Genomic DNA, 144,179 nt, shown 5'->3' with positions numbered 1-144,179 from the left:
TTATTGTATATATCTTTAGATTAGTTTTGGATATAGTCTTGCAAAGAGTCTAGCCCTATATAAAGAGTGGGAATCTTTGTCAACTGCTACAACAATTCAACAACAAAAGTGACGAGCACACTTCAGGAATGCATTGTCATTTAATTTGTATTTATTCATTATTATGCACTTACATGTGTTTTGCAGGTAGAGGTAAGTTGAAGAGTATTTTGTTTTGTTTTGAGATTGGTTTTGCCAAGAAAATTTTGCATGTAGGTAGAAGAAGATTCAAGTACAACTTCAAGCAAGAGTTCAAGAGTAGAAGTATCAAATCAAAGAAGCATTGCAGTGCGACATCCTTTGAAGACATGACAGTCATCCGTATATTGTGAAGAAGTGTCAAGGCCAAGAGCCATCATTGTAAAGTTGTAAAAGAGTCATTTGTAAAAGTGTCATCATTGGAAGAGTCATTATTGTAAAAGAGTCAATCTGCCTAGAGTCGAAAAGGCATTATTGGGAGGTATAGGAGTCTCTGTTGGGATGATTTCATGGTTGAGTTGCAAGTCATAGTGTGATTGTGTGTTCGGTCAAAATCATTGTAAATCATATTGTATCGTAGATCGTTGTCCCTGGTACGGGAATCCATACTCTTGTCTCATTTCATTCATTATAGGGTAGCAGGGAGGTGCTAGGTTGGTGCATGAAGTCGCCTACAGGTTGGAGCTTGTGAACACTTCAGGGTGGTAGGTTGGTCTAGGATGTTGGGCATCCATTCATTTGACTACTGAAGAAACCAGGGCCTTGGGGTGTCCTTACAGTGGGAGCTGGAGAAAAATGCTTTTCTAGAATTCTAGGAAGTTGTTGCTTTCATTTCAATTTGGGCTAAAGATTAAAGAATTTATTAGAAAAGCGTTCGATGGTTTTTGACCCGGATGGGGTTTTCCACCTAAAATTCTTGTGTCTACTGTGTTCTTTTATTTACTATTATTATTGCATAAACATTAATAATAATTGAAGATTAACTAATGCTTTGAAAAGATTTAAAAGTGCTAATTGCTAAGGAATATTGATTCACCCCCCCTCTCAGTATTTCCAACAATTGGTATCATAGCTTGATTCCTTCAGTAACAACTTAATCGCTGGAAGTCAGTTTTCAGAGCATAGAGATGGGAAATTCAAAGAAGCAAGTTACAAGGATTTCAAAGGAAGGTACAAGTAAAACAAAATCTGAAGAAAGTGAGTATTGTGTACCAATCCCTGATTTTGACGCGGATAATTACTGGATATGGGAATCCAAGATGGAAGTACATTTGCAAGCACATGGAGTATGGGAATCAATTTTTTCTGGAGACACATCCACTGACGAAGCTAAAAGGTACAATTCAAAGGCCATGAATGTAATTTTGAATGTTTTTCCAAATTATGTGAAAAAAAAAGTTGGTCAATGTTCAACAGCTAAAGCTTCATAATCTCTATTCAACAAAGAAATCAGGTCAAGATGTTATTGAAAATTCAGATCCTTCTGATTATGATGAAGAAATGCGAGAAATGAGTAAAAGAGAGTTTCAAAATCAAGTGATCAAAGTGATAAAGGAACTCAAAAGTCAAAAGGAAAAGACAAGACTTTTGGAAGAAGAATTGAAGACAGCAAAAGAACTCATCAAAGAAAATGAAGAGTCTGAGAAGATGATTAGCAGACTTAGAACTCAATTGGAATAAATCAAGAATATAGCAACATGAGACCTCAAGAGAGGAGTCCAACATAAGCAACAAGGACTCGACATAGCGTTTGTAGAGATTAGCAAGATCACACAACAGATGCAGGAAACAGAAATTGAAAGGAAGGAATATGATCAAAGATACATATCCATTGTTGACCAAAAGCAAAAGGAATTAGAAACATCTTTAGTAGAAATAAGCAGGCTCAGGATTGAAAATGAGAAGCAGAAGGAACAGATATAGGTTCTCAACAGAGAAGTAGAGAAGACCACTCTTCTCAAGCTACAGGTTGAGGAGGCAGAAAAAAAGGAAGATCTTGAAAAGATGGTTTCAAGAAGATCTTGCTCAAAAGCAAGAAGAACTTGATGCAACCCGTGATGAGATCAACAAACTCAAGGGATCGCAAAAAGAACACTTACAAGATAAGACAGATGAAGAAGCAAAAATGAAGGCAATTAAAGATGGTAAAGCTCCAGTTAATGACGGTACAAGCTCCACATCTTCGCGGGATGATTCTAAGAAGGAATTTGATCAAGGTGAAAAGCCAAAGAACAAGACCAAAGTAATCAAGAACAAAGGACCACAACAAACTAAAACACCGCCTCGAAAGAAGAATGAAAAATCTTCCAGGTATGTTCGTTTATTTAATGTTTATTATTTTTCATGAGCTAATTATGGACATATGGCCAAGTATTTTAAAGTTATTGACAGGTACAACTATCAAGAACCATTGCATCCAAATGAACCATTCAGGTACACACTTTTATTTAATTTTTATTGTTTTTTATGTGCTAACTATGGACATATGGCTAGGGATTGTGAAGTTTTTGACAGGTACAATCATTTTTTGCAAAACCCCATAAACAAGTTTGTAGGATCACGAGACAGGTTCCACGATGATTTTTTCAGAAGAGAATACATGTTATATGGGCCAAACACATAATGCTTCAAATGCCATAACTATGGCCATAGTGCTTGCAGTTGCAGATATCAGATGGAATCAACTATGGACAACATTGAATGCTTCAAGTGTCATAACTATAGGCACATGGCTCGAGATTGGAGGAATAAGAAGGTCTGTAAAAGGAAACAGGTATAGGAAAGCAAAGCAAATAACAAGGTTTCATCAATTATGCTTTCAGGATTTGTAAAAGCAAAAGGTCATGAGGAATTAGTAGTTGCTTCAGACAATGACTCAATTCAAGATGACCCGTTAGGTGATTCACTATTTTGAACAATCTGGCTTGTTGACTCCTTAATGTTTGTAGAGGAGGAGTCTATACAACAGAATATGGTACAAGTCTACGATTGACAGGAAGGTAGTTTGAACAAGATGGCAGTTTCATTACAGGTTCAGGGGGAGCAAAACAATTGAAGGATTATAGATTACTAGGAACAAGGCAAGATTAGTCTGCAGAGAATATGCACAGGTTGAAGGAATCGGTTTTAAAGAAACATTTGCTCGTGTTGCCAGAATGGAAGCTATCAGGATGTTTTTCACTTATGCTTGCTCGAGAAAAATCAGTTCTACCAAATGGATGTTAAGTTAGCTTTTCTAAATGGTGAATTGGAGGAAGAAGCTTACATTGAACAACCCGAAGGTTTTCTTCTCTCTAACAAAGGAGACTACATCTGTAGATTAAATAAGGCTCTATATGGCCTCTAGAAAGCTCCTAGGGCTTGGTATGCTCGTATTGATGGATATCTACATCAACATGGATTCAATAAAGGAAGTGTTGACACAATTTTTATGTGAAAGTGGATCGAGATAACCTAACAATTATCGAAGTATATGTGGATGATATAATCTTTGGAAGCAGCGACAATATATTAAGTAAAGACTTTGCCACAAAAATGCAAAGTGAGTGATCCAGGTGGATGGTGGTGGCCACCCACCTATCCCACTTGGACCCCCTCAACTGTCTCTTTTAGTTTTGCAGTTTCCTTAGTTGTAGCACAATTTACTATTTTGAGTAGTTTTTCGGGTCTTGAATTTCTCGAGCTGTTTTGAGGCCATAAACGACGTTTTTTGGGGAATCTAGGAGCAACATGGGTCCATGGCCCATGTTTATTTCCCCAAAGTTGTAGTCCTCAGATAGATCTTTCTGACGAGCTATTGTGTGCGTCAAATGGAGATCGTATGCCAAAGTTACAACCCCGGGAAGTTGATGTACCAATTTACCCAAAACGAGGTCCACAGTTTGGCATTTCATCTCCTAGGGTTAGGTTTTTGGATGTTTAGGGTTTTCCATTGTTTCTCAACAATAAATATGCCTTTGAGCCTCATTGTAACATAGTTCAGAGGCATGTAGACGCCACATCTCTTCTAAAAGATAAGCTACCATCGCCCTAGCTAGTTTATTTACATTTCTGTTTGTAAGCATATTTCAGTATTTTATATTAATGAAATGAAGCATTATTTCCGTTGCATCTCTATGTTTATGGTTATATCTATAATTCGTTGCATTCCTGTTTAAAGCTAGATCAGTGGTATCAGAGCGGTCTGCTTTTTCTCTGTTTTTCTTTGCATGTCCCCAACGAGGTCAAGATATAAGGAGTTAGGCTTGAACTGGTCGAACCTTTGCAAGACCAGCCTTGAAAATCCTAATGGCCTCCAATGGTGGATGAAAAGAAAGACAAGGGGACAAGAGATCCTATCAAAATCTTGCTCGAAGAAGCCCTCGAGCGATAAAGGAACGCAATGATGGACAGCTTTGCCCAAATCCTTCAACGGCTACCCAACGGCGACGCATCGGCTTCCAACAACTACTCTGGAAATGCCACACTATTTAAGGTACAAGTTAATTTTTAAATCCCCATATTCGAGGATCAGATAGACGCAGATGTCGTAGATAAATGGTTAAATCTGCTACAGGATTATTTTTCTGTTCATGATTTTTCGAGTTGGGAAAAGATTATTTTCGCTCTTGTCAAAGCAGCCCCCATGTCAAGGACTATTTGGAAACCTACTGCGAGCTTAAGGATGAAAGTACAGGCTCACTATTTTCAGCCACACCCACTTGGAATTCATTCTGGGATGCTTGAGCAGTATTACCCTGTCAAAAGCTATGAGGACAAATACATAAAGTGACCACGCTGCAACAGGGAAGGGACCAATATGTGTCGGAGTTCACAAACATTTTTCATACCCTTCGCACATAGTTGGGTATCAAGGACTCTGAGCTACATTTGGTACTCAAATATTGCGGCTACCTACACAGATATATCTAGGACGAGATGGAGTTCCTAAACATCTCCTCACTCAGCATGGCGTACCGATACGCTGTCAAAATTGAGAAAAAGTTTAAACAGAAGAAGCGAGACTTTGGATCTTCGAATCTGAAGCAAGGGAAAGGCTTCCCCAAATCACACAACCAAGGAAAAAGCCAAGACAGGGTGACCTAAGACAACCCGTCAAAGTCACAAGAAAAGAACAACACCACAAAGTTGAAGAAGGACACAGGAAAGTGGTGTAAGTTCCATAAGAGCCCCACTCACAACACAAGTGAGTGCCGGACCAAGTAGACGCTGGTGGCCAAGTTGAAGGCTTCAGAATCAGATGCATTTTCCGACCCTTATTCAGAACCCAACAAGGGGAATGGCAAAGGGAAGCAGATCATTAATGTGGAGCCCAACACCACTGTTGCCATCGCCAAGATCCAGAAGAATGAGCCCGAAGATCCATAAGAGGGGGAGTGACTTTTCCACTCACAAATGTGGGTGAAGGGTTCGCCACTGTAATTCATTGTTGACAGTGGGAGCCAAAAGAACCTCATTTCAGCAGAGGTCATGAAGCGACTGGGCCTATCGACCACGCCACACTCACATCCATACAATATCGGGTGGCTTCACCAAGGACGAGATCTCCGAGTTCGCCAGCAGTGCCACCTTCCCTATAACATCAAACCCTTCACAGACGAGGTATTGTGTGATGTTGCACCTCTGGATGTTTGTGATGTATTATTAGGCCAACCATACTTGTGGAGGCAACATGCTGTGTATGAGTCAAGGCCTCGCGTTGTTATTATTTCTTTATGTAATTCATTATACAGGATACCGGAGGTAGCTGCACCTACCACCACCTCTTTGATCACTGCTAAGAAATGCAGCAAGCTCATCTCCCAGACTAGGAAATTCATTTTCTGTCTAGTTCGCTCCCAAAGTAAGGGGAAGATCGTCACCACATCCATGACCCCCGCGAAGGGTTCCTCCATGTAGCAGCAGCAGCAAAGGGATACGGTCATGAAAGAACATAGGAACAACTTCTCCTCACCCACAGGGGTACCACACAAGTTTCAGGTGGGCGAAAAATTTTGGTTACATCTACAGAAAGAACACCTTACAAGAGCTCATCAGAAGCTTAGACCACTCCGACATGGTCTTTATAGCATTACCAAGGTTGTGGGAAACAATGCTTTGGAGCACAACATTCCTCCATTCCTTCGCTTGCACTGATTGTTCAATGTGGAATGCCCTTTACCATGCTTCCCACCATTACTAGACACGTCAGAGATTGCAGAACAACTCACCAAGGACCAAGTTCAACAGATGGAGGAACTCAACGTAATGGGGACCATTGCTTCCTAAGGGGGGAGGAATGGTCCAGGTGGATTTTGGTGGCCACCCACCTGTCCCACTTGGACCCCCACAACTGTCTCTTTCAATTTTGCAATTTCCTTAATTATAGCACAATTTACTATTTTGAGCAGTTTTTCGGGTCCTGAACTTCTGGAGCCGTTTTGAGCCTCTAAATGACTTTTTTTGGGAAATCTAGGAGCAAGATGGGTTGATGGACCGATGTTACTCCTGCCAAAGTTGTAGTCCTTAGATAGATCTTTCTAATGAGCTATTGTGCACGTCAAACAGAGATCGTATGCCAAAGTTACGACCCCGGAAGTTGATGTACCAATTTACCCAAAACGGGGCCCACAATTTGGTGTTTTATCTCCTAGGGTTAGGTTTTTTATTGTTTAGGGATTTCCATTGTTTCTCAATAATAAATAGGCCTTAGGGCCTCATTATAACACAGTTCAAAGGTATGTAGCTACCACATCTCTGAGATGTAGCTACCACATCTCTTCTCAGAGATAAGCTACCATTGCCCTAGTTGGTTTTTTTCCATTTCTGTTTGTAAGCATATTTCAGTATTTTACATTAATGAAATGAAGCATTATTTCCACTGCATATTTGTGTTTATGGTTATATCTGTAATTTGTTGCGTTCATGTTCAAATCCGGATCAGTGAGTTTGAAATGTCTATGATTGGTGAACTGACATACTTTTTAGGACTTCAGATTTCTCAACAGGATAAAGTAATATTCATATATCAAACCAAGTACATGAAAGAAATGCTCAAGAAATTCCAGATGGAAGATTGCAAGCCATTCCTTACCCCCATGGTAACATGTTGCAAGTTAAACTTAGAAAATTCATCAAAGGATGTGGACCAAAGGTTATATAGATCCATGATTGGTAGTCTCTTATATGTGACAGCCTTCAAGCCTGATGTGATGTAGGTAGTTGGACAAGTAGCAAGATTCCAAGCAGCACCAAAAGAATCTCATATTATTGTCGTCAAAAGAATTCTTCGGTATCTTAAGGGCACAGTGGAATATGGTCTATGGTATCCCAAATGAAATGATCTAGTCATCGAAGCTTATACAGATGTAGATTGGGCAGGAAGTGTTGATGATCGTAAAGGTACCAGTGGAGGAGCATTCTATCTAGGTGGTTCTCTTGTTTCATGGTTAAGTAAAAAGAAGTCTTCAATCTCATTATCCACAGTAGAAGTAGAATATGTCGCAGTAGCAAATTGTTGTACTCAAGTTCTTTGGATGAAGAAAACTTTGCAAGATCTTCAAGTCAAGTTCAATGAGCCTATTCCCATCTTCTGTGATAACACCAGCGCCATTAGTATCTCCAAGAATCCTTTGATGCATTCCAAAATAAAGCACATTCCAATTAAATATCATTTCCTTAGAGAGCAAGTCACTGAAAAGAATATCAAGCTTGAATATGTTGGCACAAAGGAACAAATTGTTGACATCTTTACCAAACCATTACTTTGTGAAGCATTTTAGTATCTTCACCAAAAGCTTGGGATTCTCCCAAGTTTTCATTAGACTCTTTCTCTTATCTACTCAAGTAGAAAGGGGGAGAGGAGGTGTGTACAGGTTCATAGGATGGTTGTTTTTGAGGGGGAGTTACCCTTTGCCATTGATGACAAAGGGGGAGAGAAGGCAGTAGGAAGATGTGTCATGATCACAAGGGGAGTACTTGTGTTACCATCAATGACAAAGGGGGAGATTTTTTATCAGTGGTTGTCATTTATGTCAACCCAAGCAGCACCAAGGGCTACCCCGATCTTTCATGGGAATTTTGACTTGACAACTTACTCTATTCTGAGTCGAGGATCTTTTAGATGGATTCTACTCGTCAAGATGTTTCCGTTAATTTATGGCACACCAAGTAATTCTTCACAGTTTGAGAGATATTCATGTTTGAAGTTAGTAACCCCATGAAATCCATATTGTGTGCATCAAAACTAATCTTTTTCTTATCAAACAATTCTAATTTGACCTTTGGTAATTTTTCTTGAGAATTATCATCTTGATTCTTAACACTAACAGCTCCTATACAAACAAATTTATGCATATCATCCATGCCATTTTGATTATCCTCAAATAGAATATGTAAAACTTGTATATAAATCTCTTCATGTAACTCGGGTTTACTTAAAAGTGAACTTTCATGCACTTTAACTGGGACAACATCATTATGATTTTCAACGAAACAAAAGTCCTTGTCTAGGTAGACAACTTTCATCACATGTTACCTCATTGTTCAGAATTTTCAAGCATGTATTTTCAACAACCTGATCTGGAGGAGATTCCTCTTGACATAAAATCTCATAAAACGAATGGGCTGAAAAACAATTTTAATGATTTGGCTCATACCTTTGATTGCATATAGATTGACATGGCTACAAATTCTCATAGATTTTATGTAATATGACTTGACTGTCAAATTGCTGATCCATTTCATCTTCAACTAAAGAAGAGACATCTGCTTGTTGGAAAACTTCTTGATCATCATGACAACTAGCTTGAGAAGAAAATTCATAAAGTGCCTCTAACATCTCCTCATCATCCATACATTCTACATCATCATCAATACTTTCAAGATATTGAATGAAACCCTTACAAAAATTACAACAGTCTTGAAACAGTGGTAAGGAAGGATGAGACTTCCCATAATGTCCAAAGAATATTCTATGGAAATATTTAAGAGAACACAAGCTTCCTGATTGCAACCCTTCATACCATACTCTAGATTTGTCTTCTAGGGTAGCCATAAACATCTTCATGAGACAATCCTCAAGAAACTCAACCCTCAGTCTACATACATGCATATGAAATCTAACCAAATGCAGAACAACATCATTTTTCTTTTCATCTTTGAACATGGGAAGATGGGTTAACCAATCAACATGAGGCATAGGATTTGGAAAACCATAGATATGAGATCGATCCATAGGAGCATACCTGGCATTTATTCTTGCAGTAGAACTCATCTTGGAACTTATTCAAGATACTGATCTTCAAGCAGTGGAAGCACCATGAAGCTTTGATCTTCTAGACCTTTTGAGATTGGAGTCGCCAGGGTAATATCATAACCTTCAGAAAACTCTGGTTTCCAGTTACCCTCAGGAATCAGAATGAAGAGACTTAAAGAAAATCTAGGAAATGGAGATTTTTGGTTCCCAGCAAACACACCAAAATGTTATCACTAGGTTAGATAGGCTGGGTTATGTCAACCTCCAACCAAGAGTAACTATTTCAAACCACTTTTACTGGAAGTTAGCCCTTCCAATCTGAGAGGGCTCTCTCAAAACACTTATCAAATTCACTTTAATCAACCCAAAACTACAAATGACTAACTATGATTTTTTTTATGTAGTTTTACAGGTGAAGGAGAATGTGATGCCTACCACCATTGGGCATGGAGTCAAATAAAATAAAATCATTGGCAAACAACAGTGTTTTAATGGAAACAGAGGCATTTATGGCTTTAAAATTAATGTCAAATAAACATTCACATTCATACATAGAAAATGAAGGAAGTTGGAGCACTTGACATGAGTTCCAAGTAATCAAAATACTACAAACATTGATAGAAACATAGAAAACATGATGAGAACACATAAAGCCATAACATGAGTCTCAGGTAAAAAAACAGAGTTGTTGAAATATATATTAGCTGGATCATAAGTTTTACATAGAGTCAGCTTCTCACATTATCGATCCACCTCTTCAAAGTGAAAAGGTTACACATATATAGAGTGAGGTTTCCATTAAAATAATATACCACCTGGCTAGACTCGACGCATAGCTAAGATACCTAATTTTAATTGAATTACAAAACATGGAGCCTTTATAGGGATATTTCTGTTTTAACATAATTTGAATACAAATAAGAGTCTCCTATCATTTATGAGCTCAAAAAATTATGTTAGTGACACTCATCAAATGAAAACAACTATTTATGTGTTGTGGTATTGATGTGTTCTTTCCATGTGGATGTGCTAACCTGGTTGAATTTGCTAACCTCGACCTCCACCAAGTAAAATTTCAAAATATCTACAAAAAATCTTGCTAGGAAAAATTATGTAAAATAGGCCTCAACGATAAGTGTATATTTTCAAAATCCTGTTATCTGTATAAAAAATGAGAGAGGCATTTGTATATGTGATTGTACTGAAAAAAAACCTCCTTCACATTTCCAAAATTCCTTTCCATTTGGCCAAAAATGAGCTTGAAGTTGACTACTAAAACAATCATTCCCAGAATTTTCGTAGCAAATTTTGGTAGCAAATTTCAAAAAACATTTTTTTGCTAGATATTTGACCTTTCTAACAGTGTTGAAGTCTTAATTGATTTTTATTAGCTAAACACATGCCATTTACACTCCCTTAACTAAATATTTTCTTTGCATTTTCCTCAATGATAAGCTACAGTAGTTTCGTAGCAAATTTTCAGCTTAACTATGGGGAGTTGCTACGAAATTTGAATTTTCTAAGTTTTTTATTTTTTATGATTTCTTATGGATTCTTATCACTCCTTATAGCTTATCTAACCATGTATATTGTTGAAACTTTAATTTAGCGTAAAATCATCACAATTGAGAAGCTAGAACTTTTGAACCTTGTACCACATCTCACCAGACCTGCGAATCTTTGTAGCACGTGTAATTGTATCAGATGAGACTGCAAAATTAAACATAACCACCTTCATTTTTGTTCCTGTGAAATTCATGGAAAAATCCTTAGCAATTTTTCCATGGAAACCCTGCAACTTCTGGCAAAAACGAAGGCATCCAACGTTGGCAAACGAACCATTGAAAACAGGGTCTTCTTCCAAAAGCTTCATGTTAGTGGGTTCATATCGCACCATAGAGCCTCCTTTGTATTGTTTCTTCTGTCCCATGGCTACAACATGTGATGAGCTCCTTATTTCCACCTGCAATTTCTCCTTAGGACAGTTAGACTTCCCTTTGACAGCGAAACCAACTCAAAATGAAAGGAAAATGATGGAGAATTCTTTGCAATTTGAACTTGTGGGGATAACAATAAAAAAGGTGAACTCTGACATATAATGATACTCCATCATTACTCAGACCCATTATTATTTTTTAAATGTTACTAATCAGCAAGGTTTTGGGTTTCGTAGCAAAATAGGTGGCAGATGTGACAGATTTGCTACGGAAGTTCGGGCACTTTCGTAGCAAATACTATGTTTTCATAACTGAATTTGCTACGAATTTGGACAAAAGTTCCTTATTGGCTAAATGACAATCATGAACAAGTGAGATCGAGACAAACGATGATTTGGAACATGACTCATACTATGGGCACTATTTATCCTTATCATGACTCAAGATACAGAATAGATGAACAGATTGACACTTTGTACATTTATTTTCCTTTTAAGAAATTTTAACAACATTGCTAATTTGAAAAATAACTCCAAAGTGTCTAAAAGTTATCAAAGATAACAATATGATGGAGTCTTACTGCTCCTCAAACTGTATCCCATATATAGTGATATTTGATCTCAATATGCTTGGACTTGTCATGGAACATGAGATTTTATGCAAGTCAAAACCCACTCTAATTTGTCACAGTAAATTGTTTTTGTATCTATCACATGCTCAAACATCTCTTCAAAGAGATTCCTCATCCATATTGCCTCATAGCTAGCCATGTTAGCAGAAATTTACTCAGCTTCAACTGTGCTGAGGGCTACAAACTTTTGCTTCCTGCTCATCAAATATATCATAGTAGATCCTAAGCTAAAGTACCACCTAGATGTGTTTTTTTATCAATAGAGTTACCAGCCCAATTAGCATCTAAGTATCCATGTATTCTTATATCACTAAAAATATATTTCAATCCAAAATTTTTGTTCCCATACAAGTATCTCAACACATGCTTTGCAGAAATCTAGTGTGCATGAAATGGTTTAATCATTTATTAGCTCAAAGTATTGACTACAAAACATATATATGGCTAGGGTTGTAAGAAGGCCAACAAAGTCCCCTTCTAGATCCAGAAGTCAAATTAGGTCAAGCAAGGTAGCTAGAAGAAAAGAAGAAGTAGTTCTTGTCTACACGTGCGAAGTAGTTGCTACTTTCGGAGGGCTGAAGTTGCAGAGCTGTAGTTAGGGCCAAAAATCTATGGCTGGAGGTCGAAGAAGTGTTATCAGAAGAAATTCTACTAGGTTTGGAAAGCAGTAAAGAAAGCACATTATGAAGAAGTTGATCTTGGTCTTGGAAGGGCTTCAGTGTTGGTCAAAGGTTTTGGTATTTGTCAATAAAGAATCTATAAGAAGATATTGAAGGGTTTTCCTCTCAAGAGGAGAGGTTTTTCCTTGGCTTAGAGCCTACATCATGTGTACTTGTATCTTGTTGATATTCTTGTTTTGGTATCTTTTTTATTATTGAAGAACACACTATAATATTAAGAAGAAGAAGTTAATTCTAATAAGTAAAAAGACATCACAAACAATTATCATACTTAGAAGAATCATTAATGTTATTTTTCCCTAGATTCTTCAACATCCTCAACCCAGGGGTTTCCTTTAGGAGCTACAACATCTTCTAGCATTGTTGTAGGTGAGGAATCTGAATATTTTCCTTGGTTACAACATTTGCACACCCCTTCTTTAGGTGAGCATAAGAGGTTGTGGGTTGAAAATATCTCACCTTGGCGACTCCACTGTTTAATTTTGTGTTTCATCACCTTGGCTTTCAAAAGGCCTCACACTCGTTATGAAACTTCTCAATAGAAAACTCCTCTTGTATTCGACCCTAAAAAAATCATGTCCATAAGGGTTTGGAAAGAGAGGACCCATGTTGCTCCAAATTTTGCAATATCTTTTCCTGAAGTTTCGACTTCCATCTCTCAGAAAGCTGAGATAAACTGCTTTGAGTCCTCTTTTAAAGCCTTGGGATATTCAGAAGAACATTTCCAATTGTTTGGCTCATTTCCCTCTAAAGTTAAATATGAAGAAGCTTATGTCAGTTTTCCTCCTCTCATATTCCCTACATGCCTCTAACCTGAAGAACTCAAAGGTATCCTCATAAATAATCCCATGCATAGCATTGCTAGCACTCCATCTCAGCGCCCTATAGACCCAATCCATATAGCACCTCTACCAGGTCGTATGGTAAATATTCTACCACCTTCATTGCAAAACATGGGTGTACCTGGTTTTCTACCTAATAGATATGCTCCACTTAACTTGCCATAGCATATGAATGGGATGCCACAAGATTACCTTAAGAATCTTCCAAGGTTCGCTAGAGAGGATGGTATTTCAGCCCAAAAACATATAGAGATTTTTTGTCCATTTGACAAGAATCTAAATGTAGCACATCTGGATGTAATACCAATACTCTTTGTTCAATCCTTGGATGAAGAGGCCAGGAAATTGTTCAAGACTCTACTAAATTCTTCTATTAATACCTAGGAGGAGATGGAGAATACTTTCATGCAAAAATGGGGTGAGAAAAGGGACTATGGCTATATCCTTACAAAATTTAATGCAATGAAGAAAAAACATAATGAAGATGTTTCAGAATTTATAAGGAGGTTTAATAAATTATATAATAGTCTTCCTACTGAAATTAAACCTCCACAGGCTACTGCCAAAGTGGTTTTTGCTGGAGCCTTTGAACCAGAGTTTGGGTTTATCCTCAGAGAAAGAAAATCTCGTACTCTGGACCAAATCCAAATAGATGCCCTAGAAGTTGAAGCAAATTTCGCCTCTACCAGAAAGTGGAAAGGGAAAATTGAATATTGTGATAGGAGGAGAGGAAAGGAAGAAGTCGTCGCTTCAGGCCATGTAAAGGAAAATCAAGAATAGAAGTTAGAGGAAATGAAGATGATAAGGAATTTGTCTAAAAAACTGGTAAAACTAGAGTTGGAGAACAAAAATCCCCCTCTACAAAGTCAGCTAGCTCCTAACAGAAAATTTAATCCTCAATCTAGGTTGCACAAAACAGGTACGAGTTTTCGAAATGGGAAGCGATACGAAACACGACCTCCCCAAATTTTGGAAACGGGGAAACGCGAATATATATATATTGAAAATATTTAAATATATATGTGTGTAATCATAAAGCATAAATGATACATTAAAATTTATTACAGTTAAACATTAAGATTTAATTTACATCACATTTACTCATGAATGATCGCATAATGAAAATAAAAATATCGGAATATCCAAAAGCAACCTTTATTATATATCCAAATCTCAAAATCAGCCTTTATTTATATTAATATATGAGGTTGTAAGTACAATAAAGATTATAAGGCTGCAAGAGAGAGATCCAAATCATGATTTTCTGCATCATCCCATTCTTTAGAAGGACCACTGTTATATTGGAAGTCTCCTCCTACATAGTCGAACGACCTTAGTGCTCTTGATTAAATAAAGTTTCATACCCTAGTACCCTACATGATCTTGATTATTGGGAGTTTCCCCTGCATAGAGGGCTTGGTTCTCTTGATTAAATACAAGTTCCATACCCTAGTACATCATAAAATCCAATGGAAACATTGCAATCCCCCAAATCCTGAAATCTTGAAAAACAGATAAGTTTGCTGGATTTTGAGTGAGATCTACAATTCTACTTTCTCCATATGAAATCCAATGATGGCGAAACCACTCTCAAACATCCTGAGTCATTTCATGGTAATGAGAATATCACTTTTACTTTAAGAATTTAGCATTACCATGAACTGCATATGCCTCAAACTTCTTGATGAACTGCATATCAACACTAGGGCAAAAATTCACTTTTATAACTTTAGACACGCATTTAGAAGCAACTAGAAGTCACTAACATACCATAAAAAAAAATTAAAAAACAAATTAAACAAAAAAAAATTAAAAAAAAACACAAGTTAATGAGGAAACGTGGGTCGTACGGCCATGAAAGGCATTTCCGTGTTTTGTACCAGTTTCCATACGGAAACGGAGCTCTGTACCACGTTTCCTACAACATAGTCCTCAATACAAGAGGCCACCTTTGCAACTCTTGCAAAGGGAGAGAAAGGATCAATAGGATCATATTCAACCTCCTTTGTACCTAGAAGATGATCCTGAAGAGAATATTGAAGAAACCATAGAAGTTCAAAAAAATCAGTTCTCTTCTCTCTCAGAGGGAGAAAATGAAATAGAAGCCAATGAAGGAGAATGGGATGATTTAGAGGCCCCATTGGATGATGATGAGATAGACAGTTATTGTAATCAATCTGTTGACTTCATGCAAACCCAGTTGCATAGGAAATATGATCTTAGGTCATCTAGGAAAAGGTCTAGGGGAGAATATTAAAATGAAGAAACTCTTCATCCAAGTTCCCCTAAGCCAGCAGATAAAGGGAAGAAACCACTCAACCATGTCCCACCAACCAAGAAAGAATCCTCCCATCCAATTCCAAATGAGTATGGAGCCTCCAAAATAGAGCAATTTCCCCCACCAATGAAGCCAATCTGCAATGAGGACAAATCACCTGTCAAGTTTGCAAAAATTGATAAGAATCTCTCTGCCTTCAATCTCCAAAAAGAGTTAGAGAAATTCAAGATAGTTGTCCCTTTGACTGAATTATTGAAACAACCCCAGTATAAAGCTCAAGTGTCTCAGTTTATGAGTTCACCCACCACTACCCCCCTGCAAGATAGCCTTAACCTTCAAGAAGAGAGGCCTATGGTTTTGTTTGGACCCCATGTGGAGGAGCAGGACCCTTCCACTCCTCCATTCTATGTCACCTTAGTAATTCATGACCTGCTACTACATAATTTTATGCTTAACTCAGGATCATGTCACAACTTGATGCCATTATTTGTGATGGAATAGTTGGGACTGTAGATAGTAAAACCGTACAAAGATCTATACTCCTTTGACTCCAAAAGAGTAAAGTTCCTGGTGTTACCGGGAATAGTGTCTATGCAGAGCTGCTAATCCCACTAAGGCTGGTAGCTACCTTAGAAACAAACAAACTAAAACTACTTTCGTTTTCCTTTATGGGAGATAGATGAGAGAAGAATAAAGGAGACCAACCTTTGTCTTGCGTTTGGTTGCGCTTGGTTCCTTGTTCAATTCCTCTCCCTTCTGATAGATCTTTTGCTACTCACTTCCTTGTCCACCTAGCTTCACAAGGTACCTATAGAATCAAAGCAGCATAATATTGTCCAAGAACATAGATTTATTATCATAAACAATATAGGATCAGATGTACATTGACCACACAAATGCATAAAACATTAATCATACAAACATGTGGAGGAAAACTTGAATAGCTTTATTGATAATCAAGAAAGAGCCAAGAGAATTACAACCAATTGTTCTGACCCAGCATCATCCTCTCAGCAAGAAGCCCAACTTCACCTCATGAAAATCTTAGATCACCCAACACTATGATATTGCACCAAGAAACCAACAACACTTCCTTACAAGATACAAAATTCCAGGCTTTGGATCTCTGGGATGAGGGATCCATATATAGATGTTTGCAAGGGGGGTGAGTCAGATTTTGAGATTTGGTTAGTGTCTTCTCTCTGATAGTTCTTGATTCCACTTGGAGATTGATGATATCTTACTCATCCCTGGTCGAATTCAGAGAGGCAAGTGTCACAGGAGAAGTTTCTGGAAGATTCCATGCTCCTCCACCTTGCGGATTGACCCTGCCATTTGTCCCTTCTCACCCATTGCACCCCATAGAAGGGATTTTTGACATGCATCGCACCTACTGTGTGTATTCAGGTGGAATGCAACGCACTTTGCCTATGGAGCAGGTGAAATGGTCGAGTTTTTACCAGTTCTGAGTAGTTTTTCATGGAGAACTTCTGGGAGAAGATGTAATCAGTTGACCTTGTTATTTTAGGGGTCGAAACAAAATTTTTAGGGACTTAAGAGCCCTTGGTTTATTGACATTTATGATTGGGGTTGCAGTGCCCAAAAATGTCTATAACAGTTGCCCCCTAAAGCATGAGGTCGTTAATTTGTTGATGTCGGGTGAAATGCTTTATCATGAGGATCTGAAGTTCTTTCAAGTTGGAAGGAGACCTATAATAAGATACAATACAATACATTATCTTCATAATATTTTCATGATCTAGTTGAGGCGAGAATTCCCATGCTCAGCTTTATAAATTCATTTTCATGTACATGAGACAGACAATTGTCTGAGTGTAAACTGATGATTCTGGTAGAGCCATCATCCCTTAGATTGGATGATTATCTGTGCAGAAATGATGTAAATTTGATGTCTTTATTTTCCTGAATATATATCGCAACCCGGATGGATGAAACTAGATCCAGGGTCTTCAATCTCGTTCGATCTTCACTCAAAGTACAAGTCGATCCATGTGAGAGATGTTCTAGAGTCGAACATGGAAAGACATCGCCTGATTACCAGCCAATGATGTAAGCCATTAACAGGCGCGAGAGGAATCACCGATAATGATGATGACCCTAAAGGTACTACAGTACAATTCACGTGGTGTGAATAAAGGACTTGGTGTCGAACACCACTCAAAATCTTTTGGTCGAACGCCATTGATGTAAACCTATCGCCGGAAGTGAGAAACTTGCTATTGAGGCATTCAAGCTTCAAAGTACTGAAAGGGTTGTTCCTAGATCGACTTCTTGGATAATGAGCTGATGTCGACAAGAAGCGATCTGTCATAGGAGGGCCTTAGTGAATCCCACATCAATGACACGGAACGGAGAAAATGATTTTAATGGAGGTGAAAACGATCTGGTGATATAAGGTTCAGGGTGGCGGTCATGAAAGAATGGAGCGTAAATGTATTGCAGTGGGTGAGACACAGGTGAATTCTCTGAGCGACTTCTCTTGAACATATCGGCGACACTGACATGATGGATTGGTAGCATTAACCCCAAATGTGGATGGTGTGATGGAACCATGGTGATGTGACCAGTGAATGGAACAACCCAACCTGACTTGGATGCGGAGTGAAAGTGTCATGTTCAAGAGCGACTTGCTACCAACAAAGTTTCTTCAAGTTTTCTTCCCAATTTTTCCCCAGTCATTTCTGACCAGTACCTCTTTATTTTGATCAAGCTTGAGGACGATAACATATGCTTGTTCTATAATTTTCCCTTCGGGCAAACCCATCACTATGTTTTAACGAGCCTAGCGATAGTGAAACTCGTTCTTGTCTATTATGGACAAGTTTGTCGCTATTAGGTTTTAACAAGTTTAACGACAAAGATAACTCGGTCCTTTTCAATTTTAGAGAGTCTGAAAAGGGACGTAAAGGAAACTCCAAAAATCCTTTTTCGTCATCTAATCCCTTAAGTCCGAAAAAATATAAAATAATACAGAAGGGATGAATTTTCGGTACTTTTAACGAGCCGAACAAAACAAGCGCTAGATCTTTTTGTGTAATAATCCCTCAAGTCCAAAAAGATTAAAATCTAAAGGAGGGATGGCACTTCCGGTCACTTTAACGAGGTGGAGAGGCCAATGGCTCGGCAATCTTTTCATATTTTACGAGTCAGTTGAAAAGAGCTTAAAGGAGACTCGTCTTTGAGGAACGAGTGATAAATTCGGGTAGCAGCTGATTCCAGGTAAGGTTTGGAATTTTCCAATCATGGCAGTGTTACAAGGATGGCTAACAGGATCACTCTTCGCAGTTGTTCCTCAAAAGGGGTAAACAATCAAGTGGAGGTGAATGATCGGCCAATACAGAGTGGAGGTGAGGATGAGAACACGACCAAGGCTTTAAAGGCTGAAGTACTACATTCACGACAGTTATTTACCAGAAATTGGTTCATTTTTTATTTTAAAATGAGCTTAAACGCTGGGGGAAACACTTGCTCATTGCTTATGTTTATTTTTTAACGAGCTTTAAGTCCACGTTAAAACTGCTCGATCCAGTCATAAAATAAGAATGTCTCATCTAAAAATGGCATTTTTTCAAAGTTTTGCCCCACATCCTTTCTTTATGCAAGTTAGGAAATGACCAATCCTACGAGTTTAGAGGGTTAGAGGAACTACAAATTTAAAAAATAAATGGTCTCTCTTCGCTTTCATGCCAAAAGGTTTGCATGCCCCCAGGTATAGTGAAATATAGTTTCAAGGTTACCCCTCAATTTGCAGACAAAACATTTGTTTTATCAGGAAAGGTCTACCTCTTTCAGGTTACCAAAGATTGTTCTATCTGTGTTACAAACAAAACACTTCTTCGACGATGTCTACCAAAATAGACAAAGGTGAGTGGCGCAGACGCCTCTACTCACATAACTTTGACGAGGGAATCTTATTCTAGCCTAATCCCCATTTTCCTAAATGGACGGGTGTGTCAGACTAGTCATATATCCTTCGCGGAAACCTACCATATACCCGAAGTTTTCCTGCCGAAGCAGACCAGGGTGCACGCCCCCTGGGTTTCAGTCGTGTCCCAATCACTCGCGCTCATCAGGTGGACGAATTGGGGATTGACGAGACATTCCTTGCGTGAAAAGACCATTCAGGGATGGTATATGACTATTTTCTATGCGTGAACCGAGGAATGAAAGCTGGTCTACGAGCTTGACCATTCTTCCTGCGTGCGGAAAACACATTACTCTAAAGAGTGATGAGATAATCGCTCCCATGCAATAAATATAGTCTCGTCCAAGGAGTAGATTATAATCCAGGGGTCCTTGGACTACCATTACGTTCATGTGAACGGTTTTCCCTCTCAATGTTATGGGCACATTGGGAAGGATCCCTAACGGACGACTGGTTCCTTTGTCAAAGCCTATTAGATTTCTCATCTCAGGCAAAAGCGATGGCGAACCAAGCGCTTTCCAAACAGTTGAGGAAAGGATACTCACAGAAGCCCCTTCATCTATGATGGTACCGGCCATGACCATTCTATATATTTGAGTAATGATTTGAAACGGTACACTAGCCGGTAAACGGGGTCTTCCTAGTAGATTCCAGTCAAAGGAAAACCAGGTTGCTTGGAGGTGGGACCGAATAGATGACCGGATATGACCCTGACGAACTTCCTTCCTACGGTAAAGGAATGGGTAGATTTCCCCCATGTTCATCGGAGTCTGTGCTTACGAAAAGAATTTGGACGGTGTCATCCTTGTCCTCTTCGGTGACTATATCATCTGAAGATGGAACCTCTGAAGGCAAGACCGGGTCAACTGCTGCCTCGACCTTTTGACTTTCATCCGGTGTGGATTCAGATGGTTTATCTTCAATGATAGACACTTCGGCCGACCACAAGGGCGTGTCAGTCGGATTTTCAACTAGTGACGAACTCGGCAAGAGTTTCTTATATACACGAGGAAGCCGTAATGGTGAAACCGGATGGTCATCCAAAACTCTTTTAGCCTCATCTAAGAAGGGACAATGGTGGACGGCATGTTCACCTTCACACAGCTTACAAGGAAATTTACATTTTCCTTTTTGTCTAGGGGCTTCACTTTCACTAGTTGATGGTGTATTTTCAACATGATCATCAGAGGTTGACGACACCGGGTTGTGCAAACGAGGAGACAAGTCCCTTAAGATTGGAGGGATGCTAGGACAATCTCGATGATAGTGGTCTCCTTTGCAAATTACGCATGGCGATTTAGGCCTAGTCGGTGCAGTGTGTGGATTTTCGCTAGACGATGCTTGGTTGCCCCTTTTCGCCTTTGGATCCTTCTTCTTCTTCTCTTTCTTCTTCTTTTCCTTCTTCTTCTCAGGTACTTGATTTTTGGCTTTACCAGCTTCATCAAGTGAATAGGAAGGAGGAGAGGAAGAATTGGACGAAGTAGAGGGTTGGGGGGTAACTCTGGAATCATTTAGTTGCTGACTCGATTGTTCAGGAATCGCGGTGTTCTGAACAACGAAGGTTGAGAAGAGCCATACGGGCAAACCAATTGTCAATTCTGGAAGCGAAAATGTGGCCATATGGGGTGCACCAACATCTCCCAAGAGGAGAAGGGACTAGGATTTCCTCCAAGGGGAACTCCTTGGTTGGTGGACTCCATTTTCCTCTAAGACCAACGTAGGAAAGGTGATAATTATTCCATTTAAAATAAATTTTAGACGCTTCGACACAACTTGTTTTTTTAGTTTTTAAGAGTCGAGAAAAAACAAAAGATGACTCTAGTGACCTTCGATTTTTAATGAGCTTGAAGTGACAAGTGCTCAGATGGACCTTTTCTGTTAAGGAATCTGAAAAGGAATGAAAGGGACTGCTCTGGAACTCTAGACAGAGGGATTACCAAACCAATCGCAAAACTGCAGAATAATTTTTAAGGTACGGTAGTCAATCTTCCCGAATGTTGTGTTCAGTGCATTGCGATCGATAGGGCGGCAGACACGACTTCCTATGGATAAAGGATCAAGCCTATTGTGGTCTCCCAAAATATACTTGACGATACGTGGGAGCACAAGTCCGTACTGGCACTTATTGTCTCAAAGTGGAGGAATCACCCAACCAACAGTGAAAACAACAGTTACCAGGCTTTACGACGCCGGAATATGTCTCTAGCCTAGACTTCTAGATGTTGTGCGTTAGGTTCCAAAGCATTTTTAGATTCATTAAATTTATTTTATAGTTGATCTTGCTTAAGAAATTTGCCTTTCAGGTTCACCACGTGATGTAGATGTACAATTCCTAAAATGCAATCTAAGATGATAAACAGTCGTTTAGTCTTCTTTTTGCAAATGAAAATCCTAGCTACTAAGGAAAGAGAGATGGTGTTCTTTCAATAAAGATCAAAGAGCACACACTATATGCACTGTCCTAAATCAAACCAACAAACAGTCTAAATGCAAATGCACATGCATGTATTTTTTTTCAGCCTTCTTAATGTGTAAATGATAAAAAGAAAGCTAAGCGCAAATCTGAATTATTTTTTCAAAGCGACAATTACTAACAAGTTTCTTTTCAAGACAAAATGAGGACAATGACAACACTTTGTGATTTGGAATTGAAAACTTGCTTTCGACACTAGAAAAAACTACTAATTCAGATCAAATACAAGAGTAACAGTGTAATCGACTATCAAGAACAATCTGATTCTCTTCTATGACTGAAAACGACACTTGCGGCACTTTTAAATCAAGAAACGACAGTACAATTAAGCTACTTCTTTGTAAAGGAGAACTGAAAATGACTCAAAAAATACATAAAAACATTTACATTTCTTTGCACAATGGAGGTGGAATAACGGCAAGGAAAGGGGTTTCAAACAGAGGTGTACTGACTACAGGCAGCAAAACTTCTGAATAGAGCTGAAAAGAATGAACACAGAAACCAAAATTTAGGAACAAGGCCTTGTCTGATCAGCGCACCTGTAACATAGTGAAACTGAAATGCAACGCACCTACTACTCTCAGGAAATGCGCTACATTTGAAGTTCATAGAACAGACATTGTGTTGGACCAGGGACAAGACTTTGATTGGGTTCCGGGTCACAGTTTGCAGTTCAGTTCAGGGATTTTGGCCGAGCAAGTGGTAATCAGTAAATCAATCACAGGGGTAGATCTAAGGAGGTTATTAGAGCCACCACAAGGGCAATTACAGAGCTTGTAAATCGATTGTTTAATTCATAAACAAAACCCAGAGATTGACTGAAGCAGCGTTGATCTACTTTGCACTTGCATAGAAAATGCAATTCGAAGGCTAGCTGGCTTGACTTCAAGCTCCGTCTGTAAGTTTATAAAGTAAACAAATGTAGATGAACAAAAAATCTACTCGCTTCTCAGCAGAGTCGCCATTTTGTTACCCGGAATAGTGTCTATGCAGAGCTGCTAATCCCACTAAGGCTGGTAGCTACCTTAGAAACAAACAAACTAAAACTACTTTCATTTTCCTTTATGAGAGATAGATGAGAGAAGAATAAAGGAGACCAACCTTTGTCTTGCGCTTGGTTCCTTGTTCGATTCCTCTCCCTTTTGATAGATCTTTTGCTACTCACTTCCTTGTCCAACCAGCTTCACAGGGTACCTGTAGAATCAAAGCAGCATAATACTGTCCAAGAACATAGATCTATTATCATAAACAATATAGGATCAGATGTACATTGACCACACAAATGCATAAAACATTAATCATACAAACATGTGGAGGAAAACTTGAATAGCTTTATTGATAATCAAGAAAGAGCCAAGAGAATTACAACCAATTGTTCTGACCCAGCATCATCCTCTCAGCAAGAAGCCCTTCTTCACTGCATGAAAAGCTTATATCACCCAACACTATGATATTGCACCAAGAAACCAACAACACTTCCTTACAAGATACAAAATTCCAGCCTTTGGATCTCTGGGATGAGGGATCCATATATAGATGTTTGCAAGGGGGGTGAGTCAGCTTTTGAGATTTGATTAGTGTCTTCTCTCTGATAGTTCTTGATTCCACTTGGAGATTGATGATCTCTTACTCATCCCTGGTCGAATTCAGAGAGGCAAGTGTCACGGGAGAAGTTTTTGGAAGATTCCATGCTCCTCCACCTTGCGGATTGACCCTGCCATTTGTCCCTTCTCGCCCATTGCACCCCATAGAAGGGATTTTTGACATGCATCGCACCTACTGTGTGTATTCAGGTGGGATGCAATGCACTTTGCCTATGGAGCAGGTGAAATGGTCCAGTTTTGACCAGTTCTGAGTAGTTTTTCATGGAGAACTTTTGGGAGAAGATGTAATCAATTGACCTTGTTCTTTTAGGGGTCGGAACAACACTTTTAGGGACTTAAGAGCCCTTGGTTTATTGACATTTATGATTAGGGTTGCAGTGCCCAAAAATGTCTATAACACCTGGGTATGATGAAGGATTTAGTGGTCAATTTGGCTCAAATTATAGTAAAGAGTGTAGTAATGGGCATTGTAGTTGCTAACATCCCTGCAAGATTTTGTATGCTTCTATCCAAGTCATGGGGAATGAAACTCGAGGGTACCATTAAGCTAGATTTAACATATGCTACCATTCCTATGTTTGGTGGAGAGGAGCGTCAATTATACAGGGAATCTAGATTCGTGAAGACGATTACAAGGGAATATTGTTCAAACAATGCTCCAGTGTATGGTAAGAAGAAGGATTTTTCTTGTCTGTTGTTAGAAGAAGGTGATAAAATTATAAGATACACCCAGGTCGAGTGTTCTGCTCAGTTGAGTGAAAAATCATTGGAACATGATAAGTTATGGAAATTTTATTTTCATGGTGCTTATTCTAGGTAAGGAAATAGACCATGTGTGTTATTAATATCTCCAAAAGGCAACTTGATCCCTCTCTCTTTCAAGTTGCAGTTTGAATCCAAAAACAATGTTGTTGAATATGAAGCTTTGTTGTTGGGGTTGCCAGCTACTAAAAACCTTAACATTGGGTGCTTGAGTGTGTTTGGGGATTCATATATGGTGGTGAAGCAAATAAAAAATCAATGTCAAACCAAGCATCCAATGTTGAAGTTCTACATGAATGAAGTACGGGATTTGATTGAAACCTTTTTCTTAGCTTTCAATATTCAATTTCGGCCTAGGGAGCATAATAGGATGGAAAACTCCTTGTCCATCGCTGCTAGCAATTTTAAGCCTCCCCAAAAGCCCTTGTTAAGATATGAATTCGAGCTCAGGTACAAGTCATCCGTACCAGAAAATGTGAAGTATTGGGAAGTGTTTAAGATGAAGAACAAATAAAGTGCTTCATGGAGGTCATTGTTGAATTCTCAAACTTGATGATTGATCAGGAGGATGAGGAGGTGACATATGAATAGTAGGTTGGTTAGGAGGAAACCATTTTTTGTCACAAGATATTGCAGCTAAAGGGGAATACCATCCCCAGAGGGTTGGTCCCATTAGAAAGGATTTTCAACTCAAATGATGTGGCTACTAAGACTGATGAGGATCATCAATAGGTATATTATATGGGTCACACTGCCATCCTCCAGCTTATTGAATTATCTATTTCTCACATTTATCTACAATTTTTTTATATTATGCTTAGTGTGAGTAAAGATGTGTTACTATGTCATGCGGCCTAATGTGTGTTAAATGCAGGAATTGGAACAATTTTGAGTTGATTTGAGTGTAGGAACTCAGAGTAGAGAAGCAAGAGATATTCTAGGAAGTGCTCCACCTCTTTAACTCCTCAAATCAGTCAAAGATCCCCCACTCTATTTCATTAACTCAGTGTCATTGGAAGCCAAGCAAGCTGATTTCATTAGCAGCCGAGCCAATGCAAGTCAAGGAAGATTTCGATTCACTTATTCTCGAGTTAGGGACTCAAATATCCTTATTTTCTAGGGAGCTATTGGTAGCTCCACTTTTGTATAAATAAACAAGCTAAGGGACTCATTAGGATTCGAAGTTTTATTGTAGCCAAGAGGCCATTAAGCTGAAGAACATTTGACTATTATTTTTATCATGTATTTGACACTTTTTGAATGATAATGAGAAGTTTTGTTTTGATGAATCTCTTGGGTTAAGCCCAACCCTAGCAATAGAATTTCCTCTCTTGTATCTATATTCTTAGGCTAGAATGTTGATTAATTGCTAAAGTTTATTCATGTTTCTTTTAGTTTAGAATATTTATTAAGTTGTTGCTTATTCATGTTTCCATTAGCTTAGAGGGTAGATTAGTTGTTGTAGTTCAGTAGAGTAAAATCCATCAAAAATCCTATGGCAGTGACCCCTATCTCATCTCCCTCATGGGATCATGATTAGAGGACCCCACTCTCACAGCCCAAAAACAGAGTTTGATTTCTTGTTCATTGCATAGATCAAGTTTTAGCATTAATTAGATAGTTGTTTATGATTTCTTGGAAATATTTATAGTTGTTATTTTTCTTCTCAAGATTGTTGTAGCTTAGAAGGTAGTTCATTTCATAGATCAAGTTCTTAGTAGTAATTAAATAATTTTTCCGAATTCAATTCATCTTTTCCTCATTGACATGTAATAATTTGCAAATGAAAAGAGAAACAAGTGCAGGTGTTATTGCAGGGTTGTTGATTTGTAGGAAAGGACTCCTATAAATAACTCCATTTAGATCTTCTCGACCTTCTTTTGATGCATGCCAACCCATGTTCTAGATCTCTGTTTTTTTTCCACTGTGAGCAAGCCATCTTAGCCCAAATCTGCCCTTATTGAAGTACTGGGCTTTGCTAAGGGTGATGATCACCTTCCCCACACTTTCCACAACATTCATAAACACTTCCAACACTTCATCTCACCCTTCTTACCCTCCAAACTCTCTTAGCCAACTTCCTGTAGCATTTCAGGACATCCTATAGAAGTACAGGAATATTGTAGCAACATCCTATAGTAGGCTATTTTGACCTGCAATGATAGCCTAGCCTAGTTTAGGAGTAGTTTAACCCCTCATATTGGACTCCATGACTAGAAGTGCCACCTAGACCAATCCTTTCACTCATTTTACTTCCTGAAAGATTGCATTAGTTCTTTCATTTCTGAATTTAGCAATTAGAACTTTATTTACTCTGCAAGTGTGAATTAGATAGTCAATGCATGCATTCTTGAATTATGAAATGGTAGAATAATCTTCTGTTTTCAAGCAACCCTGATAGCTAGATGATTGAGTGCAAGTTAGCATAGTTTCCTTTCTACAACTTAGCATAAGATTTGTGTCATTTCATAGCATTTACAAGTTGGTAGCTTTCATTTTCTAAGTTGAAAATCATTTACTTTCTCTGCACTAGGACTAGCCTTTACATTCTAGTTTCAGTAGATAGACTCCTTTCAGTTCAGTAGAGGAATAGTCTGGAACCCTAATGATCAAGTGACACAGTTGAGGGTGGCATGAGTAGAATGATGCATCTATTGTGTACATAGCATTGTCACCTCTAAGTTTGTACGAAACCTCGGGTTGAGAAAATAAAGTTGAAGATCCTCTATAAGTTGAAACACTCTTGGTGGAATACCAAGGCTCACCACCTTTTTGGCATCGTTGTCGGGGAGGTTTCTAGGTAGATGTAATTTCTGCTTTTCTTTCTGTTTTTCATATAGTAGATAGATGTTACTCTTGCTTTCCTCACCATCAAAACAGTCAACCTTCACTCTTCTTCGGTGACTGTCAACTTCCCTCTCTGACTGAAGGGGAGTTAGATGAGCCCTTAGGTAAACAATCCAAGATCTTTGAAGAGCTTATTAGGGAAGAAGAATAATAACCCATTCCACATACCTACACCAGGGCTGAAAACATAAATGAGGATGCTTTTCCCATCAGAGAGACTAATGGAGACGCTAGGATGAAAAATATAAGCCCTTCTTCCCTTCCTCGCTTCTAAGGCTTAACCTTAGAGGAACCTGATATTTTTTTGTTTGAGTTTGTTGTTCTCTGTAGAAATTATGATTATACCTCTTATGACATCCTCACATCCACCCTTATGGATGTAGCCTTGTGCTAGTTCATGGGTCCACCTGGGGATAGCATCACTACCTGGGCTCAAATGCAGCAATCCTTTAACAACAAGTATAGGGACTATTGTAGGTCCAAATACACCAAAGATGAAATATTTAAAATGACTCGTGGACTAGATGAATCCCTAGAAGACTATGAGGAAAGGTTCCAGCTCAGTTGTAAAAGGGCCAAATGCACCCTTGATCATGAGTCACTCAAGTTAGTCCTTCTTAGATGAATTAGGGAGGACATACTGGAAACCCTAACCATGTTGTTTAGAGGAGACATTTATCAGTTATCCTATGAAAACATCAAGACAATATTCAAACACCATTATAGGGCTACTATGAAGAAGGGTAGGTCTAGTCAAGCTTTGGCAAGTTCCTCTTCCTCCACCACATCTTTCAAGAATTAAATTGGAAACATGTTGGAGGACTTTAAAAGTGAAATTTTTCACACACCTTTGCTCTACAAATCGACACCATGTAGATCAAGAGGAAACAAGAGGTAGCAAAGAGAGCCTTAACTATCTTTTTCCCTAAATGAACTAGAAGGCACCCCAGAAATGAATGTCCATTAAACGTTATAGAGGTCTGCTCGGTCTGTGAGGAAAACCATTCCACAGATAAGTGTCCTTCTTTGACTGGATTGAAATTTGTATACCAAGGGGCAGAAGGTGGGGTTAAACAACTCAGTTACATCAATTAAAGGAAGCATCAAAGACCTTGGCCATACTAGCAGGACATGAAAGGTGTGTCCTATTCCTATTACCATCCCAATCATAATGCACCCTTTCCCCCTTGGAATTCCCCTACTCATCCTTCATGGTTCACACCTTCTCCTTGGCCTTATGCACCTCAGTATCCTCCCCAACCTACTAATCAACCATTCATCCATATGCTTCTACGCATCCTTAGTGAAATAATCCATCACAAGGTTGGAGGCCTCAATTCAACCAACCACCTTCTTTACTTCCTCCACCTCAATCGCAACAACATCTCATTCATCCTGCTCCACCTAAGAAACCTTCGATGCCTTCTTAACCAAAATCGAACCTGAACAACAAGTAGGCACAGCAGGTCTATAATGGAGAGACATCTTACCCTGCCTACGTTGTGTAGATTAAAGAAATCAACCTCAGGTCTAGAAGAGTGCTCCCAGATAACCAACCTCCATCTCCACCTAAGGATCTTGAAGAGGAAAAGGAAAAGAGTGTTCCTAAATCGAATCCACCTCCTTTTCCTAAAATATTGATTCATCCTAACCAGCACACCCAAGAAGAGACTGAACTTCTGGGAGAATTGAAAAACTTGTATGTTAAAATCCCACTCATCCAAGCTATCAAACATGTTTACATCTACAATAAGCTTATAAAAGAGAAATGCTTCAAACATCCTGGGAGGAGAAAGAAAGACACCCTTACCATCAATTTCATTGGGCAGTTGTCTGATCTGATGCTGGGGAGAGGGATTTTCCCAAAGTATCTAAACCCTGGAAGTCATGTGGTAGATGTGCACATTGATGGCATCATTATCCATCACACCTTTATTGATCTTGGGGTTGCCATCAATGTGATGACTAAGGAAACCATGCTCAAACTAAACCTCCAAGGATCTTTGAGAAAGAACACAACAGTGCTACAACTTGCGGATAGTTCCACAATGTCTCTTGAGGGAGTTGTTGAGGATGTAATGGTCTCTATTGATTCCTAGTATTATCCTGTTGACTTCCTTGTTCTCCAGCCCAAGAAGAAATTCAATGGCTATCCTCCCATCCTTGGAAGACCATGGCTAGCCACTTCTAATGGTTATATAAGTTGCAAATCTGGGAACATGACCATTAAGAATTTATTATCCTTCTTAGCTTGCTTGAGGGACATTTGTTTGTATGATTGTAGTCGTAAAAATACCTAGTATCTTACATCAAAACTTCTTCCGTTGTGATGTTGATCGACCTATTTTTTCATTCAATTTACACCAAACTGAGGTTATCCTTTAAGAGTTGGAGAACTTGTTGTTGATGCTCGATGTGATCTTCCACTGCTTGAACCTTAAAATTTTCTCTTAAAGATGATGTGATGGATGGTGGATGATATCCATAAACTTCCATAAATGGGGTCATTTTTGCAATAGTATGGAAGGAAGTGTTATACCACCATTCAGCTAGAGGTAACCACTTGACCCATTATGTTTCCTTATTAGATACAAAGCAAAGAAGATATCCTTCCAAACTTTTGTTCACTATCTCAGTTTTCCCATTAGATTGAGGATGATAAAATGAGCTGTGAGCTAATTGAGTACCCAGGAAAGAAAATAATTTCATCCAAAAAATTCCAATGAAAATGGGATCTTTGTCGCTTACAATAATCTTTGCATTTCCATGTAGATTTTGAATTGTTTCCATAAATGCAATAGCAATTGTATTGGCTTTAAATGGATGAGTTAATGCACAAAAGTGTGCATACTTGGTAATTCTATCAACTACCACCATGGTGACAATCTTTCTTTCAGACTTGGGTAAACCTATGATAAAATACATTGAAAACTCCTCCCAATGTTGACTTGGAATGGATAAAGGTTGTAAAAAACCTAGGGTCTTAATTGTCTCAACTTTATTTTGTTGGCAAACCAAACATTCCACCACAAAATTTTGGATATCAAATTTAAGGCCATCCCAAAAAAAATTCCTTCTTGACTCTGTGGTAAGTTTTTAAAAATCTTGAGTTCCCTTCTAAAGGAGAGGTCTGCAATTCCAGAAGAATATTTTGTTTGAGTTGGGAATTCTTACAAAGATATAAGCGATATTTGTACCATAATGAATAATTTTTCCAGTTAAATGTATCAGATGTACTGGGATATTGCTAAAACTTTTGAATGAGTGTCCAAACTTCTTCGTCATTCTTCCATTCATCCCTTTCTTTGGTTTTCCAATCTGGTTGGATAATAGAAATGACACAAAGCAATGCTTCCACATCCTCATCCTTTCTAGAGAGTGCATCTGCACCAACATTTTGCTTCCCTTTTTTGTAGATGATTTCAAAGTCATAACCCAACATTTTTGTCACCCATTTTTGCTTCTCTTCTGAAGATAATATTTGTTCCAAAATATATTTAAGACTATCATGATCTGTTTTTACCCTAAAGTGTCTTCCCATTAGGTAAGTTCGGAATTGCTTTAGTACATGTAGTATTTCCAACATTTCCTTCTCATAAATAGGTTTGTGTAAATACTTTCGTTTATTTGGATGACTTTCATAAGAAATGGGTCTTCCTTCTTGCATTAAAATACCACCAATTCCATTTTCTGAGGCATCACATTCCATAATAAAAGTTTTTGTGAAGTTTGGCCTAGCTAAGACCGGTGCTTGGCACATTGCCTCTTTAAGATGTTCAAAGGCCTTAGTTGCTTCTGAATCCAAGAAAATGCATATTTCTTTAGTAATGTTGTTAGAGGTGTTGTTATTCTCCCATAATTCTTAAAAAACTTGCGATAATACCCTGTCAACCCAAGAAATCCTTGCAAATGCTTTATGGTTGTGGGGATTTTCCATTCCTTAATGGAATTAATTTTGTTAGGGTCTACCTTAACACCCTCACGAGATATAATATGATCTAGATATTCCACCTCTTGCACTCCAAATAAACATTTGGAGGTTTTTTCATATAATTGTTTCTCCTCCAATAGTTTGAGCACCTTGTGAACATGTTGAACATGATCCTTCTAAGACTTGTTGTAGATTAGTATATCATCAAAAAATACTAACACAAATTTTCTAAGGAAGGGTTTGAAAATGGAATTCATCAAACCTTCAAATGTAGAAGGTGCCTTGGTAAATCCAAAAGGCATGACTAAATATTCATAATGACCCTCATGAGTTCTAAATGTTGTTTCTGGAATGTCTTCAATCTTCATTCTAATTTGATGATATCTAGAACAAAGATCCAACTTCGTGAAGTAAATTGCTCCATGTAATTCATCCAATAATTCATCAATGACAGGAATGGGACTTTTATCTTTAATAGTGATCTCGTTAAGACCCTATAATCTGGACACGTACACCATGATCCATCCTTCTTGTGCACCAATACTACTAGAGCCGAAAAATAACTTTGACTAGGTTGAATTATACCGACCTCTAGCATTTCTGCAACCATACGTTCAATTTCACTCTTTTGGGCATAGGGATATTTGTAAGGCCTGACGTTTGGAGGCCTTTGGGAATCTCAAATACCTTGGAATGATTTTCCAAGAAGTTTTAGAGATATGGATAAATAGAATATTTTGATGTTTCAACCTCTAGTGAGCATAATTGTGCAAATATGCCTTGTTTTTATTTCTTTAGAAGCTTTGTCATGCCATTAGATCTAATTATCTTCATGGTTTCCCTATGATACCCCTTAAATATTGACAACCGCATCTGAAAGATAAGTGTCATAAATAGTTGTCGAAGAAAAATATAAAAAGTATGACCTTCGAGGGATTGTCTGCAACTTAATGAGTTCTGGTCTTTCATCAGAAAAGAATGCATAAATTGTCATCTTAAAACCCAAAAAATAAAACTCCAAAGCGAATACCATGGGTGAAAATATACATCCCACTGTTGAGACTTGTCACCCTCAAGAATTAGCTTCAAACTTTATAAAACCTAGAGGAAAATATTCTAATCAGTTCCCCGAAAACGACGCCAAACAATGTCATAAATGTTAGGAGAGTTCTTGGTTGTGGAGAACCAGTGCCCGAGACATCTTGAGATTTATTAAAAATAAATAAAATCAAAGTATGGAAGAACAGGCCATGAGGGCTTGCAAGAAAAGCTTCTAGTTTTAAAACACTAGACTTCCAAAGCAGAATGGCTAGAGAAACTGTGAGAGTTGCAGAGTGTTGGACTAAAGGAATGGATTGAATAATAGTAGAAAGAAAAGTTCAATTCAGGCTCTTAAGAATCTGAATTTAAACTACTGCAGAAAGAATAATGCAAGACTAAGAAAATGTGAATGGGATTCCTAGATGTGGAATGCTTCATTAAGGGCTTCAAGATTAATTTTCATGAGTACAATTAAGTAAATTCATTAAAAACTAAACTAAAGCACCAGTTGCATCTTACGCTATCCAAGAGAAGAAAAGACATATATGAATGCAAAAACACAAGAGAAAAATAATGACTATAACTTCCCAATACTGGAATCAAACTACAATATATATTCAGATTTCAGAGAGAATTTATGTTTACAATGCTAATTGTAGAATTTCTTGCAAATTCTCTACAAATCTACCTCTGAGATCTATGTAGAAAACCTGATTGTAGATTAACTCGATAATGCAATATACCAAAGCAAAATACTTTAATCTACTTCTACTATCAAACTTGTGGAAGCTTAAAGATCGAGTTAAATCAGAGCTGAACACATATAACCATAAGAAGAAGAATCAATACACATGAAACACAGAAAATACTCATGGGAAAGCCTCAGCTAAAAACCCCATTATCTGTATTATCATACAAGGTGGAAATACATTAGAATTATACAAAGCCTTAGCTCTCACAGCTAGCCAGTCCTCTTGGATGTTAATAGGCAATCAAAGCTTCTCACAAGCCTTCCTCTCTGCCCTCCAACCTCCTATTTCCTTGCACAGTTTCCCCTGGGTGATCCTCCTATTACCAAGTGGAAGACTGATCACTCACACTGATCCTACACCCTGTAAAACAACGCAATCCTCAAGGAACCTTACCTTGACTGCATGGATGAGTTTCCTTTATAGGAAAACACATGAAACTGATAGTACATTGTCCTTTACATTTAGCTCAACTGGGTCTTTCTTAGAATAGACATGCATGAGCTTCTAATGAGGGAATCTTCAGTTATTTGGACTACAGTGGTTGAGTGCATGCATGCATCCACTGACTGATAATTCACCATTAGTTCCTCAAACAGTTTGGAACTAATTTAACTGGACTTAACTCAGTAAACTAAGCTAACTAATTACAACTCAAATACAACTCAATCTTATCTCCTTAATTAAGGGATAATCTCCTTAATTTAAGGGATAACTCTTGCATGACCTCAAAAAGACTTTTACCTTGAATTTCTCCAAATAATTAATCCATAATGAATTAATTAATTATTTCTAAGCAGCTGGTGAGACTAAATTCGAATTTTAATTCAAGGCCAAATTAAAATTGGAATATTCTGGAATTTATTTTTATCATTCTTGTTGCTATTTTCAACACTAGTCATGGGTGACTGTGGCCTTCCAATGTCTCATTTCTTGTCTTTTGTTTTTTCTCCTAGCCCTAACTGCCTAGCTGTCATGATCAGTTTCAAAAACTAATTCTTGAAGAAATTTCCAAACTATCACCTCTTAAACAAGTTCTTTAATAAGGGAGTTACAAATAATTAGTTTTTAACATAATATATATATATATATATATATATATATATATATATATAGATATCACATTATTTAAATCTCTCCCTTTACGATATTAATACAATATGCATAATACAATATGTGTTTCTAGTCTTTGACTAGGCTCACGTCACATGAATACTTCCATTGGTCAATCCTAAAATAATCTGATTAGGTTCATATGGATTTGCAATGATTACAACTAGATAGGTATTGCCACTACCCATATCTAGTATAAATGAAGAAGGGGCAATACGACAATGTGGCCTTAGGACTTCAGAATCAAGTACACCAATAGAGCCATCAAAGAAACTAGAATAGACTAGTAGGTCATCACATGAATATATGGCAATCGAAATACGTGCAGGCATTGGATCCCGAGGTGCCCAATGGCAGACATATTCCAATTCAGAAGCATCATATATTGGAATTTGGCTCTCCTGCACAACTAGCAATTTAACTTGATTAACATTGTTAAACTGAATTGTACTATATGTAAGTGGTGATGGTAATCTTCCTGTTGGTGAATGTATGGATTTTTATTTAAAGTTATCCAATCCATTTATGTTCCAAACACAGAGTTGTGCATCAGCCCCAGAGGGTACCAATGCTTTTAAATCTTTGAAAAAATCCAAGCCAATTATCCTCTTCTGGTGCCCCTCAAGTTTCATGATTACCTTTTCGAGTTGAATATTGAAAAGTTGAATTATTGAATCCTTCATTCCAATGGCAATGATGTTATTATCCAAAGGGTAGAAAGCTAGACATGTTGCTGGAGGATGGGGCATGTAGTTTTCCATGAGATTAAATGTCTTCAGTTAAACAAAGACACTTTCCCACCGGAAGCAAATATTATATATGAACCATTCTTTGACAAAGCTATGCAAGGGACGACTTCTTCTAGGCCTCTATCACTGGTATCATTTTTCATAATGGTACCACCAGTTAGCTCACAAAACAGTGGTTTAACATTTGGGTTTACCTTGCTAGATGAATTTTTAACATTACGTTTCCACAACCATTGCTTATGTGTTGTGTTACTGTCCAAAATTAAGAGATAAGGACGTGAATGTGCATAAACTAATCTAACAATCTTTCTTGTTGGCAGTCAGTCTGTTAATATGATATAACTACAATGGACTAGATTTGTTACCTCAGAAAAATTCCATTTCATGTTCTCATTCTCACATTTACCCTTATCTTCAAACATTCGCTTTACATCGACCATTGAATTTCTTAAAATCCCATTCATTGATGCTACTGGTTGAATTATTTCTGTAGTTTTTGCTTTGCCAAGAACAGGGCCAGTTTTATTTGTTGCACCAATAAGGTTCAGAAGTTGTCTTTGTTTCAATAAAATGGGTTATCTACTGGTTGTTACAACACGTGATAATCGGATGAAGATCTTAGCTAATGTAGATGGAGTCGAACTTATCCATATGCTGGAAAGTAGAAGGCTGACACCATAATCAAAGGATTCACCTTCGAACCTTATTGGTGCACCAAATACCACTGGCCCTGTTCTTGTGAAACAGAAAATTCAGGAATAATTCCACCACTAGCATCGATGAATGTTGTCGTAAGAACTTCAATGGTGGATGTCAAGCAAATGTTTAAATATTAGGGTAAAGGTGATAGTGGGAACATGAACTGGAAGTTTTCTTATTATAGATCTATCATATCAATAGATCCACTTCCAACAAGAAAGATTGTTAGATTACTTTGCGTGCATTCATGTCCTTCTCTCTTAGCTCTACACAACGACATTGCACATAAGCAATGGTTGTAGAAACGTAATGTTCAAAATCCATCTGGAAAGGTAAACCCAAATGTTCAACCATGGTTTTGGTAGCCAAATGGTGGTACCATTATGAAAAATAATACCAGTGACAGAGGCCTAGAAGAAGTCGTCCCTTGCATAGCTTTGTCAAAGAATCATTCATATATAAATCTTGCTTATTGTGGGAAAGTTTCTTTGTTTAAATCTATGACATTTAAGCTCATGGAAAAATACATGCCCCCTCCTCCAGCAGTAACATGTATAGCTTTCCACCCTTTGGATAATAACATCATTGCCATTGTAATGTAGGATTCAATAATTCAAATTTTCAATATTCAACTCGGAAAGGTAATGTGAAACTTGAGGGGCACTAGAAGAGGATAATTGGCTTGGCATTTTCCAAAGCCTTAAAAGCATTGGTATCCTCTGGGGCTGATTCACAACTCTGTAACAGGAACGTAAATAGATGGGAGAAGTGTAAATCCAAATCCATACATTCACCAACAAGATGATTTCCATCACCCCTTACAGATACTACAATTCAGTTTAACAATGTTAATTAAGTTCAATTGTTCGTTGTGAAGGAGAGACAAATTGTTATCTATGATGCTTCTGAATTGGAATATGTCTACCATTGGGAACCTCGGGATCCAATGCATGCATGTATTTTGAGTGCCACATATTCAAGTGACGGCATACTAGCCTATGCTAGTTTCTTTGATGGCTCTATTGGTGTATTTGATTCTGAAGTCCTAAGGCCACATTGTCGTATTTCCCCTTCTGAATTTATATCAGATATGGGCTGTGGAAATACCTATCCAGTTGTAATCACTGCAAATCCATATGAACCTAATCAGATTGTTGTAGGATTGAGCAATTGAAGTATTCATGTGACCTGAGCCTATTCAAAGGCTAGAAAAACATATTGTACTATGCATATTGTATTAATATCATAAAGGGAGAGATTTAAATAATATTGTATATATATTATTTATAATATATATATATATATATATATATATATATATATATATATATATATATATATATATATATATTAAAAAATGATTATTAAGAGGTGATAGTTTGGAAACTTCTTCAACATTCAGTTTTTGAAATTGATTATGACAGTTAGGAGCAGGAATAAAATACCAGAAATCAGACATTAGAGGGGTTCAGAAGGGCACATTCACCGATTACTGGCATTGTAAATAGAAATTCTCTTTGAAATCTGAATATATATTGCAATTTGATTCCAGTATTGGGAATTTGTAGTCATTGTTTTCTTCTTGTGTTTCAGCATTCATATATGTCTTTTCTTCTCTTGGAATGTAAGATGTAGTTGGTGCTTTAGTTTATTTTTTAATGAATTTACTTAATTGTACTCATGAAAATTAATCTTGAAGCCCTTAATGAAGCGCTCCACATCTAGGATTCCCATTCACATTTTCTAAGTATTGCATTATTATTTCTACAGTAGTTTAAAGTCATATTCTTAAGAGCTTGGTTTGAACTTTGCTTTCTACTCTTCTTCAATCCATTCCTTTAGTCCATCACTCTGCAACTCTCATAGTTTCTCTCGCTATTCTTATTTGGAAGGCTAGGGCTTCATAACCAGAAGCTATTCTTGCAAGCCCTCATAGATTATTCTTCCATCCATTGATTTTAATTATTTTTAATCAATCTCAAGATGTCTTGGGAAAACTTATTAGAATCAAATGAATACCATGATCATGATCATGAATAGATGGCAGGCCTTTGGGAATCTCAAATGCCTTGGAATGATTGTCCAAGACTTTTTAGAGATCTGGATAAATAGATGATTTTGATTTTTGAACCTCTAGTGAGCATAATTGTGCAATTATGCCTCGTTGTTATCTCTTTAGAAGCTTTTTCATGCCATTAGAGCTAATTATCTTTCATGGTTTCCCTGTAATACCCCTTAAAGATTCAAAACCCTCATCTGAAAGATAAATATCATAAACAATTCTCCAAGAAAAATACAAAAAGTATGACCTTTGAGGGTTTGTCTACAACTAGATGGGTTCTGCTCTTTCATCAGAAAAAATGCATAAATATTCATCTTAAAACCCAGAAAAGCAAACTCCCAATTCAAGACCACGGTTGAAAATATACAACCAACTGTTGAGACTTGTCACTCTCACGAATTAGCTTCTAACATTATAAAACCTAGGGTAAAATCTTCTAATTAGTTCCCCGACAATGATGTCAAAATATGTCATAAATGTTAGAAGAGAGTTCTTGGTTGTGGAGAACCAGTGTTGAAGACATCTTGAGATTGATTAAAAACAATTAAATTCAATGTATGGAAGAACAAACCATGAGGGATTGCAAGCAAAGCTTCTAGTTCTGAAACCCTAGACTTCTAAAGCAGAATGGCTAGAGAAACGATGAGAGTTGCAGAGTGCTAGACTAAAGGAATGGATTGAATAATAGTAGAAAGAAAAGTTCAATTCAAGCACTTAAGAATCTGAATTTAAACTACTGCAGAAAGAATAATGCAAGATTGAGAAAATGTGAATGGGATTCCTGGATGTGGAACGCTTAATTAAGGGCTTCAAAATTAATTTTGATGAGTACAATTAACTAAATTCTTTAAAAACTAAACTAAAGCACCAGTTGCATCTTACACTGTCCAAGAGAAGAAAAGACATATATGAATGCAAAAACACAAGAGAAAAACAATGACTATAACTTCGCAATACTGGAATCAAACTACAATATATATTTAGATTTCAAAGAGAATTTATGTTTACAATTCTAGTCATGGGTGACTGTGCCCTTCCAATCTCTCATTTCTAGTCTTTTGTTTTTTCTTATATCCCTAACCGCCTAACTGTCATGATCAGTTTCAAAAACTGATTCTTGAAGCAGTTTCCAAGCTATCACCTCTTAAAAAGGCTCTTTAATAATGAAGCTACAAATAATTAGTTTTTAATATATATATATATATATATATAATTCTCTCTCTACAATATTAATACAATATGCATAATACAATATGCGTTTCTAGTCTTTGACTAGGCTCGGGTCACATGAATACTTCCATTGGTAAATGCCAAAATAATCTTATTAGGTTCATATGGATTTGCAATGATTACAACTAGATAGGTATTGTGATTGCCCATATCTGGAATAAATGAAGAAGGGGCAATACGACAATGTGGCCTTTGCACTTCAGAATCAAATACACCAATAGAGCCATCATAGAAGCTAGAATAGACTAGTAGGCCATAACATGAATATGTGGCACTCGAAACACGTGCAGGCATTGGATCCAAAGGTGCCCAATGTCAGACATATTCCAATTTAGAAGCATCATATATAGAAATTTGGCTCTCCTGCACAACTAGCAATTAAACTTGATTAACATTGTTAAATTGAATTGTAGTATATGTAAGTCGTGATGGCAATCTTCCTGTTGGTGAATGTATGGCTTTTTATTTAAAGTTCTCCAATCCGTTTATGTTCCAGATACAGAGTTGTGCATCAACCCCAGAGGATACCAATGCTTTTAAATCTTTGAAAAAATCCAAGCCAATTGTCTTCTTCTGGTGCCCTTCAAGTTTCATGATTACCTTTCCGAGTTGAATATTGAAAATTTGAATTATTGAATCCTTCATTTCAATGGAAATGATGTTATTATCCAAAGGGTGGAAAGCTAGACATGTTGTTGCTGGAGGATGGGGCATGTAGTTTTCCATGAGCTTAAATGTCTTCGAGTTAAACAAACACAGTTTCCCACTGGAAAAAAATATTATATATGAATCATACTTTGACAAAGCTATGAAAGGGACTTCTTCTAGGCCTCTATCACTGGTATCATTTTTCATAATGTTACCACCAGTTGGCTGCTAAAACAGTGGTTCAACATTTGGGTTTACCTTGCTAGATGGATTTTTAACATTACATTTCCACAACCATTGCTTATGTGCAGCATTATTGTCCAAAGCTAAGAGAGAAGGATGTGAATGCACATAACGTTATCTAACAATCTTTCTTGTTGGCAGTGGGTCCGTTAATCTGATAGAACTACAATGGACTAGATTCATTACCTCAAAAAAATTCCATTTCATGTTCCCACTCTCACCTTTACGCTCATCTTCAAACCTTCGCTTTATATCCACCATTGAAGTTCTTTCAACACCATTCATTGATGCTACTGGTGGAATTATTTCTAAATTTTTTGCTTCGCCTAGAAGAAGGCCAGTTGTACTTGTTGCACCAATAAGGTTCAGAAGTTGTCTTTGTTTCAAAAAAATGGGTTCTCTGCTAGTTGTTACAACTGAATATCCTAGCTAATGAAGATGGAGTTGAGCTTATCTATATGCTCGAAAGTAGAAGGTTGACACCATAATAAAAGGATTCACTTCCGAACCTTATTGGTGCAGCAAATACAATTGGCCATGTTCTTATGAAACAAAAAATTTAGAAATAATTCCACCAGTACCATCGATGAATAGCATTGTACGAACTTCAATGGTAGATGTCAAGCGAAGGTTTAAATATTAGGGTAAAGGTGATAGTGGGAACATGAACTGGAAGTTTTCTTATTGTAGGTCTATCATATTAACAGACCCACTTCCAACAACAAAGATTGTTAGATTACTTTGCGTGCATTCATGTCCTTCTCTCTTAGCTTTACACAGCAACGTTGAACATAAGCAATGGTTGTGACAACTTAATGTTCAAAATCCATCTGGAAAGGTAAACCCAAATGTTCAACCATAGTTTTGGCAGCCAACTAGTGGTACCATTATGAAAAATGATACCAGTGACAGAGGCCTAGAAGAAGTCGTCCCTTGCATAGCTTTGTCAAAGAATGATTCATATATAAACCCTGCTTCTGGTGGGAAAGTGTCTTTGTTTAAATCAATGACATTTAATCTCATGGAAAAATACATGCCCCCTCCTCCAACAGCAACATGTATAGCTTTCCATCCTTTGGATAATAACATCATTGCCATTGGAATGAAGGATTCAATAATTCAAATATTCAATATTCAACTTGAAAAGGTAATCGTGAAACTTGAGGGGCACCAGAAGAGGATAATTGGCTTGGCATTTTCAAAAAATTTAAAAGCATTGGTATCCTCTGGGGCTGATTCACAACTCTGTATCTGGAACGTAAATGGATGGGAGAAGTGTAAATCAAAATCCATACATTCCTTAGCACGACGATTTCCATCACCCCTTATAGATACTACAATTAAGTTTAACAAGGTTAATTAAGTTCAATTGCTCGTTGTGAAGGAGAGCCAAATTGTTATCTATGATGCTTCTGAATTTCAATATGTCTACCATTGGGAACCTCAGGATCCAATGCCTGCACGTATTTCGAGTGCCACATATTCATGTGACGGCCTACTAGCCTATGTTAGTTTCTTTGATGGCTCTATTAGTGTATTTTATTCTGAAGTTCTAAGGCCACGTTGTTGTATTGCCCCTTCTTCATTTATACCAGATTTGGGTTGTGTAAATACCTATATAGTTTCAATCAATGCAAATCCATATGAACCTAATCAGATTGTTGTAGGATTGAGCGATGGAAGTATTCATGTGACCTGAGCCTTGTCAGAGGCTAGACAAACATATAGTATTATGCATATTGTATTAATATTGTAAAGGGAGAGATTTAAATAATGTTGTATATATATATTATATATATATATATATATATATATATATATATATATATATATATTAAAAAATAATTATCTGTAACTCCCTTATTGAAGAACCTTTTTAAGAGGTGATAGTTTGGAAACTGCTTCAAGAATCATTTTTTGAAACTGATTATGACAGTTAGGAGCAAGAATAAAATACTAGAAATGAGACATTATTTGGGTTTGGAAGGGAACATTCACTGATGACTGGCATTGTAACCAAAAATTCTCTTTGAAATCTGAATATATATACTGCAGTTTGATTCCAGTATTGGGAATTTGTAGTCGTTGTTTTCCTCTTGTGTTTCAGCATTCATATATGTCTTTTCTTCTCTTGGACTGTAAGATGCAGTTGGTTCTTTAGTTTAGTTTTTAATGAATTTACATAATTGTACTTGTGAAAATTAATCTTGAATCCCTTAATGAAGTGCTCCAAATCCAGGAATCCCATTCACATTTTCTCAGTAATGCATCATTATTTCTATAGTAGTTTAAATGCATATTCTTAAGAGCCTAATTTGAACTCTACTTTCTACTCTTCTTCAATCCATTCCTTTAGTCCATCACTCTGCAACTCTCATAGTTTCTCTGGCCTTTCTGATTTGGAAGATTAGGGCTTCAGAACTAGAAGCTTTGCTTGCAAGCCCTCATAGATTGTTCTTCCATCCATTGATTTTAATTGTTTTTAATCAATCTCAAGATGTCTTGGGAACACTTACTGGAATCAAATGAATAACATGATCATGATCACGAATAGGTGGCAAGCCTTTGGGAATCTCAAATAGCTTGGAATGATTGTCCAAGACCTTTTAGAGATCTGGATAGATAGATGATTTTGATGTTTGAACCTCTAGTGAGCATAATTGTGCAATTACACCTCGCTGTTATTTCTTTAGAAGCTTTGTCATGCCATTAGAGCTAATTATCTTTGATGGTTTCCCTATGATACCCCTTAAATATTTGATACCCTCATATGAAATATAACTCTCATAAATAGTCATCCAAGAAAAATATAAAAAGTATGACCTTCGAGGGTTTGTCTGCAACTAAATGAGTTCTGCTCTTTCATAAAAAAAGAATGCATAAATTGTCATCTTAAAACCCAGAAAAGAAAACTCCAAAGTCAAGACCAGGGGTCAAAATATACATCCAACTGTTGAGACTTGTCAGCCTTAAGAATTATCTTCAAAATTTATAAAACCTAGGGGAAAATATTCCAATCAGTTCCCCAACAACGACGCAAAAATATGTAATAAATGTTAGGAGAGAGTTCTTGGTTGTGGAGAACCAGTTCCCGAGACATATTGACACTAATTAAAAACAATTATAATCAATGTATGGAAATACACGCCATGAGGGCTTACAAGCAAAGCTTCTATTTCTGAAACCCTAGACTTCCAAAGGAGAATGGCCAGAGAAACTATGAGAGTTGCAGAGTGTTGGACTAAAGGAATGGATTGAATAATAGCAGCAGGCAAAGTTTAAATCAAGCACTTAAGAATCTGAATTTAAACTACTGCAGAAAGAATAATTCAAGACTAAGAAAACGTGAATGGGATTCCTGGATGTGGAACGCTTCATTAACGAGTTCAAGATTAATTTTCATGAGTACAATTAAGTAAATTCATTAAAAACTAAACTAAAGCACCAATTGCATCTTACACTGTCCGAGAAAAGACAAGACATATATGAATGCAGAAACACAAGAGAAAAACAATGACTATAACTTCCCAATACTAGAATCAAACTGCAATATATATTCAGATTTCAAAGAGAATTTATGTTTACAATGCTAGTCATGGGTGATTGTGCCTTTCCAATGTCTCATTTGTGGTGTAATCACTTAAGAATTCTAATTCCCAAATTAGTCACATCAGTTTGATGGTAAAGTTTCGATGCTAGTCTAGGTTCGTTTTTTTTGTTTGCCTTAGAATATGAGTCTTAGGAGTATTGATGGTATGCTTAAATAAAGGTCAACTATTCATTCCCATTCATCACTGGTCTCATAACTCACACAATTTCCATGTGTCAGCTTTGATCAAAGGTTATTATGTGTTACAAATCTCTTTAGGTGATTTCGTAGCGCATAAATCCTTTTTAGGTGTTTTCGCAGCACATAAGTCTTTTTAGGTGTTTTCACAGCGCAACATGCTTTAGGTGATTTCGTAGCACATAATCCAGATTTTACACTGGCTGCGCTACGAAATCGGAGATTCGTGCAATCCGTAGCAAATCTTTGTTAACTGTCAGATCTGTCAAGTTTAGTTATGGTTGCATCATCCACTATCAGCTTATACACTTCACATATCATGTCCAACCGCTTATCTTCATTATTATAGTCGTTAGGTACCTTGGTACACTTGGATTGCAAGTTTCAATAAGAGTCAGACATTCACAGTCATAATTATGATTGTATTCATTGCATGAGGATCTGTAAGCGTTCAATTTGAATGCATTGTACATCAAGCGAGGCAGGGATCGAAGATTGAGCAGTGCCAGTATTTCAAACCTTCATTACGCTGAAGTCTCATGGAAGGATCTCCAGAAAGAAAAGAGCACAGGTCAGGTAGATGTTGGAGGAACGAACCTAAAGGAGTAGACATTATATTGAGGAACAGAGAAGTTGAGCATGCATTCAAGCAGGTTGGATGTTGGAATTTTTACGAGAAACTCCAAGGAGTTCATGCGCAAATAACCAAGGAATTTGCCTTGAATTTCACAGGACTGAATTCAAAGGTTGGGATGCTTGAATTGCAAATATCACCAGAGGTAATATCCACTGTTACTGAGATTCCAAGGGGACAAGAAAGTTGGTTCAAAAATTTTAAATTTGATATGACTCCCTGTAAAGAATTTCTGAAGCCGGAGTTCATTAACTCAGATTTAAACAAGTCTGTGCCTAGAAATTATGTCAAGGACTCATATGCTAATCTGCTTACCTGCATACAGAGGTACCTTACCTATGAAGGGAGATATAACAAGGTGTATTCATATCATTTCAAGCTTCTTCTGCATTTCACAGGAAAGATCTCTCTTGATTTACCTTTCTACTTATTTCATAGCCTAAGCAAAATGTGTGACAAGGTGCAGCTAAGGAAAGAAGCCTGTGAGACTTCATTGTTTCACCATGGCTTAGTTAAGTTGATTGTTCTGCATGAACTCCAGAGAGTAGGTAGGGACTAGCCCACGTTTATGTTTATGTCTAGCTTTAAAAATGAAACTAGTCTCAGTCCCCAAGCTGTGAAAAATTCTCCACCAACAACTGGTCATCATACAGAAAGATCCAAGAGATTCACTAAATTGATAGCTAGGAAACAAGTAAGGGATCTCGCAAGACCAATGGTTATCCAAGACACACCCCAGCAGTCCCTGAAAAAGAAAACTCAGGTTGAAGAAGGTATACGTGAATCATCTGCAGGAGAAGTAGTTTAGAGAAGAATGACCAGGAGTCAATTAGCTAAGGAAAAAGCCAAGAAGGTGGTTGTTGAGGAAAGCCCTATTTCAAAGGGAAACTTAGATGACTTACTGCAAGCCATTGATATTGAAGAATCTCCCCTGGTTCAAGCAGATTTGATAGCATCAGGTAAAGACAAGACTAAAAGAACCAAAGCCTCGAAAAAGCTCAAGTTTGATGATCAGGTTGCTCAATTTGTCTTTAAGCCAAGAATACCCATGACAAGTAATTTCAAATAGATACAGGAGATGCTGCCAGAAACAGGTGAAATAGAGGAGATCACAAAAACTCATGAAAGACCCGTGACTTCATTACAATCATCATCACAGCTGCATAAAGAAGATATGGGAAAGAAAATCATCCCGCAAGAGGAGTGTAGTGTTGAAGAATTGAAAAATAAGTTGAGGTTAGCTAATCTTGAGATTGCTAGATTGAAGAAAGCCTCTAGGAAGCATGCAATCAGGGAAGCTCATTTTGACAAAATGCAAGCTCTGTGGGAAGACAAAACAGTCCAAATACTCGAGGTGGTCGACTGTAATGCACAATATTATACCTGGTCAGTCCCTACAATAAAGGAAGCGATGTTCATCAGGAGAGTTAATATGAAACTTAGAGCTGGGAACAGGGTTATGAAGAGACAAATTGAAGAGTTGAAGCTGCAGTTAAGCCGATGGGAAAGATCTCCTTAAGGGAACTACACAACAAGTAAGGTTATATTCAAAATTTTGATGATTTACCTTGTTACAGTTTCTTGAAGAATCATACACCTCTACTCAGTTTTGATAGCTTCAGGGCAATTGAAAGGGATATGTCAAGATAAAAGAGGCCTCAAGTCAGCTAAATTTTGGGGTTAAACTGTGTTTTGTGATTACGCGCTATGAAACTGCTAAAAAAGAACGCATAACGCACAGCAGTTTCGTAGCGCGCTACGAAACTGCTGTAGCTGCATAATTAAAGCTCAGTCAACCAAATTTTGAGGGACCAAGGGGACGTTTTTGAAAGGAAAGCTTAGAAAAGATCATCTACAATATGCAAGCAACCAGCCACGGGAAAACAAGCGGAAAGAAGTTATATGAATTTTAAACCTTTTGTTATACAAATGATAGTATTGTAAATGACTTTTCAATCAGCTTTAAAAAGGGCTTTGTCATCACACATGTATATGGGTCAGGCTTACAGCACATGAGGAACGTGGCACTCAAATAGATGGTTGGGTAATTAAAGAAGATCAACATGGTTAGTTGGTCCCAAATATCTTTGAGGAAACCAAAATCATAAAAACAAGACAGTTTCCTACTTCCCAGCAGCAGTAAAGGGATAAACATTAAGGACCAGTAAGGAGCTTCGAACATCCACCACAGCTAAATTGAAGGAGACCACCTGTCAGAGAAAGAGATTTGATTGTAATTAATGTTATTACCAACATGATCTGGAGTTAGACTCCTAATCGTCTTAGGTTTCTAAAAATGTCTAGTTAGCAGTTTGTTACATTTAATAAGTAGTTAAAGTTTGAATAGGTGTCATAGCAAGCAGACTTCGAGTTCCCCTCATGCTGGAGGAGGAATCTCAGTCTTGTAAAGAATTCTATATATAGCAGGAACAGCAATGTACTTGGGGTTGGAAAATTTCAGAGAAATTGGAACTATTGTGCTATGTATATGACTCAGTTTTAGTAATACAAGACTTAACTTTACTTCTCAGGAATCAGAAGGAGTTTACTGTTCAGAATGTTGTGTATTATCTTCTCTTCAATATTTGCAGTGGTATAGATGTGTGATTACTTAGAAATCACTGGTTGTGCTCTAATTTCCTTCACATATTTATAAACTGTGTGCCCTATATGTTTCTGGTGTGTTCTGAATGGTAGAAATCTAAATGCCCTGACTTCTATGTAAGGTTGATATCATTGTTATACTGAAACGAATTTGACTCCATAAGCCCAATGGATACATTCTAGTTGTGTTTCCACCACTCATATTTTTACATTTGTTTCATAAGAGTTAGTCATCTTAATCATAAGTAAAGATCATTAATCCTTTGAGAGAGCCCTCTCAGGTTAGGGAGGCTAAGCCTCAGCCTAAAGTAGGTTTGAAATAGTTACTTAAGGTCTTCCTGGTCAGCAGCCTTCCAGGGTCTGATTTTGAGATAACATGTGGTCTTTTGTTCTTTCTCCTATACCTAACTACCTAGCTATCATGATTAGTTTCCAAAACTGATTCTTGAAATAGTTTCCAAACTATCACCTCTTAAAAAGGTTCTTTAATAAGGGAGTTACAAATAATTAGTTTTTAATATATATATATATATATATATATACATACATATACAAGCCTCCCACTGGAATTTTGGTCTGAGGACATATTCAAAATCATTTGGGACAACCTCGGGACTTATCTAGACCATGACAGAATGTACATGGACATTGGCATCCTGGCGATGGCTCGAATCCTAGTCTACCTAGACACTAGAGATGGCTTGGTGGAAAGTTATCAATTCCAACTGGGAGCCACAACTCGCTGGCAGGAATTGGCTTATGAGGGCATACCGTTTAGATGTAGGAGATGCCATGAATTTGGCCATCTCTACAAGACCTGCCCACTAGTTACAGGACAAAGACCATCTCCCCCGAGAAGTTTTGCAGTGGCCAACACGCAGACGGACTTGGGAATGGCAGAGCTTACTGATCTACAATCTAGATAGTCTAAGGGACTGGGAAGACAGCCCCCAGTTTCTCCAGGCCTCCTGGGAATGGCAAATTGGAACCCCAAGGCACCAAGCACCACGACATGCTCCAAAGAAGGCACAGGCTTCATGGGTACCTCCTCTTCCCCTAACTCTATTTCTCCGACTGAATGTATCAATATTGTTTCTAGTTCTTTACAGTTGAATTTTCATATATCCCCCCCTCCCCACCCCCCCCTCCCCAAGCTGAGCCAAATCTACTGCCTTGTGACTCCCGCTCCTACCCTAGTCCCAAACACCCCCTGCACCACCAGCCATCACACTCCCCATAGCAAGCCCCTCGGGGATTCGATATCTGGATCCTCCCACCGCTATAACATGTGCTCCATCCCTCCACCCCTCCATGCCTTCAGATTGGAGGAAGAGCCAATCCCACCCCTCCCCCCCTAAAGCTCCACGGGGTAGGCAATCCCGCATCTCCAAATCCATTAAAAGAGCTAGCTTGGAGGTGGCTTCTGGCATACAAACTCCCATAGATCAAGTCCTTAGAGCAGAGGGGAACCCTACCTCTGTGAACCCATGAAAGGCCTCTCCTTTAACTACAGGGGATTAGCCAGCCCCGATAAAAAGCTAGCTCTAAAGAGGCTTTGTCTATCAGAAAAATTGGATTTCCTAATGCTATAAGAAACACTTGGCGATGGAGCACTAGTCCTTAAAACACTTAAATCTTTCCTTCCCAACTGGGAGTTCTTCTTCCTGGATGCGAGAGGTCACTCGGGAGGACTAGCATTGGTTTTTCACATCTCCTCAGTCAAAATTATCAATGCCTAGGGAGGGTAGGGTTTCTTGGGAGCGGACATCATCTCCAACTCTCCCCACCTCACTCTGAGAATTTTCAACATCTGTGGCCATTTCCATCACAGAGAGGTCTTCTGGGAAAGCTTACTACAGTCAAACTTCATGCAGACAGAGAATATAATTATTGGGGGAGATCTAAATTTCTCCCTAGGGCTGGCAGAATCTTGGGGGCACAGAGCACAATCTGATGCCCTAACTGGCTTTTTTGAAAAATTATTGGATGACTATGACCTCATAAGCATAGACTTAGCCCGCAAAATGCCCACCTGGAGGAATCGTCGCATTGGGGAGCATGCCCTTTCCCGTCGCTTAAATCGTTTCCTTGTCAGAGCTCCTCTCCTAAACAGTCTTGGCCAAATCAGGCATTGGGTCGGCTCTGGGGGCAGCTCAGACCACTCTCCGATTTTTCTGGAACTTGAAGATGAAGCTAGAAAGCCAGGATCCCCCTTCAAATTCAATGCTACTTGGATTGAGGAAGAAGGGTTCTAGGATCTGGTAACAAGGAATTGGACCCTTTATAACAGGGAGGACGGGCTGTCTACTAGATCTACCATCACAAAAAACCTAAATTGTCTCAAACAAAAAACAATAGCCTGGGTGAAGACTAGAAAACAAAAAGAAGAGGAGGAACTGGTCAAGATTGAGGCAGAACTGGCCCAACTCAATTCTCTGGGGCTGAAAATCTACTCTACCCTCGACACAATGGAATAGCTCATTAACCTAGAAAATAAAAAAATAAAACTCCTAATATGAGCTAAAGAGACATGGCGACTAAAGAGCAGAGCAACTTGGTTAAAAGCTAGCGATGAAAATACAAAGTTCTTCCAACAATATGCCAGAGGAAGGCGAAACATCAACACCATATGGGCTCTAAGGGACCAACATGGAAGAGAAGCCAATACTTTCACACAGCTGGCAGATCTAGGGGTTCGACATTACTCGAATATCTATAAGAATCCGAGTAGAAAACATAGCAAAAATCCTTCGGGTTGTCAAAGCGGTCCCTCTTTTTGTCGAAGAAGAAGAAAAGGAAATGTTGAACTCACCCATCACCATGGATGAGTTGGAGGCCCTCAAAATCCTAGGCAAAGACAAGAGTCCTGGGCTGGATGGATGGCCCATTGAATTCTACATCACCTTCCTTGAGCTCATTGGCCAGGACCTCCTGCTAGCTGCCAAAGACTGCCGAACCTCAGGAAAAATTTTTGAAGCCTTCAACTCCACCTTCATAGCCCTCATTCCCAAAGAGGACAAACCACAATCCTTTGATGACTACAGACCTATCTCCCTTTGTAGTTGTATCTACAAGATCATCTCCAAGATAATCGCTCTCCGTATCAAACCCATACTCTCTAGGATGATCTCTAAGGAACAATTCACTTTCCTCAAGCACCGCCACATCCAGGAGGCTATAGGAACTGCTCAAGAAATGCTCCATTCCATAAAAATCACTTCAAAAAAAGCATCCATCCTCAAAATTGACTTGTCCAAAGCCTTCGACAGAGTCAACTGGACCTATCTACAGCTCATGCTCACACACATTGGTTTCCCCCACCAATTCATCAAGTGGATGGGGTGCTTCTTCACGTCAGTTTCCTTCAGTGCCCTAATCAATGGAGCAGCTTAAATTTATTCCATGCGGAAAGGGGCCTCAGACAAAGTTTCCCTCTCTCCCCTATGCTTTTCCTTCTGATAATGGAAGGACTCAGCAGACTCATAACATCAACAAGGAACAATGGCACTCCGGGAGGAGTGGAAATCAATGACAGGACCACCATTTCTCACCTTCTCTTTGTTGATGATATTCTAATTTTTCTAAATGGAACCTACATGGATACCACTAGTTTCAAGGAAATCTTAACTCTCTTCTGTAAAGCTACAGGAATGGAGCCAAAATATAAAAAATCAACAATCATATTCAGCTCCTGCCTACAAAATGAACAAAGATCCGCCTCCCAACATTTCAGCTTTGTGAGACAGGAGCTGGAAAACGACCTAAAATACCTAGGATTCAAACTCAATCCCAATGGGTACCGCATTGCAAATTGGGCATGGATGATAGCTAAGATTGAAAGCCGCATAAACATCTGGTAATAGAGGTGGCTCATGAGGGAAAGGAGACTCACTCTCATAAAATCAGTACTTGAGGCCATATCGGTATACTAGATGTCCCTGGCTTGGATCCCTAAAGGCATCCATCGCAGAATTAAACAGATCTGTTGCAGATTCCTTTGGAGGGGCCAAACAGCTGGCAAAACTTTCGCCTGGGTCAAGTGGGAGAGGATAGAAAAACCAAAGAAGTGGGGAGGCTTGGGACTAAAGGAACCCCAAGATTTTTCCAAGCCTTTGGGAGAAAAATTGGCCTGGAAAATCATAACCACAAATAGTCTCTGGACTGAAGTGATCTATATCAAATACATCTATCCACAATCAACCACAGATTCGCTACGTAGCGCAAATCACCGCCAAGTGGGGGTCTCAAATTGTTGGACACAGATTGTCATTGATGTCAATATGGAAATATTCAAGAGGAGGAGACAGAGCCATCAAAGGAGCAGACGGAGCCAAGAGGAGCAAGAGGAGCCACATAGGAGCAGACCAAGCCATGTTGGGAATTTTTCTGACCGTACCCAGCTTTGACTTCGATCCGACGGCGAACAGTCTTCATACTAATCCAATGATCATCACTCGCCCAAACAGAACGAATGTTACGTCCTGATAGAAAGTGGTTTTGTGAAAAGTACAGTTGACGTGTGGCAAAATTTTATTGCATCGGGTGAGATTTACGGAATACCACTTTCACAGCAAAAGCGGTCCGATGAGCTTGGTGGTTTTCTTCAGCTGTTTTTGTAAAAAAATAAATGCGCAGGTGAAATTAATATTTCAACAAGCCAGAGGAGCCACACTGGAGCAAGAGGAGCTACAAGAGGAGCCATCGGAGGAGCAAATGCAGCAAACAGAGCCATATATGCCTATCGGGAGCATACACAGCTATCGAGAGCCTATCGGGAGCATACACAGCCATCGGGAGCAGAACTCACATAGATATATCCAGTTATGTTATCGGGCCTGTAAAACCCATGTATGCATGCTTTATCATTATCAGCGGTTAAAAACCATATAAATATGCATATAATGCAAACAGAGGTGGAAGTCTTGGTTATATATGCAAATACACCATCGGCAACAAAAACTATGCATATATATATGTTTAACACTATCGGAGGCGCAAATGGAGGCTAAGGCTTGTACATAAGCTCTAACACTATCGGCGGATTTGAAACCTTATTCACGGAAGTGCTGAAGATATATCGGGTCCAGCACACAATGTCGCATCGGAACTTCGGGAGCGGCGATACAGTGTCAAGTGGGTCATTGCGATTGCCGATAGCGATATCGCATCGGACCTACGCCAAGGGCAGTCCCCGATTTGATAAGCATGCGGACCTGACGGGCATATAAAACATGGTCCAATGCAATATCGCATCCACAAGTGGATTGGCCCATCGGCCATCGGCCATTGGCGATTGCCGATTGCGATTACAAGGCGGACCCGATACAGGTTTAAATGCGAGTGAATTAAAATTTGAAGTCCGCCTTTAGCGCTTTTTCACCTGTTTTTTCATATATTTCCTATGTAACTCAAAAATGTCGTGCGTTGGGTTCTGAGGAAAAAATATTGTAAGGAACAGTCCCGATAGTGTGGGAGACCGAATCATGGCGATTATGATTGGGATAAGATGTGGCTGTCTATTAAATGAAGCGGATCCAGTGTATGCCTGTGATCATGAGAAAAACAGGAGTGTTGTTACAATTTTGATATATGTATCCTGTGAATATTGGAACGGTTGGATAGACAGAGGGAACTGAAGTCCGGGAAGTCGAAGAAGCAAGCAAGAGAGGAGGTAACTGACAGGGTAAGCAAGCGTTGAGGAAGCCGAAGAGCCTACGGAGAAAGGAAGCCGAAGAGCCAACAAGAAAGAGGAAATGAATGGACAGAGGCATGGAATGTATAAAAGCAGCAAAAACAGAGAACTGATGTGGTTATTGGTATATGGTATAACCTGAGTATGAGATAGTGCAAGCAGTAGAGGCAAAGGGGGAAGCAGAAGTAGCGGAAGCTGAAAAGAGTGCAGCAGCACACCAGTGTATACAAAAGTTGGGTTGGAACCCAAGAGGTTGGAGCCGTAGAATTGAACAGCATTGAAGTCCCTGGGAGTTGGTGCTCCTAAATCCAAGATTGGTGCCTTGGCAAAACAGAGTTGGTGCTCTGGAGGTTGGAGCCTCACTGAAGTCCAAGTTGGAGCTTGGCAACTACTCACAGTCAGAGATACTTATTGTATTTATTTCATTTCACTATCTTGCGTTTTAATAAAAACATTTATTCCGGCTGTTGATTTTTGTGTTCAGTATATACATATACATATCTATATATGCTTTTGGAAATCACTAGAACGAAAAATAATAAATACTGATTCACCCCCCCCCCCCCCTCAGTATTCCTAACACAAATATCTGGAAGGTAGTCACATACTCTATCAATATCATCAAATTAGGACTGGCCTGGAAGGTGGGAAATAGCTCACAAATCAGAATTGGGGCTAATGCCTAGGAAGGTAGTGGAAATGCCCACATTCTACCATAGGAAATTAGACAGGAACTTAGCGCGGCCGGATACACACACCTAGCCCATATCAAAGAAGAGGGGTGGGCCGAGATTCCTTACAGACAATGGTGGGCATTTGAAAATTTGGGCATCAGAGATAGATGGAGCATGGACTGGTCACGTTTCGTGGGAGGCCTGGAAAAGGCAAACATCAAGATTACAGCAAGAGAAGACAAGCTAATCTGGGCAAAGGCACCCAACAGCAACTACACCCCCAAATCTGGGTTTGTAGCCATCATGGAAGCTCGAGCAATTGGCCCACTATGTTGGTGGTGGCGATCCATATGGAAGCTGAAAGCTCCCCACAAAGCGCGACTCCTCCTCTGGTCTATCCTTTCAAACAAAATCCCCACAGACCTCAACCTGACAAAATGGAGCATACATGGGCCTTCAAAATGCAGCCTCTGTAATCTGGCGATGGAGGATACCAACCACCTATTTCTCCACTGCCCTGTCTCAGTGGACATCTAGAATATAATTACCACAAGGCTAAATGTTCCCTATCACTGGATCGACAATAATATAAAGGAGGCATGGGAAAACTGGTGGTCCAAAACTGACAGCTAGAAGCAAAAAAATCTGCCTCCCATCATCTGTTGGGGCATTTGGATTATCAGGAACCATAAAATCTTCTAGGACAAAGACATACTGAGAGCGGAAATATGCAACAACATCCAGACCATCTACAATTCCATCCCTGAAGACCAAGCACCGCGTCCCCTTCAGACAATATTCCCAGAAACTATAGACAAGGGCCAGCCTTGGGCATATTTTGATGGCTCTGCCTAACCGAAGGGATGTGGAGGTGGAGCAGTCATTCACCTGTCCAAGTCAGTGAGCTATAAGAGAAAAGTAGGACTAGGGAGAGGCACCAACAACTTCACAGAACTAAACAGTCTCAGACATCTACTCCTCTTTGCCAAGGAAAAACGCTGCCACAATATACAAATTTTTGGGGACTCACAGCTCATCATAAATTAGCTAAATGGGACTTATAACTGTCACGTGCACACACTCAGACACGTTTTGGAAGAAGCTATTGCATTAAAATCACAGTTTGAGTCTTTAGTCTGCTCTCATATTTACAGGGAAAGGAATGAAGTCGCTGATCTTCTTTCCAAAGAGGCCGCGCAACTGACTAGAGGACAGCGGATAATGCAGGAATACAGAGATGGAGACTTTTTCCAGATCTACCACAGGCCTTACATTGACGAGGTGGTACATCCACAGGACTGATTGATACGACCATCCTAGTTTATGTTCACTATAATTTTGTTTTTTTACTTCTACAGAACTTTCCAAAAATAGTAACGATTTATTTTTTGATCCTTCAAGTTTAATGAAGGAATATGTAAATATTTTTGCTCAAACAACATAACTGAACAACAAAACTGATCCACCACCTGACAGTAGTGAAAGAATTGCACAAATGCTGGCATACAACTTGTAATTTTCTTAAAAACTTAATGGAAATTACGCATTTTTCTTTGGAAAAAAAAAATTTAAATAATATATATATATATATATATATATATATATATATATATATATATATATATTGCATTATTTAAATCTCTCCCTTTACGATACTAATACAATATGCAAAATACAATATGTGTTTCTAGTCTTTGACTAGGCTCGGGTCACATGAATACTTCCATTGGTCAATCCTAAAACAATCTGATTAGGTTCATATAGATTTTCAGTGATTACAACTAGATGGGTATTGTCACTGCCCATATCTGGTATAAATGAAGAAGGGGCAATACTACAATGTGGCCTTAGGACGTCAGAATCATATACACCAATAAAACCATCAAAGAAACTAAAATAGACTAGTAGTCAGTCACATGAATATTTGGCACTCAAATCACGTGCAGGCATTGAATCCCGAGGTGCCTAATGGAAAACATATTCCAATTCAGAAGCATCATATATAAAAATTTGGCTCTTCTGCACAACTAGCAATTGAACTTGATTAACATTATTAAACTAAATTGTACTATATGTAAGTGATGATGGAAATCTTCCTGTGGCTGAATGTATGGCTTTTTATTTAAAGTTCTCCAATCCATTTACATTCTAGATATAGAGTTGTTTATCAACACCAGAGGATACCAATGCTTTTAAATCTTTGGAAAAATCCAATCCATTTATCCTCTTCTGGTGCCCCTCAAGTTTCATGATTACCTTTCCAAGTTGAATACTGAAAGTTTGAATTATTGAATCCTTCATTCCAATGACAATGATGTTATTATCCAAACGATGGAAAGTTAGACATGTTGTTGTTGGAGGATGGGGCATGTAGTTTTCCATGATCTCAAATGTCATCGAGTTAAACAAACACACTTTCCCACCGGAAGCAAAGATTATATATGAATCATTCTTTCACAAAGTTATGCAAGGGACAACTTCTTCTAGGCCTTTGTCACGGGTATCATTTTTCATAATGGTACCACCAGTTGGCTACCGAAAAAGTGGTTCAACGTTTGGGTTTACCTTGCTAGATGGATTTTGAATATTACGTTTCCACAACCATTGCTTATGTGTAGCGTTACTATCCAAAGCTAAGAGAGAAGGATGTGAATGCGAATAAATTAATCTATCAATCTTTCTTGTTGACAGTGGGTCTGTTAATCTAATAGAACTACAATGGACTGGATTCGTTACATCAGCAAAATTCCATTTCATGTTCCCACTCTCACCTTTACCCTCATCTTCAAACCTTCGCTTTACACCCACCATTGAAGTTCTTGCAATTCCATTCATTGATGCTACTCGTGGAATTATTTTTAAATTGATTGCTTTGCCAAGAACAACGCCAGTTGTATTTGCTGCACATGATAATCAGATGAAGATCTTAGCTAATGCAGATGGACTTGAGCTTATCTATATGCTAGTAAGTAGAAGTTTGACACCATAATCAAAGGATTCACTTCCGAACCTTATTGGTGCAGCGAATACAACTAGCCCTGTTCTTGCGAAATGGAAAATTCAGAAATAATTCCACCAGTAGCATCAATGAATGTCGTTGTAAGAACTTCAATTGTGGATGTCAAGAGAAGGTTTAAATATTACGGTAGAGGTGATAGTGGGAACATGAACTAGAAGTTTTCTTATTGTAGGTCTATCATATTAACAGACCCACTTCCAATAGGAAAGATTGTTAGATTACTTTGTGTGCATTCATGTCCTTCTCTCTTAGCTTTACACAGCAACATTTCACATAAGCAATGATTGTGGAAACGTAATGTTCAAAAGCCATCTGGAAAGCTAAACCAAAATGTTCAACCACAGTTTTGGCATCCAAATGGTGGTACCATTATGAAAAATGATACCAGTGATAGAGGCCTAGAAGAATTCGTCCGTTGCATAGCTTTGTCAAAGAATGATTCATATATAAACCCTGCTTCTGGTGGGAAGGCGTCTTTGTTTAAATCAATGACATTTAAGCTCATGGAAAAATACATGGCCCCTCCTCCAGTAGCAACATGTCTAGCTTTCCACCCTTTGGATAATAACATCATTCCCATTGGAATGTAGGATTCAATAATTCATATTTTCAATATTCAACTCAGAAAGGTAATTGTGAAACTTGAGGGGCACCAGAAGAGAATAATTGGCTTGGCATTTTCTAAAGCTTTAAAAGCATTGGTATCCTCTGGGGTTAATTCACAACTCTATAACTGGAACGTAAATGGATGGGAGAAGTGTAAATCAAAATCCATATATTCGCCAGCAAGATGATTTCCATCACCCCTTACAGATACTACAATTCAGTTTAACAATGTTAATTAAGTTCAATTGCTCGTTGTGAAGGAGAGCCAAATTGTTATCTATGATCCTTCTGAATTGCAATATGTCTACGATTGGGAACCTCAGGATCCATTGCCTACACGTATTTCGAGTGCCACATATTCATGTGATTGCCTACTAGCCTATGTTAGTTTCTTTGATGGCTCTATTGGTGTATTTGATTCTGAATTCCTAAGGCCATGTTGTCGTATTTCCCCTTCTGTAGTTATACCAGATATGGGCTGTGGAAATACCTATCCAGTTGTAATCACTGCAAATCCATATGAACCTAATCAGATTGTTTTAGGATTGAGTGATGGAAGTATTCATGTGACCTGAGCCTAGTCAAAGGCTATAAAAACATATTGTATTATGCATATTGTATTAATACCATAAAGGGAGAGATTTAAATAATGTTGTATATTATATTGGCATTTCAGCCCTCCTGCAAATTTACCTCTCCAGAAAATCATCCTCTCTATGGAAATTTGCACTCCTCCTGGAAAATCGACCTCCCTCTAGTAATTTGCACCACTGGAGAAAATTGTCCCTCTGTGTTGCATTGCTTTTGCAGCAAAAATGTAGCAAAATATGCCCCCTTAGAAGTGGATTGTTTCCTACAAAGGATCACAGTCAAAATTGGTGTTGTTAGTGGACAGACTTAAATAAACACAACATTGTAAATAGTAGAAACAATGCATACATAAACATAAACTAAAAAAAGAGGCACATAAAGAAAACAATGCTCAAATGGAGCAAACACATCAATAATATATGGAAAAATATCCCTTTATTGATTGTTGGTGGTAGAGGTTGAATATAATAGATGAATCTTAGACACTTGAAGATAATTCTTTTAGCTATGGAGCTCAAAAATCCTCAACAAGGGGGTTTCTTTCCTCAATCTCTTTGCAAGTTTCTCCTCTATCTGAAAGAAGTGTGAATACTATCCAATGGTGGATTCCTCTTCTCTCACTAAGTTGATGGGTTTCTTAGAAGAAATATAGCCAACATGCTAGTGCCCTTCTCTTCTTTGGCTTCAACAATGCAATGTTAGTTTGCTCAAACAACAGTTTGTCTAGCATAACCATGTTTTAATTCTCCCATGGCCTGTTTATATAGAAAAATTTTGAATCCTGCTTCCCTCTCTTGGTACATGTATGTTAAAGAAATATGAGCAGGACAAGATGATTCCGTTGAGGGTTTCATATCTCCAAGGCAACGTGAATTTGGTTGTACTGGACTAAACTCATCTCAAAGAATTGACCCCAAGTGTGTAAAGTGGTCCCGGATCCACCAACATTCAAGGGATCACCCCGATATGAAGTCCCAACCTAGACCTCACACCGTTTGGTGTGGGAGTCCCATCCGGTATGATGACCTGGTTGCCATTATCTGAAGGATTTACCTCAACTCTTGCTTGTCGACACAGGAGAGTGGTCTGCTTTGTCTTCAAGAAGTGAGTTCGTGTGCCTGGTGAGTGTAAGTGTCACTTGTGTCAATGGCTCTTTCATTGTCGAGGGAGAGGGTGAGAGTGAGTTCCAGGTCGATTCGGAGTAGTCCCAACGCTGCTAGGAACACACAACACAACAGGACGTACACAGCTTCGGACAGAGTAGTTTATATGGATGCAGCAGTCACAACACACAATGGAAGATAACACATATAACACTCAATGGATTAGTCCACACGAGTGCAACGATAGTTTACAGCAAGTTTCATCTGAAAGGTCTATCTAATGTCCGGGAGAGTAGTCTACGCAGGTGAGACAACATTAACAGCATATACAACACACTTCCATTAATAGATTATGTATTACAACAAGTGAAATAGTTCAAATGTAGAACACGGGTTAAAGCAACATGCATCACAAGTGTTAAAGATTAGTCTTACAAAAGTCAAAATACATGTGTGAAAATTTGTTGCCCTGTTAGCATGCTTTTGAATTAAGCGAAAGTTCTAAGACACATTGTTACACCATACATCACTAACCCTGTGTGAGGGGCATTACAACCACTGCTTACTCCTCAAAGAAAATATTACAGACTCTCTTAGCAATGTGGGAGGAGCTGAGGTGAAAACAAGTCCTTTGCATGTACAAATGACGGGGTATCTATAGTCGAGGATGAAACTGACCCTTGTGATTGTTCTACTACCATCATGACTGTTTGACTTTTATAAATTTTCGACTTTACATAAATCTTTGAACAACAAGTGGGTCTCTTGGACTTCCACCTTACAGTACATTAATTGACAACATGGCCCACAGTATTAACAGACCCACTTCCAATAGGAAAGATTGTTAGATTACTTTGCATGCATTCATGTCCTTCTCTCTTAGCTTTACACATCAACGTTTTACATAAGCAATGGTTGTCGAAACGTAATGTTCAAAAGCCATCTCGAAAGGTAAACCCAAATGTTCATCCACAGTTTTGGTAGCTAACTGGTGGTACCATTATGAAAAATGATACCAGTGACAGAGGCCTATAAGAAGTTGTCCCTTGCATTGCTTTGTCAAATAATGATTCATATATAAACCCTACTTCTGGTGGGAAAGTGTCTTTTTCTAAATCAATAACGTTTAAGCTCATGGAAAAATACATGCCCTCTCCTCCAGCAGCAACATGTATGCTTTCCACCCTTTGGATAGTAATATCATTTCCATTGGAATGTAGGATTCAATAATTCAAATTTTCAATATTATACTCGGAAAGGTAATCGTGAAACTTGAGGGGCACCACAAGAGGATAATTGGCTTGGAATTTTCCAAACCTTTAAAAGCATTGTTGTCCTCTAGGGCTGATTCACAACTCTATATCTAGAACATAAATGGATGGGAGAAGTGTAAATCAAAATCCATACATTCACCAACAAGATGATTTCCATCACCCCTTACAGATACTACAATTCAGTTTAACAATGTTAATTAAGTTCAATTGCTTGTTGTGGAAAGCCAAATTGTTGTCAATGATGCTTCTGAATTGGAATATGTCTACCATTGGGAACCTCGGGATCCAATGCCTGCACGTATTTCGAGTGCCACATATTCATGTGACGGCATACTAGTATATGCTACTTTCTTTGATGGCTCTATTGGTGTATTTAATTCTAATGTCCTAAGGCCACGTTGTCCTATTTCCCCTTCTGCATTTATACCAGATATGGGCTGTGGAAATACCTATCCAATTGTAATCACTGCAAATCCATATGAACCTAATCAGATTGTTGTAGGATTGAGCGATGGAAGTATTCATGTTACCTGAGCCTAGTTAAAGCCTAAAAAAACATATTGTATTATGCATATTGTATTAATATCTTAAACGGAGAGATTTAAATAATGTTGTATATGTATATGTATATGTATATGTATATGTATATATATATATATATATATATATTAAAAAATAATTATTTGTAACTCCCTTATTGAATAACCTTTTTAAGAGGTGATAGTTTGGAAATTTATTCAAGAATCAGTTTTTGAAACTGATCATGACAGTTAGGAGCAAGAATAAAAGACAAGAATTAAGACATTAGAGGGGTTCGAAATGGCACATTCACCCATGACTGGAATTGTAAACAGAAATTCTCTTTGAAATATGAATATATATTGCAGTTTGATTCCAGTATTGGGAATTTATATTTGTTGTCTTCCTCTTGTGTTTCAGCATTCATATAAGTATTTTCTTCTCTTGGACTGTAAGATGCATCCGGTGCTTTAGTTTATTTTTTAATGAATTTACTTAATTGTACGCATGAAAATTAATCTTGAAGCCCTTAATGAAGCACTCCACATCTAGGAATCCCATTCACATTTTCTCAGTACTACATTATTATTTCTATAGTAGTTTAAATTCATATTCTTAATAGCCTGATTTGAAATCTACTTTCTACTCTTCTTCAATCAATTCCTTTAGTCCAGCACTCTAAAACTCTCATAATTTCTCTCACCATTCTGATTTGGAAGGCCAGGGCTTCAGAACTAGAAGCTTTTCTTGCAAGCCCTAATAGATTGTTCTTCCATCCATTGATTTTAATTGTTTTTAATCTCAAGATGTCTTGAGAACACTTACTGGAATTAGAATATCATGATCATGATCACGAATAGGTGGCAGGCCTTTGGGAATCTCAAATACCTTGGACTGATTGTCCAAGACATTTTAGAGATCTGGATAAATAGATGATATTGATGTTTGAACCTCTAGTGAGCATAATTATGCAATTACGCCTCATTGTTATTTCTTTAGAAGCTTTGTCATGCCATTACAACTAATTATCTTTCATGGTTTCCCTGTGATTCCCCTTAAAGATTCAAAACCCTCATATGAAAGATAAGTATCATAAATAGTCATCTAAGAAAAACATAAAAAGTATGGCCTTTGAGGGTTTGTCTGCAACTGAATGAGTTTTGCTCTTCCATCAGAAAAGAATGCATAAATTGTCATCTTAAAACCCCAAAAATAAAACTCCAAAGTCAAGACCACGGGTGAAAATATAAATCAAAATTTTGAGACTTGCCACCCTCAAGAATTAGATTCAAACTTTATAAAACCTAAGGGAAAATATTCTAATCAGTTCCCCGACAACGACGCCAAAATATTTCATAAATGTTAGGAGAGAGTTCTTGGTTGTGGAGAACCAGTGCCCGAGACATATTGATATTGATTAAAAACAATTATAATAAATGTATAGAAGAAGAGGCCATCAGGGCTTGAAAGTAAAGCTTCTAGTTCTCAAACCCTAGAATTCCAAAGCAGAATGGCAAGAGAAACTATGAGAGTTGCAGAGTATTGGACTAAAGGAATGGATTGAATAATAGTAGAAAGCAAAGTTCAAATCAGGCACTTAAGAATATGAAATTAAACTACTGCAAAAATAATAATGCAAAACTGAGAAAATGTGAATGGGATTCATGGATGTGGAACGCTTTATTAAGGGCTTCAAGATTAATTTTGATGAGTGCAATTAAGTAAATTCATTAGAAACTAAACTAAGGCACCAATTGCATCTTACACTGTCTAAGAGAAGAAAAGACATATATGAATGAAAAAACAGAAGAGAAAAACAATGACTATAACTTCCCAATACTGGAATCAAACTACAATATATATTCAGATTTCAAAGAGAAATTATGTTTAAATTGCTAGTCATGGGTGACTATGCCCTTCCAATGTCTCATTTATGGTCTTTTGTTCTGCTCCTAGCCTTAACTGCCTAACTATCATGATCAGTTTCAAAAACTGATTCTTGAAGCAGTTTTCAAACTATCACCTCTTACAAAGGTTCTTTAATAAGGGAGTTACAAATAATTAGTTTTTAATATATATATATATATATATATATATATCACATTATTTAAAACTCTCCCTTTACGATATTAATACAATATGCATAATAATATATGTGTTTCTAGTCTTTGAGTAGGCTCAGGTTACATGAATACTTCCATTGGTCAATCCTAAAATAATCTAATTAGGTTCATATGGATTTGTAGTGATTACAACTAGATAGGTATTTTTCCTGCCCATATCTGGTATAAATGAAGAAGGGGCAATACGACAATGTGGCCTTAGGAATTCAGAATCAAATACACCAATAGAGCCATCAAAGAAACTAGAATAGACTAGTAGGCCGTCACACGAATATCTGGCACTCAAAATACGTGCAGGAATTGGATCCGAGGTGCCCAATGGCAGACATATTCCAATTTAGAAGCATCATATATAGAAATTTGGCTCTCCTGCACAACTAGCAATTGAACTTGATTAACATTGTTAAACTGAATTGAAGTATACGTAAGTGGTGATGCCAATCTTCGTGTTGGTGAATGTATGGCTTTTTATTTAAAGTTCTCTAATCCATTTACGTTCCAGATACAGAGTTGTGCATCAGCCCCAGAGGATACCGATGCTTTTAAATCTTTGAAAAAATCCAAGCCAAATATCCTCTTCTAGTGCCCCTCAAGTTTCATGATTACCTTTCCAAGTTGAATATTGAAAATCTGAATTATTGAATCCTTCATTCTAATGACAATGATGTTATTATCCAAAGGGTGGAAAGCTAGACATGTTGTTGTTGGAGGATGGGGCATGTAGTTTTCCATGAGCTTGAATGACTTCGAGTTAAACAAAGACATTTTCCCACCGGAAGAAAAGGTTATATATGAATCATTCTTTGACAAAGCAATGCAAGGGACGACTTCTTCTAGGCCTCTGTCATTGGTATCATTTTTCATAATGGTACCACCAGTTGGTTTCGAAAATAGTGGTTCAACATTTGGGTTTACCTTGCCAGATGCATTTTGAACATTACGTTTCCACAACCATTACTTATGTGTAGCATTACTATCCAAAGCTAATAGAGAAGGACATGAATGCGCATAAAGTAATCTAACAATATTTCTTATTGGCAGTGGGTCTATTAATCTAATAGAACTACAATGGAATGGATTCATTACCTCAGCAAAATTTCATTTCATTTTCCCACTCTCACCTTTACCCTCATCTTCAAACCTTCGCTTTACATCCACCATTGAAGTTCTTACAACGCAATTCATTTATGCTACTCGTGGAATTATTTCCGAATTTTTTGCTACGCCAAGAACATGGCCAATTGTATTTGCTCCACCAATAAGGTTCAGAAGTTGGCTTTGTTCCAATAAAATGGGTTCTCTGCTTGTTGTTACAACACGTGATAATCAGATGAAGATCTTAGCTAATATAGATGGAGTTGAGCTTATCCATATACTAGAAAGTAGAAGGTTGACACCATAATCAAAGGATTCACTTCCAAATTTTATTGGTGCAGCAAATACAACTAGCCCTGTTCTTGCGAAATAGAAAATTCAAAAATAATTCCACCAGTAGCATTATGAATGGTGTTGTAAGAACTTCAATGGTGGATGTCAATCGAAGGTTTAAATACTAGGGCAAAGGTGATAGTGGGAACATGAACTGGAAGTTTTCTTATTGTAGGTCTATCATATTAACAATCCCACTTCCAATAGGAAAGATTGTTAGATTACTTTGTGTGCATTCATGTCCTTCTCTCTTAACTTTACACATCAACGTTGTGCATAAGCAATGGTTGTGGAAACGTAATGTTCAAAATCCATCTGGAAAAGTAAACCAAAATGTTCAACCACAGCTTTGGCAGCAAGCTGGTGGTATCATTATGAAAAATGATACCAGTGACAGAGGCCTAGAATAAGTCGTCCCTTGCATAGCTTTGTCAAAGAATGATTCATATATAAACCCTGCTTCTGGTCGGAAAGTGTCTTCATTTAAATCAATGACATTTAAGATCATGAAAAGATACATGCCCCCTCCTCTAGCAGCAACATGTATAGCTTTCCACCCTTTGGATAATAACATCATTCCCATTGGAATGTAGGATTCAATAATTCAAATTTTCAATATTCAACTCGGAAAGGTAATCATGAAACTTGAGGGGCACCAGAAGAGGATAATTGGCTTGGCATTTTCCAAAGCTTTAAAAGCATTGGTATCCTCTAGGATCAAACTGCAATATATATTCAAATTTCAAAGAGAATTTATGTTTAAATTGCTAGTCATGGGTGACTATGCCCTTCCAATGTCTCATTTCTGGTCTTTTTTCTTGCTCCTAGCCCTAACTGCCTAACTGTCATGATCAATTTCAAAAACTGATTCTTGAAGTAGTTTTCAAACTATCACCTCTTAAAAAGGTTCTTTAATAAGGGAGTTACAAATATTTAGCTTTTAATATATATATATATATATATATATATATATATATATATATATATATATATATATATATATATATATATATATATATATATCACATTATTTAAATCTCTCCCTTTACGATATTAATACAATATGTGGTTCTAGTCTTTGACTAGGCTCGGGTCACATGAATGCTTCCATTGGTCAATCCTAAAATAATATGATTAGGTTCATATGGATTTGCAGTGATTACAACTAGAAAGGTATTGCCACTGCCCATATCTGGTATAAATGAAGGTGGTGCAATACGACAATGTGGCCTTAGGACATCAAAATCAAATACACCAATAGAGCCATCAAAGAAACTAGAATAGACTAGTAAGCCGTCACATGAATATGTGGCACTCAAAATACGTGCAAGCATTGGATCCCAAGGTTCCCAATGGTAGACATATTCCAATTTAGAAGCATCATAGATAACAATTTTTCTCTCCTTCACAAAAAGCATTAGATCACGAGGTGCCCAATGGCAGACATATTCCAATTCAGAAGCATCACATATATAAATTTGGCTCTCCTGCACAACTAGCAATTGAACTTGATTAACATTGTTAAACTAAATTGTAGTATATGTAAGTGGTGATGGCAATCTTCCTGTTGGTGAATGTATGGATTTTTATTTAAGTTCTCCAATCCATTTACGTTCTAGATATAGAGTTGTGCATCAGCCCCAAAGGATACCAATACTTTTAAATCTTTGGAAAAATCCAAGCCAATTATCCTCTTCTGGTGCCCCTCAAGTTTCATGATTACCTTTCCGAGTTGAATATTGAAAAATTGAATTATTGAATCCTTCATTCCAATGGAAATGATTTTATTATCCAAATGGTGTAAATTTAGACATGTTGTTGCTCGAGGATGGGGTATGTAGTTTTCTACGAGCTTCAATGTCTTCGAGTTAAACAAATACACTTTTACACCAGAAGCAAAGATTCTATTTGATCATTCTTTGACAAAGCTATGCAAGGGATGATTTCTTCTAGGCCTCTGTCACTAGTATTATTCTTCATAATGGTACCACCAATTTTCCCTCAAAACAGTGGTTCAACATTTGGGTTTACCTTTCCAGATGGATTTTGAACATTACGTTTCCACAACCATTTCTTATGTGCAACGTTACTGTCCAAAGCTAAGAGAGAAGGACGTGAATGTGCATAAAGTAGTCTAACAATATTTCTTACTGGCAGTGGGTCTGTTAATCTAATAAAACTACAATGGACTGGATTCGTTACCTCAACAAAATTCCATTTCATGTTCCCACTCTCACCTTTACCCTCATTTTCAAACCTTCGCTTTACATACACCATTGAAGTTCTTACAATTCCATTCTTTTTTTTTTCTAGTGGTTCACGTATGCCCATGGTCATTGGGTGGCCACTACATCCATGGAAATATCTGAGCTTGATCAAGGGTATCAAGCCCCATGGTCAATAGCTAGGCCTAACCCCAAGGGCTTCGGGGAGAATTGACCCTGTGACCTCCCAAATGGCGAGGCACTTATTTGACCATTTGAGCTAACCCTTGGGGCTTACAATTCCATTCATTGATTCTACTGGTGGAATTATTTATGAATTTTTTGCTTCGCCAAGAACAAGGCCAGTAGTATTTGTTGCACCAATAAGGTTCAGATGTTGTCTTTGTTTCAATAAAATGGGTTCTCTGCTAGTTGTTACAACACGTGATAATCGGATGAAGATCTTAGCTAGTGTAGATGGAGTTGAGCTTATCCGTATGCTGGAAAGTAGAAGGTTGACATCATAATCAAAGGATTCACTTCCAAACCTTATTGGTGCAGCAAATACAACTGGCCTTGTTCTTGTGAAACAGAAAATTGAGAAATAATTCCACCAGTACCATCGATGAATGGCGTTGTAAAAATTTCAATGGTGGATGTCAAGCGAAGGTTTAAATATTAGGGTAAAGGTGATTTTGGGAACATGAACTGGAAGTTTTCTTATTTTAGGTCTATCATATTAACATACCCACTTCCAATAGGAAAGATTGTTAGATTACTTTGCGTGCATTCATGTCCTTCTCCCTTAGCTTTACATCAACGTTTCACATAAGCAATGCTTGTGGAAACATAATGTTCAAAATCCACCTGGAAAGTTAAACCCAAATGTTTAACCATAGTTTTGGCAGCCAACTAGTGGTACCATTATGAAAAATGATACCAGTGACAGAGGCCTAGAAGAAGTCATCCCTTGCATAGCTTTGTCAAAGAATGATTCATATATAAACCCTGCTTCTAGTGGGAAAATGTCTTTGTATCAATCAATGACATTTAAGCTAATGGAAAAATATATGCCCCCTCCTCCAGCAGCAACATGTCTAGCTTTCCACCCTTTGGATAAGAACATCATTCCCATCAGAATGTAGGATTCAATAATTCAAATTTTCAATATTCATTTCGAAAAGGTAATCGTGAAACTTGAGGGGCACCAGAAGAGGATAATTGGCTTGGAATTTTCCAAAGTTTTAAAAGCATTGGTATCCTCTGGGGCTAATTCACAAGTCTACATCTGGAATGTAAATGGATGGGAGAAGTGTAAATCAAAATCCATACATTCACCAGCAGGATGATTTCCATCACCCCTTAGAGATACTACAATTCAGTTTAACAATGTTAATTAAGTTCAATTGCTCGTTGTGAAGGAGAGCCAAATTGTTATCTATGATGCTTCTGAATTGGAATATGTCTACCATTGGGAACCTTGGGATCCAATGCCTGCACGTATTTCGAGTGCCACATATTCATGTGACGGCCTACTAGTATAGGCTAGTTTCTTTGATGTCTCTATTGGTGTATTTGATTCTGAAGTCCTAAGGCCACGTTGTCGTATTGCCCCTTCTGCATTTATATCATATATGGGCTGTGGAAATACATATCCAGTTGTAATCACTGGAAATCTATATGAACCTAATCAAATTGTTGTAGGATTGAGTGATGGAAGTATTCATCTGACTTGAGCCTAGTCAAAGGCTAGCAAAACATATTGTATTACGCATATTGTAATAATATCGTAAAGAGAGAGATTTAAATAATGTTGTGTGCCTATATATATATATATATATATATATATATATATATATATAGATAGATAGATAGATAGATAGATAGATAGATAGATAGATAGATTAAAAAATAATTATTTGTAACTCCCTTATTGAAGAACCTTTTTCAAAGGTGATAGTTTGGAATCTGCTTCAAGAATTAGTTTTTGAAACTGATCATGACAGTTAGAAGCAAGAATAAAAGACCAGAAACGAGACATTAGAGGGGTTCGGAAGGGCACATTTAGCCATGACTAGCATTGTAAACAAAAATTCTCTTTGAAATTTGAATATATATTGCAGTTTGATTCCAGTATTGGGAATTTGTAGTCATTGTTTTCCTCTTTTGTTTCAGAATTCGTATATGTCTTTTCTTCTCTTGGACCTTAAGATGCAGTTGGTGCTTTAGTTTAGTTTTTAATGAATTTACTTAATTGTACTCGTGAAAATTAATCTTGAATCCTTTAATGAAGCGCTCTGCATCCAGGAATCCCATTCACATTTTCTGAGTATTGCATTATTATTTCTACAGTAGCTTAAATTCATATTCTTAAAAGTGTGATTTGAACTCTGCTTTCTACTCTTCTTCAATCCTTTCCTTTAGTCCAGCACTATGCAACTCTCATAGCTTCTCTGGCCATTTTGATTTGGAAGGCTAGGGCTTCAAAACTAGAAGCTTTGCTTGCAAGCCCTCATAGATTGTTCTTCCATCCATTGATTTTAATTGTTTTTAATAAATCTCAAGATGTCTCGAGAATGGTTCCCCACAGCCAAGACCTCTCTCCTGAGAGTTACAACAGTCCAGATGAAGACATCAGTCCTATGCTCCTATGGAATATCATTTACCCTTATATTCAATTTTTGGAAGTCCTCAATGTGCTCCGCCATTGAACCCTTTTGTTTGAGATTTATCAGTTGGCTAAAGAAGGTGTTTCTCTTTGTATCATCATAATGTGCTATCATTTCCTCCATAAAAATTGACCAAGTGACAACTGGTTTATGAGAACAGAGTCATTGATACCATACAAACTGATTGGATTCTAAATATAAAGTTGCAATGTGTACCTTTTGTGTGTGTTGCACATTATTGATATCAAAATATTGCTCCATCTGTAGTATCCATGTTACTGGATCCTTTCCATCAAACTTCCTCATATCAATATTTGGAATATGGTGGGTCTTCAATCCAACAATAGAGTCTATGAAATCATGATTAACATTTCTTTTGTTATCATCATGAGTTTCATATAATACATTTTCTCCATTAGGAAGCATTTCTTGTAGCAACTTTTTCAAACCTTCCATGTCTGCTTTTAAACCATTCTTCAAATATTCCATGGTTCCTTTCAGTTTTGCTTCTATACCATCTAGATTAGCTTTCATGTCATTCTGCAAACCTTCCATGTTTGATTTTGAATTGTTCTTCAAACCATCCATCTTAGCTTCCATTTCATTTTTGGTTACTCTTTGTGAGAGTGAAATTTGTTTCACTTGGTCTCGTAATTTTGATATATCTGTTAGGACTCCAAATTGACCATTTTTGACCTTGTATTTTTGCTATAATATTACCCTTTTTCAGTCCATAAGTTGAAAGCTTTGATTATATAATGACCTAATCATTCCAAGGTATGAAATAACTCTCCGCATTACTATATGTTTAATTATTCATTACATATTCATGTTATCTTTATAATTATCTTTGGAAAAGTAACCAAGTTTCTAAGTAACCGTTGAACTGTCTAAAGTCTGCAGAAATTATAATTCATAGTTGCTGCAACACCAAAAACAGCAACTATGCAGTTGCTGCAGCACCAGCAACAACAACTATCTAAAGCAGGGAAAATGTTATTTTGCAACAACTGGAATACCGGAAATGACAAACAACAACTATCAGAAGAATCGGCAGAGTTCCATGCTAACACAGCACGATCAGAAACTGTCAAAACACAGTTACAGTTGCTAAAACACCAGGAACGGAATGAGTTTACTAAATCAGCAACAATGGGGAAGCGGCAAAGGATAGTACGAGGATTCCAAGAAGATGGTTGAAGTTTGTTTACTAGCTGTGTAACAGTAAGAGACCCAAGAAAGAATACATCGTCACACTGTAGTAACAGCATCCTGTAACAAGGATGGATTTCTTATTTTTGATAAGAAGGTTTAACTGAATGAACTATGACGGTCTATTGTAATAGATGTCTCCTCTATAAAGAGGAGACATCTACATTAGAAGAAGGGGGGAAGTGTAAGAAAAATTATGAAAAAAACAAAAGTAAGTCTAAATGTTTATTGTAACTAGACATTTTGGCAGATGAATAAAAAGTTGTTCTGAGCATCTAATCCAGCATTTGTGTTCTGGGGAATCTTGTGAGAGGGACAGGGCCCACCTTCTTCACAAGATTCACCCATTTATTTTCTGTTAGTGTGTGAGTGTGTTTGGAAATTCCCTTTCTGCTGGTACTTTGTTTGGATTCTGTAGCATTACCTCTGATAACTTCCTTTTGCTGATACTCCATTTTGTTAATTGCTTGATGTTGTAAAAGAATACTTCACCGGTGAATTAGAATTGCAGTGTGTATTAGCAACCTGGTTACAAGGGCAGGTGCTGAACATCCTTACTTTGAGGATAGGGTCCTGATCCTCTCCTAACAGAGCAACCATTACTTTTCTTTTCAGATTTGTATTCTAGTTAACTGCTTTCATTTTATCTTTGCAATATACTGTAACTGTTATAACATAGAGTAAGGAGTTTGACAGAAATAGAATTGTGTATACTACAGCTTTTAATGCTTTTAGAATTGAGTACATACAGTACGAGGTCACTATTGAAATAAAAGGACTTTCCCAGGTTGACAAATTAATGTGGTACTTGACTGTTTAATCAATAAACAATTCAAGTAGCCAACAATATCATGTTGCATTTCTTCCTCTTCTTCATCCAACATAGTAGAGATTTTTGTTTGCTTACTAGGTGTTGCCATTTTCTTGCTTCGAGTCATTTTAGAATAAAATAATAATATTTATACTTCACTATGCCCTAAGATCTGAAATTTCATCCTGTAGTAGTATTCCTTTCAGTATTCTTTCCAGCCCAAAAAATTAGACCAAGATTGTATTCTTCAAGAAACAGTTATGCCCAATCTCCCACGATGACCTTATTATTGATTGGTTCAGTAGATTTAAATCGTATGGAGTGCCATGTGTCATCGTTTCGACCTTCGGCCGTGAAAATGATACCCAAAAAACTACAATTCGTTCTCTTTCTGTCACTTTTTATGAAATTCAAATTTTATTCTCAAAGAGAAACTTATGATGATTTTCCCTAGCTCACCTATTTGAGATGGAATTCTGGAGTCTCCAAAAACCTTAAATTCCTCGGATCATATCTCTGCAACTATAGCGAGACAAGATTTGAAATTCGTACACAAAGTGCACCAAAATTTCAGCTCCACGTGTTTGCAATTTCATCTTCTGGTGCTTTGTAGAAAAAAATTATAGCTAAACTGCCATGATGACCTGTTTGGAGTAGCGAAACCTTAGAATCCAAAGCTTTGATACCAAATGTTATGCAACCAGTTCAAAAATTGATAGATCAATGACTTAAAAATTATCCTCTTCGAGGGGAAACCTCCTTTACATTACATAAATGAAAAATTCTTGGATGATTCAAATGACAAAACCTCCTTTCTATATATAGGAGTCTAAGGGATCAAAATATAATCAGAGCCTACATAAAAATAATAATGTAAGGGCACAACAATAACAATAATGGGTTTCTATGAGGCACAATAATAACAATATATGTATTGCATGGGCAAAACAATGAAAATAAGGGGGCTACACTAAAAATAACAATAAGGGGCTACACTAGTATTATAGAAACATAAAATATCATCAGTCTGGCAAATAAATTCAACCCTCTAGAATTAATGTAGCCCTCTAGAAGAAACATGGCCCTCCTGTACGACACAAATTCAGCCCATGCGTGTGGCTTAGAGAAATTTGACCTTCTCTAACAACTCACACTACTAGAAAATATGGGCCTTCTCGCTAGAAAATCGACCTCCTCTGGAGATTCGGCCCTCCTGCAAATCGACCTCTCGGGAAAATCATCCTCTCTATGCAAATTCACACTCCTCTTGGAAAATCGACCTCCCTCTGGTAATTTGCACCACTAGATAAAATTGCCCCTCTGTGTTGTAGTGTTTTAGGATCACAAGTGTAGCAAAATATGCCCCCTTAGAAGTGGAAAGTTCCCTACAAAGGATCACAGTCAAAATTGGTGTTGTTAGTGGACAGAATTAAATAAACACAACATTGTAAATAGTGGAAACAATGCATACTTAAACATAAACTAAACAAAGAAGAACATAAACAAAACAATTCTCAAATGGAGCAAACATATCAATAATATATGGAAAAATCTCCCTTTGTTGATTGTTGGTGGTAGAGTTTGAATACAATAAATGAATATTAGACACTTGAAGATAATTATTTTAGCTATGGAGCTCAAAAATCCTCAGCAAGGGGGTTTATTTCCTCAATCTCTTTGCAAGTTTCTCCTCTCTCTCAAAGAAGTGTGAAGACTCTCCAATGGTGGATTCCTCTTCTCTCACTAAGATGATGGGTTTCTTAGAAGAAATATAACCAACATTCTAGTGCTCTTTACTTCTTTGGCTTCAACAATGCATTGTTGGTTTGCTCAAACATCAATTTGTCTAGCATAACAAAGTCTCATGTTTTGGTTCTCCCATGTATATAGAAAAATTTTGAAACCTTTTTCCCTCTCTTGGTACATGTATGATAAAGAAACATGAGTAGTATAATATGATTCCATTGAGGGTTGCATATCTCCAAGGTAACTCGAATTTGGCTGTACTAGACTGAACTCATCTGAGAGAATCAGCCTCAAGTGTGTAAAGTGGTCCCGGATTGTGTTGACGGTGCTGGATCCGCCAACATTCAGGGGATCACCCCCGTATGAAGTCCCAACTAGACCTCACACCATTTGGTGTGGGAGTCCCATCCAATATGATGCCTCGGTTGCCATTATCATAAGGGTTTGCCTCAACTCTTGCTTGTCAAAATAAGAGAGTCGTTTGATTTGTCTTCAAGAAGTGAGGTTCGCGTGCCTGGTGAGTGTAAGTGTGACTTGTGTCAATGGTTCTTTCACTGTCGAGGGAGAGGGTGAGAGAGAGTTCCAGGTCGGTTGGGAATTGATCCAGGTGGATATTGGTGGCCACCTACCAATTCCACCTGGACCCCCACCATTGTCCTTCTCAGCATTTTCAGTTTCCTTAATTGTAGCACAACTTACTATTTTTAGCAGTTTTTCGGGTCCTGAACTTCCGGAGCCGTTTTGAGGCCCTAAACGACGTTTTTTGGGGAATCCAAGGGCAACATGGGTCCATGGAATGGATTGATGTTGCTCGTTCCAACAATGATAGTGCTCGGATAGATCTTTCTAATGAGCTATTGTACGCGTCAAACGGAGATCATATGCCAAAGTTACGACCCCGGGAAGTTGATGTACCAACTTACCCCCAAACGGGGCCCACAGTTTGGCGTTTCATCTCCTAGGGCTAGGTTTTGGAATGTTAAGGGTTTTCCATTGTTTTTCAACAATAAATAGGCCTTCGAGCCTCATTATAACACAGTTCAGAGGCATTAGCCATCACATCTCTTCTCAGAGATAAGCTACCATCGCCCTAGCTGGTTTATTTCCATTTTCTGGTTGTAAGCATATTTCAGTATTTTCCATTAGTGAAATGAAGTATTATTTCCGCTGCATCTTTATGTATATGGTTATCTCTGTAATTTGTTGCGTTCCTGTTTAAATCCGGATCAGTGGTATCAGAGCGGTCTGCTTTTTCTCTGTTTTTCTTTGCATGTCCCCAACAAGGTCGGGATATAAGGAGTTAGGGCTTGAACTGGTTGAACCTTTGCAAGACCAGCCTCGCAAATCCCGACGGCCTCCCATGGCGGACGAGAAGAAAGATGAGGGGGCAGGAGATCCCATCAAAATCTTGCTCGAAGAAGCCCTCGAGCGACAACGGAACGCGATGATGGACAGCTTTGCCCAGATCCTTCAGCGGCTACCCAGAAGCAACGCATCGGCTTCCAGCAGCTACTCTGGAAACGCCACACCCTTTAAGGTACAAGTTAATTTTGAAATCCCCATATTCGAGGGTCAGATAGACGCAGATGCCGTAGATAAATGGTTAAATCTGCTAGAGGGTTATTTTTCTGTTCATGAATTTTCGAGTCGGGAAAAGATTGTTTTTGCTCTCTTCAAAGCAGCCCCCCACGTCAAGGACTGGTGGGAAACCTACTGCGAGCAGAAGGATGAAAGTACTGGCTCACTATTTTCAGCCGCACCCACCTGGGATTCGTTCCGGGATGCCATCAAGGAGTAGTACTACCCTGTCGGAGCTATGAGGATGAATACATAAAGTGGACCACGCTGCGGCAGGGAAGGGACCAAGACGTGCCGGAGTTCACCAATCTTTTCCATACCCTTCGCACAAAGTTGGGTATCAAGGATTCGGAGCAACATTTGATACTCAAATACCGTGGCTGCCTGCACAAGTACATCCAGGAAGAAATACAATTCCTAAACATCCCCTCGCTCGGCGCAGCATACCGGTATGCCGTCAAGGTCGAGCAGAAGTTTAAACAAAAGAAGCGAGACTTTGGATCTGCGAATCCAAAGCAGGGGAAAGGTGCCCCTAAACCACAGAACAAAGGACAAAGCCAAGGCGGGACAGCCCAAGACAACCAGCCGAAGCTGCAAGCAAAGAACAGCGCCGCGAAGCCGAGAAAGGACACTGGAAAATGGTGCGAGTTCCATAAGAGCTCCACTCACAACACAAGTGAGTGTCGGGCCAAGCAGTCACTGGTGGCTGAGCTAAAGGTTTCAGAATCAGATGCATGTTCCGACTCTGAGTCAGAACCCGATAAGGGGTATGAAAAAGGGAAGCAGATCATTGATGCGGACCCAGCGCCACTGTTGCTACCGCAAAGATCCAGAAAAATGAACCCGAAGATCCAGAGGAGGAGGAGCGTCTCTTCCACTCCCAGATGTGGGTAAAGGGCTCCCCGATACAGTTCATTGTTGATAGCGGGAGTCAAAAGAACCTCATTTCGGCAGAGGTCGTGAAGCGGTTGGGCTTACCGACCACAGCACATCCACAACCATACACCATTGGGTGGCTTCACCAAGGACGAGATCTTCGCGTGAGCCAGCAGTGTCGCCTTCCATACAACATCAAGCCCTTCACGGATGAGGTATTGTGTGACATTGCTCCCCTTGAAGTTTGTGATGTATTACTAGGACAACCATACTTGTGGAAGCGACATGCTGTGTATGAATCAAGGCCCCGTGCTGTTATTATTACATTGGAAAATAAGTTGTTCAGGATACCAGAGGTAGCACCACCTGCCGCCATCTCTTTGATTACTGCAAAACAATGCAGTAAGATCATTTCCAAAACCAGGAAATTTGTTTTCCTGATGATACGCCCTCAAGGAAAGAAGAAGACAGTGGCCGCGGCCTCCAAACGGGGCCCTCTGCACGACAACTACAGATGGACAAGATTGTGGAGGAGTACGAGGACATCTTCACCTCCCCGGCAGGGGTTCCTCTGCACTGTCAAGTCAAGCACTCCATCGATCTGACCCCAGGTGCGCCGCTACCCAATGGACCAATTTATCGGCGCTCCGTTCTGGAGAACGATGAAATCAAGAGGCAGATTCAGGAGCTCCTGCAGAAAGGTCACATCCGTCCGAGTTCATCGCCCTGTGGGAGCCCGATCGTGTTGGTACAGAAGAAGGATGGGACGTGGAGACTCTGTATTGACTATCGGGCGCTGAACAAGATCACTGTCCGTAATAGGTACCCGATCCCGCGGATTGATGACCTCCTAGACCAACTAAAGGGGGCGAAATATTTCAGCAAGATCGATCTGAAGTCAGGATATCACCAGGTACCAATCGAACCCTCCGATGTGTGGAAGACTGCCTTCAAATCCAAGGAGGGCCTCTTCGAATGGTTGGTCATGCCTTTCGGATTGACGAATGCTCCTGCAACCTTTATGAGGCTAATGGATGACATCTTGCGGCCATTCACCAACTCCTTTGTAGTAGTATACTTGGATGACATTCTGATCTTCAGCCAGAGTTGGGAAGAGCACCTCCACCACATCCGACAGGTTCTCCAAACACTGCGGCAACACAAGCTATGTGCCAATTTGGAGAAATGCACTTTTGGCATGACCCAGGTTCAGTATCTGGGATACATCATTGATGAACAGGGGGTGCATGTCGATCCAGCCAAGATCCAAGTCATTCGGGATTGGCCCTCTCCAACCACTCTAACAGAGCTCCGCAGCTTTCTAGGTCTTGCCAACTTCTACCGCAGGTTTGTGTTGGGGTTTTCTCATATTTCTTGGCCCTTGAGTCAAGTCACCAAGGGCGGGGCGAAAGCAAAATTCTTTTGGTCTGAATCTCAACAGAAGGCATTCAGGGAGTTGAAGGATCGCCTCTGCACGGCACCAGTGCTCGCGTTACCAGATTTACAACAACCATTTGAGGTCGAGACAGATGCCTCTGACTATGCTATTGGGGCAGTCCTTACTCAACATGGACATCCAGTGGCATATCACAGTGAAACACTTTCAGACACAGTCCGGAAGTACCCCACTTATGATAAAGAGATGTATTCCATTGTACAGGCCTGCCGACAATGGAAGCATTACATTTTGGGGAAGGAAACGGTCATCCACACAGACCACCGACCTCTGCAGTTCATACAGACCCAAGGGAAATTGCAGAATGATCGCCATCAGAAGTGGTCTACATACCTGCAACAGTTTCACTTGAATATCAAGTATAAAAAGGGCAGCACCAATAATGTTGCAGATTGCCTCAGTCGACCACCGATCATGGCGCTAACCACCGTGCTCAACTCTTGTGGGCACGAGACTTCTGATTGGCCACTTCTCTACAAAAGCGACCCAGAATTCGGCCACACATACCAGACACTCTTGGAGGGTCGGCAGGTTGCAGATTTTCACCTCCAAGATGCCCTATTATGCCACCTCGGTCACCTTTGTGTTCCTTCAAGCGAGCGTGCCAAGATGATTTGGGAAGCACACTACAGTCGGGCTGCTGGGCATTTCGGGGTCGAGAAAACAGTGGCAGTACTGCAAAATTATTTCTATTGGCCGAATCTTCGACAGGATGTTGGGAAGTACATCCGATCATGTACTGCCTGTGCCATTGCCAAACCGACCATTAAGAAGCACGGCCTCTATACCCCGTTGCCTACCCCTAGTCGACCTTGGGAATCCATCTCCATGGATTACATGTCAGGCCTTCCTTCCACTAAGCATGGAAATGACTGTGTTTTTGTGGTCGTCGACAGGTTCTCGAAGATGGCCATTATGGTGGCCTGCAAGAAGAATATCACAGCAGAAGCCACTGCTAAACTCTTCTTTGAACGAGTGTGGGTGCACTTTGGGATCCCACAGTCTATCATCTCAGATCGGGACAGTCGGTTTCTCAGCACATTTTGGTCCAGTCTCTGGTCAATGCTGGACACCAAACTCACGAAGTCCACAGCCTTCCATCCTCAAACTGATGGCCAGACAGAGGTTGTCAATAGGATGATTGTGCACATTCTGCGCATGTATAACTCAAAGCATCCACGCACATGGGACGAGAGCCTCCCCTATGTTCAGCACAGCTACAACCGAGCTCTTCACAGCTCCACTGGCCATAGCCCTTTTCAGGTGGGTTTGGGATTCCAGCCACTATGCCCCATTGATGTGGCCATGCCACTTGCAGCTACTCACATGAATTCAGCTCATGTCCAGTCCGAAACAGATAAGGCCACCAGCTTCATTGAGCGCATCCAACATATTCGCCAGCAGGTCCATGACATTCTTGAGAAATCAAATGCCAAGTACAAGCAGCGACATGATCAACATCAGGTGCCACACAAGTTTCAGGTGGGCGACAAAGTCTGGTTGCATTTGCAAAAGGAACGCCTTACTGGAGCCTATCGGAAATTGAGACCACTCCGATATGGTCCTTACACCATTACTAAGGCTATGGGAGACAATGCATTTGAGCTCAGCATTCCCCCATTCCTTGGCCTGCACCCAGTGTTCAATGTGGACCGCCTTCGGCCATACTTTCCACCATTGCTAGACACATCCGACATTGCAGAACAGCTCAAACCCACAGAATTAAATCCAGATTGCATGGAACAAGCTGCAACTGATCGGATCATGGACACACAGATCAAGAACACTCGCCAACAGAATATCCAACTGTATCGAGTTGTCAAAGCAGGCCAACTCCTTCAGCAGGGCAAGTGGCTCACCAGGGAACAAGTTCAGCAGAAGTTTCCTCATCTCATGGAGGAGCTCAACGCAATGGGGACCATTGCTTCCTAAGAGGGGAGGAATGATCCAGGTGGATATTGGTGGCCACCTGCCAAGTCCACCTGGACCCCCACCATTTTCCTTCTCAGCATTTTCAGTTTCCTTAATTGTAGCACAACTTACTATTTTTAGCAGTTTTTCGGGTCTTGAACTTCCGGAGCCGTTTTGAGGCCCTAAACGACGTTTTTTTGGGAATCCGAAGGCAACATGGGTCCATGGAATGGACCGATGTTGCCCGTTCCAACAATGATAGTGCTCGGATAGATCTTTCTAATGAGCTATTGTACGCGTCAAACGGAGATCATATGCCAAAGTTACGACCCCGGGAAGTTGATGTACCAACTTACCCCCAAACGGGGCCCACAGTTTGGCGTTTCATCTCCTAGGGCTAGGTTTTGGAATGTTAAGGGTTTTCCATTGTTTCTCAACAATAAATAGGCCTTCGAGCCTCATTGTAACACAGTTCAGAGGCATGTAGCCATCACATCTCTTCTCAGAGATAAGCTACCATCGCCCTAGCTGGTTTATTTCCATTTTCTGGTTGTAAGCATATTTCAGTATTTTCCATTAGTGAAATGAAGTATTATTTCCGCTGCATCTTTATGTATATGGTTATCTCTGTAATTTGTTGTGTTCCTGTTTAAATCCGGATCAGGAATAGTCCCAACGCAACTAGGAACACATAAAACGACAGGATGTACATAGCTTCCTGCGGTGTAGTCCATACGGATGCAGCAGTCACAACACACAAGGGATTAGTCCACATGAGTGCAACTGTAGTTTACAGCAAGTTTCATGTGAAAGGTCTGTCTGATGTCCAGGAGAGTAGTCTACATGGGCGAGATAGCATTAACAACATATACAACACATTTCCATTAATAGATTATGTATTACAAAAAGTGAAATAGTTCAAATGTAGAACACAGGTTAAAGAAAAACCATGCATCACAAGTGTTAAAGATTAGTCTTACAACAATTACAATACATGTGTGAAAACGTGTTGCCATGTTAGTAGGCTTCTAAATTAAGAAAAAGTACCAAGACACATCATTACACCATACATCACTAACCCCATGTGAGGGGCGTTGCAGCCACTGCTTACTCATCAAAGAAAAGATTACAGACTCTCTTGGCTATGTGGGAGGAGATAAGGTGAAAAAGCGTCCTTTGCATGTAAACTAAGGAGGTATTTATAGCCGAGGGTGAAATTGACCCTTATGGTTATTTGACTACCCTCATGACTGTTTGACTTCGATGACTTTTCGACTTTACATGACTCTTTGTACAACAAGTGGGTCTCTTGGACCTCCACGTTACATTACATTGATCGACAACAGGGCCCATAGTATTAACAGACCCACTTCCAACGGGAAATATTGTTAGATTACTTAGCGTGCATTCATGTCCTTCTCTCTTAGCTTTACACAGCAATGTTGCACATAAGCAATGGTTGTGGAAACATAATGTTCAAAAGCCATCTCGAAAGGTAAACCCAAATGCTCAACCACAGTTTTGGCAGCCAACTAGTGGTACCATTATGAAAAATGATCACAGCAATAGAAGCCTAGACGAAGTCGTCCCTTCCATAGCTTTATCAAAGAATGATTCATATATAAACCCTACTTTTAGTGGGAAAGTGTCTTTGTTTAAATCAATGACATTTAAGCTCATGTAAAAATACATGCCCCCTCCTCCAGCAGCAACATGTATAGCTTTCCACCCTTTGGATAATTATTACCATTGGAATGTAGGATTCAATAATTCAAATTTTCAAAAATCAACTCGGAAAGGTAATCGTCAAACTTGAGGGGCACCAGAGGAGGATAATTGGCTTGGCATTTTCCAAAGCTTTAAAAGCATTGGTATCCTCTGGGGCTGATTCACAACTTTGTATCTAGAACATAAATGGATGGGAGAAGTGTAAATCAAAATCCATACATTCACCAGCAGGATGATTTCCACCACCCCTTACAGATACTAATATTCAGTTTAACATTGTTAATTAAGTTTAATTGCTCGTTGTGAAGGAGATCCAAATTATTATCTATGATGCTTCTAAATTGGAATATGTCTACCATTGGGAACCTCGAGATCCAATGCCTGCACGTATTTCGAGTGCCACATATTCATGTGATGGCCTACTAGTCTATGCTAGTTCCTTTGCTGGCTCTATTGGTGTATTTGATTCTGAAGACCTAAGACCACATTCTCGTATTGCCCCTTCTACATTTATACTAGATATGGGCTGTGGAAATACCTATCCAGTAGTAATCACTACAAATCCATATGAACCTAATCATATTGTTGTAGGATTGAGCGATTGAAGTATTCATGTGACCTGAGCCTAGTCAAAGGCTAGGAAAACATATTGTATTATGCATATTGTATTAATATCGTAAAGGGAGAGATTTAAATAATGTTGTGTATATATATATATATATATATATATATATATATATATATATATATATATATATATATATATATATAGATAGATATAGATATAGATATAGATATAGATATATTAAAAAATTATTATTTGTAACTCCCTTATTGAACCTTTTTAAGAGGTGATAGTTTGGAAACTGCTTCAAGAATCAGTTTTTGAAATTGATCATGATAGTTATGAGCAAGAATAAAAGACTAGAAATGAGACATTAAAGGTGTTCAAAAGGGCACATTCACCCATGACTAGCATTGTAAATAGAAATTCTCTTCGAAATCTAAATATATATTGCAGTTTGATTCTAGTATTGGGAATTTGTAGTCGTTTTCCTCTTGTGTTTCAGCATTCATATATGTCTTTTCTTCTCTTGGACTGTAAGATGCACCTGGTGCTTTAGTTTTGTTTTTAATGAATTTACTTAATTTTACTCATGAAAATTTATCTTGAAACCCTTAATGAAGTGCTCCACATCCAGGAATCCCATTCACATTTTCTCACTATTCCATTATTATTTCTACAGTAGTTTAAATTCATATTCTTAAGAGCCTGATTTGAACTCTGCTTTCTACTCTTCTTTAATACATTCCTTTAATCCAACACTTTGCAACTCTCATAGTTTCTCTCACCATTCTGATTTGGAAGGCTAAGGCTTCAGAACTAAAAGATTTGCTTGCAAGCCCTCATAGATTGTTCTTCCATCCATTGATTTTAATTGTTTTTAATCAATCTCAAGATGTCTCAGGAACACTTACTAGAATCAAATGAATAGCATGAACATGATCACGAATAGGTGGTAGGCCTTTTGGAATCTCAAATACCTTGGAATGATTGTCCAAGAATTTTTAGAGATCTGGATAAATATATTATTTTGATGTTTGAACCTCTAGTGAGAATAATTGTGCAATTATGCCTCATTGTTATTTCTTTAGAAGCTTTTTCATGCCATTAGAGCTAATTATCTTTCATGGATTCCCTGCGATACCCCTTAAAGATTCAAAACCCTCATCTGAAAGGTAGGTATCATAAATAGTCGTCCAAGAAAAATATAAAAAGTATGGCCTTCGAGGTTTTGTCTGCAACTGAATGAGTTCTGCTCTTTCATCAGAAATGAATGCATAAATTGTCATATTAATACCCAAAAAATAAAACTCCAAAGTCAAGACCACGTGTGAAAATATACATCCAACTGTTGAGACTTTTCACCCTCAAGAATTAGCTTCAAACTTTATAAAACCTAGGGGAAAATCTTCTAATCAGTTCCCAGACAACGACGCCAAAATATTTCATAAATGTTAGGAGAGAGTTCTTGGTTGTGGAGAACCAGTGCCCGAGACATCTTGAGATTGATTAAAAAAAATTAAAATCAATTTATGGAAAAAGAGGCCATGAGGGCTTGAAAGAAAAGGTTCTACTTATGAAACCCTATAATTCTAAAGCAGAATGGCCAGAGAAACTATGAGAGTTGCAGAGTGTTGGATTAAAGTATTTGATTGAATAATAGTAGAAAGAAAAGTTCAAATCAGGCACTTAAGAATCTCAGTTTAAACTACTACAGAAAGAATAATGCGAGACTGAGAAAATGTGAATGGGATTCATGGATGTGGAACGCTTCATTAAGGGCTTCAAGATTAATTTTCATGAGTACAATTAATTAAATTCATTAAAAACTAAACTAAAGCACAAGTTGCATCTTACACTGTCCAAGAGAAGAAAAGACATATATGAATGCAGAAACACAAGAGAAAAAAATTGACTATAACTTCCCAAAACTAGAATCAAAATGCAATATATATTCATATTTCAAAAATAAATTATGTTTACAACGCTATTCATGGGTGACTGTGCCCTTCCAATGTCTAATTTCTAGCCTTTTGTTCTTACTCCTAGCCCTAACTGCCTAATTGTCATGATCAGTTTCAAAAACTGATTCTTGAAGCAGTTTCCAAACTATCACCTCTTAAAAAGGTTCTTTAATAAGGGAGTTACATATAATTAGTTTATATATATCACATTATTTAAATCTCTCCCTTTACGATATTAATACAATATGCATAATATAATATATGTTTCTAGTCTTTGACTAGGCTCGAGTCACATGAATACTTCCATTGGTCAATCCTAAAATAATTTGATTAAATTCATATGGATTTGCAGTGATTACAACTAGATAGGTATTGCCATTGCCCATATATGGTATAAAAGAAGAAGGGGAAATACGACAATGTGGCTTTAGGACTTCAGAATCAAATACACCAATAGAGCCATCAAAGAAACTAGAATAGACTAGTAGGTCATCACATGAATATGTGGCGCTCGAAATACGTGCAGGCATTGGACCCCAAGGTGCCCAATTGCAGACATATTCCAATTTAGAAGCATCATATATAGAAATTTGGCTCTCCTACACAACTAGCAATTGAACTTGATTAACATTGTTTAACTGAATTGTAGTATATGTAAGTGGTGACGGCAATCTTAATGTTGGTGAATGTGTGGATTTTTATTTAAAGTTCTCCAATCCATTTACGTTCCAGATACAGAGTTGTGCACCAGCCCCAGAGGATACCAATGTTTTTAAATCTTTGGAAAAATCCAAGCCAATTATCCTCTTCTCGTGCCCCTCAAGTTTTATGATTACCTTTCCAATTTAAATATTGAAAATTTGAATTATTGAATCCTTCATTCCAGTAGAAATGATGATATTATACAAAGGGTAGAAATCTAGACATGTTGTTGCTGGAGGATGGGGCATGTTGTTTTCCATGAGCTTAAATGTCTTTGGGTTAAACAAAGAAACATTCCCACCTGAAGCAAAGATTCTATATGAATCATTCTTTGATAAAGTTATGCAAGGGACAAATTCTTCTAGGCCTCTATCACTGGTGTCATTTTTTACAATGGTACCACCAGTTGGCTACCAAAACAGTGGTTCAACATTTGGGTTTACCTTACGAGATGGATTTTGAACATTATTTTTCCACAACTATTGCTTATGTGTAGTGTTACTGTCCAAAGCTAAGAGAGAAGGATGTGAATGCCCATAAAGTAATCTAACAATATTTCTCATTGGCAGTGGGTCTGTTAATCTGACAGAAGGTTGTGAAACAGAAAATTCACAAATAATTCCACCAGTAGCAGCGATGAATGGCATTGTAAAAACTTCAATGGTGGATGTCAAGCAAAGGTTTAAATATTAGGATAAAGGTCATAGTGGGAGCATGAACTGGAAGTTTTCTTATTGTAGGTCTATCATATTAACAGACCCACTTCCAACAAGAAAGATTGTTAGATTACTTTGCGTGCATTCATGTTCTTCTCTCTTAGCTTTACACAACAACATTTCACATAAGAAATTGTTGTGGAAACGTAATGTTCAAAATCCATCTGGAATGGTAAACCCAAATGTTCAACCACAGTTTTAGCAGCCAGCTAGTGGTACCATTATGAAAAATGATACCAGTGACAGAGGCCTAGAAGAATTCGTCCCTTGCATAGCTATGTCAAAGAATGATTCATATATAAATCCTGCTTCTTGTGGGAAAGTTTCTTTGTTTAAATCAATGACATTTAAGCTCATGGAAAAATACATGCCCCCTCCTTCAGCAGTAACATGTATATCTTTCCACCATTTGGATAATAACATCATTGCCATTGTAATGTAGGATTCAATAATTCAAATTTTCAATATTCAACTCAGAATGGTAATGTGAAACTTGAGGGGCACCAGAAGAGGATAATTGGCTTGGCATTTTCCAAAGCCTTAAAAGCATTGGTATCCTCTGGGGTTGATTCACAACTCTGTAACTAGAACGTAAATGGATGGGAGAAGTGTAAATCAAAATCCATACATTCACCAGCAAGATGATTTCCATCACCCCTTATAGATACTACAATTTAGTTTAACAATGTTAATTAAGTTCAATTGTTTGTTGTGAAGGAGAGACAAATTGTTATCTATGATGCTTCTGAATTGGAATATGTCTACTATTGGGAACCTCAGGATCCAATGCCTGCACGTATTTTGAGTGATATTCATGTGACGGCCTACTAGCCTATGCTAGTTTCTTTGATGGCTCTATTGGTGTATTTGATTCTGAAGTCCTAAGGCCACATTGTCGTATTGCCCCTTCTGAATTTATACCAGATATGGGTATTGGAAATACCTATCCAGTTGTAATTACTGCAAATCCATATGAACCTAATCAGATTGTTGTAGGATTGAGCAATGGAAGTATTCATGTGACCTAAACCTATTCAAAGGCTAGAAAAACATATTGTATTATGCATATTGTATTAATATCGTAAAGGGAGAGATTTAAATAATGTTGTATATATATTATTTGTAATATATATATCTATATATATATATATATATATATATATATATATATATATATATATATATATATATATGTTAAAAAAAAAATATTTGTAACTCCCTTATTGAAGAACTTTTTTAAGAGGTGATAGTTTGGAAATTGCTTCAAGAATCAGTTTTTGAAACTGATCATGACAGTTAGGAGCAAGAATAAAAGACCAGAAATGAGACATTAGAGGGGTTTGAAAGGGCACATTCACCCATGAATGGCATTGTAAACATAAATTCTCTTTGAAATATGAATATATATTGCAGTTTGATTCCAGTATTGGGAATTTGTAGTCATTATTTTCCTCTTTTGTTTCAGCATTCATATATGTCTTTTCTTCTCTTGGACGGTAAGATGGAGCTGGTGCTTTAGTCTAGTTTTTAATGAATTCACTTAATTGTACTCGTGAAAATTAATCTTAAAGCCCTTAATGAAGCGTTTCACATCCAGGAATCCCATTCACATTTTCTCAGTATTGCATTATTATTTCTACAGTAATTTAAATTCATATTCTTAAGAGTCTGATTTGAACTCTGCTTTCTACTATTCTTCAATCGATCGCTTTGGTCCAACACTATGCAACTCTCATAGTTTCTCTGGCCATTCTTATTTGGAAGGCTAGGGCTTCCAAACTAGAATATTTGCTTGCAAGCCCTCATAGATTTTTGTTCCATCCATTGATTTTAATTGTTTTTAATCAATCTCAAAATGTCTTGGGAACGGTTCCCCATATGCAAGACCTCTCTCCTAAGAGTTACAACAATCCCAATGAAGACATCAATCCTATGCTCCTCTGGAATATCATTTACCCTTATATTTAATTTTTGGAAGTCTTTAATGTGTTCCACCATTGAACCTTTTTGTTTGATATTTATCAATTGGATAAAGAAGGTGTTTCTCTTTGTATCCTCATAATGTGTTATCATTTCCTCCATAAAAACTGAACAAGTGACAAGTGGTTTATGAGAACAGAGCCATCGATACCATACAAACTGATTGGGTTCTAAATATAAAGTTGCAATGTGTGCATTTGGTGTGTGTTGCACATTATGCATATCAAAATATTTCTCCATCTATAGTATCCATGTTACCGGATCCTTTCCATCAAACTTCCTCATTTAAATCTTTGGAATATGGTGGTTCTTCAATCCAACATTAGTCTATGAAATCATGATTAACATTTCTTTTGTTATCCTCATGAGTTTCATCTAATACATTTTCTCCATTAGGAAGCATTTCTTGTAGCAACTTTGTCAAACCTTCCATGTCTGCTTTTAAACCATTCTTCAAATCTTCCATGGTTCCTTTCATTTTTCTTCTATACCATCCATATTATCTTTCATGTTATTCTGCAAACCCTCCATGTTTGATTTTAAATTTTACTTCAAACCATCCATCTTAGCTTCCATTTCATTTTTGGTTACTCTTTGTGAGAGTAAAATTTGTTGCACCTGGTCTCGTAATTTTGATATATCATGTTGCATTTATTCCTCTTCTTCATTCGTCATAGTAGAGTTTTTTGTTTTCTTACTAGGTGTTTCCATTTTCTTGCTTCTAGTCATTTTAGACTCAAATAATAATATTTATACTTCACTATGCCCCTTGCATCACTTCAAACTAATTTTTCAAACAAGACTTATGCAAAATTTAAAAAAATATATACCTTTTTCTTTCTTTTTAGGAGCTATATATTGCAGTTGTTGTAGCTTTGTGATTGCGAATATCCAAGATCTAAAATTTCATCTTGTAGTATTATTTCTTTGAATCTTCTTACCAAGATTGGATTCTTCCAGAAAGAGTTATGCTCAATCTCCCACGATGACCTGATTATTGATGGGTTCAGTAGAGCAAAATTGTATGGAGTGCCATGTGTCACTGTTTTGACCTTCGGCCCTCAAAATGATACCCAAAAAACTATAATTCGTTCTCTTTCTGTCACTTCTTATGAAATTCAAATTTTATTCTCAAAGAGAAACTTATGATGATTTTCCCTAGCTCACCTATTTGAGATGGAATTCTGGAGTCTCCAAAAACACTAAATTCCTCGTATCATATCTCTAAAACTATAGCGAAACAAGATTTGAAGTTCATACACAAATTTCACCAAGATTACAGCTCCACGTGGTTGCAATTTCACCTTCTGACACTTTGTAGAAAAAAAATTATAGCTAAATTACCATGATGGTCTGTTTGAAGCAGCGAAACCCTAGAATCCAAAGCTCTGATACCAAATGTTATGATACCAGTTCAAAAATAGACTTCCAAAGTAGAATGGCTAGAGAAACCATGAGAGTTGCAGAGTGTTGGACTAAAGGAATGGATTGAATAATAGTAGAAAGCAAAATTCAAGTCAGGCTCTTAAGAATCTGAATTTAAACTACTGCAGAAAGAATAATGCAAGACTGAGAAAAAGTGAATGGGATTCCTGGATGTAGAACACTTCATTAAGGGCTTCAAGATTAATTTTCATGTGTACAATTAAGTAAATTCATTAAAAACTAAACTAAAGCACCATTTGCATCTTAAGTTGTCCAAGAGAAGAAAAGACATATATGAATGCAAAAACACAAGAGAAATAATGACTATAACTTCCCAATACTGGAATCAAACTGCAATATATATTCAGATTTCAAAGAAAATTTATGTTTACAATGCTAGTTGTAGAATTTCCTGCAAATTATTTACAAATCTACCTCTGAGATCTATGTAGAAAATCTGATTGTAGATTAACTCGATAATGCAATATACCAAAGCAAAATACTATAATCTACTTCTACTATCAAACTTGTGGAAGCTTAAAGATCGATCTAAATCAGAGTTGAACACATATAACCATAAGAAGAAGAATCAATACACATGAAACACAGAAAATACTCATGGGAAAGCCTCAACTAAAAACCCCATTATCTGTATTATCATACAAGGATCAGAATTATACAAAGCCTTAGCTCTCACAGCTAACCAGCCTTCAGTACAATCCTCCTGGATGCTCACAGGCAATCAAAGCTTCTCACAAGCCTTCCTCTCTACCCTCCAAGCTCCTATTTCCTTTTGCAGTTTCTCTTGTGTGATCCTCCTGTTACCAAGTGGAATACTAATCACTCACACTGATCCTACACCTTGTAAAACTGCGCAATCCTCAAGGAACCTTACCTTAACTGCATGGATGAGTTTCCTTTATAGGAAAACACATGCAACTGATAGTACAATGTCCTTTACATTTAGCTTAACTGGGTCTTTCTTAGAATAGACATGCATGAGTTTCTAATGAGGGAATATTCAGTTATCTGGAGTACACTGGTTGAGTGCATGCATGCATCCACTGACTGAAAACTCACCATTAGTTCCTCAAACAGTTTGGAACTAATTTAACTAGAATTAACTCAATAAACTGAGCTAACTAATTACAACTCAAATACAACTCAATCTTATCTCCTTAATTAAGGGATAATCTCCTTAATTTAAGGGATAACTCTTGCATGACCTCAAAAATACTTTTACCTTGAATTTCTCCAAATAATTAATCCATGGTGAATTAATTAATTATTTCAAAGCAGCTGGTGAGACTAAATTCAAATTTTAATTCACAATTTTAATTCAAGGCCAAATTAAAGTTGGAATATTCTAGATTCTATTTTTATCATTTCTTGTTGTTATTTTCAACACTAGTCGTGGATCACTGTGCCCTTCCAATGTCTCATTTCTGGTCTTTTGTTCTTTTTCCTAGCCCTAACTACCTAACTGTCATGATCAGTTTCAAAAATTGATTCTTGAAGCAAGGGAGTTACAAATAATTAGTTGTTAATATATATATATATATATATATATATATATATATATATATATATCACATTATTTAAATCTCCCTTTACGATATTAATACAATATGCATAATACAATATGTGTTTCTAGTCTTTGACTAAACTCGGGTCACATGAATACTTTCATTGGTCAATCCTAAAATAATCTAATTAGGTTCATATGGATTTGCACTGATTACAACTAGATAAGTATTGCCATTGCCCATATCTGGTATAAATGAAGAAGGGGCAATACGACAATGTGGCCTTAGGATTTCAGAATCAAGTACACCAATAGAGCCATCAAAGAAACTAGAATAGACTAGTAGGTCATCACATGAATATATGGCAATCAAAATACGTGCAAGCACTAGATCCGAGGTGCCCAATGGCAAACATATTCCAATTCAGAAGCATCATATATAGAAATTTGGCTCTCCTGAACAACTAGAAATTTAACTTGATTAACATTGTTAAACTAAATTGTACTATATGTAAGTGGTGATGGCAATATTCATGTTGGTGAATGTATGGCTTTTTATTTAAAGTTATCCAATCCATTTATGTTCCAAATACAGAGTTGTGCATCAGCCCCAGAGGGTACCAATTCTTTTAAATATTTGGAAAAATCCAAGCCAATTATCCTCTTCTGGTGCCCCTCAAGTTTCATGATTACCTTTCCGAGTTGAATATTGAAAAGTTGAATTATTGAATCCTTCATTGCAATGTCAATGATGTTATTATCCAAAGGGTAGAAATCTATACATGTTGTTGCTGGAGGATGGGGCATGTAGTTTTCCATGAGCTTAAATGTATTCGAGTTAAACAAAGACACTTTCCCATCAGAAGCAAATATTATATATGAATCATTCTTTGACAAAGCTATGCAAGGGACGACTTCTTCTAGGCCTCTGTCACTGGTATCATTTTTCATAATGGTACCACCAGTTGGCTGACAAAACAATGGTTCAACATTTGGGTTTACCTTGCCAGGTGGGTTTTGAACATTACGTTTCCACAACCATTGTTTATGTGCAGTGTTACTGTCCAAAGTTAAGACATAAGGACGTGAATTCGTATAAATTAATCTAAAAATCTTTCTTGTTGGCAATCGGTCTGTTAATATGATAGAACTACAATGGACTAGATTTGTTACCTCAGCAAAATTTCATTTCATGTTCCCATTCTCACCTTTACCCTTATCTTCAAACATTTGCTTTACATCGACCATTGAAGTTCTTAAAATCCCATTCATTGATGTTACTGGTGGAATTATTTATGTATTTGTTGCTTCGCCAAGAACAGGGCCAGTTTTAAACTTCGTAACAATCTATCCTACTGCTGCTGCGCGCGTGAGCAACCCGCGATCGAGCCTCGGCCTGGGACGCCTGAACGAGCTTCATCATGGATCCTCCGGATCCACCCGGTGGGGATCCGGAGCTGCAAAGAGCCTTCTCCAATCTGGTAAAGTCACTCCCTCCGCAAAGACCTAGACCAACAGCAACAAAGTTTGTGAAGAAGCTTGATGTATTACAGGAAGTTCAACTGCCACCTACCATTCCACGCATGGCAGCCATTTCCCTAGCGGAAAAAGGGTTAATCGGGCAATTTACAGGACTGTGGCCATCACCCAGAACAGTGCAAAGATGGGTCGAGAGAAACTGGTCGGACAAGATCCAGGGTAAAATATCCATCAGATTCTGTGGCAGAGGATATTTTACTTTTCATTTTGAAACCAAAGAGGACAAAGATCTAATATTCAGAAATGGGCCTTACTTTATGGACTCCAGGGGTCTCTACCTTAATAAATGGACCCCGGATTTTGATCCAGAACTTGATATACCAAATGCGGTTCCAGTTTGGGTTAGACTGCCGCATCTTCCCCTTCACTGCTGGGGGGATGACTCGGTCAAAGCAATAGGAAATGCGGTTGGGAAATACATAGATCGCAGTGAACCTAAAGACAACATGCAGGCGTGTGCGCGGATTTGTGTTGAAGTCGATCTGGGTCGAGGACTGCCGGAAGTGATCAAATTGAAAGTTGATGATTGGTGCCATATTCAGTAGTTGGATTACGAGAAGATACCCTTCAAATGCAAGGTATGCCATGAATATGGACACTTTGCAAATAGATGCACTAAAATAGTTAATGTAGAATCTGATGAGCAGGATGGGCAATGGGAAACTGTAAAAAGGAAAAAATCATCTCCTCCCCTCAAAACTATGGATCCTGATGCCCCTGGTACTTCCCATCAGCATCCTCCCCATCAGCAACCTTCCCATCAGCAACCTTCCTCCTCTCAGCAACCTCCCCTTCAGCAGCCTACCTCCCCTCCTCTGATTCCAGATCCTCCTCTCCCTCCATCCTCTAATCCCTTCGCGACCCTCTCTGAGGCAGAATCCGGGCCTGATTTCCCTTCCACAGATCCCCCTCTCCATCTTTCTCCTCCCCTCATCATCCAGCCCTCTCCTGATCCCCCCCCTTCAAGGATTACCAGGAGCTCTTCAAAGGATCATGGAGCATCCAGTGATGTCCCTAAAAAGCCAGGGCCTGGCAGGAAATCGGCCAAGCAACAGAGGGATGAAAGTGCTCAGAAAGACATAGCCCTGGGCACCCAAACTCCAATAGAGTCTTTCATTCTTGGACACCTGGAAAAAGAAAATAGTAACAAAGGGAATGAGAGGCGAGCACCTCTCCATGTATCTAGTAAATCATGATGAAAATACTATCTTGGAATAATAGGGGCTTAGGGCACCCCTCCAAGCTAGTTGCCCTCAAGGACTTAGTTCACAGTGAAAATCCTGAAATTGTTCTTATTCAAGAAACAAAGCAAGATCAATCAGAAATGAGTAGAGTAATAAGCCAGCAAAAGCATTTCAATGGATGTGCAAGCGAAGCAAGAGGAGCCTCAGGCGGTATATTAACTATGTGGAATAGCAATAAATGGATCTGTGACTCCACCAACGTACACCAGAACTGGATTCGAGTCAAATTAGAAAGAAAAATAGGTAGCTCAAAGGTAACAGTTTACAACATATATGCTCTGAATCAGTATAGAGAGAAAGAAATGTGTTGGAACACATTGGAAGCAAGTATAGAGGAAGAGCAGAACAATAATCTCATTATAGTAGGAGATTTAAATCTGGTGATGCACGCTAATGAAAAAAGAGGAGGAAATTTCACCCCTGATCCATTCAGAAGTCGACTTGAGGCCATCATGTAGGAGCACGACCTTGTTGATATCAGACCCAACAACCGTAGGTACACCTGGAGTAACCGAAGAATTGGTGCCAGCAATATCATGGAACGACTTGATAGGTTCCTTATAAGTATAGCATATCTGTCCACCTTCTCTACAAGCCATTCAAACACTCTCAATGTCTCTGCCTCTGATCACTACCCAATAACGCTTACTCTTCATAGCCAATGTCAGCTAGGACCCATACCCTTCAAATACTGCTCCATTTGGAATCGTTCCTCAGCAGCAAAAGATGTGGTGCGGCAGGCTTGGGTTCAACATGTAGAAGGTTCGCCAACTTTTATTTGGGAGACAAAATTGAAGAGAGTAAGACAGGCTTTAAAGAATTGGGCAAAGAAAAATTATCAAGAGCCCGAGATGAATAAAAAGAAAATTAAGCAAGAACTAGAGGAAGTGCAGCAAAGAATCGAAGTTCTTGGGCTAACTCAGCAAGCTAAAGAGCAAGAAACTAGATTATACTCACAGCTGAGTCAAACTATTAGGGATGAAGAAACAAAATGGAGACTGAAATCAAGGCAACTCTGGTTGCAGGAGGGAGACAAAAACACATCTTATTTCCACAAGCAGGCCACGGTTCGAAAGGTCAGAAATACAGTGAGTACAATAATGGATAATGAAGGGAACCGTCACAATACTCAAGACTCTATAAAGGAAGCAGCTACCAAGCACTTTAATAATCTTCTAACTGAGGATAAAGCTACGGAGGATTATTCAAGCATGCTACAACATCTGTCTAAAGGAGTCACACAAGAAATGAACAGCAGTCTCAGAAAAGAAGTAGAAGAAGAAGAAATCCAAGCAGCAATTTGGAGCTTACACCCAGATAAAGCTCCAGGACCAGATGGGTTTTCCATTAGCTTTTACAGAGAATATTGGCATATGATTAAAAAATATCTCTTAAAGATGATTCGTTGGGTTTTAAAAAAAGGCAAAATGGGGGGATTTACCAACTCCACCTATCTGGCCTTAATTCCAAAAGAGAATCGACCTTCCACTTTTTCAAGATTTTGGCCAATATCTTTATGCAACTCAGCATATAAAATAATTTCAAAAATTCTAGCATCCAGGCTCAAACCACACCTCCCATCCCTGATCTCCGAAAATCAAGGGGGCTTTCTCCCTAATACGCACATCACTGACTCTATCCTTCTTGTGCAAGAGGCCATCCACTCAAGCTTAAGCAGAAAAGAGAAAGGGTTTGTCTTAAAGCTGGATCTTGCCAATGCTTTTGATAGGGTAAGGCATTCCTTCTTGTTTTTTGTTCTTCATAAAATAGGGTTTGATCCCTCCTTCATCACAATGATCAAAGCTTGTATAACGGACCCCTGGATCTCCCCTTTGATTAATGGGAGACCGTGTGCTGCCTTCCAATCTTCTCGTGGCCTCAGACAAGGCTGCCCCCTATCTCCTTACTTGTTTATCCTTATGGCTGAAGCATTCAGTCAAACCTTGGATTACAACCGGAGAATAGGCCTAATCACTGGCATCAAGATTGAGCAAGGAACAAAGAACATCAATCATTCTCAATTTGCAGACGATACTCTCTTATTAGGAGGAGCTTCCACCACTATAGCAAGGCGCTTTAAGAAGATTTTGGATCAATTCATGGACTACTCAGGTGGGAAGGTCAATCAGATAAAAAGCTGTATATATGGTTGGAATACACCAAATCATACCATCCATAACATTGCAAGTATATTTGGAGTCTCCTGCAAACTAGTCTGGAATCACTTCTCCTATTTAGGGATGCCAGTAAGTATGGGACCGCTGAAAGCTGATACCTGGAACGAAATTCTTGATAAAATAAAGAGAAAAGTTCAGCAATGGGGCACCATGTGGCTGAATCCAGCAGGACGACTAGTTCTTCTAAAATCAGGTATAGCTTCTCTTCCCATATATCGTTTCTCCTTATATCAAGCTCCTGTTGTATTTCATCAGAAAATGGAGAGAGCCCTCAGGCATTTCCTTTGGCAAGGAGGGAAAACGGATAAGAAAAAATTCAATCTTGTAAGCTGGAAGAACATAATCCAATCTCAGGAAAAAGGAGGACTAGGCATCAGATCGCCAAAATTGCTAAACTTAGCACTTGGAGCTAAAATAGTATGGAGGATGATCACAGGGCCTACAGCGTGGTGGAAGAAGATTTTAGAGGCAAAATATCTGAACTGCACAAGGCAGCAACTCCTGGAGACTAATATACCTAACAGAGATAGTACAAAAATTTGAAAACTCTGCAAGAAGGCCATTACCTTTATGTCTCAGAATATCTCAAAGGTCCCAGGAGGGGGGAGCAGCATCAACTTCTCCACAGACAGAATTTTAGGACAGCATCCCATTGGAACAAAGATGGAGGCAATCCCTGCCATAAACTGGCTCAATGGCAAAGGGATAATGCACTTGGCTCAAATATCTCAATGGGACAGTCACTCTCAAGCATGGACAGGTTGGAAATTCCCGGACCACCCCAGGGAGCTAGACACTAGCCTCACTGCCCTAAAGAATCTCCTTCACAGCAAAGCCCCGGTTCAAGAAGGCAAACATGATGGATATCGCTGGGACCCAACTGGAACTCAATACACGGTTAAAGCTGGACATCAATTTCTTTGTGATAGCATCCTCCAACAGGAAATATGGAACCAATGGAAACTTGTATGGAGAGCAGAAGCACCCCCTAAAGTCAAGTTTTTCATTTGGCTTCTCCTGAAAGGAAAAACGCTAACAGCGGAAAATATAAAGAAAATAGGCATAATGGGGCCATCCAGATGCCCAAATTGCTGCGGATCAGAGGAAACAATCCAGCACCTGTTTATAGAATGTCTGGTGGCTGGTGAATGTTGGAGGAAGATGGCCTCAATAGGGGAAGCTCCCTGGGAGCCTCAGGCAACTATTGCAGAAACGATTCACAAATGGAGAAAGAATTGTCCATGGAAAGAGAAAAGGAGTAAATTTGCGCAAAGGGTATGGAACACCATTCCTCTAACCCTTTTATGGCGCATATGGTTGGCGAGAAATGGAAAGGTCTTCCAGGAGAAAGGCTGCAACACCAGGATAATATGCCACAAGGCTAAAATGTTAGCGTTAGAGACAGTCACAAATCACACCAGAGGCAAGATCGAGGCAACAAATTATAGCATGGAAGAGAGAAATTTGATCAGCTATGTTTTTGAGAACATTGCTAGCGCTCAGGAAACAAACAAAGGAAGGACACAAATGAAAGAAAAGAATAGTGCATGGAAAATGAGGTTAAAGGATGAGGAATTTTCGAATTGGTTGAGAAATTGTAACAGGTTCTATATTTTTTTTGATGGTGCTTCTAAATCGAACCCGGGCCAAGCAGGTGCAGGGGGTCTAATTTGCAATGCAAATGGAGAGAGCATACTTCACTTCGAATGGGGGCTAGGAGAGATCTCCAACAACAGAGCAGAGGGATTAGCACTGTATCAGGGACTCATACAGCTGCTAAAGTTAGGGATAAGAAAGGCAGTGGTGTTCGGGGCCTCCGCAATAATTATCAGGCTTATGGCGCAGAGACAGAGCACGCCAAATATTCTTCTTCAGCAGATAAACCACCAGAATCAGATCCTTCATGCCTCAATGGAAGGAGTCGAGTATTACCACATCCTACGTGGATTGAACAAGGAGGCCGATAAGCATGCCAGCAGGGCATGTGAGCGTTCCAAGGGCAGCCTGAGTTGTAATAATACTGTCTCTTTTCCATCCTTACCATGAACCTACAACATTCAGTCAACAGCAGATGTACCCCAGCTGGCAGAATCAGTGACATCAGTCAAGCAGTCAGTGTCAACAACAGAACAGGTAAGATAGGTAGGATTTGGATCAGAAACGAGATCAGGATATTGCTTCAATGCATGGGAACCAAGAGAAATCCAGGAGAAAATCGTCCTTGCAGAATGATCCCAATTGCGGTTAAAGATTTGCATTTGACCATTCCAGGTATTACCATGAAACGCGGATGGGCATCTTCCCGCCTGCACAGCATGCAAATGGACTCTATATATACTCCAGGTAGCAGAACTCCTCAAAACATTAAGAAAGGGAGGTTATACAGGCAACAGGCTTTTAACGTTCCCGTCTACCTCCAATCAGCCCAAGGTAGACGTCTTAGCGCTCAGCAGCATCGTAACAACCCTGCGAGAGCTGTGGTTGCAACCTGCAGTAAGCGGAGAGGCCAGAGAGTTCAGAGGTTCTGCGTTATAGAGGTCGACACCACAGACAGGATACACTCAGTGATAATGGACCGCTCAGAGGACTGCTTCCATTGCAGAGACCTTCAGGCAGAGTTTGAGGAGCTGAGAGCGCAACAGCGTGCATTGGAAGACCAAGTCCGAAGTTTGGAGACACGAATGGAAGATCAGTACAGAGTTCTCAATGAGAAGTATCGGTCAGAAATCAATCTGTTCCTGCACAGAGTTCATTCTCTACATAAGCAGTTCAGCAACTTGGCCAACCGGTGCAGCCACGCCGAAGAATCGATAACTGTTCTCAAGTTCATGATGGACAAAAAGCTCAAGGAAGCCCCTTCTACCTCCAGTGCAAAACAGAATGAGCCAGATCCATACCCAGAAGAGTCCACAGCTAGGAAGATTAGTCATATAGAGATAGATTAAATATGTTTTGTAGCTGTAAATTTTGGTGTTTGCAATATGTAAGGATTTATAGTAGTATAAGAAGACTTAGAGGTAAGAATATTAGAACAAGGATCAAGGAAGGGACCCTTTTTGTAATTCCTTGGATCCATGATGTTCAGGAAACATTGTATGTATGGCGAACTACCTCTCTTTTCTTTTTCAGATTATAATATAGCAACCGAAATTTGTCTAAAAAAAAAGAACAGGGCCAGTTTTATTTACTGCACCAATAAGGTTCAGAAGTTGTCTTTGTTTCGATAAAATGGGTTCTCTACTGGTTTTTACAACACGTGATAATCGAATGAAGATCTTAGCTAATGTAGATGGAGTCGAGCTTATCCATATACTGGAAAGTAGAAGGTTGACACCATAATCAAAGGATTCACCTCCGAACCTTATTGGTGCAGCAAATACCACTGGCCATGTTCTTGCGAAACAGAAAATTCAGAAATAATTCCACCACTAGCATCGATGAATGGCGTTGTAAGAACTTCAATGGTGGATGTCAAGCGAATGTTTAAATATTAGGGTAAAGGTGATAGAGGGAACATGAACTGGAATTTTTCTTATTGTAGATCTATCATATTAATAGACCCACTTCCAACAGGAAAGATTGTTAGATTACTTTGCGTGCATTCATGTCCTTCTCTCTTAGCTCTACACAGCAACGTTACACATAAGCAATGGTTGTGGAAACATAATGTTCCAAATCCATCTGGAAAGGTAAACCCAAATGTTCAACCACAGTTTTGGCAGCCAAATGGTGGTACCATTATGAAAAATGATACCAGTGACAGAGGCCTAGAAGAAGTTGTCCCTTGCATAGCTTTGTCAAAGAATGATTCATAAATAAATCCTCCTTCTAATGGGAAAGTTTCTTTGTTTAAATCAATGACATTTAAGCTCATGGAAAAATACATGCCCCCTCCTCCAGCAGTAACATGTATAACTTTCCACCCTTTGGATAATAACATCATTGCCATTGTAATGTAAGATTCAATAATTTAAATTTTCAATATTCAACTTGGAACGATAATGTGAAACTTGAGGGGCACCCAAAGAGTATAATTGGCTTGGCATTTTCCAAAGCCTTAAAAGCATTGGTATCCTCTGGGGTTAATTCACAACTCTGTAACTAGAACGTAAATGGATGGGAGAAGTGTAAATCAAAATCCATACATTCACCAGCAAGATAATTTCCATCACCCCTTATAGATACTACAATTTAGTTTAACAATGTTAATTAAGTTCAATTGTTTGTTGTGAAGGAGAGGCAAATTGTTATCTATGATGCTTCTGAATTGGAATATGTCTACCATTGGGAACCTCGAGATCCAATGCCTGCACGTATTTTGAGTGCCACATATTCATGTGACGGCCTACTAACCTATGCTAGTTTCTTTGATGGCTCTATTGGTGTATTTGATTCTGAAGTCCTAAGGCCACATTGTCGTATTGCCCCTTCTAAATTTATACCAGATATGGGTTGTGGAAATACCTATCCAGTTGTAATCACTACAAATCCATATGAACCTAATCAGATTGTTGTAGGATTGAGCAATGGAAGTATTCATGTGACCTAAGCCTATTCAAAGGCAAGAAAAACATATTGTATTATGCATATTGTGTTAATATCGTAAAGGGAGAGATTTATATATATATATATATATATATATATATAAAATAAAAAGTGATTATTAAGAGGTGATAGTTTGGAAACTGCTTCAACAATCAGTTTTTGAAACTGATTATGATAGTTAGGAGCAAGAATAAAATACTAGAAATCAGACATTAGAGGGGTTCAGAAGGGCACATTCACCCATGATTGGCATTGTAAATAGAAATTATCTTTGAAATCTGAATATATATTGTAGTTTGATTCCAATATTGCGAATTTGTAGTCGTTGTTTTCCTTTTGTGTTTCAGAATTCATATATGTCTTTTCTTCTCTTGGAATGTAAGATGTAGTTGGTGCTTTAGTTTATTTTTTAATGAATTTACTTAAGTGTACTCATGAAAATTAATCTTGAAGCCCTTAATGAAGCACTCCACATCCAGGAATCCCATTCACATTTTCTACGTATTGCATTATTATTTCTACAATGGTTTAAATTCATATTTTTAAGAGTCTGGTTTGAACTTTGCTTTCTACTCTTCTTCAATCCATTCCTTTAGTCCATCACTCCACAACTCTCATAGTTTCTCTAGCCATTCTTATTTGGAAGGCTAGGGCTTCATAACTAGAAGTTTTTCTTGCAAGCCCCCATAGATTGTTCTTCCATCCATTGATTTTAATTATTTTTAATCAATCTCAAGATGTCTTGGGAAAACTTACTAGAATAAAATGAATACCATGATCATGATTATGAACAGATGGTAGGCCTTTGGGAATCTCAAATACCTTGGAATGACTGCCCAAGACTTTTTGGAGATCTAGATAAATAGATGATTTTGATGTTTGAACCTCTAATGAGCATAATTGTGCAATTATGCCTCGCTGTTATTTCTTTAGAAGCTTTTTCATGCCATTAGAGCTAATTATCTTTAATGGTTTCCCTGTAATACCCCTTAAAGATTCAAAACCCTCATCTGAAAGATAACTATCATAAAGAGTTGTCCAAGAAAAATACAAAAAGTATGACATTCAAGGGTTTGTCAACAACTAAATGGGTTATGTTCTTTCATCAGAAAAGAATGCATAAATTGTCATCTTAAAACCCAAAAAATAAAACTCCCAATTCAAGACCACGAGTGAAAATATACATCCAATTGTTGAGACTTGTCACTCTCACAAATTAGCTTCAAACTTTATAAAACCTAAGGGAAAATCTTCTAATTAGTTCCCCGACAATGATGTCAAAAGATGTCATAAACGTTAGGAGAGAGTTCTTGGTTGTGGAGAACCAGTGTCGAAGACATCTTGAGATTGATTAAAAACAATTAAATTCAATGTATGGAAGAACAAGCCGTGAGGGATTGCAAGCAAAGCTTTTAGTTCTAAAACCCTAGACTTCTAAAGCAAAATGGCCAGAGAAACTATGAGAGTTGTAGAGTGCTAAACTAAAGGAATGGATTGAATAATAGTAGAAAGCAAAGTTCAAATCAAGCACTTAAGAATTTAAATTTAAAGTACTGCAGAAAGAATAATGCAAGATTGAGAAAATGTGAATGGGATTCATGGATGTGGAACGCTTTGTTAAGGGCTTCAAGATTAATTTTCATGAGTACATTTAAGTAAATTCATTAAAAACTAAACTACAGCGCTAGTTTCATCATACATTGTCCAAGAAAAGAAAAGACATATAAGAATGAAGAAACACAATAGAAAAACAATGACTATAACTTCCCAATAATGGAATCAAATTGCAATATATATTCAGATTTCAAAGAGAATTTATGTTTATAATGCTAGTCATGGGTGGTTGTGCCCTTCCAATGTCTCATTTCTAGTCTTTTTTTCTTGCTTCTATCCCTAACCGCCTAACTGTCATGATCAGTTTCAAAAATTGATTCTTGAAGCAGTTTCCAAACTATCACCTCTTAAAAAGGTTCTTTAATAACGGAGTTACAAATAATTAGTTTTTAATATATATATATCTATATATATATATATATATATATATATATATATCAAAATATTTAAAATTCTCTCTTTACAATATTAATACAATATGTGTTTCTAGCCTTTGACTAGGTTCAGGTCACATGAATACGTCCATTGGTAAATCCCAAAATAATCATATTAGGTTCATATGGATTTGCAGTGATTACAACTAGATAGGTAATGCGATTGCCCATATCTGGAATAAATGAAGAATGGGCAATATGATAATGTGACCTTAGGACTTCAGAATCAAATACACCAATAGAGCCATCATAGAAACTAGAATAGACCAGTAGGCCTTCACATGAATATGCACGGAACTCGAAATACATGCAGAAATTGGATCCAAAGGTGCCCAATGTCAAACATATTCCAATTCAAAAGCATCATATATAGAAATTTGGCTCTCCTGCACAACTAGCAATTAAACTTGATTAACATTGTTAAACTGAATTGTAGTATATGTAATTCAATGATGGCAATCTTCCTGTTGGTGAATGTATGGCTTTTTATTTAAAGTTCTCCAATCCATTTATGTTCCAGATACAGAGTTGTGCATCAACCCCAGAGGATACCAATGCTTTTAAATCTTTGGAAAATCCAAGCCAATTATCTTCTTCTGGTGCCCTTCAAGTTTCATGATTACCTTTCCGAGTTGAATATTGAAAATTTGAATTATTGAATCCTTCATTTCAATGGAAATGATGTTATTATCCAAAGGGTGGAAATCTAGACATGTTGTTGCTGGAGGATGGGGCATGTAGTTTTCCATGAGCTTAAATGTCTTCGAGTTAAACAAAGACACTTTCCCACTGGAAAAAAATATTATATATGAATCATACTTTGACAAAGCTATGAAAGGGATGAATTCTTCTAGGCCTCTATCACTGGTATGATATTTCATAATGTTACCACCAGTTGGCTTCCAAAACAGTGGTTCAACATTTAGGTTTACCTTGCTAGGTGGATTTTGAACATTATGTTTCCACAACCATTTCTTATGTGTAGCATTACTATCCAAAGCTAAGAGAGAAGGACGTGAATGCACATAAAGTTATCTAACAATCTTTCTTGTTGGCAGTGGGTCTGTTAATCTGATAAAACTACAATGAACTAGATTCATTACCTCAGAAAAATTCCATTTCATGTTCCCACTCTCACCTTTACGCTCATCATCAAACCTTCGCTTTACATCCATCATTGATGTTCTTTCAACGCCATTCATTGATGCTACTAGTGGAATTATTTCTGGATTTTTTTCTTCGCCAATAAGAATGCCAGTTGTATTTGTTGCACCAATAAGGTTCAGAAGTTGTCTTTCTTTTAAAAAAATGGGTTCTCTGCTAGTTGTTACAACTGAAGATCCTAGCTAATGCAAATGGAGTTGAGCTTATCTATATGCTCGAAAGTAGAAGGTTGACACAATAATCAAAGGATTCACTTCTGAACCTTATTGGTGCAGCATATACAACTAGCCATGTTCTTTGAAACAAAAAATTTAGAAATAATTCCACCAGTAGCATCAATGAATAGTGTTGTAAGAACTTCAATGGTAGATGTCAAACGAAGGTTTAAATATTAGGGTAAAGGTGATAGTGGGAACATGAACTGGAAGTTTTCTTATTGTAGGTCTATCATATTAACAGATCCACTTCCAACAGGAAAGATTGTTAGATTACTTTGTGTGCATTCATGTCCTTCTCTCTTAGCTTTACATAGCAACGTTGAACATAAACAATGGTTGTGAAAACTTAATGCTCAAAATCCATTTGGAAAGGTAAACCCAAATGTTCAACCACAGTTTTGGTAGCCAACTAATGGTACCATTATGAAAAATGATACCAGTGACAGAGGCCTATAAGAAGTCATCCCTTGCATAGCTTTGTCAAAGAATGATTCATATATAAACGTTGCTTCCGGTGGGAAAGTGTCTTTGCTTAAATCAATGACATTTAATCTCATGGAAAAATACATGCCCCCTCCTCCAGCAACAACATGTATAGCTTTCCATCCTTTGGATAATAACATCATTTCCATTGGAATGAAGGATTCAATAATTCAAATATTCAATATTCAACTTGGAAAGGTAATCGTGAAACTTGAGGGGCCCTAGAAGAGGATAATTAGCTGGGCATTTTCAAAAGCTTTAAAAGCATTGGTATCCTCTGGGGCTGACTCACAACTCTGTATCTGGAACGTAACTGGATGGGAGAAGTGTAAATCAAAATCCATACATTCCTCAGCACGATGATTTCTATCACCCCTTGCAGATACTACAATTCAGTTTAACAAGGTTAATTAAGTTCAATTGCTCATTGTGAAGGAGAGCCAAATTGTTATCTATGATGCTTCTAAATTTGAATATGTCTACCACTGGGAACCTCAGGATCCAAAGCCTGTCGTATTTTGAGTGCCACATATTCATGTGACGGCCTACTAGCCTATGTTAGTTTCTTTGATGGCTCTATTGGTGTATTTTATTCTGAAGTCCTAAGGCCACGTTGTCGTATTGCCCCTTCTGCATTTATACTAGATTTGGGTTGTGGAAATACCTATCTAATTTCAATCACTGCAAATCCATATGAACCTAATCAGATTGTTGTAGGATTGAGTGATGGAAGTATTCATGTGACCTGAGCCTAGTCAAAGGCTAGACAAACATATAGTTTTATGCATATTGTATTAATATTGTAAAGGGAGAGATTTAAATAATGTTGTATATATATTAATTATATATATATATATATTAATTATATATATATATATATATATATAGATATATATATATATATATATATATATATATATATATATATATATATATTAAAAAATAATTATCTGTAACTCCCTTATTGAAGAACTTTTTTAAGAGGTGATAGTTTAGAAAATGCTTCAAGAATCAGTTTTTGAAACTGATTATGACAGTTAGGAGCAAGAATAAAATACCAGAAATGAGACATTATAGGGGTTCGGAAGGGAACATTCACCCATGACTGGCATTGTAAACATAAATTCTCTTTGAAATCTGAATATATATACTGCAGTTTGATTCGAGTATTGGGAATTTGTAGTTGTTGTTTTCCTCTTGCGTTTCAGCATTCATATATGTCTTTTCTTCTCTTAGACTGTAAGATGCATTTGGTGCTTTAGTTTAGTTTTTAATGAATTTACATAATTGTACTTGTGAAAATTAATCTTGAATCCCTTAATGAAGCACTCCACATCTAGGAATCCCATTCACGTTTTCTCAGTAATGGATTATTATTTCTATAGTAGTTTAAATTCATATTCTTAAGAGCCTGATATAAACTCTGCTTTCTACTCTTCTTCAATCCATTCCTTTGGTCCATCACTCTGCAACTCTCATATTTTCTCTGGCCTTTCTGATTTGGAAGGCTCGGGCTTCAGAACTAGAAGCTTTGCTTGCAAGCCCTCATAGATTGTTCTTCCATCCATTGATTTTAATTGTTTTTAATCAATCTCAAGATGTCTCGGGAACACTTACTGGAATCAAATGAATAGCATGATCATGATCACGAATAGGTGGCAGGCCTTTGGGAATCTCAAATACCTTGGAATGATTGTCCAAGACCTTTTAGAGATCTGGATAAATAGATGATTTTGATGTTTGAACCTCTAGTGAGCATAATTGTGTAATTATGCCTCGTTGTTATTTCTTTAGAAGCTTTGTCATGCCATTAGAGCTAATTATCTTTCATGGTTTCCCTGTGATACCCCTTAAAGATTCGATACCCTGATATGAAATATAAATATCATAAATAGTCATCCAAGAAAAATTTAAAAAGTATGACCTTCGAGGGTTTGTCTGCAACTAAATGAGTTCTGCTCTTTCATCAAAAAAGAATGCATAAATTGTCATCTTAAAACCCAGAAAAGAAAACTCCAAAGTCAAGACCAGGGGTCAAAATATACATCCAACTGTTGACACTTGTCACCCTCAAGAATTAGCTTCAAACTTTATAAAACCTAGGGGGAAATCTTCTAATCAACTCCCCAACAATGACGCTAAAAGATGTCATAAATGTTAGGAGAGATTTCTTGGTTGTGGAGAACCAATGCCCGAGACATCTTGAGATTGATTAAAAATAATTAAAATCAATGTATGGAAGAATAGGCCATGAGGACTTGAAAGCATGGCTTCTAGTTTTGAAATCCTAGACTTCCAAAGAAAAATGGCTAGAGAAACTATGAGATTTGCGGAGTGTTGAACTAAAGGAATGGATTGGATAATAGTAGAAAGCAAAGTTCAAATCAGGGAGTTAAGAATCTGAATTTAAGCTACTACAGAAAGAATAATGCAAGACTGAGAAAATGTGAATGGGATTCATGGATGTGGAATGTTTTGTTAAGGGCTTCAAGATTAATTTTCATGAGTGCATTTAAGTAAATTCATTAAAAACTAAACTACAGCACCAGTTTCATCATACATTGTCTAGGAGAAGAAAAGACATATAAGAATGAAGAAAAACAATAGAAAAACAATGACTATAACTTCCCAATACTGGAATCAAATTGCAATATATATTCAGATTTCAAAGAGAATTTATGTTTACAATGCTAGTCATGGGTGGTTGTGCCCTTCCAATGTCTCATTTCTGGTCTTTTGTTGTTGCTGCTAGACCTAGCGACCTAACTGTCATGATCAGTTTCAAAAACTGATTCTTGAAGCAATTGCCAAACTATCACCTCTTAAAAAGGTTCTTTAATAAGGGAGTTACAAATAATTAGTTTTTAATATATATATATATACATATATATATATATATATATATATATATATATATATATCACATTATTTAAATCTCTTCCTTTATGATATTAATACAATATGCATGCATAATACAATATGTGTCTCTAGTCTTTAACTAGGATCAGGTCACATGAATACTTCCATTGGTCAATACTAAAATAATCTGATTAGGTTCATATGGATTTGCAATGATTACAACTAGATAAGTATTGCCACTGCGCGTATCTGGTATAAATGAAGAAGGGGCAATACGACAATGTGGCCCTAGGACTTTAGAATCAAATACACCAATAGAGCAATCACAGAAACTAGAATAGACTAGTAGGTCGTCACATGAATATGTGCCACTCGAAATACATGCAGGAATTGGATCCCAAGGTGCCCAATGGAAGACATATTCCAATTTAGAAGGATCATATATTGAAATTCGGCTCTCCTACACAACTAGAAATTGAACTTGATTAACATTGTTAAAATGAATTGTAGTATATGTAAGTGGTGATGTAAATCTTCCTGTTGGTGAATGTATGGATTTTTATTTAAATTTCTCCAATCCATTTACGTTCCAGATACAGCATTGTGCATTAGCCCTAGAGGATACCAATGCTTTTAAATATTTCAAAAAATCCAAGCCAGTTATCCTCTTTTGGTGCCCCTCAAGTTTCATGATTACCTTTCCAGTTGAATATTGAAAATTTGAATTATTGAATCCTTCATTCCAATGGCAATGATGTTATTATCCAAAGGATGGAAATGTTGTTGCTAGAGGAGGGGACATGTAGTTTTCCATGAGCTTAAATGTCTTTGAGTTAAACAAAGACACTTTCCCACCGCAAGCAAAGATTATATATGAAGCATTTTTTGACAAAGCTATATAAGGGACGACCTCTTCTAGGCCTCTCTCACTGGTATCACTTTTTATAATGGTACCACCAGTTGGCTGCCGAAACAGTGGTTCAACATTTGGGTTTACCTTGCTAGATGGATTTTGTACATTACGTTTCCACAACCATTGCTTATGTGCAGCGTTACTGTCCAAAGGTAAGAGAGAACGACGTGAATGCGCATAAAGTAATATAACAATCTTTCATGTTGGTAGTAAGTCTATTAATATGATAGAACTACAATGGACTAGATTCATTACCTCAGCAAAATTCCATTTCATGTTCCCACTCTCATTTTACCATCATATTCAAAACTTTGCTTTACATCCACCATTGAAGTTCTTACAACGCCATTCATTGATGCTACTGGTGGAATTATTTCTGAATCTCTTGCTTCGTTAAGAATAATGCCAGCTATATTTGTTGCACCAATAAGGTTCAAAAGTTGTCATTGTTTCAATAAAATGAGGTCCTTGCTGTTTGTTACAACACATGATAATTGGATGAAGATCTTAGCTAATACAGATGGAGTTGAGCTTCTCCATATGCTGGAAAGTAGAAGGTTGACACCATCATCAAAGGATTCACTTCTGAACCTTATTGGTGTAGCGAATACAACTAGCTCTATTCTTGTGAAACAGAGAATTTGAAAATAATTCCACCAGTAGCATCGATGAATGGCGTTGTAAGAACTTCAATGGTGGATGTCAAGCGAAGGTTTAAATATTAGGGTAAAGGTGATAGTGGGAACATGAACTGTAAGTTTTTTATTGTAGGTATATCATATTAATAGACTCACTTCCAATAGGAAAGATTGTTAGATTACTTTGCGTGAATTCATGTCCTTCTCTGTTAACTTTACACAGCAACATTGCACATAAGCAATGGTTGTGTAAACGTAATGTTCAAAATCCATCTGGAAAGGTAAACCCAAATGTTCAACCATAGTTTTGGTAGCCAACTGGTGGTACCATTATGAAAAATGATACCAGTGACAGAGACCTAGGAGAAATCGTCCCTTGCATAGCGTTGTCAAAGAATGATTCATATATAAACCCTGATTCTGGTGGGAAAGTGTCTTTGATTTAAATCAATGACGTTTAAGCTCATGGAAAAATACATGCTCCCTCCTCCAACAGCAACATGTATAGCTTTCCGCCCTTTCGATAATAACATCATTGCCATTGGAAAGTAGGATTCAATAATTCAAATTTTCAATACTCAACTCTGAAAGGTAATCGTAAAACTTGAGGGGCACCAGAAGAGGATAATTGGCTTGGCATTTTCCAAAGCTTTTAAGGAATTGGTATCCTCTGGGGCAGATTCACAACTCTATATCTAGAATGTAAATGGATGGGAGAAGTGTAAATCAAAATCCATACATTCACCAGCAGGATGATTTCCATCACCCCTTACAGATACTACAATTCAGTTTAACAATGTTAATTAAGTTCAATTGCTCGATGTAAAAGAGAGCCAAATCGTTATCTATGATGCTTCTGAATTGGAATACGTCTACCATTGGGAGCCTCGGGATCAATGCCTGCACATATTTTGAGTGCCACATATTCATGTGATGGCCTACTAGCCTATGCTAATTTCTTTGATGGCTCTATTGGTGTATTGTATTCTAAAGTCCTAAGGCCACATTGTCATATTTCCCCTTCTGCATTAATACCAGATATGGGCTGTGGAAATACCTATCCAGTTGTAATCACTACAAATCCATATGAACCTAATCAGATTGTTGTATGATTGAGCGATGGAAGTATTCATGTGACCTAAGCCTAGTCAAGTCTAGAAAAACATATTGTATTAAGCATATTGTATTAATATTGTAAAGGGAGAGATTTAAATAATGTTGCACATATATATATATATTAAAACATAATTATTTGTAACTCCCCTATTGAAAAACCTTTTTAAGAGGTGATAGTTGGAAACTGCTTCAGAATCATTTTTTAAAACTGATCATGACAGTTAGCAGCAAGAATAAAAGACTAGAAATGAGACATTAGAGGGGTTCGGAAGGGCACATTCACCCATGATTGGCATTGTAAACAGAAATTCTCTTTGAAATCTGAATATATATATATATATATATATATATATATATATATATATATATATATATATATATATATATATATATATAGCCGTTTGATTCCAATATTGGGAATTTGTAGTCGTTGTTTTCCTCTTGTGTTTCAGCATTCATATATGTCTTTTCTTCTCTTGGATTGTAAGGTACAGCTAGTGCTTTAGTTTAGTTTTAATGAGTTTACTTAATTGTATTCATGAAAATTGACCTTGAAGCCATTAATGAAGCGTTCTACATCTAGGAATCCCATTCACATTTTCTCAGTATTGCATTATTATTTCTACAATAGTTTAAATTCATATTCTTAAGAGCTTGATTTGAACTCTTTTTCTATTCTTCTTCAATCCATTCCTTTAGTCCAGCACTCTGCAACTCTCGTAGTTTCTCTGGCCATTCTGATTTGGAAGGTTAGGGATTCAGAACTAGAAGCTTTGCTTGCAAGCCCTCATAGATTGTTCTTCCATCCATTGATTTTAGTTGTTTTTAAACAATCCCAAGATGTATCGTGAACCTAGAATCGAATGAATAGAATGATCATGATCACAAATAGGTGGCAGGTCTTTGGGAATCTTAAATACCTTGGAATGATTGTCCAAGACATTTTAGAGATCTGGATAAATAGATGATTTTGATGTTTGAACCTCTAGTGAGCATAATTTTTCATTTACGCCTCGTTGTTATTTCTTTAGAATCTTTGTCATGCCATTATAGCTAATTATCTTTCATGGTTTCCATGCGATACCCCTTTAAGATTCAAAACCCTCATCTAAAAGATAAGTATCATAAATAGTCGTCCAAGAAAAATATAAAAAGTATGACCTTCGAGGGTTTGTCTGCAACTAAATGAGTTCTGATATTTCAGCAGAAAGGAATGCATAAATTGTCATCTTAAAACCCAAAAAAGAAAATTCCAAAGTCAAGACCACGAGTGAAAATATACATCCAGTCGTTCAGACTTGTCAGCCTCAAGAATTAGCTTCAAAATTTATAAAACCTAGGGGAAAATATTCCAATCAGTTCCCCAACAACGACGCAAAAAGATGTAATAAATGTTAGGAGAGAGTTCTTGGTTGTGGAGAACCAGTGCCCGAGACATCTTGAGACTGATTAAAAGCAAATAAAATCAATATATGGAAGTACATGCCATGAGGGCTTGCAACCAAAGCTTCTAGTTCTGAAACCCTAGACTTCCAAAGAAGAATGGCCAGAGAAACTATGAGAGTTGCAGAGTGTTGGACTAAAGGAATGGATTGAATAATAGCAGAAAGCAAAGTTTAAATCAAGCACTTAAGAATCTGAATTTAAACTCTTGCAAAAAGAATAATTCAAGACTAAGAAAATGTGAATGGGATTCCTGGATGTGGAACAATTCATTAACGGGTTCAAGATTAATTTTCATGAGTACAATTAAGTAAATTCATTAAAAACTAAACTAAAGCACCAACTGCATCTTACACTGTCTGAGAGAAGAAAAGATATATATGAATGCAGAAACACAAAAGAAAAACAATGACTATAACTTCCCAATACTGGAATCAAACTGCAATATATATTCAAATTTCAAAGAGAATTTATGTTTACAATTCTAGTCATGGGTTATTGTGCCCTTCCAATTTCTCATTTGTGGTCTTTTGTTCTTGCTCCCAAACCTAACTACCTAACTGTCATGATTAGTTTCCAAAATTGATTCTTGAAACAGTTTCAAAACTATCACCTCTTAAAAAGGTTCTTTAATAACGGAGTTACAAATAATTAGTTTTTAATATATATATAGACAAGCCTCCCATTGCAATTCTAGTCCAAGGACATATTCAGAATCATTTGGGTCGACCTCGAGACTTATCTAGACCATGACAAAACGTACATGGACACTAGCATCCTAGTGATGGCTCGAATCCTAGTCTACCTAGACACTAGAGATGGCTTGGTGGAAAGTTATCAATTCCAATTGGGATTCACAACTCGCTGGCAGGAATTGGACTATGAGGGCATACCGTTTAGATGCAGGAGATGCCATGAAGTTGGCCATCTCTACAAGACCAGCCCACTAGTTACAGGACAAAGACTATCTCCCTCGAGAAGTTTTGCAGTGCCGAACACACAGACGGACTTGGGAATGGCAAAGCTTACTGATCTACAATCTAGATAGTCTAAGGGACTGGGAAGATAGCCCCCAGTTTCTCTAGGCCTCCTGGGAATGACAAATTGGAACCCCGAGGCGCCGAGCTCCAGGACACACTCCAGAGAAGGCACGGGCTTCACGGGTACCTCCTCTCCCCCTAACTCTATTTCTCCGACTGAGTGTATCAATATTGTTTCTAGTTCTTTACACTTAAATTTGAATATAGCCACCCCCCCCAAGCTGAGCCAAATATGTTTCCCTGTGACTCCCACTCCTACCCTAGTCCCAAACACCCCCTGCACCACCAGCCATCACACCCCGCATAGCGAGCCCCTCGAGGATTCGATATCTGGATCCTCCCACCACTATAACCTGCGCTCCATCCCTCCACCCCTCCATGCCTTCAGATTGGAGGAAGACCCAATCCCACCCCTCCCCCCCAAAGCTCCACGGGGTAGGCAATCCCGCATCTCCAAATCCATTAAAAGAGCCATCTTGGAGGTGGCTTCTGGCATACAAACTCCCATAGATTAGGTCCTTAGAGCAGAGGGGAACCCTGCCTCTGTGAACCCATGAAAGGCCTCTCCTTTAACTGCAGGGGATTAGCGGGCCCCGATAAAAAGCTGGCTCTAAAGAGGCTTTTTCTATCAGAAAAATTGGATTTCCTAATGCTACAAGAAACACTTGACGATGGACCACTGGTCCTTAAAACACTTAAATCTTCCCTTCCCAACTGGGAGTTCTTCTTTCTGGATGCGAGAGGTCGCTCAGGAGGACTAGCCCTGGGTTTTAACATCTCCTCAGTCAAAATTATCAATGCCTGGGGAGGGTAGGGTTTCTTGGGAGCGAACATCATCTCTAACTCTCCCCACCTCACTCTAAGAATTTTCAAAATCTATGGCCCTTGCCGTCACAGAGAGGTCTTCTGGGAAATCTTACTACAGTCAAACTTCATGCAGACAGAGAATATAATTATTGGGGGAGATCTAAATTTCTCCCTGGGTCTGGCAGAATCTTGGGGGCATAGGGCACAATCTGATGCCCTAAATGGCTTTTTTGAAAAATTATTGGATGACTATGACCTCATAAGCATAGACTCAGCCCGCAAAATTCCCACCTGGAGGAATCGTCGCATTGGGGAGCATGCCCTTTCCGATCACTTAGATCGTTTCCTTATCAGAACTCCTCTGCTAAACAGTTTTGGCCGAATCAAGCATTGGGTCGGCTCTGGGGGCAGCTTAGACCACTCTCCGATTTTTCTGGAACTTGAAGATGAAGCCAGAAAGCCAGGATCCCCCTTCAAATTCAATGTTGCTTGGATTTAGGAAGAAGGGTTCCAGGATCTGGTAAAAAGGAATTGGACCCATTATAACAGGGAGGACAGGCTATCTCCCAGATCTGCCATCACAAAAAACCTAAATTGTCTCAAACAGAAAATATTCGCCTGGGTGAAGACTAGAAAACAAAAAGAAGAGGAGGAACTGGTCAAGATTGAGGCAGAACTGGCCCAAATCGATTCTCTGGCGCTGAAAATCTACTCTACCCTCGACACAAGGGAATAGCTCGTTAACCTAGAAAATAAAAAAATAAAACTCCTAAGACGAGCTGAAGAGACATGGCGACTAAAGAGCAGAGCAACTTGGTTAAAAGTTGGTGACAAAAATACAAAGTTCTTCCAACAATACGCCAGAGGAATGCGAAACATCAACACCATCTGGCCTCTAAGAGACCAACATGGAAGAGAAGCCAATACTTTCGCACAGCTGGAAGATCTAGGGGTTCGACATTACTCGAATATCTATAAGAACCCAAGAGTAGCAAACATAGAAAAAATCCTTCAGGTTGTCGAAGCGGTCACTCTTTTTGTCGAAGAAGAAGAAAAGGAGATGCTGAACTCGCCCATCACCATGGATGAGATGGAGGCTACCCTCAAAATCTTGGGCAAAGACAAGAGTCCTGGGCTGGACGGCTGGCCCATTGAGTTCTACATCACCTTCCTTAAGATCATCGGCCAGGACCTCCTCCTAGCTGCCAAAGACTGCCAAACCTCAGGAAAAATGTCTGAAGCCTTCAACTCCACCTTCATAGCCCTCATTCCCAAAGTGGACAAACCACAATCCTTTGATGACTACAGACCTATCTCACTTTGCAGCTGTATCTACAAGATCATATCCAAGATAATCGCACTCTGTATCAAACCCATACTCTCTAGGAAGATCTCTAAGGAACAATTTGCTTTCCTCAAGCACCGCCACATCCAGGAGGCTATAGGCACTGCTCAGGAAATGCTCCATTCCATAAAAATCACTTCAGAAAAAGCAGCCATCCTCAAAATTGACTTGTCCAAAGCCTTCAACGGAGTCAACTGGACCTATATACAGCTCATGCTCACACACATTGGTTTCCCCCACCAAATAATCAAGTGGATGGGGTACTGCTTCACATCGGTTTCCTTCAGTGCCCTGATCAATGGAGCAGCTTCAAATTTCTTCCATGCAGAAAGGGGCCTCAGACAAAGTTTCCCTCTCTCCCCTATGCTTTTCCTTCTAATAATGGAAGGACTCAGTAGACTCATAACATCAGCAAGGAACAATGGCACTCTGGGAGGAGTGGAAATCAATGACAGGACCACCATTTCTCACCTTCTCTTTGTTAATGATATTCTAATTTTTCTAAATGGAACCTACACGGATACCACTAGTTTCAAGGCAATCTTAACTCTCTTTTGTAAAGCTACAGGAATGGAGCCAAACTATACAAAATCAACAATCATATTCAGCTCCTGCCTACAGAATGAACAAAGATTCGCCTCCCAACATTTCGGCTTTGTGAGATAGGAGCTGGAAGACAACCTAAAATACCTGGGATTCAGACTCAATCCTAATGGGTACCGCATTGCATATTGGGCATGGATGATAGCTAAGATTGAAAGCCACATAAACATCTGGCAACAGAGGTGGCTCATCAGGGCAGGGCGACTCACTCTAATCAAATCAGTACTTGAGGCCATACTGGTATATTGGATGTCCCTGGCTTGGATCCCTAAAGGCATCCATCGCAAAATCAAACAGATCTATTGCAAATTCCTTTGGAGGGGCCAAACAGCTGGCAAACCTTTTGCCTGGGTCAAGTGGGAGAGGATAGCAAAACCAAAGAAGTGGGGAGGTTGGGGATTAAAGGAACCCTAAGATTTTTCCAAGGCTTTGGGAGAAAAATTGCCCTGGCAAATCATCACCACAAATAGTCTCTGGACTGAAGTGATCTACAACAAATATATATATCCACAATCAACCACAGATTGGCTACGTAGCACAAATCACCACCAAGTGGGGGTCTCAAATATCTGGAAGGCAGTCACATACTCTATCAATATCATCAAATTAGGACTGGCCTGGAAGGTGGGAAATGGCTCACAAATCAAAATTGGGGCCGATGCCTGGGAAGGTAGTGGAAATGCCCACATTCTACCACAGGAAATGAGATAGGAACTCAGCGCGGCCGAATACACACACCTAGCCCATATCAAAGAGGAGGGGCGGGCCGAGATTCCTTACAGACAATGGCGGGCATTTGAAAATTTGGGCATCAGAGATAGATGGAGCATGGACTGGTCACGTTTCATGGGAGGCCTGGAAGAGGCAAACATCAAGATTACAGCAAGAAGACAAGCTAATCTGGGCAAAGGCACCCAACAGCAACTACACCCCCAAATCTGGGTTTGCAACCATCATGGAAGCTAGAGCAATCGGCCCACTACGTTGGTGGTGGTGATCCATATGGAAGCTAAAAGCCCCCCACAAAATGCGACTCCTCCTCTGGTCTATCCTTTCAAACAAAATCCCCACAGACCTCAACCTGACAAAATGGAGCATACATGGGCCTTCAAGATGCATCCTCTACAATCTAGCGATGGAGGATACCGACCATCTATTTCTCCACTGCCCTATCTCGGTGGACATCTAGAATATAATAACCACAGGGCTAAATGTTCCCTGTCACTGGATCGGCAATAATATAAAGGAGGCATGGGAAAACTAGTGGTCCAAAACTGACAGCTAGAAGCAAAAAAATCTGCCTCCCATCATCTATTGGGGCATCTGGATTATCAAGAACCATAAAATCTTCCAAGACAAAGACATACTGGGAGTGGCAATATGCAACAACATCCAGGCCATCTACAATTCCATCCCCGAAGACCAAGCACCGCGTCCCCTTCGGACAATAATCCCAGAAACTATAGACAAGGGCGAGCCTTGGGCATATTTTGATGGCTTAGCACAACCGAAGGGATGTGGAGGTGGAGCAGTCATTCACCTATCTGAGTCAGTGAGCTACAAAATAAAAGTAGGACTAGGGAGAGGCACCAACAACTTCATAGAACTAAACAGTCTCAGACATCTACTCCTCTTTGCCAAGGAAAAACACTGCCACAATATACAAATTTTTGGGGACTCACAGTTCGTCATAAATTGACTAAATGGGACTTATAACTGTCACGCGCACACACTCAGACACCTGGTGGAAGAAGCTATTGCATTAAAATCACAGTTTGAGTCTTTAGTCTGCTCTCATATTTACAGGGAAAGGAATGAAGTCGTTGATCTTCTTTCCAAAGAGGTCTCGCAACTGACTAGAGGACAATGCATAATCCAGGAATAAAGGGATGGAGACTTTTTCCAGATCTACCACAAGCCTTACATCTACGAGGCGGTACATCCACAGGACTGATTGATATGATCATCCTAGTTTATGTTCACTATACTTTTGTTTTTTACTTCTACATAACTTTGCAAAAACAGTAACGGTTTATTTTTTGATCCTTCAAGTTTAATGAAGGAATATGTAAATATTTTTGCTCAAACAACATAACTGAACAATAGAACTAATTCACCACCTGACAGTAGTGAAAGCATTACACAAATGCTGGCATACAACTTGTACTTTTCTTAAAAACTTAATGGAAATTACGCATTTTTCTTTGAAAAATATATATATATATATATATATATATATATCACATTATTTAAATCTCTCCCTTTATGATACTAATACAATATGCAGAATACAATATGTGTTTCTAGTCTTTGACTAGGCTCGGGTCACATGAAAACTTCCATTGGTCAATCCTAAAACAATCTGATTAGGTTTGTATAGATTTACAGTGATTACAACTAGATGGGTATTGTCACTGCCCATATCTGGTATAAATGAAGAAGGGGCAATACTGCAATGTGGCCTTAGGACTTCAGAATCATATACACCAATAGAACCATCAAAGAAACTAGAATAGACTAGTAGTCAGTCACATGAATATTTGGCACTCAAATTACGTGCAGGCATTGGATCCCAAGGTGCCTAATGGCAAACATATTCCAATTCAGAAGCATCATATATATAAATTTGGCTCTCCTGCACAACTAGCAATTGAACTTGATTAACATTGTTAAACTAAATTGTACTATATGTAAGTGGTGATGCAAATCTTCCTGTTGGTGAATGTATGGTTTTTTATTTAAAGTTCTCCAATCCATTTACGTTCTAGATACAGAGTTGTTCATCAACCCAAGAAGATACCAATGCTTTTAAATCTTTGGAAAAATCCAATCCATTTATTGTCTTCTGGTGCCCCTCAAGTTTCATGATTACCTTTCCGAGTTGAATATTGAAAGTTTGAATTATTGAATCCTTCATTCCAATGGCAATGATGTTATTATCCAAACGGTGGAAAGATAGACATGTTCTTGTTGGAGGATGGGGCATGTAGTTTTTCATGAGCTTAAATGTCATCGAGTTAAACAAAGACACTTTCCCATCGGAAGCAAAGATTATATATGAATCATTCTTTGACAAAGTTATGCAAGGGACAACTTCTTCTAGGCCTTTGTCACGGGTATCATTTTTCATAATGGTACCACAGTTGGCTACCGAAAAAGTGGTTCAACATTTGGGTTTACCTTGCCAGATGGATTTTGAACATTACGTTTCCACAACCATTGCTTATGTGTAGTGTTATTGTCCAAAGATAAGAGAGAAGGACGTAAATGGACATAAATTAATCTAACAATCTTTCTTGTTGGCAGTGGGTCTGTTAATCTGATAGAACTACAATGGACTGGAGTCTTTACCTCAACAAAATTCCATTTCATGTTCCCCCTCTCACCTTTACCCTCATCTTCAAACGTTCACTTTACATCGACCATTGAAGTTCTTGCAACACCATTCATTGATGCTACTGGTAGAATTATTTCTAAATTGTTTGTTTTGCCAAGAATAATGCCAGTTGTATTTGTTGCACCAATAAGGTTTAGAAGTTTTCTTTGTTTCAATAAAATGGGTTCTCGACTAGCTGTTACAACACGTGATAATCGGATGAAGATCTTAGCTAATGCAGATGGAGTTGAGCTTATCCGCTTGCTAGAAAGTAGAAGGTTGACACCATAATAAAAGGATTCACTTCTGAACCTTATTGGTGCAACAAATACAACTGGCCATGTTCTTGGGAAACAAAAAATTCAGAAATAATTCTACCAGTAGCATCGATGAATGTCGTTGTAAGAACTTCAATGGTGGATGTCAAGAGAATTTTTAAATATTAGGGTAAAGGTGATAGTGGGAAAATGAACTAGAAGTTTTCTTATTGTAGGTCTATCATATTAACAGACCCACTTCCAACAGGAAAGATTGTTAAATTACGTTGTGTGCATTCATGTCCTTCTCTCTTAGCTTTACACAGCAACGTTTCACATAAGCAATGATTGTGGAAACATAATGTTCAAAAGCCATCTGCAACGGTAAACCCAAATGTTCAACCACAGTTTTGGCAGCCAAATGCTGGTACCATTATGAAAAATGATACCAGTGACAGAGGCCTAGAAGAAGTCATCCCTTGCATTGCTTTGTAAAAGAATGATTCATATATAAACCCTACTTCTGGTGGGAAAGTGTCTCTATTTAAATCAATGACATTTAAGCTCATGGAAAAATACATGGCCCCTCCTCCAGCAACAACATGTCTAGCTTTCCACCCTTTGGATAATAACATCATTCCCATTTTAATGTAGGATTCAATAATTCAAATTTTCAATATTCAACTCGTAAAGGTAATTGTGAAACTTGAGGGGCACCAGAAGAGAATAATTGGCTTGGCATTTTTTGAAGCTTTAAAAGCATTGGTATCCTCTGGGGTTGATTCACAACTCTGTAACTGGAACATAAATGGATGGGAGAAATGTAAATCAAAATCCATATATTCAACAGTAAGATGATTTCCATCACCCCTTACAGATACTACAATTCAATTTAACAGTGTTAATTAAGTTCAATTGCTCGTTGTGAAGGAGAGCCAAATTGTTATCTATGATGCTTCTAAATTGGAATATGTCTACCATTGGGAACCTTAGGATCCAATGCCTACACGTATTTCGAGTGCCACATATTCATGTGATGGCCTACTAGCCTATGTTAGTTTCTTTGATGGCTCTATTGATGTATTTGATTCTGAAGTCCTAAGGCCATGTTGTTGTATTTCCCCTTATGTAGTTATACCAGATATGGGCTGTGGAAATACCTATCCAGTTGTAATCACTACAAATTCATATGAACCTAATCAGATTGTTATAGGATTGAATGATGGAAGTATTCATGTGACCTGAGCCTAGTCAAAGGCTATAAAAACATATTGTATTATGCATATTGTATTAATACCATAAATGGATAGATTTAAATAATGTTGTGTGTGTGTATATATATATATATAGATATATATATTAAAAAATCGACCTCCATTGGCAATTCGGCCCTCCTGCAAATTGACCTCTCCAGAAAATCAACCTCCCTTTGTTAATTTGCACCACTGGATAAAATTGTCCCTTTGTGTTGCATTGTTTTTGCAGCACAAGTGTAGCAAAAGATGCCCCCTTAGAAGTGGATTGTTCCCTACAAAGGATCACAGTCAAAATTGGTGTTGTTAGTGAACAGACTTAAATAAACACAACATTGTAAATAGTAGAAACAATGCATACATAAACATAAACTAAAAAAAGAGGCACATAAACAAAACAATGCTCAAATGGAGCAAACACATCAATAATATATGGAAAAATATTCCTTTACTGATTTTTGGTGGTAGAGCTTGAATATAATAGATGAATCTTAGACACTTGAAGATAATTATTTTAGCTATGGAGCTCAAAAATCCTTAGCAAGGGGGTTTCTTTGCTCAATCTCTTTGCAAGTTTCTCCTCTCTCTTAAAGAAGTGTGAATACTCTTCAATGGTGGATTCCTCTTCTCTCACTAAGTTGATGGGTTTTTTAGAAGCAATATAGCCAACATGCTAGTTCCCTTCTCTTCTTTGGCTTCAACAATGCAATTTTGGTTTTCTCAAACAACAATTTGTCTAGCATAACAATGTCTCATGTTTTCGTTCTCCCATGGCCTATTTATATAGAAACATTTTGAATCCCTCTTCCCTCCCTTGGTACACGTATGATAAAGAAACATGAGTAGGACAAGATGATTCCATTGAGGGTTGCATATCTCCAAGGCAACGTGAATTCGGTTGTACTGCATTAAACTCATCTCAGAGAATCGACCCCAAGTGTGTAAAGTGGTCCCCGATTGTCTTGACGGTGTTGGATCCACCAACATTCAAGGGATTACCCTGGTATGAAGTCCCAACCTAGACCTCACACCGTTTGGTGTGGGAGTCCCATCCGGTACGATGACCCAGTTGCCATTATCTGAAAGACTTGCCTCAACTCTTGCTTGTCGACACAGGAGAGTGGTCTGCTTTGTCTTCAAGAAGCGAGTTCATGTGCCTGGTGAGTGTAAGTGTCACTTGTGTCAATGGTTCTTTCATTGTCGAGGGAGAGGGTGTTGGGTCCCTATAATACTAGTGATTACCCCATTACTATTGTAGTTATACCCTTTATTTATATTGTTGTGCCCCTATTACCCCCATATTGTTATTTCTGTGCCCCATAGAATCCCTCTATTGTTATTTTTGTGGCTTTATATTATTATTGTTAGGTCGGCTGGATTATATTGTGACTCCTTAGACTCCTATATATAGAAAGGAGGTTTTGTCATTTGAATCATCCAAGAATTGTTCATTTATGTAATGTAAAGGAGGTTTCCCCCTCGAAGAGGCTGAATTCTAAGGGTTGATCTATCTTTTCTATCTTTTCTTGAGCTGGTTTCATAACATTTGGTATCAGAGCTTTGGATTCTAGGGTTTTGCTGCTCCAAACAGGTCATCGTGGAATTTTCGCTATAACTTTTTTTTTGTGACGTTTCAGAAGTCGCAAAAAAAACCCATTTGAGAAGAAATTGCGTTGAACCTTGGGTCTGAATTTCAGAGCTTTTTGCATAATATTTGCGGAGATATGATCTGAGGAAGTTGGTCTTTTTGCAGACTCCTGAATTACATTCAAAACAGGTGACCTGGGGAAAATCGTCATAACTTTCTCTCTGGGAATCAGATTGAAATTTCGTAAGAAGGTACAGAAAGAGGACGGAATGTAGTTTCTTGTATATCTTTTTCAGAACCAAAGGTCGAAAATTGTACACGTGGCACTTCATACAAGTTCGCTCTACTGAAAGTCTATAATCAGGTCATCTTGGGAGATTGTGCATAACTCTTTCTTGGAGAATCCAATTTGGATCAGACTAGTGGCATTGGAAAGAGGACACAGAGAGCTACTACAGGTCGCAAATTCAGAACTAGATGATTGGAAAGTACAGAGATACATTAGAGGCAATATGGAGCTCCTACAAAGTGAAAAAAGGTGTGTAGATTTTTTTAAATTTTTGCTTAAGCTTGGTTTGAAAACAAGGAATTCAAAGGGCATAGTAGAGCATTATTATCGGTAACTGATGCCCCGAGGAAAGAAAATGCAAACACCTAGTAAGGAACCTGAAAGCTCTAGCATGACTCATGAAGAAGAGGAAGAAATGCTACATGATATATCAAAATTACAAGAACAAGTGCAACAAATGTCACGCTCACAAAAGTTAACAGAAGCTAAGATAAATGGCATGGAAGCTAAGATGAATGGCATGGAAGCTAAGATGGACAATTTGAAGATAGATTTGAACACAAATTTGAAGACAGGCATGGCAGATTTGAAGACAGATTTGACAAGTTTTCTACAAGAAATACTTACTAATGGTGAAAAGGTAGTAAAGGAAACTCATGATGAGAACAAAAGAAATGTTAATCATGATTCCATAGATGCTAATGTTGGATCGAAGAATCACCATATTCCAAAAATCGATATGAGGAAGTTTGATGGCAAGGATCCCGCCACATGGATATTACAGATGGAGCAATTCTTCGATCTCAATAATGTGCAAAACACACAAAAGGTACGTATGGCAACTGTATATTTGGAACCAAATCAGTTTGTATGGTATCAATGGCTTTGTTCTCGTAAACAATTTATCACTTGGGCAATTTTTACGGAAGAATTGATAGCACATTATGAGGATACAAAAAGCAACACTTTTTTTAGCCAATTGATAAGTCTCAAACAAAAGGGTTCAATAATGGAGCACATTGAGGAGTTCCAAAAATTGAACATAAGGGTAAAAGATATTCCAGAGGAGCATAGGATTGATGTGTTCATAGGGTCTTTAAAGGATAATATCCAACATGATGTTCGCCTTTGGGAACCTGATTCATTAGAGAAGGCATTCAGGTTAGCAAGAAAAATGGAAAGCAAAATTATGGCAACTAGGAAGCATACCACTCACAACTATAAAGACGGAAGTGTTGTTGCCCCTAGTCTTCCACAACCTACAAGGTTGACACCACAACAATTGGAAGAAAAAAGAGCAAAAGGGCTTTGTTACAATTGTGATAGCAAATACACAAAAGGTCATAAGTGTGCTGAGAAGAAATTATTCTACATAGATTGTGAAGAGGAAGAAGAAAAGGAGCAAGAAAGGTCAAAAGAAGAGGATATACTCCAGGAACAAAGCCTAGATGAAGAACAAATAAATCCGACCATATCTTGTAATGCATTGGCGGGAATTACCACTCCTCAAACCATCAAGATAGAAGGACAAATCAAGAAGAAAAAGGTAATAGTGTTGATTGATTCAGGAAGCACCCACAATTTTATTCATTGTAGGGTAGCAAAAGAATTGAATTGCTTCCTATATCCAGCACCAGAGTGTCAAGTGATGATTGCAAATGGAGGAACAATAAATTGCTCTGGAAAGTGCCATAATATCAAGCTATCCATGGGAGAATATGTATTGACTAGCCCAATGCTTTCCATTCCAATGGGAGGTGCTGATGTTGTACTAGGAGTCCAATGGCTACAATCCTTGGGTACAATAGCTTTTAATTTTCAAGAACTTTTCATCAAATTTTCTACGGAAGGAAAGGAAGTTGAATTAAGGGGTATTGCAGGGAAACCAGGAAAGATAATCAGCTCTAATGGCATGACAAAGCTTCTAAAAAAGGAGCAAAGAGGTGTAATTGCACAATTATGTTCGCTAGATGTTTCCACATTGGAATCATCTATTTCTCCAGATCTCCAAAAAGTCCTGGACAATCATTCCAAGGTATTTGAGACTCCCAAAGGTCTCCCACCTATGCGTGATCATGATCATGCTATTCATCTGATTCCAGGAAGTGTTCCTCCAAACATCAGGCCGTACAGATATCCCTATGTCCAAAAAAGTGAAATTGAACGTATGGTTGCAGAAATGCTAGAGGCTGGTATAATTCAACCGAGTCAAAGTTCTTTCTCAGCTCCAGTAGTATTGGTGCACAAGAAGGATGGATCATGGCGCATGTGTCCAGATTATAGGGAGCTCAACAAGCTCACTATTAAAGATAAGTTCCCCATTCCTGTCATTGATGAATTACTGGATGAATTGCATGGATCAATTTACTTCACCAAGTTGGATCTTCGTTCGGGATATCATCAAATCAGAATGAAGATTGAAGACATTCCGAAAACGGCATTTAGAACTCATGAGGGTCATTATGAATTTTTGGTCATGCCTTTTGGCCTTACCAATGCACCTTCAACATTTCAAGGTTTGATGAATTCAATTTTCAAACCATTCCTTAGAAAATTTGTGTTAGTATTTTTTGATGATATACTAATCTACAGCAAGTCTTGGAAGGATCATGTTGAACATGTTGACAGGGTGCTACAACTATTGGAGGAGAAACAATTATATGCAAAAAGATCCAAATGTTTCTTTGGAGTCCAGGAGGTGGAATATTTGGGTCATATTGTATCTCATGAAGGAGTTAAGGTAGACCCTAGCAAAATTAAAGCCATTAAGGAATGGAAAATCCCCACATCCATAAAGCATCTGCGAGGATTTCTTGGGTTGACAGGGTATTATCGCAAGTTTGTTAAGAATTATGGGAGAATAGCAGCACCTCTAACAACATTATTGAAGAAAGATTCATTTTCATGGACTCCGGAAGCAACAAAGGCCTTTGAACATCTTAAAGAGGCAATGTGCCAAGCACCGGTCTTAGCTACACCGGACTTCACAAAAACCTTTATTGTGGAATGTGATGCTTCAGGAAATGGAATTGGTGTTGTTCTAATGCAAGATGAAAGACCCATTGCTTTTGAAAGTCGTCCAATCAAGGGAAAGTTTTTAAGCAAAGCTATTTATGAGAAGGAAATGTTGGCAATACTCCATGCACTTAAGAAATGGCGACCCTACCTAATGGGAAGACACTTCAAGGTAAAAACGGATCATGATAGCCTTAAATACTTTTTAGAACAAAGATTATCCTCTGAAGAGCAACAAAAGTGGGTCACAAAGATGTTGGGTTATGACTTTGAAATCATCTACAAAAAAGGGAAGCAAAATGTGGTGGCAGATGCACTCTCAAGAAAGGATGAGGATGTGGAAGCATTGTTGTGTGCCATTTCTATTATCCAACCAGATTGGATAAACGAAGCAAGGGAGGAATGGAAGAATGACGAAGAAGTGTGGGCACTTATTCGAAAGCTACAACAAGATTCCAGTACTTCTGATACATTTAGCTGGAAAAATGATTCGTTATGGTACAAAGATCGCTTATACCTCTGTAAGAATTCCCAGCTAAAACAAAAGATTCTTATGGAATTGCACACTTCTCCCTTAGGAGGGCACTCAGGATTTTTAAAAACTTACCACAGGGTTAAGAAGGAATTTTTTTGGGATGGCCTTAAATCAGATATTCAAAAGTTTGTGGCGGAATGTTTGGTTTGCCAACAAAATAAAGTTGAAACAATTAAGACACCGGGTCTATTACAACCTTTATCCATTCCAAGCCAACGTTGGGAGGAGGTTTCAATGGATTTTATCACAGGTTTACCCAAGTCTGAGGGAAAGAGTGTCATCATGGTGGTAGTTGACAGACTTACCAAGTATGCACACTTTTGTGCATTATCACATCCATTTAAAGCCAGTACAGTTTCTACTGCATTTATGGAAACAGTTCAAAAGCTACATGGAAACCCAAAGATTATTGTAAGTGACAGAGATCCCATTTTCACTGGAAATTTTTGGACAGAATTATTTTCTTGTCTTGGTACTCAGTTAGCTCATAGCTCATCTTATCATCCTCAATCTGATGGGCAAACTGAGATAGTAAACAAATGTTTGGAAGGATATCTTCGTTGCTTTGTATCTGATAAACAGACACAATGGGTCAAATGGTTGCCTCTGGCTGAATGGTGGTATAACACTTCCTTCCATACAGCAACAAAAATGACCCCATTTATGGCACTTTATGGGTATCAACCACCATCCATCACATCATATTTAAGAGAAAATTCTAAGGTTCAGGCAGTGGAACATCACATCGAACATCAACAACAAGTCCTCCAACTCTTAAAGGATAACCTCGTGTTGGCACAAAATAGAATGAAACAACAGGCAGATCAACATCGCAGTGAAAGAAGTTTTGATGTAGGTGATTGGGTATTCCTACGGCTACAACCATATAAGCAAATGTCCCTAAAGCAAGCTAAGAAGGATAATAAATTATCACCAAAGTATTATGGTCCGTACAAGGTGTTGCAAAAGATTGGTACTATGGCATACAAATTGGAGCTTCCTGCAGCTTCTCGATTGCACCCAGTTTTCCATGTTTCATGTTTAAAGAAGGTTATAGGCGACAAGCTCCCAATTCAAACAATATTGCCAGAACTTGACGAGGAAGGAAAAATTATATTGGAACCGGAAGCAGTCACAGAAACAAGAACTCGACAGCTACGAAATCGATCAATTTCAGAGTATCTTATCAAGTGGAAGAACTTATCCGCTGAAGATTCCACATGGGAGGATGAGAATTTTATGCAGAAGTATCCAGAACTACTCAAGCGTTGAGGACAACACTTTTTTGAAGGAGAGGGGCATGTTGGGTCCCTATAATACTAGTGATTACCCCATTACTATTGTAGTTATACCCCTTATTTATATTGTTGTGCCCCTATTACCCCCATATTTTTATTTCTGTGCCCCATAGAATCCCTCTATTGTTATTTTTGTGGCTTTATATTATTATTGTTAGGTCGGCTGGATTATATTGTGACTCCTTAGACTCCTATATATAGAAAGGAGGTTTTGTCATTTGAATCATCGAAGAATTGTTCATTTATGTAATGTAAAGGAGGTTGCCCCCTCGAAGAGGCTGAATTCTAAGGCGTTGATCTATCTTTTCTATCTTTTCTTGAGCTGGTTTCCTAACAGAGGGTGAGACTGAGTTCCGGGTCGATTGGGAGTAGTCCTAATGCTACTAGGAACACACAACACAACAGGACGTACACAGCTTCAGATGGAGTAATTTATATGGATCCAGCATCCACAACACACAAGGGAATATAACACATATAACACACAGTGGATTAGTCCACATGAGTGCAATGATAGTTTACAACAAGTTTCATGTAAAAGGCCTATCTAATGTCTGGGAGAGTAGTCTACGCGGGTGAGACAACATTAACAACATATACAACACATTTCCATTAATAGATTATGTATTACAACAAGTGAAATAGTTCAAATGTAGAACACGGGTTAAAGCAACATGCATCACAAGTGTTAAAGATTAGTCTTACAATAGTTAAAATACATGTGTGAAAATGTGTTGGCCTGTTAGCAGGCTTTTGAACTAATCGAAAATTCCAAGACACATTGTGACACCATACATCACTAACCCTGTGTGAGGGGCATTGCAGCCACTGCTTACTCCCCAAAGAAAATATTACAGACTCTCTTGGCAATGTGGGAGGAGTTGAGGTGAAAACAAGTCCTTTGCATGTACAAATGACAGGGTATTTATAGTCGAGGGTGAAACTGACCCTTGTGGTTGTTCTACTACCATCATGACTGTTTGACTTTTATAACTTTTCGACTTTACATAAATCTTTGTACAACAAGTGGGTCTCTTGAACTTCCACCTTACATTACATTGATTGACAACATGGCCCATAGTATTAACAGACCCACTTCCAACAGGAAAGATTGTTATATTACTTTGCGTGCATTCATGTCCTTCTCTCTTAGCTTTACACATCAACATTTCACATAAGCAATGGTTGTCGAAACGTAATGTTCAAAATCCATCTCAAAAGGTAAACCCAAATGTTCATCCACAGTTTTGGTAGCCAACTGGTGGTACCATTATGAAAAATGATACCAGTGACATAAGCCTATAAGAAGTGGTCCCTTGCATTGCTTTGTCAAAGAATGATTCGTATATAAACCCTACTTCTAGTGGGAAAGTGTCTTTGTTTAAGTCAATGACGTTTAAGCTCATGGAAAAATACATGCCCCCTCCTCCAGTAGCAACATGTATAGCTTTCCACCCTTTGAATAGTAATACCATTTCCATTGGAATGTAGGATTCAATAATTCAAATTTTCAATATTCTACTCGGAAAGGTAATTGTGAAACTTGAGGGGCACCACAAGAGGATAATTGGCTTGGAATTTTCCAAACCTTTAAAAGCATTGGTGTCCTCTGGAGCTGATTCACAACTCTGTATCTAGAACGTAAATGGATGGGAGAACTGTAAATGAAAATCCATACAATCACCATTAAGATGATTTCCATCACCCCTTACAGATACTGCAATTCAGTTTAACAATGTTAATGAAGTTCAATTACTCGTTGTGGAGAGCCAAATTGTTGTCAATGATGCTTCTGAATTGGAATATGTCTACCATTCGGAACCTCGGGATCCAATGCCTGAACGTATTTGGAGTGCCACATATTCATGTGGCGACGTACTAGTATATGCTACTTTCTTTGATGGCTCTATTCGTGTATTTGATTCTGAAGTCCTAAGGCCACATTGTCCTATTTCCCCTTCTGCATTTACACCAAATATGGGCTGTGGAAATACCTATCCAATTGTAATCACTGCAAATCCATATGAACCTAATCAAATTGTTGGAGGATTGAGCGATGGAAGTATTCATGTGACCTGAGCCTAGTTAAAGCCTAGAAAAACATATTGTATTATGCATCTTGTATTAATATCTTAAACGGAAAGATTTAAATAATGTTGTGTGTGTGTGTGTGTGTGTGTGTGTGTGTGTGTGTGTGTGTGTGTGTATATATATATATATATATATATATATATATATATAATTATTTGTAATTCCCTTATTGAATAACCTTTTTAAGAGGTGATAGTTTGGAAATTTCTTCAAGAATCAGTTTTTGAAACTGATCATGACAGTTAGGAGCAAGAATAAAAGACCAGAAGTAAGACATTAGAGGGGTTCGAAATGGCACATTCACCCATGACTGGACTTGTAAACGGAAATTCTCTTTGAAATATGAATATATATTACAGTTTGATTCCAGTATTGGGAATTTGTATTCGTTGTCTTCCTCTTGTGTTTCAGCATTCATATAAGTATTTTCTTCTCTTGGACTGTAAGATGCAGCCGGTGCTTTAGTTTATTTTTTAATGAATTTACTTAATTGTACTCATGAAAATTAATCTTGAAGCTCTTAATGAAGCACTCCACATCCAGGAATCCCATTCACATTTTCTTAGTATTGCATTATTATTTCTATAGTAGTTTAAATTCATATTCTTAATAGCTTGATTTGAAATCTTCTTTCTACTCTTCTTCAATCCATTCCTTTAGTCCAGCACTCTAAAACTCTCATAATTTCTCTCACCATTCTGATTTGGAAGGCTAGGTCTTCAGAACTAGAAGCTTTTCTTGCAAGCCCTCATAGATTATTCTTCCATCCATTGATTTTAATTGTTTTTAATCTCAAGATGTCTCGAAAACACTTACTGGAATCAGAATATCATGATCATGATCTTGAATAGGTAGCAGGCCTTTGGGAATCTCAAATACCTTGGACTAATTGTCCAAGACATTTTAGAGATCTAGATAAATAGATGATTTTGATGTTTGAACCTCTAGTGAGCGTAATTGTGCAATTACGCCTCGTTGTTATTTCTTTAGAGGCTTTTTCATGCCATTAGAGCTAATTATCTTTCATGGTTTCCCTGTGATACCCCTTAAAGAATCAAAACCCTCATCTGAAAGATAAGTATCATAAATAATCGTCCAAGAAAAACATAAAAAGTATGGCCTTCGAGGGTTTATCTGCAACTGAATGAGTTCTGCTCTTTCATCAGAAAAGAATGCATAAATTGTCATCTTAAAACCCCAAAAATAAAACTCCAAAGTCAAGACCACGGGTGAAAATATACATCAAAATTCTGAGACTTTCCAACCTCAAGAATTAGATTCAAACTTTATAAAACCTAGGGGGAAATATTCTAATCTGTTCCCCGACAACGACGCCAAAAGATTTCATAAATGTTAGGAGAGAGTTCTTGGTTGTGGAGAACCAGTTCCTGAGACATCTTGAGATTGACTAAAAACAATTATAATAAATGTATAAAAGAAGAGGCCATCAGGGCTTGAAAGTAAAGCTTCTAGTTCTCAAACCCTAGACTTCCAAGAATGGCAAGAGAAACTATGAGAGTTGCAGAGTGTTGGACTAAAGGAATGGATTGAATAATAGTAGAAAGCAAAATTCAAATCAGGCACTTAAGAATCTGAATTTAATCTACTGCAAAAAGAATAATGCAAGACTGAGAAAATGTGAATGGGATTCATGGATGTGGAACGCTTCATTAAGGGCTTCAAGATTAATTTTTATGAATACAATTAAGTAAATTCATTAAAAACTAAACTAAGGCACCAGTTGCATCTTACATTGTCCAAGAGAAAAAAAGACATGTGAATGCAAAAACACAAGAGAAAAACAATGACTATAACTTCCCAATGCTGGAATCAAACTACAATATATATTCAGTTTTCAAAAAGAAATTATGTTTAAATTGCTAGTCATGGGTGACTATGCCCTTCCAATGTCTCGTTTATGGTATTTTGTTCTAGTTCTAGCCATAACTGCCTAACTGTCATGATCAGTTTCAAAAACTGATTCTTGAAGCAATTTTCAAACTATCACCTCTTAAAAAGGTTCTTTAATAAGGGAGTTACAAATAATTAGTTTTTGCTATATATATATATATATATATATATATATATATATAGATATATATATATATATATATATATATATATATATATCACATTATTTAAAACTCTCCCTTTACGATATTAATACAATATGCATAATACAATATGTGTTTCTAGTCTTTGAGTAAGCTTGGGTCACATGAATACTTCCATTGTTCAATCCTAAAATAATCTAATTAGTTTTGTATGGATTTGCAGTGATTACAACTAGATAGTTATTTTCACTGCCCATATCTGGTATAAATAAAGAAGGGGCAATACGACAATGTGGCTTTAAGACTTCAGAATCAAATACACCAATAGAGCCATCAAAGAAACTAGAATAGACTAGTAGGCCATCACATGAATATCTGGCACTCGAAATACGTGCAGGCATTGGATCCAAGGTGCCCCATGGTAAACATATTCCAATTCAGAAGCATCATATATAGAAATTTGGCTCTCCTGCACAACTAGCAATTGAACTTGATTAACATTGTTAAATTGAATTGTAGTATACGTAAGTGGTGATGCCAATCTTCCTGTTGGTGAATGTATGGTTTTTTATTTAAAGTTCTCCAATCCATTTACGTTCCAGATACATAGTTGTGCATCAGCGCCAGAGGATACCAATGCTTTTAAATCTTTGGAAAAATCCAAGCCAAATATCCTCTTATGGTGCCCCTCAAGTTTCATGATTACCCTTCCGAGTTGAATATTGAAAATTTGAATTATTGAATCCTTCATTCTAATGGCAATGATGTTATTATCCAAAGGGTGGAAAGCTAGACATGTTGTTGTTGGAGGATGGGGCATGTAGTTTTCCATGAGCTTAAATGACTTCGAGTTAAACAAAGACATTTTCCCACCAGAAGAAAAGGTTATATATGAATCATTATTTGACATAGCTATGCAAGGGACGACTTCTTCTAGGCCTCTGTCATTGGTATCATTTTTCATAATGGTACCACCAGTTGGCTTCCAAAATAGTGGTTCAACATTTGGGTTTACCTTGCCAAATGGATTTTGAACATTACGGTTCCACAACCATTGCTTATGTGTAGCATTACTATCCAAAGCTAATAGAGAAAATGTGAATGCGCATAAAGTAATCTAACAATCTTTCTTATTGGCAGTGGGTCTATTAATCTGATAGAACTACAATGGACTGGATTCATTACCTTAGCAAAATTTCATTTCATGTTCCCACTCTCACCTTTACCCTCATCTTCAAACCTTCACTTTACATCCACCATTGAAGTTCTTAAAATGCAATTAATTTATGCTACTCGTGGAATTATTTCTGAATTTTTTGCTTCGCCAAGAACATGGTCAGTTGTATTTTCTGCACCAATAAGGTTCAGAAGTTGTCTTTGTTTCAATAAAATGGGTTCTCTGCTTCTTGTTATAACACGTGATAATCAGATGAAGATCTTAGCTAATGTAGATGGAGTTGAGCTTATCCATATGCTAGAAAGTAGAAGGTTAACACCATAATCAAAGGATTCACTTTCGAGTTTTATTGGTGCAGCAAATACAACTAGCCCTGTTCTTGCGAAATAGAAAATTCAGAAATAATTCCACCAGTAGCATTATGAATGGTGTTGTAAGAACTTCAATGGTGGATGTCAATCGAAGGTTTAAATACTAGGGCAAAGGTGATAGTGGGAACATGAACTGGAAGTTTTATTATTATAGGTCTATCATATTAACAGTCCCACTTCCAATAGGAAAGATTGTTAGATTACTTTGTGTGCATTCATGTCCTTCTCTCTTAACTTTACACATCAGCGTTGCGCATAAGCAATGATTGTGGAAACATAATGTTCAAAATCCATCTGGAAACGTAAACCAAAATGTTCAACCACAATTTTGGCAGCCAGCTGGTGGTATCATTATGAAAAATGATACCAGTGACAGAGGCCTAGAATAAGTCATCCCTTCCATAGCTTTGTCAAAGAATGATTCATATATAAACCCTACTTCTGGTGGGAAACTGTCATTTAAATCAATGACACTTAAGCTCATGAAGAAATACATGCCCCCTCCTCTAGTAGCAATATGTATAGATTTCCACCCTTTGGATAATAACATCATTGCCATTGGAATGTAGAATTCAATAATTCAAATTTTCAATATTCAACTCAGAACGGTAATCGTGAAACTTGAGGGGCACCAGAAGAGGATAATTGGCTTGGCATTTTCCAAAGCTTTAAAAGCATTGGTATCCTCTGGGATCAAACTGCAATATATATTTAGATTTCAAAGAGAATTTATGTTTAAATTGTTAGTCATGGGTGACTATGCCCTTCCAATGTCTCATTTCTGGTCTTTTCTTCTTGTTCCTAGCCCTAACTGCCTAACTGTCATGATCAGTTTCAAAAACTGATTCTTGAAACAGTTTTCAAACTATCACCTCTTAAAAAGGTTCTTTAATAAGGGAGTTACAAATATTTAGTTTTTAATATATATATATATATATATATATATATATATATATATATCACATTATTTAAATCTCTCCCATTACGATATTAATACAATATGTGTTTCTAGTCTTTGACTAGGCTCGGGTCGCATGAATACTTCCATTGGTCAATCCTAAAATAATCTAATTAGGTTCATACGGATTTGCAGTGATTACAACTAGATAGGTATTGCCACTGCCCATATCTGGTATAAATGCAGAAGGTGCAATACGACAATGTGGCCTTATGACTTCAAAATCAAATACACCAATAGAGCCATCAAAGAAACTAGAATAGACTAGCAAGCCGTCACATGAATATGTGGCACTCAAAATATGTGCAGGCATTGGATCACGAGGTGCCCAATGGCACACATATTCCAATTAAGAAGCATCATATATAGAAATTTGGCTCTCCTACACAACTAACAATTGAACTTGATTAAAATTTTTAAACTAAATTGTAGTATATGTAAGTGGTGATAGCAATCTTCCTATTGGTGAATGTATGGACTTTTATTTAAAGTTCACCAATCCATTTATGTTCTAGATATAGAGTTGTGCATCATCCCCAAAGGATACCAATGCTTTTAAATATTTCGAAAAATCCAAGCCAATTATCCTCTTCCGGTGCCCCTCAAGTTTCGTGATTACCTTTCCGAGTTTAATATTGAAAAATTGAATTATTGAATCCTTCATTCCAATGGAAATGATGTTATTATCCAAAGGGTGGAAATCTAAACATGTTGTTTCTCGAGGATGGGGTATGTAGTTTTCTGCGAGCTTAAATGTCTTCGAGTTAAACAAATACACTTTCACACCGGAAGCAAAGATTCTATATGAATCATTCTTTGACAAAGCTATGCAAGGGATGATTTCTTCTAGGCCTTTGTCACAAGTATCATTTTTCATAATGGTACCACCAATTGGCTGTCAAAATAGTGGCTCAACATTTGGGTTTACCTTGCCAGATGGATTTTGAACATTACGTTTCCACAACCATTTCTTATGTGCAGCGTTATTGTACAAAGCTAAGAGAGAAGGATGTGAATGCGCATAAAGTAGTCTAACAATATTTCTTATTGGCAGTCGGTCTGTTAATCTGATAAAACTATAATGGACTAGATTCGTTACCTCAGGGAAATTCCATTTCATGTTCCCGCTCTCACCTTTACCCTCATTTTCAAACCTTCACTTTACATCCACTATTGAAGTTCTTACAATTCCATTATTTTTTTTTTCTGGTGGTTCACGGACATCTGTGGTCACTGGGTGGCCGCTACGTCTACGTCCATGGACATATCTGAGCTTGATCAAAGGTATCAAGCCCCATGGCCAATAGCTAGGCCTAACCCCAAGGGCTTCGGGGAGAATTGACCCTGTGACCTTCCGAACGGCGAGGCACTTATTTGACCATTTGAGCTAACCCTTTTGGCTTACAATTCCATTCATTGATTCTACTGGTGGAATTATTTATGAATTTTTTTCTTCGCCAAGAACAGGGCCAGTAGTATTTGTTGCACCAATAAGGTTCAGATGTTGTCTTTGTTTCAATAAAATGGGTTCTCTACTAGTTGTTACAACACGTGATAATCGAATGAAGATCTTAGCTAGTGTAGATGGAGTTAAGCTTATCCGTATGCTGGAAAGTAGAAGGTTGACATCATAATCAAAGGATTCACTTCCAAACCTTATCGGTACAGCAAATACAACTGGCCTTTTTCTTGTGAAACAGAAAATTGAGAAATAATTCCACCAGTACCATCGATGAAAGGCGTTGTAAGAATTTCAATAGTGGATGTCAAGTGAAGGTTTAAATATTAGGGTAAAGGTGATTTTGGGAACATGAACTAGAAGTTTTCTTATTGTAGGTCTATCATATTAATAGACCCACTTCCAACAGGAAAGATTGTTAGATTACTTTGCGTGCATTCATGCCCTTCTCCCTTAGCTTTACATCAACATTTCACATAAGCAATGGTTGCGGAAACACAATGTTCAAACTCCATCTGGAAAGGTAAACCCAAATGTTTAACCATAGTTTTGGTAGCCAAATAGTGGTACCATTATGAAAAATGATACCAGTGACAGAGGCCTAGAAGAAGTCATCCCTTGCATAGCTTTGTCAAAGAATGATTCATGTATAAACCCTGCTTCTAGTGGGAAAGTGTCTTTGTTTCAGTCAATGACATTTAAGCTCATGGAAAAATATATGCCCCTTCCTCCAGCAGCAACATGTCTAGCTTTCCTCCCGGATGCGGGTGTCTAATAAGAGTAGCGGACAGATGGGGTGTCACATGGGCAGGTGTCAGCCCATTAGTGACATGCAGTACCCCGCGGTAGATAAAGGAGGCTCGCATGCTGTAGAACTAATGCCGGTATTAATGTTGGTCATGTCGTCCATACTGCACTGCCTGGTTAACTGTGCGATGGAGATTAATATACCCGGAACTCCTCTGGCATTTGTGCATACCACTGCATTCGTCTGGCATACTGCCGCTTCACTGGTGCATCACTCGGCGGAGTGGGGAAGGGAACAAGAGCATCCATGCTCTGCAGCCTACTCAGGGACTGCCATACGCCAGAGAAATCGGCGTCGTGAGCTCAATTTGGCTACCCTCGTCCCGATTAAGTCCTCCTCACCAGGTTCCAGCACGCGAGTTCATTTTCGGAATTCAGAAATGCAGGGTGAGCGACAGAGAATGTGCAGTAGGCGCAAAGGCTCTCGCGGAAGGGCCACCATCCAGCGGCCTGCCCCCACTTCTCCTTCCTCCTCCATCGAAGTCACTTCTGAGCCGCAACATTTCCATGGCAATAGAGCTAGGCGCGGCAGAGGAATGGAAAGCGAACGAAGAATGGATTGTGGGCATGACGAGCATCCTATGGTCAGGTATCGGGTTCCCTGCGCTCTCGCTAATTCCACTTTTATTATGTCTGTAACGGTTGAGCATTGTGATATTCTTAGAGAACCGGCAGAAGCCACGCTGGATTTTCCTCCTCCTATTCATGGGCCAGGGCCTATTATCGACCTGCAACGCCCTGTCAGGGAAAGCTCCCCCTTAGCCGGTCCTTCCGCTCTTGCAGGTCCAAGCGAGCCTGACAGGGGAAGCTCCCCCATAGCTTTTCCACCAGCTGTTGCAGGTCCAAGCGCGCCTGTTCAGGGACGGCCTTCCAGCGTGATGATCCCTCTCTCTGATTCTAATGACTCTCTACATTTTGGGTGCCAAATTGAGGAAGCGCCCTACACCACGGACGATGAATGAGCAAGACAAGAAGTTTGCTCTCGGCAACCTAGGCCGTAAGAGCTATATTTTGTCTTTGTTTTCTGTGTCTATGTATCAGTTCGACAGCATGGGTCTGTCTGTCTATGTGTCGGCCGTTTGGGTTTATATGTCTGTATGTCTACGGGTCCCTGTTATGCACCGTTTAGAGTCATGGTTTCGAGTCTTAGAGGCAGTAGATACAACAGAAGACAGTAATTCAATTTTGACGGTGTTCAATTTTGGAAGATGCAAACTGGGTAAATGAACAATTTCTGGGCAGGATTTCTGAGCCATGGCCCTTTTGTAACTCCTATGTAATTTTTGACCTTTTTGTATTATAATAGAATTAGCCTTGTTCAGAAAAAAAAAACATGTCTAGCTTTCCACTCTTTGGATAATAACATCATTGCCATCGGAATGTAGGATTCAATAATTAAAATTTTCAATATTCATTTCGAAAAGGTAATTGTGAAACTTGAGGGGCACCAGAAGAGGATAATTGGATTGGAATTTTCCAAAGCTTTAAAAGCATTGGTATCCTCTGGGGCTGATTCACAACTCTGCATCTGGAACGTAAATGGATGGGAGAAGTGTAAATCAAAATCCATACATTCACCAGCAGGATTAGTTCCATCACCCCTTATAGATACTACAATTCAATTTAACAATGTTAATTAAGTTCAATTGCTCATTATGAAGGAGAGCCAAATTGTTATCTATGATGCTTCTGAATTGGAATATGTCTACCATTGGGAACCTCGGGATCCAATGCCTGCATGTATTTCAAGTGCCACATATTCATGTGACGGCCTACTAGTCTAGGCTAGTTTCTTTGATGGCTCTATTGGTGTATTTGATTCTAAAGTCATAAGGCCACGTTGCCGTATTGCTCCTTCTGCAATTATACTATATATGGGCTGTGGAAATACATATGCAGTTGTAATCACTGCAAATCCATATGAACCTAATCAGGTTGTTGTAGGATTGAGCGATGGAAGTATTCATGTGACTTGAGCCTAGTCAAAGGCTAGAAAAACATATTGTATTATGCATATTGTATTAATATCATAAAGGGAGAGATTTAAATAATGTTGTGTGTGTATATATATGTGTATATATATATATATATATATATATATATAGATATAGATATATATATATATAGATATAGATATATATATATATATATATATATATATATATATATTAAAAAATAATTATTTGTAACTCCCTTATTGAAGAACCTTTTTAAGAGGTGATAGTTTGGAAACTGCTTCAAGAATCAGTTTTTGAAACTGATCATGACAGTTAGAAGCAAGAATAAAAGACCACAAACGAGAAATTATAGAGGTTCGGAAGGGCACATTTACCCTTGACTGGCATTGTAAACAGAAATTCTCCTTGAAATCTAATTATATATTGCAGTTTGATTCCAGTATTGGGAATTTGTAGTCATTGTTTTCCTCTTTTTGTTTCAGTATTCGTATATGTCTTTTCTTCTCTTGGCCTGTAAGATGAAGTTGGTTCTTTAGTTTAGTTTTTAATGAATTAACTTAATTGTACTTGTGAAAATTAATCTTGAATCCTTTAATGAAGCGCTCCATATCCAGGAATCCCATTCACATTTTCTCAGTATTTCATTATTATTTATATAGTAGTTTAAATTCATATTCTTAAGAGTCTGATTTGAACTCTGATTTCTACTCTTCTTCAATCAATTCCTTTAGTCCAGCACTATGCAAATCTCATAGCTTCTCTGGTCATTCTGAATTAGAAGGCTAGGGCTTCAGAACTAGAAGCTTTGCTTGCAAGCCCTCATAGATTGTTCTTCCATACATTGATTTTAATTGTTTTTAATCAAGCTCAAGATGTCTCGAGAATGGTTCCCCACAGCCAAGACCTCTCTCCTGAGAGTTACAACAGTCCAAATGAAGACATCAATCCTATGCTCCTCTGGAATATCATTTACCCTTATATTCAATTTTTGGAAGTCCTCAATGTGCTCCGCCATTGAACCCTTTTGTTTGATATTTATCAATTGGCTAAAGAAGGTGTTTCTCTTTGTATCCTCATAATGTGTTATCATTTCCTCTGTAAAAATTGACCAAGTGACAAGTGGTTTATGAGAACAAAGCCATTGATACCATACAAATTGATTGGGTTCTAAATATAAAGTTGCAATGTGTACCTTTGGTGTGTGTTGCACATTATTGATATCAAAATATTGCTCCATCTGTAGTATCCATGTTACTGGATCCTTTCCATCAAACTTCCTCATATCAATATTTGGAATATGGTGGGTCTTCAATCCAACAATAGAGTCTATGAAATCATGATTAACATTTCTTTTGTTATCATCATGAGTTTCATATAATACATTTTCTCCATTAGGAAGAATTTCTTGTAGCAACTTTGTCAAACCTTCCTTCAAACCTTCCATGTCTGCTTTTAAACCATTCTTCAAATATTCCATAGTTCCTTTCATTTTTGCTTCTATGCCATCCAGATTAGATTTCATGTCATCCTGCAAACCTTCCATGTTTGATTTTGAATTGTTCTTCAAACCATCCATATTAGCTTCCATTTCATTTTTGGTTACTCTTTGTGAAAGTGAAATTTGTTTCACTTGATCTCGTAATTTTCATATATCATGTTGCATTTCTTCCTCTTCTTCATCCGACAAAGTAGAGATTTTGTTTGCTTACTAAGTGTTTCCATTTTCTTGCTTCGAGTCATTTTAGAATCAAATAATATTATTTATACTTCATTATGCCCCAAGATCTGAAATTTCATCCTGTAGTAGTATTCCTTTCAGTCTTCTTTCCAACCCAACAAATTAGACCAAGATTGTATTCTTCAATAAAGAGTTATGTCCAATCTCCCATGATGACCCGATTATTGATTGGTTCAGTAGAGTTAAATTGTATTGAGTTCCATGTGTCATTGTTTCGACCTTCGGCCGTGAAAATGATACCCAAAAAACTACAATTCATTCTCTTTCTGTCACTTTTTATGAAAATCAAATTTTATTCTCAAAGAGAAACTTATGATGATTTTCCATAGCTCACCTATTTGAGATGGAATTCTGGAGTCTCCAAAAACCCTAAATTCCTCGAATCATATCTCTGAAACTATAGCGAGACAAGATTTGAAATTCGTACACGAAGTGCACCAAGATTTCAGCTCCACGTGTTTGCAATTTCATCTTCTGGCGCTTTGTAGAAAAAAATTATAGTTAAACTGCCATGATGACCTATTTGAAGCAGCGAAACCCTGGAATCCAAAGCTTTGATACCAAATGTTATGCAACCAGTTCACAAATTGATAGATCAATGACTTAAAAAGTATCCTCTTCGAGGGGGAAACCTCCTTTACATTACATAAATGAAAAATTCTTGGATGATTCAAATGAAAAAACCTCCTTTCTATATATAGGAGTCTAAGGGGTCAAAATATAATCAGAGCCTACATAACAATAATAATGTAAGGGCACAACAATAACAATAATGGGTTTCTATGAGGCACAATAATAACAATATATGTATTGCATGGGAAAAACAATAAAAATAAGGGGCTACACTAGTATTATAGGGACCTAACATATCATCAGTCTGGCAAATAAATTCAACCCTCTAGAAGCAATCTAGCCCTCTAGAAGAAACATGGCCCTCCTGTACGACACAAATTCAGCCCATGCGTGTGGCTTAGAGAAATTTGGCCTTCTCCGACAACTCACACTACTAGAAAATATGGGCCTTCTCACTAGAAAATCGACCTCCTCTGGAGATTTAGCCCTCCTGCAAATCGACCTTTCAGGAAAATCATCCTCTCTATGCAAATTCACACTCCTCTTGGAAAATCAACCTCCCTCTGGTAATTTGCACCACTAGATAAAATTGCCCCTCTGTGTTGTAGTGTTTTTGGAGCACAAGTGTAGCAAAATATGCCCCCTTAGAAGTGGATTGTTCCCTACAAAGGATCACAGTCAAAATTGGTGTTGTTAGTGGACAGACTTAAATAAACACAACATTGTAAATAGTGGAAACAATGCATACATAAACATAAACTAAATAAAGAGGAACATAAACAAAACAATGCTCAAATGGAGCAAACATATCAATAACATATGGAAAAATATACCTTTATTGATTGTTGGTGGTAGAGTTTGAATACAATAAATGAATCTTAGACACTTGAAGATAATTCTTTTAGCTATGGAGCTCAAAAAACCTCAGCAAGGGGGTTTCTTTCTTCAATCTCTTTGCAAGTTTCTCCTCTCTCTCAAAGAAGTGTGAAGACTCTCCAATGGTGGATTCCTCTTCTCTCACTAAGATGATGGGTTTCTTAGAAGAAATATAACCAACATTCTAGTGCTCTTCACTTCTTTGGCTTCAACAATGCAATGTTAGTTTGTTCAAACATCAATTTGTCTAGCATAACAATGTCTCATGTTTTGGTTCTCCCATGTATATAGAAAAATTTTGAAACCTTCTTCCCTCTCTTGGTACATGTATGATAAAGAAACATGAGTAGTACAATATGATTCCATTGAGGGTTGCATATCTCCAAGGTAACTCGAATTTGGCTATACTAGACTGAACTCATCTTAGAGAATCAACCCCAAGTGTGTAAAGTGGTCTCGGATTGTGTTGACGGTGTTGGATCCGCCAACATTCAGGGGATCACCCCGGTATGAAGTCCCAACTAGACCTCGCACCATTTGGTGTGGGAGTCCCATCTGATATAATGCCCTGATTGCCATTATCATAAGGGTTTGCCTCAACTCTTGCTTGTCAACACAAGAGAGTGGTCTGATTTATCTTCAAGAAGTGAGGTTCACATGCCTGGTGAGTGTAAGTGTGACTTGTGTCAATGGTTCTTTCACTATCAAGGGAGAGGGTGAGAGAGAGTTCCAAGTCAGTTGGGAGTAGTCCCACGCAACTAGGAACACATAAAACAACAGGATGTACACAGCTTCCTACGGAGTAGTCCATACGGATGCAGCAGTCACAACACACAAGGGATTAGTCCACATGAGTGCAACTGTAGTTTACAGCTAGTTTCATGTGAAAGGTCTGTCTGATGTCCGGGGGAGTAGTCTACACAGGCGACATAGCATTAATAGCATATACGACACATTTCCATTAATAGATTATGTATTACAGCAAGTGAAATAGTTCAAATGTAGAACACAGGTTAAAGAAAAAACATGCATCACAAGTGTTAAAGATTAGTCTTACAACAGTTACAAGACATGTGTGAAAACGTGTTAGCATGTTAGCAGGCTTCTGAATTAAGCAAAAGTACCAAGACACATCATTACACCATACATCACTAACCCCGTGTGAGGGGCATTGCAGCCACTGCTTACTCCTCAAAGAAAAGATTACAGACTCTCTTGGCTATGTGGGAGGAGATAAGGTGAAAAAAAGTCCTTTGCATGTAAGCTGAAGGGGTATTTATAGCCGAGGGTGAAATTGACCCTTGTGGTTGTTCGACTACCCTCATGACTGTTTGACTTCCATGACTTTTCGACTTTACATGACTCTTTGTACAACAAGTGGGTCTCTTGGACTTCCACATTACATTACATTGATCGACAACATGGCCCATAGTATTAACAGACCCACTTCCAACAAGAAATATTGTTAGATTACTTAGCGTGTATTCATGTCCTTCTCTCTTAGCTTTACACAACAACGTTGCATATAAGCAATGGTTGTGGAAACATAATGTTCAAAATCCATCTCGAAAGGTAAACCCAAATGTTCAACCACAATTTTGGCAGCCAACTAGTGGTACCAATATGAAAAATGATACCAGCAACAGAAGCCTAGAGGAAGTCATCCATTCCATAGCTTTGTCAAAGAATGATTCATATATAAACCCTACGTCTGGTGGGAAAGTGTCTTTATTTAAATCAATGACATTTAGGTTCATGGAAAAATACATGCCCCCTCCTCCAGCAGCAACATGTACAACTTTCCACCCTTTGGATAATAACATCATTACCATTGGAATGTAGGATTCAATAAGTCAAATTTTCAAAAATCAACTCAGAAAGGTAATTGTCAAACTTGAGGGGCACTAGAAGAGGATAATTGGCTTGGAATTTTCCAAAGCTTTAAAAGCATTGGTATCCTCTGGGGCTGATTCAAAACTTTGTATTTGGAACATAAATGGATGGGAGAAGTGTGAATCAAAATCCATACATTCACCAGCAGGATGATTTCCACCACCCCTTACAGATACTAATATTCAGTTTAACATTGCTAATTAAGTTTAATTGCTTATTGTGAAGGAGATTTTTATCAGGAAAACTAGTGTCCATTCAGAGCTGCTAGTCCCACGAAGATGGGTAGCTATCTTAGAAACAAACAAACTAAAGTTACTTGTATTTTCCTTTATGAGAGACAGATGAGAGAGAAGCAAAGAGTACCAACCTCAGTCTTTCGCTAGTCTCCTTGCTTGTTTCCTCTCTCCTTTGATAGAGCTTTCGTCACTTCTTTCTCACTTGTCCCGCTTCAAAGAACACCTATAGAGTCAAAGCAGAAAAATACCATCAAAGCATAGAGATCTATAACCATAAACAATATAGGATCAGATGTACATTGACCATACAAATGCATATACAAATACAAGATTCAGAGATATACAAGTATATGGAGAAAAACTCAAATAGCTTTATTGATAGAAGTAGTAGAAGAGAGGATTACAACCAAGTTGTTTGATCAAGCATCATCCTCCCAGCATGAAATCCCTCTTCACCTCATAAAAAGCAAGATCACCCAACAATACAATGTCTCAAAGAGAAACCAACAGCTCTTCCTTACAAATTACAAAATTCCAACCTTTGGATCTCTAGGATGAGGGATCCATATATAGATGTTTGCAGGAGAGTGAGTCAGCTTCTTGGATTTTGATTAGTTTCATTTCACTAATAGTCCTTGGTTTCACTTGGAGATTTCATGATCTCTTACACATCCCTGGGTGAATTCAGAGAGGCAAGTGTCATATGAGCAGTTTCTAGAAAATTATTTGAGTTTCCACCTAGCAAACTGCTTCTGCCATTTGTCTGCTCTTGCTCATCACACCCTACAGAAGGGATTTTCAATATGCATCGCACCCCCCATGTGTAATAGGTGAGATGCATCGCACCCTCAGCATGGAGCAGTTTGTATGGTCCAGTTTTGACCAGTTCTGAGCAATTTTTTAGGGAGAACTTCTGGGAAATGATGTAATCAGCTAACCTTGTTCCTTTAGGGTATGAAAAAACACTTTTAGGAGTTTAGAAGCCCTTGGTTTATGGACACATGTGATTGGGGTTGTAGTGCCCAAATATGTCTATAACAATTGCCCCCTAAAGCATGAGGTCGTAAATCTTTTGATGTTGGGTGAAATGATTTATAATGAGGATTTGAGGTTTTTCGAACTGGAAGGTGACCTATAATAAGATACAATACAATACATTATCTTCATAATATTTTCATGATCTAGCTGAGGCGGGCATTCCCATGCTCAGCTTTATAAATTCATTTTCATGCACATAGGACAGAGAACCGTTTGTGTGGCAGACTGATGATTCTAGTAGAGCCATCATCCTTTAGTTTGGATGATTATCTGTGCAACAATGATGTACATTTGATGTTTTTATTTTCCTGAATATATCACAGCCCGGATGGATGAAGCTAGATCCGGGGTCTTCAAACTCATTCAATCTTCACCCAAAGTACAAGTCAATCCATGTGAAAATATGTCCTGATGTTGAACATGGAAAGACATCGCCTGATTACCAACCAATGATGTAAGTTGTTAATAAGCGTGAGAGGAATCACCGATAATGATGATGACCCTCAAGGTACTGCAGTACAATTCACGTGGTGTGAATACATGAGTCGATATCGAACACCACGCAAAATCTTTCGGTCGAAGGCCATTGATGTAAACCTGTCGTCGGAAGTGAGAAACTTGCCATTGAGACATGCAAGCTTCAAAGTACTAAAAGGGTTGTTCCTAAATCAACTTCTTAGATAATGAGTTGATGTCAACAAGAAGTGACCCGTCATAGGAGGGCCTTAATGAATCCCACATCTATGACACAGAACGGAACAAATGATTTTGTGGAGGTGAAAACGATCTAATGATACAAGGTTTAGGGTGGCAGTCATGAAAAATGGAGAGTGAAGGTATTGCAGCGGATGAGGTGTTAGCTAGGTTGGTGAATTCTCTGAGCGACTTCTCTTGAACATATCAACGACACTGAAATGGATTGGTAGCGTTAACCCAAAAATGGATGGTACGGAGAACCAATGTTGATATGACCGGTGAACAGAATAACCCAACCCGACTCAATCATGGTGATGGAGTGAAAGTGTCATGTTCAAGAGCGACTTGCTAGCAATGAAGTTATTTAAGTTTTCTTCCCTTTTTCCCCAATCATTGCTGACCAGTACCTATTTATTTTTGTCAAGATTGAGGAGGATAACATATGCTTGTTCTATAATTTGCCCTTCGGGCAAACCTGTCGCTATGTTTTAATGAACCTAGCGACAGTGAAACTCGTTCTTGTCTGCATGGACAAGTTTGTCACTATTGTTTTAATGGGTTTAATGACAAAGATAACTCAGTCCTTTTCAATTTTAGAGAGTCTAAAAAGAGACGGAAAGGAAACTCCAGTAGTCCTTTTTCGTAATATAATCCCTTAAGTCCGATAAAGTAGAAAATAATATGAAAGGGATGACTTTTCGATAGTTTTAACGAGCCGAACAAGACAAACGCTCGATCTTTTTGTGTAATGATCCCTCAGGTCCAAAAATATTAAAATATAGAGGAGATATGGCACTTCCAATGACTTTAACGAGCTGGAGAGGCCAATTTCTCGGCAATCTTTTCATATTTTACAATTCAGATGAAAAGAGCTTAAAGGAGACTCGTTTTTTGAGGAACAAGTGATGTTTTTGGATAGCAACTGGTTCCAGGTAAGGTTTAGAACTTTTCAATCATGGCAGTGTAAAGAAGGTGGCTAATAGAATCACTTGTCGCAGTTGTTCATCAAAAGGGGTAAAAAATCAAATGGAAGCGTATGATCGGCTAAAAAAGAGTGGAGGTGATGGTAAGAACATGACCAAGGTTCAAAAGTTGATAATTATGTGATCGCAATGGTTATTTACTGAAGGTGGGTTCATTTTTTAATGAGCTTGAACTTTGTGGAAACATTTCTTGTGTTCCTTTTTATGTAAGCTAGGAATGACCAAACTATAAAACTAAAACGCTAAAAATGAAATTGGTCGTTTTTTCTTGTATAAAAAGGTTTGCATGCCCCCAGCATAAACAAGTCTTCAATAACCATATGGAAACTTAATGTGGTTAAGTAGGATGATTTTCTGTCAATACTTAGAAAAAACACTTCTTGCACTTTGTCCGCAAAATAGACAAGGGTTCATGTCCCCTAAGCTTCAATACATTCACCAGGCTACTCGCAGTAATTAGGTGGATGGAATGAAGGTTCCTTTACAAGATCAAGTGAAAGACTCGACTTGGAACTTTGCTCAACCTTGTTTCATTTTTTAACGAGCTTGACACAAGACAAGGAATTCTGCTTAGATCCTTGGTTTCATTTTTTAACGAGGTTGACACCAGTCAATGAACTATCCTCTGGCGAACTTTG

Source organism: Pinus tabuliformis, chromosome 6 (assembly GCF_031772625.1).
Source record: "Pinus tabuliformis cultivar Carrire ecotype Pingquan chromosome 6, CPIR1, whole genome shotgun sequence".
NCBI lineage: Eukaryota > Viridiplantae > Streptophyta > Pinopsida > Pinales > Pinaceae > Pinus > Pinus tabuliformis.
The sequence above is the reverse complement of the archived record's forward strand: the minus strand, read 5'-3'. Positions refer to the sequence as shown.